Raw genomic sequence first — 144,179 nt, 5'->3', positions numbered from 1 at the left:
TACAACGAAAGCCTTCAAACTAGTATTCAAACTTGCCCAGGAATCCTTTCAGGTTTGGTTAGAAGTGCCGCTTTCACTTTCCGAGATGACTATTTCATAACCTCTCTCTTCAAACTTCTCATAATCCTTTCTTTACTCCCTTTAATGATAATCTTTCTTCAGTTTTTATCATAAGAATGCTTAAAACCAGACATAATCAATAAATCAACCCAGCCCCATCCATCCACATTCACAGGTTATGTGTCTTCTTCCTGCCTGCGAAGAAATAATTGTTTCTGCTCCCTGAAAGAGGGCAATGCTCTGGATCCTGTCTCATCTTCCTTTCTCTCCTTCTCTGGAAGCAACTTCTTCCTGTCTGCTGGAGCCTTCTTATTCTCTTCAGCACATGTATGCTACCTTAAGGTTATCTTTTCAGCTAGCCATCTCTGCCACACTTTCTACATCCTTCTTTGTCTTCCATCCTGTTTGTCTGCTCCCTTTCGCATGATCATTTTCATTTCCTCACTTCCCATTTGTTATTAAACCTACTCAAATTGGGCTTCTGCTCCCATCAAATTTACTGACATTATTTTGTCAAGGTCTTCAGGAGTTTTCAAAGTTATTAAATTCAATGGGCTATTCATTATTCCCATCTTGATTGGGCTCTCAGCAATATTGGACATCATTGAGCACTTTCTGCTTCTTGAAATAATTTATTCTCTGTTTCTAGGGCACAACTCTCCTTCTAATTTCTTTTCATTTTTTATTTCACAGGCAGTCTCAAGGTCCTTTACAGATTTCAACTTCTTTAACCTCTAATACTGGAGTTCTACAGCGGAACTTTGATTGTAGTTCTAATTTCTAAATACCCACTCTTTTTCAGGAAAGTCTAGTTGCATGCCTTTAAAAACATTTTATATTTTAAATTCAACATTTAGATCTCTCTGTCTGATCAGTCCTCTAAGGTCTAGGCTCATATCTAACTTCCTGGCTGGAATTTCCTCTTGTGCAATATATTTTTTTGGGTAACATTAGGTGCTTTAACAAGCTAACCTTCCAAATTTCAGTGGCTTAATATGATATTACAAGTTTATTTCTCATTTACAGCAACAATGGCTTTTTTGGGGGAGGCTTCAAAGGTGTCCTTCTTCATGGTGGTGAGGTATAGCCCACACATCTTTCTTATATTTTCTTCCCTATCTAGGGCCTGAGGATATTCTGCATTCAGTTGATGGACAATCAAGAATGCTTAAAGCATATGTATATCTCTGCCTTCCTCTGCTTGGAATGGAGAACAACATGTTCTCCATTGTTCCTTTGGTGAGAAATAGTCATACGGCGCCACAGGGTTGCAGTACAAGCTGGGAAATATTGTCTGGCTGAAAAGCTGCTCATCATCTGCAGCTGTACTTTACTAAGGGGAATATGAATCTTTGATAAACCACTAGCCACCTCTGCCACACTGCCTTTCTTGCCACATAATAGGCATCCAAACTCTTTCTTATTCTACACAAAATTCCATTTTCTGCTTTTTGAGAGAAACAACCATATAGTCTCATATAGCTGCTGCATCCAGTGAAGAGTCAGGATCTCTAGATGATGGAGATTCTCTCCAGCAGCGGTGAATACGGCTCCCTGTGCTCTGAAAATATATGAACTAAAAGAAAAGTTGTCTGTCTACTCCACCCCCCACCGCCAACATCCGGTACACATTGGTAGATGCGGGGACAAAAAAGTACACTAAAAGCTCACATTCTAAAAAGAAAAGCAAGGGACATATGGCAGTCACTGGTCCACAGTAACGATGAAAACTTGAAAGGTAGGCACTGTGAGATTCTTTAATTAGGTAAGGGGAGAATTTCTTAATTAGTCTCTGATTTTACCTTCTGGGAAGAACTCATTTGTTTCTTGTTCTATTTGACCACTGTCTCCGTGGATCAGAGCTATCTTCTGGATTGTTCTGTCTTGTCCTTTATATTGACGGCCATATTGAGAATATGTGCTCCTACTTGGGGTGTACTTTCACAGTCTTTTTCCTGTTTGTGCAAGTTTGAGAGCACAGTGACCATTTGAAGGCTCAAAGATAGGCTACTAGTTTCCTTAGCAATATAATTTCTCAAAACTTTGTAAGCTTCTTATCTATTTGTTTCCAGTTCTATGTACCATAACCACATCCAAATTTCTTTTCAAGACAGTAGTTCTCAGGTCAGCTTTTTAAATTTTTTTCCTACCCATTCCTCCTCTTTTTTAACTTGATAGTGGTCTGAAATGATCAGTTTTTTCAAATCAAAGTTTTTTCTTTCAAGATAATTTACATACTTAAGTTTTACCAATATATAGGAATGCAAAACAATTCCCGTTTTCTGTTTCTATGATAGCAACCATTTTTAAAGTAAGATGTGCTATGCAAGCAGCCTAGACTGTCAGGAAGGGCCACAGGATACAAGACAAGGAATTTTCAGGGGAGAATTATTTGGTCAATATTCAGATTTTATCCCACCCTGTTTAGTTTTGAACCCCAAATTTTGAGGCAATCTGAAACAATATGCTTGAATAGCAAATCCATATCATTGATGACCCTCCATTGCTCAAGATTTATCAATCATAAGACTCTTTAGTGTCTGGAGCAGTACTGTGGTGTTTTCTTTGTTTTCTCAATTCTGAAAAGTCCTAACTTTCTCCTGCTCACATTTAGTTTTGCTTGCAAGTTGGTCAATTTTCATCTAAGCATATCTCTTTCTTTTATTACCCTGCTAAACACCTCAATCAATAATCATCTAACATTGCTATCCAATTATTTTTCCCTAGAGCAGAGATTTTTTTTTTTTTTTTTTTTTGAGATGGAGTTTTTCTCTTGTTGTCCAGTTGCCCAGGCTGGAGTGAAATGGCACAATCTTGGCTCACCGCAACCCTTCCCCCACAGGCCCAAGTGATTCTCTGCCTCAGCCTCCCTAGTAGCTGGGATTACAGGCATGTGCTACCACACCTGGCTAATTTTATATTTTAAGTAGAGATGGAATTTCTCCATGTTGGTCAGGCTGGTCTTGAACTCCCAACCTCAGGTGATCCACCCGCCTCAGCTTTCCAAAGTGCTGGGATTACAGGCATGAGCCACCATGTCCAGCCAAGAAGAGGTTCTTAACTTTTTTTTTTTCCCCCATGGACCTTTTTGGTGTGTAAAGAATCCTATCAACTTGTTCTCAAAATTTAAAAAAAATACATAAAGTAAAACACAGAAGATAAAATAATGCATAATGTAATATATTTACTACTTTATTACTATATCTAATAAAGCAAACTACTTTTAAAAAAGACAAGTCAAAATACATTTCTTTTCAATATATTCATGTAAGTTTTTCTTACTTGGCTTAGATAAGAGCATTAAACAGCAGGTTGTCTTCTGATTCATCTCCTTCCACATATAGGAAACAATTTGTGGAAAACTGTATACTGCCTACATATAAAAAATTCTTCCAGGTTATCTGAGTCTAGCCTTTCATTGTTTTGAGTTATTTTATAATTCTTAAGTTGCAGTAACTGATAAACATGTAAAATCTGTCCTAGACACTTAATTGATTTTTTTCAGCCCCCCTCCTCTCCCACAGAAAGCATTTTTTTTTTTTTTTTTTTTTTTTGTCATTTTCAGTTTCCTTTTACTTCATATCCATTGTGCTTTTTGGACTTTTTATTTGAATTGATTATAACATCTGGACAGTTCACCCATTAAATAAGTAGAATAACTTATTTACCAAGAGTTCAACTTTATATCTGTATGAGAGTTATAATTTTATCTTTTTCTGGAAAATTATCTTTTGACACATATAATGATCCAACAAATAATTATAGAGAGCAAACATTAGAAAGAAACATGAATATCTGTGTCATAAATAAATACACACAGCTTACAAGGTTAAAACAAACAAACAAACAAACAAGCCCTATGGGGCTACATAGGGCTCCAGAGAAAGAAAGACACTTGGCCTGGAAGTGACACATACCACGGTGTTGTACATTCCATTGGTCAGAACTAATTACGTGACCTCACCTAGATGAAACAGACGTTAAGAAATGAGATCTCTGCGTGGGCAGCTACTTACCAGTAACATTTCATATAATAAAACAAGAGAAAGACTATTTAGTGAGCAGTTAATGCCTTGAGCAAGAATATGTAGCAGACACTTAGTGGTCTTTGCCACATGTCATTAGCAAACATTTCAAATATAATGCATGCCACCTGAGAATTCATGATGCATGCATTCAGTAAGACAAATGCTGTTTCAAGGTTCGCAAAAATTTTTCTTTTAAAAGGCCTCTTCATTTTCTCACTTTAAAAATTACTAATTTTGTCCAGCCTCTATCACTATCAAAGTATTAAAAGCTTTTTATTACATTTCAGTATAAAAGTTTACAGAGAGAAATGCATGTAGATATGAACAATTCTTAATAAATTTGTGTTATAATTACAGAACAACCCATGAAAACATAGCCAACTGTGAAATATGCATAATCTTTGCAGTTTTATTTATAGAGAAATCTTTCAAACTATGAAAATGAGTAGTAATGAGTCCCAGGTTGTATCATTCAGAACCATGACTAAAAATCACGTAAGAAAAATTTTATTATCTATATTGCTTTTTAAAACTCTACTAAATATCTTTTTATCTAATTGTATATGCCTGCTTTGGAATATACTATTTCCCCTAGTTTAAAGTTGGTCTGCTTTAAATGCTATTCCCTAGCCCGTAATATTGACTGTAAATAAAATTTTATGTAATTGTAGCAATTATTTTTTGAATTTGAAGTTTGGAATTTTACTTTGAAAGTATTTATCATAAACTGGAATTTAAAGGGGTACATTTGTGCATCTGGGTGAAACCGACCCAATTTTCCCATAGAACTGATGTTTACAGTTTCTGTTGAATAAACACAGAAATTGACCTTTCCAGGCTTGAAACTTGAGAAATTACATTTGTCTTATCTGAGTTCCCTTCTCATGAAACCAAACATCAGGTCTCTCAGATAGTATCAAGGAATTAAAACTTACTAGATCACTGCAAACTGGACAATGAGATGCCAGACCCCTCATCCATCATGATCGTCTCCTGCTTCCTGTTGACCAACTCCTCTTTCTTACTCCTCCCTAATTCTCATCTTCCTACATGTAGTTACTTTTCTGCTATATATTCCTAATTTTGGTAGGTCAAGGAGATGGATTTGAAACTTATTTCCCATCTCCTCAGCTACAGCACCCTATTATAGCCTTCTTCTCTGGCAATATGCATCATCTCAGTGATTAGCTTTCTGTGCTATGAGTAGCAGGATGTAGACCAAACCCAAGCTGTTTTGGTAACACATGTAGCTTGCAAAAAATGTATTATGACTTTATGATTATTTTCATAAATTATACTTAATTGACTATAATATGAATTTTTCTTTCAACTTGGACTAATAATTTGAGATTATTTAAAAGTTTAAACCAGAGTTTCCAAAATGTTTAATGGAACACTGGTTTCTCAAACTGTTTGTAGGTTCAATGTTTCAAAAACAAAGTTATTATAGTAGAATAAATTTGGAAGTCATTGACTTAAAGTAAAATATGTTTATTTGTAGAGAACATCTTAGAGCCTTTAATATACAAATGCTTATTCTGAATTGTCAAGAGGGTACTTTTTAAGTTATTTGACTATAGATATTTTATTTTTCTGGCACACTAGAATTGTTAGCAATCAGAGAATACTTTAAGGAACTGTCAGTTTGTGAAGCTTGTTCTTAGGTTCCTCGTGACTCCACCATTCAAATGTTATTTGAAGATATTATAAACGGCTGGGTGCAGTGGCTCACACCTGTAACTCCAGCACTTTGGGAGGCTGAGTCAGGTGGATCATGAGGTCAGGAATTTGAGACTAGCCTGGCCAGCGTGGTGAAACCCCGTCTCTACTGAAAATACAAAATTATCCAGGCATGGTTCCAAACACCTATAATTCCAGCTACTCGAGACGCTGAGGCAGGATAATCACTTGAACCTGGGAGGTGGAGGTTGCAGTGAGGCCAGATCGTGCCACTACACTCCAGCCTGGGAGACAGAGCAAAACTCAGTCTCAAAAAAAAAAAATCATAAAGAATTGAACCCAGTCCAAGACCATCCAGATTCCAGATAAAAAAGCTACAAGGTGACGTCTTGTGTCTATGGTTTGTGGACAAAAGTTCTCTGAAAAGGAATTTGGAGAAAAGAGACATTATTCCAGTAAACAGCTTACAAACTAAGAAGGTGAAGCCATCAGTGAAAAAGAATAGTGCAGTCCCTGGAAGTTCAAGCCAGAGCGATCAGACAAGAGAAAATACTGGGCATCGAAATCAGTAAAGAGGAAGTCAGACTGTCTGTCTGCCAATAATGTGGTCGTATACCTAGAAAACTCATACAAAAACTCCTAGAACTGGTAAGTGAATTCAGCGAAGTTTGAAAATACACTATCAATGTACACAAATCAGTAGCACTGCTGTACACCAATAGCAACCAAGCTGATAATCAAATCAAGAACTCAACATTTTTTACAATAACTGCAATCAATCAATCAATCAAATACAAAGGAATATACCTAAACAAAGAGATGAAAGAACTCTAAAAGGAAAACTGCAAAACACTGCTGGAAGAAGTCATAGATGACACAAACAAATGGAAATACATCCCATGCTCATGGATGGGTAGAATCGATATTGTGAAAATGACCATACTGCCAAAAGCAATCTACAAATTCAATGCAAATCCCATCAAAATACCACCATCATTCTTCACAGAACTAGAAAACAAAATCCTATGGAACCAAGAAAGAGCCTACATAACCAAACCAAGACTAAGCAAAAAGAGCAAATCCGGAGGCATCACATTATTCCGCTTCAAAATATACTACCAGGCTATGGTCACCTTGTATGCTCAGAACAACATGGTACTGGCATAAAAACAGGCACAGATTAACGGAACAGAATAGAGAACCCAGAAATAAGCCTAAATACTTACAGCCAACTGATCTCCCACAAAGCAAACGAAAACATAAAGTGGGTAAAGGGTGACCTGTTCAACAAATGGTACTGGGATAATTGACAAGCCACATGTAGAAGAATGAAACTCTATCCTCATCTCTCAGTTTATACAAAAATCAACTAGAGATAGATTAAAGACTTAAATCTAACATCTGAAACCATAAAAATTCTGGAAGATAACACTGGATAAACTCTTCTAGACATTGGCTTAGGCAAAGATTGACCAAGAACCCAAAAGCAAATGCAACAAAAACAAAGATAAATAGATGGGACTTAAACTAAAAAGCTTCTGCATAGTAAAAGAAATAAACAGCAGAGTAAACAGATGACTCACAGAGTGGGAGAAAAATCTTTGCAAACTATGCATCCAACAAAGAACTGATATCCAGAATCTACAATGAACTCAAACAAATCAGTAAGTAAAAAACAAACAATCCCACCAAAAAGTGGGCTGAGTACATGAATAGACATTTCTCAAAAGAAAATATACAAATGGCCAACACTAATGATCAGGGAAATGCAAATCAAAACAATGTTGTGACACCACTTTACTCCTGCAGGAATGGCCAAAATTTAAAAATAAAAAAATAATAGATGTTGGCATGGGGGTGGTAAAAAGGGAGCACTTTTACAGAGTTGGTGGGAATGTAAACTAGTACAACCACTATGGAAAGCAGTGTGGAGATTCCTTAAAGAACTAAAAGTAGATCTCCCATTTGATCCAGCAGTCTCACTACTGAGTACCCAGAGGAAAAGAAGTCATGTGAAAAAGACATGTACACATTCATGTCTATAGCAGCACAATTAGCAATTGCAAAAATGTGGAACCAGCCCAATGCCCATCAATCAATGAGTGGATAAAGAAAATGTGGTATATATACCATGGAATACAACTCATTCATAAAACATGAATGAAATAACGATATTCACAGCAACCTGAATGGAGTTGGAGACTATTATTGTTAGTGAAGTAACTCAGGAATGGAAAACCAAACATTGTATGTTCTCACTTATAGGTGGGAGCTAAGCTTTGAGGACTCAAAGGCATAAGAATAATACAATGGACTTTGAGGACTCAGGGAGAAGTGTGGGCAGGGTGAAGGATAAAAGACATACTGAATACAGTGTACACTGCTCTGGTGATAGTTGCACCAAAATATCAGAAATCACCACCAAAGAACTTATCATGTAACCAAACACCACCTATTCCCCCAAAACCTATTTAAATAAAAAAATAAAAGAATAGTGCAATCCAGAGAGCAAAAGGAAGTTTTGGCTTTTATAAAGTTCCCACCCAGCTTCTCAATCAGATTAAAAAGTGAAATATTCAAAAGTACCATTTGTAATTGGTCGACACGGCTGAGTTCTGATTACTCAATACAGTTGAGCCCTGACTCGTTGTTATAGCTGAGAACTGAGCATTGATTTGTTGATATAACCGGCCCCTGATTGGCCAGAGTAGCTAAGTGCTGATTGGTTGGTTCCTGTGAGCTCTGAAAGTCCCAAAGGTAAACTGAGGTGTGGGTTTTGGGGGAGTTGTACATATGCTCACTTGAAGTGTCTTTGCCTTACTGGTTGAGTGTTCCCAGAGGAAGGTTATATACCAGTTAAACTCCACCATTTTGCCTCTTAGTGTGCATGCTTGAGCCCACTCATTCAACTTCTGAGATCTTATCGGGAAACTGCTGATCACCAGTTTTGGGTGTTTTCTATTTATTAGGGGACTGCCTTTCCCTGACACTGGCTGTGGTCAATTATTACTTTTGAGAGAATTGAACAATTGCCATTTCTGGTGTGTGGGGGGAGTCCTCTTTCTGCCCTGCTCATGTCTGACTGCCTACTTATTGTACGATGCCGTGGTAGAGTCAGGTCATAAAGTAAGCCACAACATACTAAGTCAAAAAGACCTGTTAAGCAAAAATGGCCACTTGGCTCTATTTTACTATTTTATTTAATTTATTTTTTGAGACAAGCTCTTGTTGTGTCATCCATGCCACAGTGCAGTGGTGAGAATGTAGCTCACTGCAGCCTTAAATACCTGAGGTCAAGGTATCCTCCCACCTCAGCCTCCTGAGTAGCTAGGAGAAGAGGCACATGTCACCAACCCCAGCTAATTTTACATTTTTGTAGAGACAGAATCTTGTTATGTTTCCCATGTTGGTCTCAAACTGTTGGCCTCAAGCAATCCTCCTGCCTCAGCTTCTCAAAGCTCTAGGATTACAGGCGTGAGCCACCAAGCCCAGCCTCTATTTTAAATTTAGATCTAGTTAGCCACTTGACATTCCTCTTGAAGGATTGGCTCTTCCAGGTTCATATTTGCTTATAGGTTTATCAGTCATAATATATACATTAAAACAGAGAGTTTATTTTCCTTTTCCTCCTGTCATATGAAATAGTGTTGCTACTTAAATAACCAGTTATGAACGTGTGTTGCAATATTGTCAAATTTGTTTCCTCCAAAAAGAAGATTTGCATTGACCAGTCACTTAAGGCTGTCAAGGCCAATCTTAAGGATAATGAATATTTACTATCTTTTAGAAAACAGGAGCGTCCTTCTTTTTTTAATATTGTAGATTTCTGATTAAATCACACTACGAAACTACCTTAAAAATAATCTTAATAGTTAACATTACTCTGAGCTAAGCACAGTTTAAATATATTTACTACTTTAAATGTATTAATTTATTTAATCCTTGTAACTACCCTACAAGAAAGCACTTAAATTGTTCCCATTTAATAAGTTATAAAGAGAAGATACACAGATATTTTAAAACATTTTTTTCTAGAGTATATCACACGTGAACACACAGGGACCAAATTTAAACCCAGGTTCCAGGTCATTCTTGATTAGTGAGGCATAATACTCTGAGAATGTACCAGTTTTCCCGCTCAAATTCTTTTCTAAGGGGCCCAGGGAAGGTCATGCCTACAAGCCATGGCATTTTTTGCTAAACAGGTCTTTTTGACTCAGTATGTTGTGGCTTACTTTTTGACCTGACTCTACCATGGCATTGTATGATAAGTGGGTAGTCAGACATGAGCAGGGCAGAAAGAGGGCTCCTCTGCACCCACCAGAAATGGCAATTGTTAAACTCTCTCAAAAATAATAATTGGCCGCAGCCAGTGTAAGGATAAGGCAGTTTCCCAATAAATAGAAAACACCCAAAACTGGTGATCAGCAGTTTCCCGATAAGATGTCAGAAGTTGAACGAGTGGGCTCAAGCATGCACACTAAGAGGCAAAATGGTGGAGTTTAACTGGTGTATGACCTTCCTCTGGGAACACTCAACTGGTAAGGGAAAGACACTTCAAGTGAACACGTGTACAACTTCAGTAAACACACTGTCCATGCGGTCCCTCTTAAGTGCTGGCAGGCCACAGTAAACCCCAAGGGGAGAATCCAGACAGAAGACATGCAACCGCCCCAGAAGCATGCCAACATGTAAAACCTCAAGTCAAAGGTCAAACCACACACTTGAACCTTTCAAGTCATCTGTTTGGCCCTCTTCCAAGTATACTTTATTTCCTTTTGTTTCTGCTCTGAAACTTTTGAATAAAATTTCACTCCTGCTTGAAAACTTACCTTGGTCTCTCCTTCTGCCTTATGCCCCCTGGTCAAATTCTTTTTTAAAAATATTTTATCAGAGTGTGGTTTTCTTTTCATCAACTCACATGGAGAAATACCTTCTTAGATTCATTTGGACAGGATCTCAGAGAACTATGTCTAGAAAGATCTTATTTGCTTCAAACTTTATAAATTGTCATTATTATGACATAAAAATAACTGAATAGTGGTAATTTCATATGTTTGACCTCATAGCAAAGTAGTATGATGCCAATGTAGTTGAGTATTTATTGAGCACATATCACATGTCATTTTTAACCAGAAGTTGCAGATGCACAAGTGAGCACAAAGTCCTGGACCTTACCAAAAAAATCAATTAAATTAGCAAGAAATTGAATGCCTAATTACAAGCCAAATGAAATGGTGTGGCTGTGTCCCCACCTAAATCTCATGTTGAATTGTAATTCCCAGTGTTGGAGGAGTGGCCTCATGGGGGGTGGTTGGATCATGAGAACGGATTTACCCCTGGTTCTTCTCATCATAGTGAGCTCTTGTGAGATCTGGTTGTTGGAAAGTGTGTAGCACTTCCCCCTTCACTCTCTGTCTTTCTCCTGATCCGGTCATGTAAGATGTGCCAGTGTCCCCTTCACCTTCCACCGTGATGGTGTTTTCTGAGGTCTCCCCAGCAACGCTTCCTGATTAGCTGGTGGAACTGTGAGCCAATTACACCTCTTTTCTTTGTAAATTACCCAGTCTCAGGTATTTCTTTATAGCAGTATGAGAATAGACTAATACACTGAACTAAATGCTAAGAAATAGGAGAAGCTGAAGCAGAGTTTGCAAAGGGACCTGACTGATTCTGGGGAGGAGATTAAAAAAATTTGCCTGAGGGGGAGAAACTTGAGTTGAAACCTGAAGGGTGTATTAGAATGAATAAAGGAGAGGATAAGAGGATAGAAAGGAAAGAAAGGGAAGGGAAAGAAAGAGGAAGGAAGTTTAGGTTTAAAAAAAAGTAAGGGAGATAGAAATAAAAAGAAGAGTGAGTTTGTTTATTCGTTTATTAATTAATTAATTAAGTTTTTGAGCCAGTGTCTCACTCTGTTGCCCAGGCTGGAGTGCAGTGGTGTGATCACAGCTCACTGCAGCCTCAAATTCCCAGGCTCAGGTGATCCTTCTGTCTCAGCCTCCAGAGTAGCTGGAAGTACAGGGGAACACCACCCGCAAGAAGCCCTGGAGGGACTGAAGCTGCTCCTTTGAATTTACAATTCTACATGAAAATATCACCTCAGGGCTGGTAAAAAGTGGCTTCAACCTCTGTCTTTAAATTTACAGTTTAACCACACCTGGCTAATTTTTTTTTGCATTTTGTAGAGACAGGGTTTTGCCATGTTGCCCAGGCTAGTCTTGAACCCCCGAGTTCAAATGATCCACCTGCCTCAGCCTCCCAAGGTGCTAAGATTATATTATAGTTGTGAGCCACCATGCCTGGCCAAAATGGAGAGTTTTAGGTAGTAAAGAAAGGCTTTCCAGGCAGAACCTGAAAGATCTGAGTTCAGGAATATACATGTTGTGTTTGAGGGACTGAAAAAAGATCACCATTTCTGGAGTGTGGAAAACTTTCAGAAGAGGAAAAGTGAGGCTAAAACCTGGGGCTTTATCAAAAAGTAGTGGGAAATTACTAAAAAGAGTTAGGGAATCGAGTGATATAATTAAATGCTTATTTTTACTACATTGTATATGGAATATAAAACAGACGCTGATGTCCCTCAGAGTAGTATCATAAAGAGCAATTCCATTCCTGAGCAAGGACTCATAGAAATGAGAAAAACTGTATCTTAAACTAAAATTGGAATGCCCATAAATCTTTGAATTCGTTTTAGTAGCAAATTTGTTCCAGTTTCTATAAAAAAGCATGTATATGATACACAATTATCAAGTTATTACAAATTACATTAGAGAATAGATTTTTTAGGCCAGGCACGGTGGCTCATGCCTTTAATTCCAGCAGTTTGGGAGTCTGAGGTGGGTGGATCACCTAAGATCAGGAATTTGAGACCAGCCCGGCCAACATGGCAAAATCCCCTCTCTACTAAAAATACAAATAGCCTGGCGTGAAGGCACATGCCTGTAATCACAGCTACTTGGGAGGCTGAGGCAGGGGAATCACTTGAACATGAGAGGTGGTGGTTGCAGTGAGCTGAGATTGTGCCACTGCACTGTAGCCTGGGTGACAGAGAGAGACTCCACCAAAAGGAAAGCAACCAAGAAAGCAAGAAAGGGAGGGAGGGAGGGAGGAAGGGAAAGAGAGAAAGAAAGAGACAAAGAAAGAAAGGAAAGAGAAAGAAAAAGGAAGGAAGGAAGGAAGGGAAGGAAGGAAGGAAATTTTTTTTTAAAGATAAAATGATGACTCTCATACAAATGTAACATGTCATATTTTAACCCATTAACTAATGATTAAAGTAGTAAGATGCTACAACCAGTTTTAAACATATATAGGCTAAAAAGAAATGCTTAAATAAATTCACAAATAGATAAACAATGGGTCTATTCACAAGCGATAATCAATTCCATTTTACCTATCGAGGTTAATTTATGTTTTCATGGGGAAGAATCTTTGCATTGTTATTAGTTACCACATGTATAGGCTTACAAACAATGAAAGTATGAGAAAATCTGAAAAACTATGCCAGGGAGAAATATTTCGGTCAATTTCAAAGTCTTTCAGACCTTTTTTCCTCCAACTGTGTGTGTGTGTGTGTGTGTGTGTGTATGCAAAGAAGCATATATATAGTTGGAGAAAAATTATATATATAGTTATATAATTATAAATATATACATATAATTAATGTATATATTATACAAATTATATAGAATATACATATAAAATGTATACATAAAAATTCCATATATAATGATATGTATACATTTTATATTCTATAAAAGGGTTATTCTAATACTGTTCTAAAAAATACTGCTCTACCTTATAATAGATTTGACCTAAAATAAATGTCCTTATTTCTGGCAAAGCTCTATGGAGAAGGTCTTTAATCTTGATGTAGGTCATCATCAGAACCTATGATTCTAGACAGATTTTAGTCCTTTGAGACCCTAGGCAGGGAATCCAGTCATTCCACATAGGACTTCTGACCCATGGAAAATGTAAAATAAAAAATTTGTGTTGTTTTAAGCTACTAAGTTTGTGGTAAATTTCTACACAGAATAAGAAACCAATAATATGTACTGTATGATTTCATTTGTATAGAATTCAAATCTAGGCAAAATTGAACTATATTGTTAGATGTTAAGGTAGTGGCTACCTCTGGCAAGTAGGATGAGAGTAAAAATTGGATAGGGCCTTGAGGAGGCGTCTAAAATCTGATAATGCTTTATTTCTTAATCTAGGCAGGTGTGCTCACTTTGTGGAAATTCATTAAGCTCTTCATGTAGGATTTGAGTACTTACCTGCATGTATAGTTCAATAAAATATTGTTGAATAATTCAACATATAAATAATTTAGTAAATTATTTATATAAATATGAATAAATCAATAAATAATTCAATAAAATATTGTTGAAAAAAGATAGTTTTGCTCTCATTTGAGTTTATATTTTTGACTCCATTACCAAAAACACATCTAATAATATCAACAGATGCTGAGTTTTTATTATTTGTCAGGCATGGTTCTGAGGGCTTTATGTGAATTAACATGCTTTTGTATTTTAATTTTGATTTTAACACACTTTTAAACACAGAACATTGTTAATTTGATATAGTCAAATGTAAAAATATTTGCCCTTTGGGATATACTGTATCTCGACTAAGAAATCTTTCTCTACCCTGTAATGCTTTTACTATTTTTTCAGTGCTTCCTCCAATCTCTTTTTATTTTTATTTTTTATTTCCATAGGTTTTTAGGGAACAGGTGGTGTTTGGTTACATGAGTAAGTTCTTTAGTGGTGATTTGTGAGATTGTGGTGTACCCATCACCCAAGCAGTATACACTGTACCCAATTTGTAGTCTTTTATCTATCCCTCTCCCCTGCTGCCTTCCCCTAACAAAGTCTCCAAAGTCCATTGTATCATTTTTATGCCTTTGTGCCCTCATAGCTTAGCTTCCACTTATGAGTGAGAACACAGGATATTTGGTTTTCCGTTCCTGAGTTACTTCACTTATAATAATGACCTCCAGTTCCACCCAGGTTGCTGCAAATGTCATTATTTCATTCATTTTTATGGTTGAGTAGTATTCCACGGTAATTTTTTTATCTGCTTGTTGATTGATGGGCACTTGAGCTGGTTTCATATTTTTCCATTGCGAATTGTGCTGCTATAAACATGCGTATGCAAGTATCTTTTTCCTCAAATGACTTCTTTTCCTCTGGGTAGATACCCAGTTGTTAGCCTGTTATACTTTTAGAATTAAATCAACACCAAATTTATTAAACTGTTTCCAGGTACAAGTAAAGTGTTTCCTACATATAAAGATTAATTTAATATACTCAATTTTTATTAGATAAGTGCAATGTCTTTGATGCGTATGAAAAACAGTTTCCTCTTTCACAAAGAAACTCATAAAGAACATTTGATTAGTTATACTGAGCCTGTTTTCTCCATTCATTTTTGATAAGTGACACCACTTCTCAGTCCTAACATATAAGGACTCCATTTTAAGACTAATGTTGGCTATGAGAAAAATGGAACATTTTCTTGTAAGAATTTTAAAAATTTAGGTTAGATAGAGAAATTTTATTAGCAATTCTCTAACAAGCCTCAAGTATAAAGTCATGATTCCTTAAGCCAGCCATTCATGCTATGTGGCTCCAGCTTATACTAAAATAAAAACAAAAGCTGATTCATACTTTGAAAATTATTCAGTAATAGAGTCCTGAAATTATCTTTAAGCAATCACTTGTGGGTCAACGGTACATAATAGAGAAAATATAAAATGGTGATTTCTGAATGAACTCTGACATTGGGATCTACAATAATTTATTTCTTATTCATGAATACCTTAAAAATCATGTCATTCTTTTTTCTTTTTCTGGTTTTTTTTTTATTATTATTATTTTTTGAGTTGGAGTCTAGCCCAGGCGTGTGCCATCATGCCCAGCTAATTTTCTGTATTTTTAATACAGACGGGGTTTCATCATGTTAGCCAGGATGGTCTCGATTTCCTGACCCTGTGATCTGCCTGCCTTGGCCTCCCAAAGTGCTGGGATTACAAGTGTGAGCCACTGCACCTGGCCGATCATGTCATTCTTAATTACATGTTACAGAAAGAATGGAGATGTTTAAGAAAAAATTCTTATGCGTGGACAGTGTGTGTTAACTTCCATTAGTAAAATGTTAATGTCATCTAAATATAACAATAAACTATTTAAGAATTTACAGTAATAATGAAGTATATGACTATTCCCAAAGATTTTATTACATAAAAATATGAAGACTATTCCTACTGTAGAACAAGGAGGAGAATATAAATCTATCAATGTAAAGGAAAGAAATGCTTTTATTTATTATACTTTCCATGTAAATATGTTAGAAGTTTTTATTTTCCTATGAGATTATTTTACAATCTCTAAGTCTTTCTTTAGATGAATGACAAATATTTTTTCTTAGTAATTGTTATTGTTTAACTAAAAGGAAGAAGTTGAGGCAAAATTAATAGTATAGAGTTTATTTGGGCCAAGGTTGAGGATTGCAACGTGGAAGCACAGATTTAAGTTGCCTTGAATATACACTCTGATTAGTAGCAGTTACAAGTAGATTTTTAAAGGCAAACAAAAGAAGGGAATGAGTAGTGGGCTGACACAAAATTCTTTGTCAAAAATTCTCATTGGTTTACAGAAATAACATTGATTAGTGATTGGCTATACATTATTAAGTTGCGGGATATGGGTTATAGTGTCCCAGTATGGCATTATTAGGTAACTTTATAGGCACTTGTAGCAATAGCAAGCCCTTTGGAGAGATGAATGCATAGCTCAAAGTGGGGAGTATGGTGTGATAACTGTCTCATTGTAATGAGTCTTTGGGCTCATTTTAATAATTTGAAAGGGCTCACATTTCTCAGATGAAAGTTACTTTCTTTCTTCATTATTTTCTTGTTATGGTCTTAGTTTAAATGCTCTCTCTTGTTTGTTATTACAAATAATTTAATTATATTTATTTATGTTTTGAGTCAGTCATATATTTTTTCAAAATTCAGAAGTAAAAAAGTGAATACAAAAAATATATAGCTATAAGAAGTAGAATACTTCTTCTGTGTCTAAGACCTCAATTCTCTTCCCTGAAAGCAATCCAGTATCATTTTCTTGTCTATCTTACGGAAATATTTTAAGCATATGCCAGTAAATATGTACAAATTATATTTATAGATATGTATGTGTATATGCATATGTGTATGGATATAGAGTGTGCATGTGTATTTATACTTTTACTTAGAAACGATCAGTCCATTTTTAACACTTGCAGACTACAAACTCCTTAAGATGAGCGTGCCTGTCTGATTCATTTGTGTGATCTCTCAACAAGTATATATATGTATACATACACGCGCGTGCACACACACACACACATACACACATATATATACTATACTATATTTTGTTATAGGGTTTTGGTTTTACTTTTTAATAACAGCATTTCTTGTAGTGAATTCCATATCAGTACCTTAAACACTTTTCTATCTTCTTTTATGGTGCTTTAAAATTTCTTTTTATGAATGTATACATATATGTTCATGCACATATATGGCATGGTTTTTCAACCAGTTTTCTCTAGATGCATATTTAAGTTGTTTCCAATTGCTTGCTATTATAATGTACATGTGACCATTAAAAATACTTCATAGTCTTTCCTTCATTTATGAATAACTAACTTCAAATGAGAACTTAGTATAATTTCAGCCCCAAGTTAAGAGCTTTATATACATTATCTCATCCAATTTTCAAACTAACTCTATGAGAGCAGTACTTTTTTTTATTACTTTTTTACAGATGAAGAAAATCTATTTGCCTAAATTGAAAAAATAAACATGGAGAAGATTTAGAATCTGATTTCTGGTCTGTATGTCTCTAAAACTTTTATAACAGAAACTAATTATGTAAATATTTATTGACAATCTACATATATGGGTAATGTGCTGGTGAGGTCATACAGATGAATCAGACACAGATACTGACCTTAAGAAGCTTAATGTTTGTAAGTGTTAAAAGCTTACTCATTTCTGAGTAAGTCAATTAATTATAGCAGATTTCAATAAAGTGACTGATACGTCAGTAACAAAGACAAAGATATTCTTTGTATACAAAAATTATAGTTTAAAACCATATTCTCAAGTTCAAGTTTTATAATTTAACTAAGAGTACCAGATTTACAAAGAAGTATTTACCACACTTAATAAAACTCCAAATCTGCTTCTGGATGTGACCATAGTAGGGTATAATTTGGAGAGCTAAATTTCAAAGATGACCACTTTTTAGAAGTGAACTAGGAAACATTTCTATATTATTAATTAGAGGTAGAAATAAATCTTTCAACAGAGGAGGATTTGAAACAAATGTTAGTAAATAAAATCAATGGCTTAGGAAGAATTCTGAAAATTGCTAACTGACTTCTAAGACAGTAGTTATATTTGATTACTGGATTTTGAAAATTTCCACTTTTTTTCACTGCCAATTTCCTTCAGGGACAAAAATGAAAAGTGTCAAAAATAACATGAAACAGACATTTCTTCCAAATGTTGGGGTTTCAGTAGGGATGGCAAATGTTATGAAGAAAACTGCTTTCAAATTTCTAGTATAGCTTGGAATATTTTAAAAAAATACAGTTGTAGTAAGAAAAGAAAATGCAGTGTGTAGAAAGCCACTTACATCTGAAATGTAGCCTTGGAAGTTAAATTACTCCTCTAGTCACTCTAGTTCTGCAGTTGCCCTTGAATTTACTCAAGACTTCACAGTTTGGCTATCATATTCCTCATCTACTCCTGTAATTTGCCTACATTAAATAAAAAATTAAGGTAGAATTAGCACACAGAAGTATTTTTAATTTTTGGCTTTGAACTGGCAACTGAATCAACAGATACGGCTATTAAAATGCAGAATTCTTAGCCTCTGACATTTTGAAACAAAGAATCCCCAAATCTACATTGCAGTGATTCTTATATATTCAAGTTTAGAACAACTGCAATGAGAAGAAAGAAGGTATATGGATTACGTTATGACTTCTCTCTTTCTTCACCAACTCAGAGACAAAGACAAATGTGATAGAAGGAAGGTACACTACTTTAAGATTCTGAAAAAGTGTGTTCTATACCAGGGCTTGCAAATTCCTAGCAGACTGACTGTATTAGTCCATTTTCATGCTGCTGATAAAGACATACCCAAGACTGGGAAGGAAAAGAGGTTTAATTGAACTTTCAGTTCCACCTCGCTGCAGAGGCCTCAGAATCATGGCAGGAGGTGAAAGACATTTCTTACATGGAGGCGGCAAAAGAAAATGAGGAAGAAGCAAAAGTGGAAACCCCTAATAAACCCATCAGATTTCATGAGACTTATTCACTATCATGAAAATAGTATGGGAAAGAGCGGTTCCCATGATTCAATTATCTCCCTCTGTGTGCCTCCCACAACATGTGGAAATTCTGGGAAATAAAATTCAATTTGAGATTTGGTGGGGACACAACCAGACCATATCATTCCTTCCCTGGCCCTCAAAGTCTCATGTTCTCGCATTTCAAAACCAACCATGCCTTTCCAATAGTCCTCCCCAAATCTTAACTCATTTCAGCATTAACCCAAAAGTCCATAGCCTAGAGTCTCATCTGAGAGAAGGCAAATCCCTTCTGCCTATGCAAAAATCAAAAGCAAGCTAGTTACTTTCTAGATTCAGTGGGGATACAGGTATTGGGCATTTGTTAAAACAGATGATCCAAATGGGAGAAATTGGTCAAAACAAAGAGGTTACAGGGCCCATGCAAATCCAAAATCCAGTGGCACAGGCAAACTTTAAAGCTCCAAAATGATCTCCTTTGACTCCAGGCCTCACACAGAGGTCATGCTAATGCAAGAGGTGTGTTCTCATGGTCTTGGGCAGCTCTGTGTCTGTGGCTTTGCAGGGTACAGCCTCCCTCTAGGTCGCTTTCACAGACTGTAGTTGAGTGTCTACAGCTTTCCCAGGGCCTAGTTCAACCTGTTGGCGGATCTACCATTCTGGGGTCGGAAGGCTGGAGGTCTGCTTCTCACAGCTCCACTAGTCAGTGCCTCAGTAGGGATTCTGTGTGGGGGCTCTGACCCCACATTTCCCTTCTGCACTGCCCTATAAGAGGTTCTCCATGTGCGCCCCACCCCCGCAGCAAACTTTTGCCTGGGCATCCAGGTGTTTCCATACATCTTCTGGAAGCTAAACAGAAGTTCCCAAACCTCAATTCTTGACTTCTGTGCACCTGAAGGTTCAATACCATGGGGAAGCTGCCAAGGCTTGGGGCTTCCACTGTCTGAAGCCACAGCCTAAACTCTATGTTGTCCCCTTTCACCCACGGCTAGATCAGTTGGGACACAGGGCACCAAGTCGCTAGGCTGCACAAAGCACAGGGACCCTGGGTCTGGCTAACGAAACGACTTTTTCCTCCTGGGCTTCTGGGCCTGTGATAAGAGGGGCTGCTGTGAAGGTCTCTGACATGGCCTGGAAATATTTTCCCCACCATCTTGGGAATTAACATTAGACTCCTTGCTACTTATGCAAATTTCTGCAGTCAGCTTGAATTTCTCCTCAGAAAATTGGTTTTTCTTTTCTATTGCATAGTCAGGCTCTGGATTTTCTGAACTTCTATACTGTTTCTCTTTTAAAACTGAATGCCTTTAATAGCACCCAAGTCACCTCTTGAATGTTTTGCTGCTTAGAAATTCTTCTGCCAAATACCCTAAATCATCTCTCTCAAGTTCAAAATTCTACAAATCTCTAGGGCAGGGGCAAAATGCCACTAGTCTCTTTGCTAAAGCATAACAAGAGTCACCTTTGCTCCAGTTCCCAACAACTTCCTCATTTCCATCCGAGACCACCTTAGCCTGGATTTTATTGTCTATATCGCTGTCAGCCTTTTGGGTAAAACCGCTCAACAAGTTTCTAGGAAGTTCCAAACTTTCTCATATTTTCCTGTATTCTTGTGAGTCCTTCAAACTGTTCCAGTCTCTGCCTGTTGCTTCCACATTTTCAGGTATCTTTTCAGCAATACCCCACTCCTGGTATCAATTTACTATATTAGTTCTTTTTCATGCTGCTGATAAAGACATACCTGAGACTGGGGGGAAAAAAGAGATTTAATTGGACTTACAGTTCCACGTGGTTGGGGAGGCCTCAGAATCATGGCAGGAGGCAAAAGGCACTTCTTACATAGTGGCAGCAAGAGAAAATGAGGAAGAAGCGAAAGCATTAACCCAAAAGTCCATCAGATCTCATGAGGCTTATTCACTATCATGAGAAGAGCATGGGAAAGACCAGCCCCCATGACTCAATTATCTCATCTCCCCCTGGGCCTCTCCCACAACACATGGGAATTCTGGGAAATACAATTCAAGTTGAGATTTGGTGGGGAAACAGCAAAACCCTATCACCTTATACAGGTTACTGACAATCCTTGAACCCTGGGTTCCATCTGTGACATCAGGTTATTGTGGGGTTAAGATAACATATGCAGATTATTTATCTCCTGCCATAAAAATGCATGACATTAATAGTGTTGATCCCATACTCTCAGAGTAGGTTAAAGAGTATCGTATTTTAAAAAACATATCAATTTCTATTTCCAACAGAAAGAGGAGTGAATAAAACCAAGGAAGGGAACAGATAATTACTATTTATAAATTTATGGCAGTATTAAATACTAATTTTATGTAATTGTTGTGATTCTTAATTTAATAGTTATTACTTGTGTTACTTTTTAAAGTGGGAGCAAAAAGTTCAAAAGACCTTATTCAGCTTTGCTTTCATTGATTAAAAAATGGTAAGTTTCATGGTACAAAACATTGACTACTTTTTTATGTAATTGAATTGCCACCAAGTTTCTGAAATTTTTTTTTTTTTGTTATTGAAGCATGAATGCCTTGGAGATTATAGTAACTCTTGCTTTTCATTCTAGAAAAAAAAAGCATGACTTAATTTGATATGTGTGACTAATATGATTACAAAATTAATATAATTCCCAACCCTTGGGAAATTAAGTGGTTTTCTAGAGACATCACCAAAGAATACTCACTGAAACAATGCCTGTCTGACATACAAATTGCTCTATAAACCAAGGCTACAAACTGCCAGAGTGAACGAATAATAATATGAGTATCTTTAGCTAGTTGCTTAAACTGGTCAAATCACTGAATCTGACAAGTCTGTGAATCGCATAAGCCTCTTACCATTTTGGGAACTCAAGGATCCTCATGAAAAACTAAGAAACAGGATCAGATGATAAAGGCACCTTCTAGAATCAGCGCTCTGTGACGTGCCTGATATCAACATGACCCAAAAATAGGGACGCCTCAACCAACAATCAAGGGTTGAGAGGAAAAATAGAAAAGTCTAAAACAATAAAGAAATGAAAGAAAATTGTGTAGCCAAAGTACTGTATTATATTGCTAAAACTGAAGAGAGAGAGAGAAAGAGGAAAATGCGGCATGTAGTGGGTATAGTTTAAGGGCAGAAGAGTCTAGTGGTGATGAAACATGAAGGCTTCAGAATCGGGTTGCCTCGATTTGAATCCAACTTTAATTTATGACTTTCTGGCCTTTGGCAAGTGACTTAACCACTCTGTGTTTCAGTTTTATTATCTGTAAAATGGTAATAGCTCCAGACACAGCTTGCCACATAAAAGCACTCGAATGTTAATTATTATTAATATTATTAAACTGATCATACAGTTGATGTTCAAAGTGACCCCTGAACAGTATCTGACATAACGGGTGCTTGACGAATAATCATTGAATTTAATTAGTGAGTGATTGAATGAATCAGTGTCTCTACTACAAACATTGAAAATAAATTTATATTTGAATTTTTAACACATCTATAATACGACAAAAGACATAATATATTTTGTATTTCTTTTACTGATCTACTTTATTCTTAGAACTAAATTATACATGTATTTCAATATAATTGTTCTTAATCTTATCCTAGGATGGTGTAAATAAAAATTAAAAGATATCAAATAAGTATTTAAAAATTTCGATGGATTGGTTGGACCTATTATTCCATTTTATTTGGCTTTTTAAGATTAAGCTCATAACCCAAAGGCCTTTTGGTGGATCTATGACATTTAAAAAGTAGCTAATCAATCATTGTAGGGTGGTTATCACAGACTGAGGAGATGAGAGGGGGAGATGGTGAAGGAGCCAGTGAGTATGAAGTTACAATCAGATAGGAGAAATACATTCTGGTGTTCAATTGCCCGGTAGGGTGCCTACGGGTACCAGTAAGGTATTACACATTACAAAATACCCAGAAAGAGGCTTTTGAATGTTCTCACTATAAAAAAATGATGAGACCATGAGCTGATGGATTAGCGAACTCTCCTGATTTGATCATGGTATAACATATACCCATGTCAAAATATCACATGGTACCCCACAAATATATACAATTATGATGTCAATTAAAACATGTTAAAAAGAAAATGAAGAAATTAGTCAATGGGGGGTATGTAGACTTGTGATTAACCAGGCAGGTTTAAATAATAAATAAATGACACTATATTTCATTTTATTTTTGAGACAGGGTCTCAGTCACCCAGGTTGAAAGACAGCACAAATACCGCTCAAGCTTCTGGGTTCAAACACTTCACCTGCCTCAGCCTCCAGAGCAGCTGGGGCTGCCAGTGTGCACCACCACACCTAGTTAATTAAAAAAATTTTTGTGGAGGCAGGGTCTCACTTCATTGCCTTGGGTGGTCTTGAGCTCCTGTAGTCAAGCCATCCTCCTGCCTTGGCCTCTCAAAGTGTTGGGATTACAGGTGTGAGCCACTGTGCTTAGTTTGAGACTTTAAGTCTTAAATTTCAGTCTATATAATTTTGCAGCTGAAATACATTGGTATTGCAGTATATAGTCAATCTGATTCATTTTGGGACATTTTAATGGAACCCCAGGAGAGGGTTGGCTATAACCACGTTGCTGCTTGTGGTTTTATTATATAGATGTTTGTGCAATTCAAAAGAGAAACAAGGAAAAATAGAACTTGCTGCCATCACATTTTTAGTTTCCTGGCCACAGTTGTGTGAACACTGTGATAATTCTACCATTATATGTCACAGTATTATTTAATGACTATGGGCTGAATTTATTTAGTATTAAGGGATAAGACTGACAAGGATTCAAAACATGATCTATTTGGCATTAAGAGAATACCAAAAGAACATTGGCATGGAACTTACTACTCCTTTCCAAGGACATAATCAAGAGAGAGTTGGAGAACCCACACCACCCACAGTTCCCAGGTGGCTGAAAAAAATAAATGGATCATTATAGCCTAGCAGAGTTTTATGATGTTTGAAACAAACTGTCCATGACTAGTTTTTCAAGTATAGAAACATCTAGGAACTCATTCTTTGACATTTAAAAAAGAGACTTTGGTAAATTATTTATTTATTTATTTATTTATTTATTTATTTTTGCTGCTGCTGCTTCTACTGTTTTTTTTTTTTTTTTTTTTGAGACAGAGTTTCACTCTTGTTACCCAGGCTGGAGTGCAATGGTGCGATCTCGGCTCACCGCAACCTCCGCCTCCTGGGTTCAGGCAATTCTCCTGCCTCAGCCTCCTGAGTAGCTGGGATTACAGGCACGCGCCACCATGCCCAGCTAATTTTTTGTATTAGTAGAGACGGGGTTTCACCATGTTGACCAGGATGGTCTTGATCTCTTGACCTCGTGATCCACCCCGCCTCGGCCTCCCAAAGTGCTGGGATTACAGGTGTGAGCCACCGTGCCCGGCCTCTACTGTTATTTTTTTTGCTGCTGCTTCTACTGTTATTTTTTTCTTTGACTAGACAAAGCAAATGCTTTTACTTTGAAATTTTAAGTTATGGTTACCAAATTGCATAACTTCTTACATGAAGTAAGGGTACTGCTATCTAGGTTTAGCAAAATAGTGGTTCCAGTAATTAATAGAAACTTGTTGCACTCTTTGTTAAAGTTAATTTATTTCAGTCTGTTTGCACATATATTTCATCATGGTTTGACAATTTTGACAGGCATAACTGATTTTGGTACAACCAAGTTAAGAGAATGGATATATTTACTTATTTTGAAATCACTTGGCCATAATTACTTGGGCAAACATGATTAAAATAATCTGCAATGGATAAATGCATGGCAGTTTAAAAGTGAAAAAGCACACAGTTTTCAGCAAAAAAACCATTTTTTGCATAGATATAAAAGTTTCCTTTTCTCTTTAAATCTATTCTATATTCTACAGTTTAATTGTTTTTCAAATAACAGCTTTATTGAAATGTTATTCACAATCCAAAACATTTATCCATTCAACAGTTTATACTGTATTAAAAGTTGCATGATCAGTTACTACTACATAATTTCAGAACAGTTTCATCACACTACTGAAAACCCTTACTCATTAGAAGTTACTCGTTTTCCCTCCCACACCCCCTACAAACCACTAATCCACTTTTTGTTTCTATGTGTTTGTTTATTCCGATATTTTACATAGATGAAACCATACAACATGTGGCTTTTTGTAACTGGCTGCTTTCACTTAACATGTTTTTAAGGCCTATGCATGTGCAGCATATGCCAATAATTCATTACTTTTTAATCACCAAACGATTCCTTAGATTAACAAATAATAATCTAACATATGAATGTACCACATTTTGTTTATTCATTAGCCAATTGAAGGACATTTGGGTTGTTTCCGCCTTTTGGCTCTTATAAATTGTGCCATTATGAGCATTGTGAATAAGTTTCCATTCTCTTGGCATATATCTAGGAGTGGGTCTTGCTGGGTCTTATCAAATGTTAAACACTATGTTTATAAGATTTGAAGTTATTGATGAATTGAGATATAAAGTGATTGAGTGATTGATTGATATTTAAGAATTTGTGGATTGTTGCTAATTCTTTCAATGTTTGGTAGAATTCACTTGTGAAATCATCTAGTCCTGGGCTTTTCTTGGTGGAAAATTTTTTATTATTAATTCCATTTCTCCCTATAAGGCTATTAAGATTTACATTTCTCTTTGAGTTAGTTGTGTTAGTTTTTGTCTTTTTAGAAAGTTGTTCATTTCATGAAGGTATCTAATTTTTCCCATAGTATTGTTCATACCATTCTGCTTTTTATTTCTATAAGATTGGTAGTGATGTTTTGCCTTTTATTCCTAATTTTAGCAATTTGAGAGCTCTGTTTTTTTGGCAGTCTAGAAAGAGTTTTGTCCAATTTGTTTATTCTTTTCAAGGAAGCAAATTTTAGTTCTGTTAATTTTCTCTATTGTTTTTCTTGTCTCTGTTTTATTCTCTTTATCTTGAATCTTTATCATTTTCTCCTGGCTTTCTTCTGGTTTAGATTGCTCTACTTTCTTTAGTTATTTAAAGTAAAAGGTTAAGTTATTGATTGAAAATTTTTCTTCTTTTTTTTTTTTTTTTTAACAGATCCACTTACAGCTATACGTTTATTTCTAAGCACTGTTTTAGCTGCATCCTGCAAGTGGTGTGTTTTGTTTACATTTATTTTAGAGTGTTTTCTAATTTCTTACGTGAGTTCTTTTTTGCATATTGATTAAGACTATTGTTTAATTTTTCCATATTTATTAATTTTGGAAATTTCCTCTGTTACTGACTTGTTTGTTTGTTTGAGACACAGTCTTGCTCTGTCATTCAGGAGGGAGTGCAGTGGTGTGATCTGATCGTAGCTCACTGCAACCTCAAACTCCCGGGCTCAAGAGATTCTTCCACTTCAGCCTCCTGAGTAGCTAGGACTGCACATGCACACCACCATGCCCTGCTAATAAATAAAAAAATTTGTTTGTAGAGACAAGTTCTTGCTCTGTTTCCCAGGCTGGTCTTGAACTCCTGTCCTCATGTGGTCCTCCTGCCTTAGCCTCCCAATACATTGGGATTACAGGTGGCAGCCACTGCTCCTGGTTCCTGATTTTTAGTTTCATTATATTATGTTAATAGGACATACTTTCTCTGATTTCGATCCTTTTAAATGTATTTAACCTTTTTTTTTCTGTCCTAACATAGATTATTTCATGGAGAATAACTCATAGCTTTTTGGAAGAGTGCATTTTCCTGTTGTGCGCAGTAGTGTATGCACATCTGTTAGGTCTGGTTAGTTTATATTGTTTTTCAAGTCTCATATTTTCTTCTAAGTTAGATATCATGTGTTAAATGTAAAAAAAAAAAGAATTGCTCTATAGATATAGTGACTATTATTAAAGATAATTAAAAATAAGATTCTTCTAAGATTAAACAACTATATTCAGCAGCAGCTTGAGCAATCTCTATAAATAACTTTGCTGTGAATTTGTTCACATTATTAAGCTAAAGAGTTTGGGTGGCAATTCAGAGGATCGGTAAGAAAGAAAAAAAAAGAGGTAAAGTCTACTGTAAGCTTGGACTTAGTTACCATTTGATCCTGGTCTCTGTTTAAATTCACTGACTTAAGTTTCCTACACCCAGTGGTAATTGATTTGACATGTTCTTCCCCCAAATAACCTGTTTCACCTATCTTTTCTCCTAGAGATAAGCAAGCATCTTTCACTTCACTCTTTTCTATTACTTTTCCTACTTTCCCCCCCTTTATCCTGTTGTGCATTTTGATTGTGCACTTGATTCTGCAATGCTTTTTTTACTTTGGAAAGAATACTATTCAAAAAACATGTATTTGCTTACGCTTTTGGCAATACAGGTATATTTATTAACCTGTCTATGCTGTACCAGGTAATCATGAGGAGTGACAAAGAGATGACCTCCTCTTCCCTCTATTTTGATGACTCTTTTCACAGAAAAATAGATTATTTCTTACCAACAGGTGCCTTCTTGAACTTATTAGAGATGATACTGGAAAGATTCATTTCTTGTTTGACCCTAATTGTTTTTATAGGAAGTCTCTATCAGAATCAGTAACACTTTTCAGATCACCATGTAAGTTCTCTCAGGTTTTAGGTAGTAAACACCTGACTTTAATTTAGAATCTTCCTTTGGCTTCTAAATTATTTAAGAAATATATAGTAACACTTTCTGCCTCTATATTACCAAAACCCAAGTCTCCTTTTTAAAAAAATCTTTTAATAAAACACATTATGTCAAACACCATTATATAGTTGGCATTTTTCCATCCTATTTCAAAATATTTATAAAGCTGTAATAATTAAATATGCAATCAAAATAAATAGGGGTGGAGAAAGTGACAAAGATAGTACAAAAATAATGTTCACTTGATTCTGCAATGCTGTCTTTACTTTGGAAAAATTACTTTTTAGAAAATATGTATTTGCTTAGGCTTTTGCTGCTCCATGTAACCATGAGGAGTGACAAAGAGATGACCTCCTATTGCTTAGGTTGGTGGTGAACAGTTTACAGTGGTTATTGCTAGAAATGGATATTTACTTGGCGTCAGTTTCTGGCAGGCACAGAAAGCTTTGAATTGTGTGATAGAAAAATAGTCATTTGTGTTATACTCATTTTACTTCTATGTTAACAAGCAGGTTGAGAACTATTTTTAACAACTTTATTGAGATATAGTTGTAATAATATAAAATTTGCCTATTTTTAACAACTTTATTGAGATACAGTTACAATAATATAAAATTTGCCTATTTTTAACAACTTCATTGAGACATAGTTATAATAATATAAAATTTGCCTTTTAAAATGTACAACTCAGTGGGTTTTAGCACATTCAATGTTGTGTTGCAATTCTGGCTAACCTTCACTTCTTGTCTACACAGAGCTTCAAGATCAGCGAAACATGAGAGATTAGGGCCTACTTACAAAATTTCTGAACATGCAAACAACTCTGTATATGCGCATGATCTTCTAGATGTCCAGGAAATGTTAGAGCTTTTCAAACTCCTCTATAGACATCACATTGTCCAGTTTTTTTGTTTTTTGTTTTTGTTTTTGGTCCCTTTCTGGTTAGTTCTAATTGATAATGTTACCTCAGGCAGCTGTGATGTTAAACAGTTGCTGCTGACTGTTTTAGTAAGCACTGCAGCCAGGGGGCAAAAGGCTGAATACTTTCTGAGTCCAGATAAATACTGACTTGCTGTGCCAGAGGAGTTTCCAGGGAGCTGCCAGACAGATCAAATGATCAAAATCATCTCATAGCGAGAGTTTTTTGGGGCACCCCAAGCCAAAGTTGCCCCCTCCAGTGGCTATCAGGTTGCTAGTTTTACCAGCTGAAAATAGGGAAATTGAAGCCAGGCATGTTAAATCACTAGTCTTCTTACTGAAATTCAGCCATTATTTTTTGGATTAACACATTACAGATTGTTGCAAGCCTTTGTTTAATATCCAGAGCTTAAGTAATTTTGTTAATGTTTTCCTCATTTTATTTTTATTGTTTTTATAGAGTGATGAAATTTTAGAGTTCTTTAACCCACTATTCTGAAATGTTTCATCACTAATTTACTTTTAAAATAAGAGTTTAATGACTAGAGAGAAATTCATTATTACATCAATTTTCATGGTAAAGCTATATACTCACAGGCCCCACTATTTGATTGACAATTAATGTCCTACTGTGTTAAAATAAAAAATATATTTTCTGCTCTCTGGGAATAATTTAGGAAAAAGTTAGGAATCTATTTTCAATATAACATTAATACACTAATTGTTTTTACTCTTATAAAAATAACAAAAGTAATTACCTACCTTAAATGATTTGCTTATAATTTTAACCTTTAAATTTCAAGGGTAGTATCACACTGGAAATAGAGAATCTTGTGATAATATATAGAAATGCTAGATTTAAAATTAACAAAATAGATATTTGTCATTTTTGGTTTCCTAGCATCCAAATGTCTTTTCTATTCATGAGAAATTCATTAGCTGGGATGCAGGATCTCACACCCCAGCATTGAAGTGTAAGAAGACCACGTGATCCAAGCTTTGTCTATCAAATGTTATTGCCTGAGGTTCTGAATGTGAAGGTACTGAGGCAAGGACAAAGAGGCTGAGCTGTGACTGCACTGGGAAGAGTAGTTGATGTGGAACTAATGATGAGAGAGGATATGCAATGTTTCTCAACACTTGGAGGACTGGGGAATGTTGGGTGAGTGTTCAGAAACATGACTGGGAGTGACTATCTATTTCACAGTTTTCCAAATAAACTTGTCTGATTTATTTATTGTATTAAATTTTGGTCCAAATTTTACTCCTATTATAAGCTATTCTTGAAACTTGACAGGTTTTTTTTATGAGAGAAATGAAATCTCAAACCTTTCAATTTGAAAAAGGGTTTTAGTTATTCAGTATCTCACAGGAACTTTGCAAGAGAAGAGAATTTAGCAAGTAAGTATTATAATTTGGAATAAAGTGTCAATCACATAAGACTAATTTTTGTAACTCTTACCTTCTCCTGTGACAATTATCAGAATGGTTCCTTATATCTTATTCAAATGTTACCAGTTAAATAATTCTTCCTAACACTTTCTTTGATTTATCTGCTCAATACCAGAATTTTTGACTGAAGTCTAATTTTTAGTTCAATAGCATTTTTACTGAACTGGTAGTTACTGTACAGTTAAAAACAAAATTACTAACATTAAACAATGTATGGTCTTGTAGGTAGAGATATGCACAAGTATAGGTGGAACATTAGACAGAAAATTACCATTCTAACAAATGAAGTATAGAAGCATAGTGAAGAAATAGATTTCTAGTTATGGGGAAACTTAGGACTAAATCTGCAAACATATTATTTGAGCAGACTTCGATGGGTAAGATTTTTCTAAATTAGATTTGAGGAAAGCAGCAAACATTAGGAAAGTAACTGCATAATCAAAGAAAGAGTCTGAATATGACCAGAGTTAGGTTGACTTAAGTTCATGACACAAGTAAGAATAGAAATAATTTTTGAGGATATATTACATACCAAACACAGTTTTATTATTTAAACATATATTAGTGGATTAGCTGATTTTATTTTCACAAATCTGAGGTAGATACTACTATTACTATTGTTAGTCTTTCTGGAAAAAATGATTTACAAATAAATTAAGTAACCTTATTTTGGTAAACAGACTCTTAGAAAGTCTCTCATTATCCCCACTGCTTGTTATGTATGTGATGGGACCTGTTATTTGTTTCTTGCTATACCAGAGTGTAACAAAAATGATGATTACATTACATAAGATGATAACTTTCAACTTGCTAGCAGACTCTCCATTGATTCTTTCTTGTACTGGCTGTGATGAAATATGCTACCATATGGAGAGGTCTACATAATAAGGAACTGAAAGAGGACTCCATCTAACAGCTACCAAGAAGCTGATTCCCTCAGCCTAATAACCTGTAAGGAACTAACTCCTGCCAACAACCGTGTGTCTTGAAAATGGATCTTTCCACAGTCTAGCTTCAGATGAGACTCTACCCCTGAACAATAGCTTAGTTGCAACCTTGTGAATGACACTGAAGCAGAGAACCCGGTTAAGTCATACACAGATTTCTCACCGAGAGAAATTGTGAGATAATGAACATGCTTTGTTTTAAGCTGCTAATTTTGTGTCAATTAGTTACACAGCAATAGAGAATAATAAACTTGCCCAAGGTCATATAAGTAATAAGCTGATGAGTAAGAAATTGAAACTTGATAGTCTGACTCTGATTTAGGAAGTTTATACTAACAGCTACAATTTTATATTTTTACATTAGGATATTTTTATTTCTTATATTTCAGTAGTAATTATTCTAGTACCAGTTTTAATTATAAAAAAATCATGATAAAAGCCAAAATTAATGGGTACCTGAGAGTAAGATGTTTCTATCTAATAGAGTTCTTAGGTATCTACTTGCATCCATTGAGAAATAGAGATTTTGGAAAGTATTGTGGGTGAGGGAAAGACTTAAACTTTGTCCATAACTGGCATTCAGACAAAGACAAGTTTGATAAAGACCTTAGCAGTAGTCATACGCATGGGGGATGACGGCGTTTCTGATATCGAATTTCTGTGAGAGGGGATGGCATCTAGCACAGTCATTTCAACTTTAAACGAGGCTCTAGAGTTGAAGTAAAATGATAGCTCAGAGCACAGCTTGGTGGCGGTTACCAGTTCTAATGGCATCTCAGTGCTCTGAGCAGAAGAGAACTGTGTGGGAGTTGAAAGAGATGTTTCCTTTGACTCTGAAACTCTGACACTGAAGCAAAGTCACTCTGGGGCCCAATTAATTGAGTGTAAGACAGAGGATAACATTTCTCTCACTTGGCAAGTGTGGTGAAAGAGCCCCAGAGCAACCATTCCAAAGCTCAAACGATTTTGTCACCAGTGACATCTTTATTGGGCAGTGGGAGCAGAGGTCCATTTTTCTGTGCACCTGTCTGTTCCTGAGGCATGGAGCCCAGCCCAGTAAGTTGTGGGAAGGACAGCAAGCAGGACTCATACATATTTGAGTGGAGATAAGGATAGGGAACTTTGCAGTCAAGCAGAGGAGGGTTTAGAGATAGAGTGTTAATGTAGGTGTGACGATATTTCATGTGTAGGCTGATGATGCCAGAACATTAAGTTATATCAAGATTAAAGAAAATAAATAAGCTATGAAATGCCACAGCCCAATCACTCACATGTCTGTGCAAAATAGCTCTTGTGTAAAATTGGTGATTACATTCTGAAGAAACTTGTTTCTGAATATTTTATGCTGCCATAATTATTTGAAACTTGGCAGTCTGAATATTTATGCTGCCATAGAGTTATTTGAAAATACCAAGTAAAATTATTTAAATTATTCTTGAAAATGAATGTGTTCATTAAGTCAATGTACAGCCACTACTAATTAAGTGCCTCTTTGTAGGGGAGAGAGAGAGATGCTACTGAAGGCTGAATAGATATAAAAATATCTCCATTAAGAAGTTTCAAACCCACTGCACCAGATTAAAACTGATGACTTGATCGTGATTTTGTCAAGTTAATGTCTGAAGACATTGGTCTGTGAAAGATAGTGAAACAGCTATGCAAATTTATGCATAAAAATAAAAATCCCATATGTGCCTAGAGGGAGAGGTTTCCAGCCAAAATGCTAATGGTACAACACAATAATACTTAAGTTTTCTATAGATTTCAATTCAAAGAGCTCAAAATGTACTACAAATATCTGCTAAATGAGAATAAGCCATATTGTCTTTCTGTGTTATACATTTCAAGAGTGACTACATTTTAATTGAACAAAAATATATGCATAATAAAATCTTCAAAGTGAAAACACCAGGAAATGCCTAAATAAACTGTTTAAGGTTTCAAAACATCTCACTGATCCCATTGAATTAAATGTATGATCAAAACTGCATGTAGACTTAGATAACTGAAACATTTTAAAGATGATTCTATTCCACAAGCATTTATGTTTTTACTATATAAGCTATAATAAAATGTTTTGAACTGGTATGAATTCTAGGTTATATGCACAAAATATGACTGCCGCCTTAAGGAGTTTACAAACTAATGGGAGAAATAAAACAAATGAGTGGCTCTAATAGTCACTATTAGATGCTATGTGCTAAAGAGCTTTAAAGAAGGCACTATGAGGAACTAGAAGGTGTAAGTGTCTGTGATTGGCTCTGGAGAGGGCAATTGAGACAGATTTTGAAGTAATACAGGACTTCCCACACTTGTATTGGAGGAAGTAAATTTGAGCCATAATAAAATAATATTCACGGAAGCCAAAACCGATGAAGGGGATCAGGATATGCCACTCCAAAATATGCTACTTTGAAACAAGCATTATTTGAAGCTGAAGGCATTGAATTCCTGAAGTCCCTTATCTGCCTAAAACAGAGGCTCTCAAAAGAAATCAGAAGAACTCAATTGTCACAAATCCTCTCCCTGGGAGCAACTCTAATCTCTTCTCAGAGACAAAATGTTTAGAAATTGGCACCACAACCAAATAGACATTGTCACAATGTCGTATCTCATAGACATTGTCACATTCTCGTATGTCCCATTTGTTCTCCTAAGGCCCACTGACCTTTCCAAAAAGTCATTTGCTTTTCTGTAAGTGCCCTTCTCCCCACTCCATTGTGCTAAATTAGGTATATAGGCCCCAAATTCTAACCACCCTTTTGAGTTACTTATCACTGAGCACTTTCCTGTGTATGCACTGTGCCCACATTCATAAACATCTGTTTGTGTGCAATCTGTCTTTTGTCAATCTCATTTACAGCCTCCCCAGCCAATGAATCCAAGATGTGTAGAGGAAATAGAAAAATGCTCTCTCCTCTACTGACAACCTGAAAGAGTGTGATGTGCAGTTAAATGGAATGATGGGGAGTAGTCTGAAAGGCAAGTGACGCCAGACTAAGGAAGAATTATTTTCTTCAGGTAATGAGAAATAACTGAAGTGCTTTGAACATGACAGTGACAAAATTGTGTTTGATTTTTGAATCTGTTCTCATAGATCTAATGTTATAAATCCGAGATAGAAAACACAGAAATAGAAGTAGTTTGGAGAGGGAGAATGATAATTTTAGTTGTAGACATGGAATCATAAGCTGTTAGTACAAAGTCTTGGAAGTTCTTTTCTTAACCCACAGCCCTAACTCCACAACTCTTTTTTTTTAAACACAAGAAACAGAGAACCCCAGATATAACTTATTTAACATGCTTAAACCCATGCAGTGAATCAGTGGTGTTTTAAGGTGCTGATGATACGTTTCGATAGAGACGTACAGTAGGAGACTGGAAACGTAAATATAGATTTCATAAAAGAGTTGCGAGTTAGACCTATAGATTTGGGATTCTTTCTCATGAAATTTAAAAGAGTATTCAGTAGAGGGTGGGTGGACAGGCAAGAATAAGGAATAAGAATGAAAGGTAAATTCTTCAATGGAAGATAGCCATAAGAAAGCATGCTTCTAGTCATTTGGAAGCTACTTTGGCGTAAAGGCCCTGAGGCCACAGTGGAGAGCCCAGTTTTGAATTTGAATGCTTGATTTTTCTTATAGTTTATTGCTTGGCAGTGTTAAGACAAGTAAAGTTCAATTTAGAGTTTTTCTAAGCGCATTACACGTATTTTCTCCGTTAATTTTTACAAAGTCCATGAGGCAGGTACTTTTATTATTCCCTTTTTAGAGATGAGTAAACAGAGGGAGAGAAAGTTTACAGAGCTTACCCAAAACATTAAAGTTAGTGAATGGGATAGCTGGGATTGCAGTTCCTTCATTCTCATTCCTAGGACCTATCCTTTTAAATGCAAGTACGCCTTCCCATCACGGCCTTGATTCTTCCATTTTCCTTCTGTTATTCACCATATTTATGCTTATACCAAGACACAGGAACCCTTTATATGTGAAAGATATAAGAAAAAAATCAATGCCACTGCATAAAACATATTTTGTTATCTTTTTCTTATGGAGTAAAAGAAAATATTCAGTTCATCTGTTTTTTTAATGTAAAGAACAAAACCCGCAAAACATTAATTATATTGTAAAAATTAATAATATGTTTTATTTTTGTATTATGAATAGAAAACTGAATAGGAATAAAATGAAGAAAAGGGGCACGAAGAAACAACATGAATTAGAAACGTAGAAACAGAAAAACCAATCGAGAGAGAAAAAATACAGTAATCAGAAGAAATCTGGAAACTAAAATTGACTGAGTTCCCATGGTGGCAGTGCTGATTGGTTTCTCACTTAGACAAACCCCTATGTTCCCTGCTCTCACAGCTCATCCCCTAGCATAGAGACAAAATTCCCAGATACTAACATTTGCAGATACCCTGACAGGGCGTGGGCATATGCCCCAATCTTGGTTGGAAAGCCAAGACATACAGAGATATTTGAGGTAAAACCAACCTTCCTGCTTGACAGCAGTGATGTGGAAGATTGAATCTAGCATTTTGGCATCCATCTTGCATGACCGTCAAGTCTAAGAATGAAACAATCTGAAAAGAAATATGGGCAGGGAGTGGTGGCTCATGCCTGTAGTCTCAGCACTTTGGGAGGCCAAGGTGGGTGGATCACGAGTCCAAGAGATTGAGACCATCCTGGCCAACATGGTGAAACCCCGTCTCTACCAAAAAAAAAAATTAGCCAGGCGTGGTGGCACGAGCCTGTGGTCCCAGCTACTGGGGAGGCTGAGGTGGAAGAATCGTTTAAACCCAGGAGGTGGAGGTTGCAGTGAACCAAGATTGCGCCACTGCACTCCAGCCTGGCGACAAAGCAAGACTCCATCTCAAAAAAAAAAAAAAAAGAAAAAAGAAATATGAAAAAGTCTCACTTCCTCATGATACTCTGTAGTCACTAAATTAACCAACCTTACAGTTATCCAATCCTTGGTTTCTGCTCTAAACATATATATATACATATATATGTGTATATATATATATACACACACACACACACACACACACACACACCCCTTGGTTTCTTGTCTAAATACACACACACACACACACACATTCACTGCTTTAGCCTCTTTCAATTAAGTTCCAATAAAATAATTCATTTCTTTTCCTTTTTTTTTCGAGATGCAGTATTCCTCTGTCGCCCAGGATGGAGTTCAGTGGAGCCATCTGGATTCACGGCAGCCTCCACCTCCCAGGCCCAAGCGATCCTCCCACCTCAGGCTCTTGAGTAGCTAGAACTACAGGTGTGCACCACCATGCCCAACTAATTTCTTTATATTTCTCATAGAGACAGGGTTTCACCATATTGCTCAGGCTGGTCTTGAACTCCTGGGCTTAAACGATTCACCCACCTCAGCCTCCCAAAGTGCTGGGATTATAGGCATGAGCCACCACACCTGACCGGAAAGAAATTTTTATGAAAACACATATTCATAGCAAATCTGCAAGGTAGATTCATCATCACGTTTTATATTAAAAAAAATTCAGGTTCAGCAAGGTTAAGTTTCCAAAGGCATACAATTAGTAAATGGCCAAACATTATGCCCCTAACTCAATATCTGTAGAATTTATGTTCATCTTATAGCAGGCTGCCATATTAAAAGTGACAAAGACATTGAGAGACAGAGAAATGAAAGAGGCTCAGTGGGTTTGGAATAAGATGATATGCTTAGCTTGTATGTTTCAGAACTTTAACAGTTATTATTAAATATTGTTTAGCCATTATTCAAAGTTCTGTACCTTAATAATTTTCTAATGCTTACTTAAAATAATGCAGTAAGAGCAGTTTAGCAGCAGACATTATTCTCTGAGCTTCCTGTTAGTTAGAGGAGTATTACCCAGTCTGTATGAAGTCAGATGAAATGAAGACCTGGGCTCCGCAAACAAGTTCTCCATCACTGCTATTAAATTAGCTTCAATAATATCTTTGTCTTGAGTAGCACTTATAATGTCTAAAATGCTTTCACCTAAATTACCTGTTTTAATCATCACTGAATAATCAGAGCAAAACAAAATAAGGCACCAACAGGTTAAACCCCAGGCCTGTATGGCAAAATCAGTGCATACAGGGACTCCCAGTATGTGACAAGTATTTTAGAGTTGTAGCACAATCGTCATGTCCAAAATGGAAAATGTTTTGAGTTATAATAATAAATTGAATAAAGGATGGCAAAAAAAGAGGAGGAGGAAAAGAAAGAAGTCTAAGACTGATGAAACATACAAGACAATAAAGAGGAAATAGGCATCAAGTAGTCATTGGCACAGAAATATGGTCGACGGTGGTAGGGAAAGACATTCTGGAAAGATAGTTAAGGTCAGGAGGAGTTGATGAGAGACAAATCTGGATAGACTTGGAAGCATATTTCCTTTCCTCTTTTGGTAGGTTAGCCAAGACCTGGCTCAGCTGCCATCTGCAAAGAGACGAGGCTTAGGATGATGTCATCATCCCTGGCAGGCAAGGTTGTTCCCAGAGCTTTTGGTGGGCAGACCTTGGCCATTGGTATGCATATTGCTTTGTGCTATTTCTAAACATTCCTTGATATCTTTCTTGTTGCTTTGAGAAACCAGATGTTCCCAAGTCCCACCTAGGTAATCTATAAATAGGCAGCACAGTGTCTGAGGTGGACTCATTCTCACTGGTGAAAGTGCTCCCATGGTGTGTTCAGCTTTCTGTCAAGCCTGCTGGTAAGGGCAAGCTCCTCTCTGCTTGCACCTTGTCCATGTTGGATACAACATATCTAATCCCAGTCTATGCTATGGAACAAAAAATGTTTAGGGGATTGCATGCACTCTGCTCCTTCCCTGCTTGTAAGTTTTGGCCCAATAAACCCTATGGTATACCTGCAACATGTGATCCTAGTGTGCATATCTGTAATCCCTTTGCATGATAGAAATAGTGGCAAATAATAGATGTCACCCTGAAGATAACATGATAGAAAACAGAAAAATCTGAAAGCTAGCAAAATGGACCATATGAGGCTATTGCCTACACTGACAAGTGAAGATTGATAATTGAGAGAAAGATGACAAAGAATATTATATTAGAACATTTTCATGCTGCTGATAAAGATATACCTGACACCAGGCAATTTACAAAAGAAAGAGGTTTAATGGACTTACAGTTCCACAGGGCTGGGGAGGCCTCGCAATTGTAGCAGAAGGCAAGGAGGAGCAAGTCACATCTTACGTGGATGGGAGCAGGCAGAGAGAGAGAGAGAGAGAGAGAGAGAGAGCCTCGCAGGGAAACTCTGCCTTATAAAGCCATCAGATCTCATGAGGCTTATTCACTATCACCAGAACAGCATGGGAAAGACCTGCCCCCGATTCAATTACGTCTTGCCAGGTCTCTCCCACAACATGTGGAAATTCAAGATGACATTTGGGTGAGGACACAGCCAAACAGTATCAGATATAGATAGAAAGATAGATAGATAAATAGATAGATAGATAGATAGGGAGAGAGAGAGATTGATAGATATAAATAGGCAGCACAGCGTTTGAGGTGAACTCATTCTCACTGGTGAAAGTGCTCCTCATAGATAGATAAAGATAGATAGATATACATATATATCTCTATCTATCTCTGTCTATCTATCTCTTTGTCTCTATACATCTATGTATTTATCTGATATAACTTTAAAAAATCAGTCCATCCCATGTAACTTCAACTGTATAGTTTAAAGTAAAATTAATGCCTCTCTATTTTTGTCATAAATTTGAGGAGCTTTACCCTAGTCATGATAACCCCCATGAAAGAAGAAAAAACAATGTTACTTTATTAGGTATCTCACTATTTCTCTGATCTACAAAACTTCACATGTTAAATTTTTTGTCATATTTTTGAATGACATGTTTGGTGACCGTCTCTAAAGCCCTAATCAGGCTTGTCCTAGAGAGGGAGTGAGCTTCTGCTTAAATAAATTAAGATCAGAGGTAACTCCTTTCTTTCATCAAAGTGACACAATCACTGTCCTCAGGGGGCACACACCCTGGTAGAAAAGACAAACATTAAAAATCTGTAAAGGCCAGAGAATAAACCATTACCATAAAATTATGCCAATAGAACATTTCCTTCATTTGGAACTCAGAGAATGGTGCAGAGTTGTATTTTATTTTCCTAATAGTTTATTAGACGTCACAAAATCCACTTCAGGTGTGTATTGAGGAGTCTTTCCTTGATAATTTACTTAATCTTCTTCCTGGTTCTTTAAGCTCTCTGCTCTCCCTCAGGATCTTGGACTGTAGTCAATGATTTCCATACTTTTCCCCTCTAGTTGATCTTTGGGAAGAGTAGGTGGATGCTCACAGGTCCTTCATCTCTCAGGAGGAAACATGTAAAAGAAAAAAACATTCTTTCTAATGTGAACTGTCTCTTGTTGGATAACTCTCTTATCTCTGTTAACACAATCTTTGTCATTTTGCTTTCATACCAGAGGAAGGAATTTATGGTAGTAGAGGAGAGGTATCACTTACCAAATATATGCAAATATTTCATTACAAATGAAATAAATGTCATGAGAGCAAATACTACAGAGACCTGAGCTAGTGTAGTGGATATTGTAGTGTGCTATCCAGTTACTCTTTCAGGGTGGAAGCCCTGGTTCTCCCAGTGCTGAGAATGCTGCTTCATTTGGAGTTGCTATGAACACTTTGCTACTTCTCCACAGGGGAAGCAAGAGAGGAATATGATTGGCATTGAGGCAACTCATTTCAGATCCTCTTGCTACTCCTTCACCCAATTCTGGTAGGCAGTGCAACAGTCACAGCCTGAGAAGGACACAGATCCCACAAGGATGATGAGTATATATGTCACAACAGACTCCTCGCCATAAGATCGCTTGGAAAGAGGGAATCTCAAATAAATTGTAGAGGAGGGAGACAATGAATATCAGATGCAATCCTGAGACTTGCTATAGCAGTAGGGACTATAGTTTATCACTCTTATGAATTTACTCCAGGAAAAGAGGCCCACCAGAACTTATATTAATAAGTGGATAAGAGTGGCCCAAGAGGTGGTCTGTGGTGAATGTTTCAGTGAGCTGTATTCTTACAGTTCAGTGTTTTTTTCTGCCCAATTTTGCTTCCTTACTTTCTCTTATTCTTGGTGAATAAGAATAAAATAAGAATAAACCAAAAGAAGGACCTAGAACAGTTCAATCTAGACCATGGTTCTGAATAGAAGTAATCTTCTCATTCCCCTATGGGGGCATTTGGTAATGTCTGGGGGCATTTTTGGTTGTTAAAACTGGGGTTGCGGGCCGGGCGTGGTGGCTCATGCCTGTAATCCCAGCACTTTGGGAGGCCGAGGCGGGTGGATCACGAGGTCAAGAGATCGAGACCATCCTGGTCAACATGGTGAAACCCCGTCTCTACTAAAAATACAAAAAATTAGCTGGGCACGGTGGCACATGCCTGTAATCCCAGCTACTCAGGAGGCTGAGGCAGGAGAATTGCTTGATCCCAGGAGGCGGAGGTTGTGGTGAGCCGAGATCAAGCCATTGCACTCCAGCCTGGGTAACAAGAGCGAAACTCCGTCTCAAAAAAAAAAAAAAACAAAACAAAACTGGGGTTGCTACTGGCATTTAGTTGAGTGGAGGCCGCGGTTGCTGGTAAATGTCTTACCGTGCACAGAGTAGCCATCCACACAAAGGAACTACCCAGGCTAAAGTATCAATAATGCTGAGGTCAAGAAACCTTGGCCTAATGGAATGATACATGGAGAGGGCTCTGAAGTGGAAAGGAGCCTGGACATTTGAGGAATTCGAAGCAGTCAAGTGTATCTGGAATAGAGTAACTGGGAGTGGAGGGCTGGAAAAGGAGGTGCAAAGTAGGCAGTGTAAAGGAAGTTGATTTTTATATTAATGGAAAGCTATTGAGAGTTTCTACTCTAGTGAACAATATAAACAGATTTGTGTTTTTAAGAAATAACTGGTAATGAGTGATAGACTAGAGAGAGGAGGAGAGGGTGTGAAAATATCATGTGAAACATGTTCATGGCTTGGATTAGCCTGATGGTAGGGGAGATGGAGAAAAGCAGAAGGATTCAAGTGCTTTATGAAGAACAAGTAACAAACTTATCATAGATTGGAGAGGTAGCATGTTATCACTTTTGAACACACAGGCTCCGGAGCCAGAGAACAGGGGTTCAAATTCAGCTTTGCCATTTACTAGTTCTGCAGCCTTGAACAGTTATATTTATTTACTGTCCTCATGTCCTGGATTTTGACCTACTATGACTATGACATGAGTTAATTTTTGTAAAGTGCTTAGAAATCCTTAGTGTGGTTTGTGCTCTATAAGTCTCTCAAATTAATTAAATAAGTCAGGATGAGAGATGAGACTCTTTGTCATTTTTTTTCCTGGGGTTCAGGGGTGTGAGCAGGGTCATAAGAGAAGCCTCTGTTACAGAGACATTAGGGAAATTGAGTTGTTAACATGGTCGAAGCTGCTGATATGTCAAGAAAGATGAGAGGAGAGTTAGAAAACAGTTTTTATAAGTAAATCTTGAATATATTCTTAAAAATTGAGGTTTATACTAACAAATTGAGTCACTTTACTGTAAACCAGGAAGAACAGTAAATACCACTCCCTAACCTTACATTGCAATGAGTAAGATGTTCTACGCTTGATTCATCTTCTTCTCAAGAGGTAATTAAGCGGTGAGCTAATATTAATTCAATTATCTTTTGCCACTTAGTGACATTATTACTTGTCTGGATTATCAAACAATCTAAAAAATTCTACCAACAACATTTTGAGAATTCTATGAATCTGAAGACAGTTTCAAGTCTCTGTGTTAATTATCTTTATCTTACTTAAAAACAATTGTTTTAATTTTCTCTTTCCTTCAGATGTATATCCACCTTATGTCACAGGATCCTTGGGGTGTTGCTTTTCCAGCCAGAAGCCTCTGTGATCAGTGGTATCGTTGTCCAGGTTTTGCTCAGGCCTGCTGGGCTGGTTCTGCTCACTTGGCCTGGTAGGCTGTGTTTGGCTTTGGCTACTGATCTGGATCCCATGCCTGCCAGGGGTGAGCCAGGCAGACAGCAATGAGGGATGTGTGAGTGAGCAAGAGCAGGGTCCAGCTGCTGCACGCAGCCAGATCTGCCAGCTGCTATGGCTGGACAGGCAACCCCAGGCACTGGCTTTGTGCAAGCCAGCAGCTGGATCTGATGCACTGCAAGCAGCTTCCACTGTGGGTACTCATGTATGGACAAGGGGAACATGATGGCACCCAGAAGCTTGGAGACACCAGAAACTGCAAAGCCCCAAAACCCTGGCTTGGGGAGCCCCTAGGTCTTGGCTCCTGGAAGGGCCATAGCTCTTTTCTCCTTCTAGTTACCTGTAATGTGGTGACAAGGGGGTTGTGTTTCAACCCTGTTTGTAGTACAGCTATTTTAGTTGCCCCATTCAGCAGGTCCTAAGTTCTTGTCCCACTTTCAAGAAGAATGAGCTATGTGGACAACTGGAGGGTGAGCAAGGTGAAGAGGTGCTTTATTGAGCAACAATACAGCTCTCAGGAGACCCGAAGAGGGTAGTTCCTTTCTGCAGTCAGGTTGTCTCAACAAGTGCAGCCCTCAGTGGAGAGAAGACCTGGAATGGGTAGCAGGGAGGTTGTCCCAACATCTCTGTGAGTCTGACTGAGGCTGGGGTTTTTATGGGCTTCAAAAGGGAGGAAGTACATGCTGATTGGTCCATGGGAAGCCATGGGCGGGCCTGTAAAAAGCACCATAACTTCTCACTCTGGGCATTGGACTCCACCAGAACTGACAGCTCAGACCCCATGCTTCAGGCTGTCCCTGGATGAAAGGAAGGGTTTCACCAAGGACCCACTACTTTATGCCCAGAAACGTGTCTGCCTCCTGCTACTATCAACATGTAGTCTCAGGAGCTTCAGCTGTCCATGCTGAGGGGCACCTGAAGGCCCACACCCAGCCACCCTCAGAGCCCCCTTGGCCTTCCTCCCATGCTCATTGGTGCCCAAAGTCTAGAGGGTGTTGAGGCAGTAGGGAGCTGGCATGCCAGTGCCACCCTCAGCATGTGAACACTTGGTCGGGTTGACAGCACCTGGGCTCAGCTACAACTTTGCTCAGACATCAGAGTGGGTGCCAGAAGCAGGGAAAGGCCAGGCAGCAGGAGCAGGCACTTCTGAACCTGAGGGGGAAAGAGGATTTTCTGAGCCCTCAAGAGCACAGGGATGCCAGGGTCCACAGCCTGGGTGGGTGAGACTCCTGCCCCTCTAACTCAAAAAAAGGCAGGACTCCTGCCTGTTCCCGGCTCCCACATGTTCCCAGCTCCAGCCAGCTCCATGGAGTATGCAGCCCTACCACCTCCCCAACCACAGCCAGGAGCTTCACAGTGGCCACTCCACAGGGGCCACAGCTGCCATCACTTATACTTTGCAAAACCAGAGTACAATAATTGTTATACTTATATATAAGATATACTTACATATTATAGTTCTCTATTTGTCCATTTTCACACTGCTATAAAGAACTGCCTGAGACGGGGTAATTTATAAAATAAAAGAATTGACTCACAGTTCTGCATGGCTGAGGAGTCCTCAGGAAACTCACAATCATGGCGAAAGGGGAAACAGGCATGTCTTACGTGGTGGCAGGCAAGAGAGAGTGTGTGAAAGAGGAACTGTCAAACACTTATAAAACCATCAGATCTCATGATAACTCACTCTATCACAAGAAGAGCATGGAGAAAACCACCCTCATTATCCAATCACCTGGCACCAGGCCCCTTCCTTGACTCCTCGGGATTATGGAGATTACAATTCTAGATGAGATTTGGGTGGCAACATGGAGCCAATCCATATCAACTTCTAATATATTATTAGAAGTATAATTATGTTATATTAAGTTATACACATATAATGTATAAGTCATATATAACATACATGTTACAAAAATATTTACTGTATTATTTTAACATAGTACATTTTTAAAAAATTGAGAATCTTTCACCTGGGTGCTTAGAAACAAATCTAAATGTGCAAAGGTGTCTATCTATGGAGACATAAAACAAAGATAAATTTGAGGAACAATTATCCAAAATTATAATGCTAATAACGACTTAAGTAGCCTAATTTCACTTGAAATTTCTTAGCACAAAGAGCTAATAATCCTTATGATTTCCAACTGTTTATTCTGAGCATGGTTTTTCAAAGCGAGGTAAAAGATTTACAGAAGGATTGTCTCTAGCAATTTCTTTACTTCAACAAACACATTTGGTTGATTGCATGAACCACTGACATGGAAGTCTTGTTGTTTGCTTGTTTGTTTTAAAGAAAGCCAAAGAGGGCTTGGAAAGCTTGTTTTATGTACCACAGTCCTATAATAGAAAGAAAGAAAGCCCAGTGATAAATTTGAAGTGTTAATTGGGTAGAGAAGAATAGAAATTGTTTTGCTTGTATAAGGAGGGTAATTCTGGAATTTTGTGAATTTGCACTAGCGAGAAAAAGAAAATACCTTTTAATATCCCCTGAGCATAAAGAGGTTCATCATAGCACAGGCCACTCATGTGCTGATTTTGCCTAGATTTTATAGTTTAACAAATGTTTTTATGAATATTATCTTAGTTTTCAAAAGAAACAAATGTTATGTGCACAGGTCATTATAGCTATTTTACAGAAGTAGTAACCAAGAATCACATGTGAAAGTTACATAGTTTAGTACATATTTGAATTCATTTGAATTTAAGTCTCTTGACTCCAGGGCTAGAGCTATTGAACTCCATTCTGATTCTCATTGTGTGTGTTTTCTTCATTTGATTCAAAAACCTTGGACCTTCTAAATGAAACCACAGTGACCCGATTAGGTCACCACAACCAATTGTCCTTATGTTTTTGGAAATGTCTTAGAACTAAATGTACTAGTTCAAGGCCAGTTTGAATTCATGTCCTCCTGATTCTATTTTCAGATAATTTTTGTTTTCCCAAGTGGCAAAGATATTGTTTACATTTTAATTCATCTTCCAGAAAGAGATAGCTACATTGTATATGGGTAACATTTAGCATGTCATGCCATATGTGAGGCATGGTGTCAAAATATTTCCTTACCAGTTGCACGGATTGAAAGACCTATGCCTCAGACCTGGGCAAGTGACAGACATGCCACCTACACACAAAAGTCCCAGGAGTGAGATTATGATTATGAAAGACTAAAGTGACTCTTATTTTTAGGGTCATTTGAAAACCTGTCTACAGAGGACAGGGCCATATCTCCTTCAACATTGCATATCTAAGCTAATGCAGTGCCTTGGACAAAATGCACGCTTAGTAAATTCTTGTTGAACAAATGAATAAATAGGTTTAATCAGTCTCAGCAGGCTTCCAACGCTCATAAAAGACCACATAGCTTTTAACATCCAGTTCGGCAATCATCCTTTCAGCTAGTCAACAAATATGTAATGAGTACCTTTATGTGCCATACTGGTACAGAACTGCTGGGCTCCTGGCTAAATCCCACCCTTAAGCCTGGAACTGCAGCCCTAAGTGAAAACAGCTGATCCTGCTCTTCTGCCCAAATGTTGCTTTTTTGGCCTACCATGCCCTGATCCTGTGCCCATAAAGACTTCAGCTTGCATCCCTGACTGCATGCATCAGCCACTTGTGTTGTTCTGACAGCTGAAGTTTTTTTTTATGGGCACAGGATAGATGAAACAGGATTGTTCCCTTGACCCCCTTCATGGGCAGGAACTGGAGTAGCTCATTTCACTCAGCCTGCCACTGGCCACACTTCACGAGAGGGAATGTGCAAGCAAGAGAGTGCAGGAACCAGAAGAAACGAATGCTGAAAGTGGCCAGTCACTCTTTTTGGTGAAAGCAAGGTCTACGTTGGCCCCTAGCAGCATCCAAGCCTCTACCCGCTAGACACCTGGGTTCTTGTCTGGCATCCAAAATAATCAGGTCATACAAATGGATTGAAGGATGGTGTATGTGAAGGATTTTACTAGGCAATGGATGTGGCTTTCAGCAGAATGGGGAGTTGGAAAGGGGCTTCTGTGGGGAGAAAGGTAATCTTTCCCTAAAGCTGCACCATCTGAAGTTAGCCATGTCTATGCGTAGTGGTCACCGATGCTCGGCTGCTTGTAACCCCAATGTTCACCGGTTTGTATCTCTGACACTAAGCAGCTTGCATCCCCAATCACTTCCATCAGCCACTTGTGTTGTTCTGCCAGCAGAAGTCTTTTTATGAGCACAGGATAGGGGTGTGGCAGGCCAAAAAAGCAGCATTTGAGTAGAAAAACAATGTCAGCTGTTTTCACTTAAGGGCCACGTTTCCAGGCTAAAGAGTGGGGTTTAGCCAGGAGCCCAGCCACTCTGTATTAACACTACTTTAGGTGGCGGGATAAATACATGAAAAATAACTCATCGAATTTATATTGTAGTGGCAAAAGGGAGAAATAAACAAGACAAAAAAATAAAATATTTAAATATTAGATGATGAAACGAGATAAGGACAAAATAAGTCAAAAGATGGAGATAAAAGGGTTGGTTTACAAGTGATGGCCAGAGTAGCCAAGAACATCTTTAATTTGCGAAAACTATTTTTATCTTCATGATGTTTTCAACTGCTAAACAGGATATCTTAAAATTCATATCCATTTCTATTCTATTTTATAGGCTTATAATTGAATGCTGATTTTTAGTAGCACCATATACATACATAAATGTCATAGGATTTGTCATCTAAGAACTTCCAGTTTAAGAGCTACCCTCTGATAACAGTGAAGGATTTGTAGTACACACATGAAACACATTAGACAGAGTCCTGATGTTGGGATGCTGTCTAGATTAATGCTTTAGAAGCTCATAGACCCAAACAGACAAACCACTACAAATTACATTGTATGCAAATAAACTGCCCATAATATTTATTTTTCACAATATTCTTTTAAAAAAATCTATAATGTTCATGATATACCAGTATGGGGTAGGCCCATATAATAATTTCATTTATTTGAAAATGAATAAAAGTAGTTTAAAACCTTCACAGAAAGTGTGTCCAACATAGAAAATCAATTATATAAATGTATCAGACAACATTTATCTTTGAATTGACAATCTTGAACTTCCAAACAACTGCAAAAATAAAATAGAATGAGGTTTTACCTATTAGTTCTTCAGAGCATAGTAATGATTTGCCTGAGTATTTCCACATCAGCAATCAACCTATGAATCTCCTTGTTGAGTCATTGTAATCAGTAGAAATTGGTTTCATAAGGCAAGTTTAGAAAATAGGACTTAAAAGAGAAACTCATGGAACACAGAAAGAACTATATGAAAATATTAATTAGAATAATGCATAAAACAATAGTCCTTAGAAGTAGATTTTAAGATACAGTACAGTCATGATCAAAGGGAAGAAAGACAGATGCCTTTTTTCTTTAAGCATTTCTTACTTTATTTTTTTGGTAGGAAAGCAGAGTTGGAGATATTTACTTTAAACATTGACACGACAAAGGTTCTCCAAAGTTTTAAACACTTTATTTTATTGGTTGAAAAGATTTAAGTCCTGATCTCTCTGTACAAACATTTACTGAATCTTTTCATTATACATTAGGTTGAATCATATGAAATAGCTGATATGCAAAAATGGCTATTTTATATTGGCCTACTCGATACTGGCATATCATGAACATTCTAGATTTTTTTTTTTAATGCTGTGAAAAATAAATATTATGGGCAGTTTTTGTGCATTTTAGTGAATAGTCTTCCAAATTGCATAGGTTCCTTTAGAGTTCAGTGTAGTGGTCTACGAAGCTTTAAATACAGTATAGGAATAGCAACAACAAATAGTCCAGGTAAGTGAAGTCAAGTAAACTTCCTTCCTGGGTTTTTAGTCATCCTTTTATATATCTACACATCCTTCGCTGTTCACTTCACATATATTGCCTACTGAAAAGTCTCTTTGCTAATTCAAGAATCCCTCCTAAGTTAGACACATCTGCGCTTTCTACCCTCACCTTTTTGTTTTGAGTAAGGGAGGAAAGGTGGTGTTCAGTTTGTTACAGCTTTCACCTTTATATCGCACTTTTGAAAAGAACATAGTTTTTAATTTTGAACAATTTGTTTAATCATTTTGAAGAATTAAAAGGCTGGTAAAAAAAAAAAAAAAATCCAGAACTTGACCCGGCGCGGTGGCTTCATACCTGTAATCCCAGCACTTTGGGAAGCTGAGGCGGGTGGATTGCTTGAGCCCAGGAATTTGAGACGAGCCTGGGCAACGTGACAAAACTCCACCATTACAGAAAATACAACACCAACAAAAAGTTGGGGATGGTGGCATGTGCCTGTGGTCCCAGCTGCTTGGGAGGCTGAAGTGGGAGGATTGCTTGAGTCCAGGAGGTAGAAGCTGCAGTGAGCTGTAATCACACCACTGCCCTCCAGCCTGGACGACAAAGTGAGACACTGCCTCAATTAAAAAAAAAAAAAAAAAGGGCCGGGCACTGTGGCTCACGCCTGTAACCCCAGCACTTTGGGAGGCCGAGGCGGGCGGATCACGAGATCAAGAGATCGAGGCCATCCAGGCCAACATGGTGAAACCCCATCTCAACTAAAAAATACAAAAAATTAGCTGGGCATTGTGGCGCGTGCCTGTAGTTCCAGCTACTCGGGAGGCTGAGGCAGGAGAATTGCTTGAAGCCGGGAGGCAGAGGTTGCGGTGAGCGGAGATCGCGCCACTGCACTCCAGCCTGGCGCCTGGTGACAGAGTGAGACTCTGTCTCAAAAAAAAAAAAAATTCAGAATTTAAAATTTTAAACTTTCTTCTTCACTATTCTATTTGTGGTTATTACTTACTTTATTGCTTCCCTTCTAATTCAAGCTACTTAATAAACTCACATTGATTAGCATTCATGGTCACAGTACATAAAATATACAAAAAAATTTCAACTGTGTAGGGAAAAAATTGACCATATTATTTTTACAAAGGATGCATATGATTTATTTACCCAGTATTTACTGAGCATCTCTTAGGCGCCAAATATTATTCGAAGCACTCTATATATGTAAACAAAGCAGAAATTTCTGATGGGATTTCCATGCTCTTATGGATTGTTCATTTCAGCAGGTAATATTTTCTAATAGATTTTAATAATCTGAATATTGATGCCAGATGATATTTTTTATATATGGTACTGAAGACTTGCTTGATAACGATTTTTTTTTTTTTTTTTTTTTGAGACGGAGTTTCGCTCTTGTTACCCAGGCTGGAGTGCAAAGGCGCGATCTCGGCTCACCGCAACCTCCTCCTCCTCCTGGGTTCAGGCAATTCTCCTGCCTCAGCCTCCTGAGTAGCTGGGATTACAGGCACGCGCCACCATGCCCAGCTAATTTTTTGTATTAGTAGAGACGGGGTTTCACCTTGTTGACCAGGATGGTCTCGATCTCTTGACATCCACCCGCCTCGGCCTCCCAAAGTGCTGGGATTACAGGCTTGAGCCACAGCGCCCGGCCGATAACGATTTTTAAGATAGAGCAAAAGAGAAAAATCACTTTGCAAAAAGTCAGTCTTTATTTAAAATACCATGCAAGATATGAAGGCAAGATAGAGGGAAATCACCAAATATCAAAACTCATGTCAATAAGGTTTCAATACAATAAACTAGGTTTATGGAACCACAAGTATAAAAAAGAGAAAGGGTTCGTTAGTGTAGAACTGAACAGTATTTTAGAAGCTTTTCCCAAAAGGCACAAAGAGTGTTACAGAGATTTGGCGGAGAAAGGAAATAAACAGTGATGAAATATTACATTTGAAAATCACTAGACTATTCTAACAATGAATTAGCAAGGAAACCCTTAAAATATAATTTTTTAGGGATTAAAAACGTTCAAAATGCTTATTTTATTATGTCACAATGATTACAACTAGGCATTCAATCTGAGAGGAGCAAAATTAGAAAGAATAATTTTTTTAAGAAAAGAAAACTTTCCTTAAACTCATGCTGTATCACTAATAATTACATAGGAGTTAACAAATGATAATTGGTAAAACATATATTAAATGCCATAATGTGCCAACTTCATTTTGAAATGTGGCTGATTAAATAAGAGGGAAACGACCACTTCTGTCAAATGCGTTCTTTGATAGTAATGTGACTTAAATTGGGGAGTTTAACTGAGAAACAGCCATATCTCTCTACTGGAAGATCCCTTTTCTGGAAGATCTCTTCCTAAATGTCTGAAAATCTAACTGATCTGAAGACCCATAGCATTGGGTAAAACCCACTGGTTGAAAACAAAAAAGAAAGAGAGAGAGAAAGAATGGACATACAGCATCCTTTAGGTAACTTTTTCGAGACTTGCCTTGCACCCCCAAAACTCCCTCTGCTTCAATACCATCAATGCTATCCAAATATATCTAAAACAGATGCTCCTTTGATAAACCAGTAAGTTGGAAATATCGTAAGTTGAAAATACATTTATTTTATTTTTATTTTTATATATTTTTTGAGGTAGGATCTCACTCTTGTGAGTCAGGCTGGAGTGCAATGGTGTGATCTCGCCTCACTGCAACCTCTACCTTCCTTGCTTAATTGATCCTCCTGCCTTAGCCTCCCAAGTAGCTGTGAGTACAGGTGTGCGCCATCACAGCTGGCTAATTGTTATAGAGGCTGGGTTTCACCATGCTGCACAGGCTGGTCTCAAACCCCTCGGTGGCTCAAGAGATCCTCCTGCCTTGGCCTCCCAAAGTGCTGGGATTATAGGCATGAGCCACCATATCCTGATGAAAATGCGTTTAATAAATCTAACATACCAAACATCATAGCTTCACCTAGCCTGCTTCACAGGTGCTCACAACATTTACATTAGCTTGTAGTTGAAATCATCCAGTACAAAGGCTATTGTATGATAAAGTGTTGAATATCTCATGTAATTTATTGAATACTGTACTGAAAATGAAATACAGAATGAATGTGTAAGTATCTATAGTATAGTTTCCACTAAATGTGCATCCCTTTTGCACCATTATAAAGTTGAAAAATCGTAAGTTGAACAATTGTTAAGTCAGGACAATCTGTACTTGACCAACAGGATTACAAACTGTGAAGCACATGTTTTCATGTTACTACTGTTTTCACATTAAAGAGAACTGTAGGGATGGTAGTATTTATCTCCTCCAGTTCCAGCTTGTACCAAATGATGGTCTTATTTTATTTGCAGGTTATTAGTTTGCCCTTTTTTTTCAACTCACAACATTTTGTTTTTAGAGTAAATATTAAAGGGTCTATAGCTTTTCATCCTTGAGGGATTTTTTTTTTAAGTGTCAGTTCATTGCCTCTTCAGTATCTTTTAAGTCTTCAACCAACACTCACAGTACATGCAGTTCATACTCTGAATAGTTTTTTTTTTTTTAAAGTAAACCTTAGAGCCTGCCATGTTTATTTGGTATTTTTTCAATTATATATTTTTAAATAAAATTTAAATTTCATATGTGGAATGATTGTAACTTATTGTCAAATGGAATTTTATTTACCTCTGAAATCATTTCTTTCTAAGAAAAGTTTTTATGTATTTATTAAATTTAGAGATGGAGCCTTACTTTGTTGCCCAGATGGGAGTGCAGTGGCACCATCATAGCTCACTACAGCCTTGAACTCCTAGATTCAAGGGATCCTTTACCTTAGCCTCCTGAGTAGCTGGGATTATAGGCACATGACACTATACTTAGCTATTTATTTATGTATTTATTTATAGAGATGAGGTATCTCTATATTGCCAAGGCTGGTCTTGAACTCCTGGCTTCAAGTGATCCTCTTGCCTCAGCCTCATGAGTCACTGATATTATAGGCATGAGACACTGTGCATACCCCATTTCTTTAGTACCAGTTTATTTTATAATAAGAATTCAAATATAAAAATTCTGTTGCACAAAAGTTTATTCAACTCTATCTTTTAAAAAGTTCCCTTAAAAATTAATGAAAAGGAAAGTCATAGCTTCTAATTTATCTGTTAGTCAGTTGCAGGATATTTTCTAGGGCACAATTATTTCAATCTCAGATCATGATGAACAGGCAGAGAATTATGAATGAATCAATGAAAAGGATGCTTTCAAGAAAAAGTTGTAGTTATTGAATTTTGAATTTTATGCAAAATCTTTAGCCAGGATGGTACCCAGATTGCTGTTAACATATTAGAGGACATTTGGCTTTGCTAGAAGTGATGTACCCTCTGGTGGTGTTAGAACTATGTCCAATAATGACTTATTATAGTTCAAAAAAATAGTAGAGTGCTTTTGAATGTGCTTTCATAAATTTATTTTGGGTTTACTGTTAGCAGCACTACCTTAAATTTTATTTAGATCATCACAGATTTTATATATCTTAAATTAAATTATTTTACTTATAAATATCACCCATGCCTTTTTACTCTGTGTTATTAAAACTGCAAACTAGTCACTTAAGTAGGATGACTTCAGTTAATTCTATTGAGATAAACGCTTTCTAAATTCCTTTTACATTTTTTTCTTAAAGTTTGTTGGTTTATGGTTACAAATAATTCCTCTAGATTCTCATTTCTAAAACTAATAACACTAATCCACAAATACTAGAAATACTTGAGCGACTGATGGAGTTTAATTATACCAAGGGAGCACAAAATAAAAAACAACCGGAAGCAACAGTAGCTGATGGCTGGTGAGGAACAGTGTTAGCTAGAGCAGGCAGAGTCTGGGACATGCTGATTTAACTGTGTGGGAAGCAGCAGGCATGCTAAGCAGGGAGAAGGAGCACAGCTGCAAAGGGCAATGGTGCTGAGAATGGATGGTTTCAGAGTCTGTGCTGTGTGGAGGAAAAGCTGCTGGCTGTCCAGGAAACCCTTGTTCCCAATGGCAGCAATTCTAATCTTCAGGATTATTTCTTGATTAAAAAATAAAGCAGTGAAAAGATAAAAGACATGCACATTTATTTTTATTAACTGTCTAGTCAATAATATCTTTTTCCCTGGGAGAAGATAAATGCTGATTTTTTTCTTTGTTTTTAAAGAAACTGGAGAAATAGCATCTTCTACACTGATCACTTTTAGATCCATAGTTTGTGATATTCATCAATGTACCCTCATCATGGAATCTGCTACTTTGTGGAAAGTTATAAATAGAATAGTCAATTTCCAGTGCAAATATTGCAAGTCATTCTAAGGTGATGTTATCCTACAAACTAACCTCTAGCATTTAACAAAATAAAACTATGGTGTATTAGTTCATTCTCATGCCACCGTAAAGGACTGCCTGAGACTGGATAATTTATAAAGAAAAAAGATTTAATTGACTCACAGTTCAGGAGAGCTGGGGAGGCCTCAGAAAACTTACGATCACGGTGGAAGCAGAAGCAAACGTCCTTCACATGGCAGCAGGAAGGAGAGGAATGAGAACCGAGTGAAGGGGGAAGCCCCTTATAAAACCATCAGATCTCATGAGAACGTGCTCATTATCACAAGAATAGTATGGGGAAACTGCCACCATGGTTCAGTTACCTCCCATGAGGTCCCTCTCCCAACACATGGGGATTACAATTCAGGTTACAATTCAAGAAGAGATTTGCGTGGGGGCACAGAGCCAGACCATGTCAACTGTCAAAATGTGGCCTCCAAAATAAAATTCCTAAACTTTAACAATGTGCCATTTTTTTCCATATTTTTATATTTTCATATCCTTATTTAAACACTCAACTCAAATGTTTCTTCCTTCTTGTGGTCCTCTCTAAATTCCCAAGTCAGGATTATTGCTCTCTGCTCAGTGTTCCTGAAGCTTAGTTTGCATTTCTATCATAATATTTATTTAATTCTGTCTTAACTCTATCATATTATGAAAAATCGACTCTTACAAAAGTACCAAAGTACCTGTCGTTGTTAATACCTAAGGTCATTTTCATGCTCATCTAACTCAAGGATGTTTTCTGAGGATCTGATTTTATTTAGCACCACTGCTCTATATTTTTCATTGTCATTTTCTTCGGATCTAATGTACCTGCTTATAGTAGTCAACATACATGTCTTTGTAATAAATCGTTTTAGCAACCATTATGTGGTAATAAAATAAAGGATTGATTTCTTTAAAGCTATAATTATTTATTTATGAGCAGTTTAAGGGTTAAACTTTTCTCAAACAAACAAAAAGCAAGGTGACATCCTGGGGTGTGATGGGCTGAGTTTCTCGTAGGTGCTGGGCAGCACCAGGTACTGGCTGCACAAGGCCAGAGAGGTCACGTGGCAGTTCTCTATAAACCTGACAGCATAGAGCACTACATTGCCTGTAGAGCATTCACTTCTTCCAAGTCCGGTTTGATGTGTGGAATCTCATCACCTGGCTCTTTTTTCAAGGTCCCCCTGGGAAGGCAGCCATGATAGGCAGAGGCCCACATTCCTCCTGGAATTCCACAATGTGGAGACCCTTCTTACCTGCCAGCTGCTGATGGGTTTCCTGACTGAGAGCCCATGGGAGAGGCCCCAGGTGAAGGGGAACATATTGATGGACCCGGAGACCTTGGGATACATGTCTTTGATGCCAGCGAGATGGCATATGATGATGATGGCCCTGTGGCCGTGGAGAGCATAATCTCTGGGTTGTTTCTTCATCTTGATATGCCTGCTTTTAAATCTGAATGAAATGTCATGGAATATTGTCTGGTCTTCATATTGTTCTAAAAATGCAAGTAGTGAGTTGCTCTGTTCTTTGCTTTTCTGAAAGCATCTATCTGTTAATGGCTTTCCCAACAACAAAACTTAAAGCTCTATTCCCCACAGCCTCCTGAACACCTATCAATCTCTTTCCTCTTTTGCTGTCCTATTGAAAACATTTCCTACCTCTAGTATCCTGGTATCAAAATTACCATATGTTTCTCTGCTGAAACCAAGGTGGCGGAGGGCTAAGACTGATGCCTCCTTACAAGTTTCCACTCCATCCTCGCTCCCATTCAGTCTTCATCTACCTCGTCCAGTTCCATTCTTCTCTCTGCTGGGTCATGTTGGCCTCCTCCTCCTGCTCTTCCTTGTTTTTTGGGGGGCAATGATCTGTACTGCTCCATTTTTAATAAGAGGGACACTCAAACCAGGCCACAGAAACCATAATGCCCGTCAGTGATGATCTGACCCCTGTTCAAATCCTTTCTTCTCTTCTTTTTAGTTCTGTTGCCTCTTCCTTTTCTTGCTCCAGCACCAGTCTCTGCTAAAGCACTTTCCTACAGCTCATCTACAGTGGAATTTCCTAGACAGTCACCTAAAAGTGCAGCAACTATAAAATCAATATGAAATTCCCGAGGAACTGAATTGAAAACTCAAATAAAACTGATCAGCAAACAATTATCTGGTCTGTTAAGAGCAGAAGAAAAAAAAGAAATATGAAGACTGTAATAAAAGGTAGAACTTTCAAATCTTCTCATCAGTTTAAATGTTAGTAAAACCACAAAAACTGCTTATTCATGTTGGAAGTAAGTTTCCAATCCTTGGAGGCAGCACTGACCCAGAAAGATATTTTTAAAAAGAGAGAGAGACAAGAAGAAAGAAAATCTTTTGATATTGTGCCAATTGGAGCAGATATTGACTAAAAGGAAGGTTCTTATTTGTTCTGAAAATACATTTCTTAGGCTGGGCGTGGCGGCTCACACCTATAATCCCAGCACTTTGGGAGGCCGAGGCAGGCGGATCACCTGAGGTCAGGAGTTTGAGACTAGCCTGGCCAACATGGCAAAATCTCATCTCTACTACAAATACAAAAATTAGCCGGGTGTGGTGGCGCATGCCTGCAATCCCAGCTACTTGGGAGGCTGAGGCAGGAGAATCGCCTGATCCAGGAGATGGAGGTAGCAGTGAGCTGAGATCACACCATTGCACTCCAGCCTGGGAGACAAGAGTGAAACTCTGTTTCAGAAAAAGAAAATATATTTCTAATGCTGCATATTACCATGAATATAATAGATAATGTTTGTATTTTGGCAACAATGGCATCATCTGGAAATGATGGCACTCCGTAGTCAATAGTCTGTATGTGATTGCAACTAAGTGATTTGCAAAAGCACCATCGTGACGGCTATCATATCTTTCAGCACCTTATTATTCTTTCTCCAAATATTTATTGATTCCCTTGTATCTAAAAACTGAGGGCATAAGGTGCAAACAGATAAATACACACGCTCCAAGAAGAAGTTGCAGATGTAATCAATTTTGCTTCTAGGGATAGTGGAAAGGCTGGGAAAAGTAGGAGCAGCCTAAGCTAGTTTCAGGAATAATTGCAGTTTGATGAGTAGGTGGAGAGGGGTGGGAATGAGAGATTTTCCAGACAGAGGAATGAGTGCAAAGTCCTGAGGAACGTAAACATAGGTAAGGTCAGACCTACTGACCTACTGAATTTGCTGAAGTTCAATGGTGAGAATTGCAGCTCAGATAAGTATGAAGGTGTAGGCAGAAGCCAAATGGGGAGGGGCTTGTATCTGAAACTAAGCAATGGGACTTTATCCTGCTGGCTGGTGCTTCTCTTTAGTGTGTATAAGAATGAACTGAAGCTTGTTAAAATGCCCAACTCTGAAAATTCTCATTCAGTAGGTCTAGGATGAGGTTCAGAAAATCATCTTAAGCAAAAATGCTGGGTAACATTTTTAAGATAGTCTTTGTTCATGCCTTAAGGAAACTGAAATTTTGGAATGTTGAAGTATTCTAGCCAAAAGCATAACACTCTTCAAGATCGTTTGGGGTGAGGAAAAGAAGGAAATTGGAAGCACTTGTTTTGATTTGGAAGTGCAGTTTTTGGTAAAACCCGCAGTCTGGAATAAAGGAGACCTGGATTCCTGCTTTTCCTCCTTCACCGAGGAGTTCTGTTTCTTCAGAGTAGTTGTCAAAGTTACTTGACTCTTATTTGCACCTTCTTTTAAGTATTAAGGGTAAGATGCTTTAAAAATATTTATGCTACTCAAATGAAAGCTTTGTAATTACAAACAGCGGAAATGTTACAGGCTGACCAGGTCAAGGATGTGACCTAAATTAGAAAGTATGAAGTATTAGTGGGTGCCATAATTTGTGAGACAGCCACTGGAGTATCCTTCATAGTAGAGCTTGATGTTTGGAATTTGAATATGTGCTCTCAGACCAAAAGAAGAAAGATATGGTTAGAACTTACCCTTGGTGTTCTCTCAATGGCTTACTTAACATTACAAATGAAAAGAGTTAACGTGTACACAGCTTTTTGCTAGGAACTGTTAAAGCATTTTACATAAATTATCTCATTTAATTATCCCATAGACCCATACATGTAAATATATCTTAATTTTTTAGTTGAAAGTACTGGCACCAGAGATGTCAGACGACTACCCCAAGGAAGCGTTAATGGTTAGAAACTAGAGCTGGGATTCAAACTGATGTTGTTCGACTCCAAAAGCCTCACTTTTAGCACTGCCTCGCTAACCTAGATCAGCCTCCTTTAATTTGGACATAAACAAAAAATAGGTTTCGTCATTGATCACAAGCAATCGCTTAGATTTCGGTCTAATGTGTAATTTTCAGTTTCCACAATCTCTGCAAAGGTAATATGAGTAGGTTGTGAGTTACGTAAATTGAAAATATAATCTATTTCTTGCACACAAATAAAAGTTTTGTCAAATCTATATTCACACATGTTGAAACAGTGCATTCAGAGAACAATGCATTCATTTTACGTGGGAATTTAAATGGGTCCATGTGGAATAAAGAATAGATCAGTGTTCTCATACAAAAATTACTAGAGTAACTGGACTAAAGTCAAGAAACCTGATTTCTCACACCAGCTCTGCTACTTAAACATCTGTTGTTCTGAGATAGCAAATTATACTTCCTTTTTCTTTTTTTTTACCCCATTATAATATCACAAAACTGGACTAGGTTTCTAATATCCCTTTCAGTTCTAAAATTTTATGCTTCAATAATTATGAATAAACATGTGGCCCATCCCATGAGTTAAACATGAATGATGAATCATCTCAAGTCTGAAAAATACGCCTTTAATCTCATGTGACACCTCAGGCTCACGGTATCTCAGGAAAGCCCTACCAATCACTTTTGGCGGCTTTGCTTATGTAGTTTATGACCAGAATTGGTTTGCTTTAGATAACACACTCTTGTGCTGTGCCACTGTTGCTAAGATACAGTTTTGTAAATAAATGTTATTTTAAATATACATCCTGGTGTGGGGAGAAAGAAATGTGGAAAGCAGTTGGCCAGAGATGTAATCTATCTTTTGAGAGAACTGAGACAATGCTTTAGATAAATCTTCACAGGATCCACTTTTCACCTCATCCAGAATTATTTTGCTTTACCCTGAAGCTGGGTGAAGGGAGGTTAAAGGTTTGTGGGCAGGAGTGATCAAGTCTAAGGTTACTAACAAGGATGAGTTGTTTCGTAACCCGAGTGATTTATCCAGTTTGAAACGATACTGATACTGCTGCTGCAGGGTTCTGTGAAGATATTTTTTTTTCCTCAACATCTCTGTCTCAGCCTTTCCATTAAAAACAAATAAATGAAAGAGGGAGAGAATATGATTGTTATGATTCACAATAGATTTAAAAAGTCCCCATTTTAGGAACCAGTATTGAAGGCTGAAGAGATTCCAACAGGGAGCCCCTATCCCAGAGAGCAGTTAGCATGCAGGCTGCCTAATAAAGACAACAAAATAAGTTGTTTCTCCTGTGCTGAGTCTAAGGGGGGCAGAAAAACCTGTCACTCCCTGATAACTCTTCCATTACTCCCTGAAAACCCACCATTAGACACTCACGTTTTAAGCCCCAATGATGCCTTCCTCAGGATCCCCTGCTGAGATGAGAGCGCCTCTGGAGGAAAAAGGAAGGCATAACCACGCTCAAGTTTATGCTTCAAAGGGATTTTCTGAGCAACTAGGTGTCAAGAAGAGAGAAGAGAGGTCTGGAGGGTACCTTGTGTGCCAGGCCAGGGAGAAAAGGAGCTGAAAGTGTACCATGGGGTTTCAAAGTCATACTTTGTCTGCTTCAACCATTTTGTCTAGGCCAGCCTAGCTGGCCTAATTCATATTTGGTTTTGTGAATGAAGCCTGATCCATTAGCCTGTTTCTTGTTGCTTTTATGACTCTAGACAAGATTCTTGTTAGCAATGAATGTACCTCTTTTCTTCATTCCCCAAGAGAAGGGGAATGAAGTGATCAAGATAGGACAAGCCGACTTGTCATATCTGTTAGCCAATGTATACTGAGGAAATATAACTTAATTGTATGCTTATTAATTATAAGTCCTTAAGCATCTGATAAGCTCCGTGAGGACATCTGAAGTGCTGCCCTTGCCACAAAGGTCTTGATATGTCTTTGTAACTCTGACTAATTCAGAAGGGCCACATTGAGAAAATGCTCATCGTCCGTGCACTCACTGACAGCAGCTCATCCGTCAGGAACTCTTCCACAGACAGCTCTCTTCCTTGTGCCTCTGGGGTCACTGCCTTCTATTCCATGGCCAACTTCTTCACCAGACCTCAGGTGTCTGAGTCACATGCTGGACTTCAACGTGTTAGTGTCACCTCCCTACCATCCCCATTCCAGACATCCCCTGGTTTAGTCCCAGTCTGTCCCTTTTCTTCTTTCCCCTTCCACTGACTCAGGATTACTTTGTTTTTCTGTTTCTCTCCCTCCCCCAGGTTAGGAAAAGGGAACAGTAAAGAAATTACCCAGCCAGCAGATAAAAATTTAACTTGGAAATTACTGACATCTGGACTGCCTGGTTACTATAAGGACACGCAAACCACGTCCTTCGCCTGTATGTGCCCTGGGGAAAATGCTGAACCAGGTTATTTGGTATAGGATTCAGATTGTTTTAGAGAAATGGAACTAAAGAAAAACAAATGACCAGACGATGAGGAATACAAAGCTTGCCCAAAAGGGCCACTAAAAAACAAGTGAACGTAACAATGACAACAAACTCAAGAGTTCACGCTGAACTGTCTTCAAATAGTGCTGTAATTCTAAAGATTAGAGTATATGCTATATCTAGCCATTTCTTACAATTTTCAACAATTCATATCTTATGGCTATGCAAATTTTAAAGACAATGGTCTGGTGCCAGCTAAATCTATGGTGAGGATGTTGCTCCGCAATTGACTAGTTTTGTGATTTTGGGGCTTTTGAGCTCTCTGAACCTTATTTTCCTTATCAAGAAAATAAGATCAACTTCAAATAGTTGTTATGAAGAATAAAATAAATGAGAATGAAAAGATTAGCACATGCCTGGCACCTAATGAGTAGGAAATAAAAGAGCTGTTTTACGTGCAGTGTAATTAAATGCATATTGAGCCCGATAAGTGCCAGGCACCATCCTAGTCATCACATACATATTGTCCCATTTAATATTCACATTACCTTATGAGGTAGAGTCAATCACTTGCACATTTCTTTTTCAGATGAGATCGTTGAGAAATATAAAGTTAAGTCATTCACCCAAGGTTATACAGATGGTAAGTGGGAGAACTGGGATTTCAGCCCAGGCAATGGGCTCAAGAACCCACACTCTTAACTACTATTCTTTAAATAACTATGATTGCAAAATCTTAGAAATGAAAGACACTTGAAATAGTTTGGTACTACCCATCGTTTACAGACGAGGGACATGGGCTTTGGAGAATGAGTCAGAGTCAGCAGTGAGTGTCGGACCCAGGAGGAGTCACTCTCCCGTCTCTTGTTTGCCTGTGGCCTCACCATGCACTGAGAGAGCTTTCCCCACACATGATAGGCCCTCATTTGGTTGTCCAAGCATTTTCACGACTGCAAACAAAAGAGTATTTTAGAGAAAAGGTTTCTATGTGGTTTAGATAGTTTGTATAAACTGATGAAATAAGCCTGGCCTGTGGGAATTTCATTTCATCTGTAGCATTGGAAATAAAATGAATCAACAAAGCAGAAGGAAATAGAGAAGAGAGGAAGTTAACAGAAGTCAAGCTAATTTTGATTTTTCATCCTGTCTCCAAATATGGGAAGGTATGGCCATTGGATTTTCATCTTCAGTCTATCACTTACTAGGACTTCATCTATACAAAGAAACAAAAGAGAGGGTACAGAAATGGTTAAATTTTTGGACTCATTTTGCCTATGTATAATTTAGGGGATGTGTGTTCAGTTTCCTTGTTATACTGGTCTCCAGTTGGCTGTGTAATAAGACTACAAGGGTCTTTTATACAAGTAGCTCTGAACTGTTCACATTGTGTAATTTGTTCTTGGCAACCATGCTGGGAGAGATGCAATGGAGATTCAATTGTCTCCTTTTGTTGGAGAGGAAAATGAGGCTCAGGTAAGTGGTACACGTGCCAGGTCCCTACACTGACATTTTCATGGTCGTACTTTTGGAGGATAGTTTCACTGATTGCAACCTCTTTCTCTCAAGCATAGTGGCTTATGGCCCAGGAATGCAGCGTAATTTATATTTACATCTATCTCTGTAAAGGTAGGTGGAGGTTAAAGTGTAATATAATTGCCACAGCATTTGTCTCCATTTTAATGATATTAAAGATGGAAAACTAATAGAGATGAGAGATTTATCTTCTAAAAAGGGATTTTTAAAGTTATGGAGTTAGAACATATACTTACTGTAGACCCAATCACAACAAGTGCTGGCAATTGTCCATGTATATACAGAGACTTAAAGGGAAACTAAGAGACAAGCAGTTAATTACTTCAATACTATAGAGCTGTGTAGCAGCCCAGAGATTAAGGTTAACAGGAAAGTTTTCAATCACAACTTTATGTAGGTATACACCATAAGCTAACCTTAACTCAAACATATAATCCATCCTCAGACCTCTGAGCAGCAAGTTATATGGGGAAGGAAGGAAGACACAAGTTTGAATGACATCAGCCCAGCAAGCTAGACAAATTCTCTTGATAAAGTATCATAGATTCAAATTTCAGATCAGCCTCTCTTTTCTTCCACTTCCAAACAGTTTTTGACAAAATTGCCCTATTTTCTGGTTTCTTAGTTATAGGTAAATAGTTGCTATCTAAGACAACGAGTAACATTCAAGCTTGTTTGGGACCCTCAATATAATCTGTTTAATTATGACAAATAAATTATTTAAATAATTTTTATGGCATTTGCATTAGTTTCAGTACAGGCTAAGTTGTTTTACAATGGATACCTCAAAATACTTAAAACATTTTCTTATGCTCACAGATACTATGGGTTAGGGATTCAGACAGGAGACAGAGGGGATGGCTTACCTTGTTTCAAGATATCTGGGGCCTCAGTTGAGAAAGCTTGTATGTCTGAGGGTGATTCAAATGTTGGGGGGCAGCCTGGACATTTCTTTACTGACATAGCTGTGCTTGGTGTGGGAGGTCATGAAGATTTGGTTCAGTTGGAACTGTCAATCAAGCACTTATATGTGGCCTTGGACATAACACAACAGGGCAGCTGAGCTCCAATAGGGAGCATCTTGGGGATGAGCATTCTGAGAAAACCAAGTAGAAGCCACAAAACCTCTTCTGGCCAAGCTAAGAAAGTCATATAGCATCACTCTGCTATCCTCCTTTGTATAGGAAGTCATAAGGCTTTCAAAAAAGATGTAGACTTCACCTCTTGATGCCGTGCTTTTAAACTTTCACAAGGTTGTTAAACAAATAAACACTTCAATGATGAGCATTCCAGGGTTGGGAGTGGTCTTCTATCTTCAACCTATGGTTTCTTAGACTGTCAGTATTTTTCAGCCATCAGAAAGTGGAAAGTGCAGAGTAAGCATCTGTAAAGAGATGACCAAGAAACTGCATACTTCAGATTCTTTTTTTTTTGAGACGGAGTTTCGCTCTTGTTACCCAGGCTGGAGTGCAATGGCACGATCTCGGCTCACCGCAACCTCTGCCTCCTGGGTTCAGGCAATTCTCCTGCCTCAGCCTCCTGAGTAGCTGGGATTATAGGCATGCACCACTATGCCCAGCTAATTTTTTGTATTTTTAGTAGAGACAGGGTTTCACCATGTTGACCAGGATGGTCTCGATCTCTTGACCTCGTGATCCACCCACCTCAGCCTCCCAAAGTGCTGGGATTACAGGTGTGAGCCACCGCACCCAGCCTTCTTTTATACTTCATCAGCTTGAATTTAGTCTACATGGTCTCACGTCACTAGTATGTAGCTTGCAGAGTGTGAAGGTGTATATGTTCCCAGGTAAAAGCTGAGGGGTTCTGTTACTAAAAGTAAGAAGGAGATGTTGGAAACGAGTTTATAACATCGAGAAGAATCCACATGGAGCCAAGGGATTGCTCAGCAAGGCTAGTTTACTTTCTGCAGAAAGGGTGCAACTCACAGGCAGTCTTGCCACAAGAGCACACGTGAATGAAGGAGACAGCCACATTTATAACTTTCATGACCTGATGCAATTGCCCTGCTGCTAGTTTCCTTTGGCCAGAATGGGACCTCACATTCTATGCTTGACCTGATTGGCTAAAAACTTGAAAATTTCTGGCCATAGAACAAGATATTGTAACTTCTTATACTGTAGTCTAAGATATAAACTTTGAAGAACTTTCCCGTCTCTCACAGAGAGAAGGAATACTGGAAGTCAGGAAGCATCCATCTGCAGCTCTGACTTCTCTCTTCTCCCGAATTCTAGACATACACACCATTTTTTCTATGTATACAACACACTCTCTCTTTTCTGCCAATTAAGACAACTCAAAATCTCATCCTCTTTCTCCATGCAGGACAAAGTCAGAAATTCTGGGTGATATTTCATAGTCTTCATCAGATCTGGCTCTGGCTTCTTTTATCTGGCAGACTACAAACAAAAACCAACCAAAATCTGCCAATGGCAGAGCCTCTTAGTTGACTCTGGACAACTCATTTGTGGCTATTAGACACCCTTACACTACCCCAGGTAGGTTTGGGGAAAGGGTCACTGGAATTAGATTTTATACGGGAACTCTTAATTCATTAATACATTTCTAAATATTTTTCAGTGTGGTTTCAGTTTTTGAAATGGCATCCACTTCTGGCTATTACACAATAGAGAAATAAACCACATTTAAAAAATCCAATACTGTTGTATGGGTTTCTTTTTCTTTTTCTTTTGGTTTCTGCTCCAGCAGCTTAGCTTTTACCCAAATCAATAGAGTATACGTCAAAAAATTACTCAAATTTTCTATATTTACTTTAGTTTTAAATTTAAAGATGACTTCTTCAACAACAAGACTATATATTTGAGCAATTTAGGATTCAGTGAAGTAGAGTCTATTTTGCTTATTCTCATTTATCTTGTTCAATGATCTCAACAGACGCTACAAATACAAGCACAAAGAGAAGAGCAGATGGCCTGGAAAAAGAATCAAAGCAAATTTGGCACTCATTGTTACTGTAATTGCCACTTCTTTTTCTTTAAAATGAGAAAAATTATTATAGTTAGGTTTTGGAAATTTTCCTACAGACCCAGTGAAATCCAGGGGTGTTCTGAGACAGAGATTAGAAGAAAATCCTCTCATCCATGCCCACTCTTTGTCCCACTAACTAACGAAGCCACCTGAAAATTGCCTGTAGAATCATTAGGTGAGGACTTTGTATTCATGAACTTGCTTCTGCAGCTTTTACTCCACCCCTGACTCTCTAAGAACAATTCAGACATTGGCAACACGTGGCAGGCTTGGGTTTATTTTTGAAACTATTTAAGGATTTTTTTTGATTATTTCTTTCTAAGGGTTTCTTAGGTTTGTTTTAAATTCTAGGATCAAATGATACGGTAATACGTCAGTTAGTCAGATTACCTGGGTAAAGGATAGTCCTGTTAACTGGAAATGTTTTTTGTTTGTTTTGTTTTGTTTTGTTTTGTTTTGTTTGAGACAGAGTCTTGCTCTCTCGCCCAGGCTGGAGTGCAGTGGTGTAACCTCAGCTCACTGCAACTTCTGCCTCCCAGGTTCAAGCAATTCTCCTGCCTCAGCCTTCTGAGTAACTGGGATTACAGGCATGAGCCACATTGCCCAGCTAATTTTTAGATTTTTAGTAGAGATGAGTTTTCACCATGTTGGCCAGGCTGGTCTCAAACTCCTGACCTCAAGTGATATGCCTGTCTCAGCCTCCCGAAGTGCTGGGATTACAGGTGTGAGCCACCACACCCATCCTAGAGTTTAATAAAATGAAACAGGTTATTTTTGTTTCAAAAATTATCACTGAAAAATGTTTAGAAATTTATTAGTGAATCGAGGGTTCCTTTATAAAACCTAACTTCAGTGACCCTTACCCTAAACCTACCCGGAGTAGTGTATGGCTGTGTTCCTAGTGTGGTTACATAAAGTGCCAAGGTTCCTCATCACAAGTAATTTATTCCAAGAAGAAAAGTAATTTATAGTGAAGAATTTATTCACTATAACAAGAAGCATAGTGTGAGTTCTGAAAAGAAGAGTGTTTCTAAACACAGTTCTCAGATTGTCCTTTAGTTTGATCTCCATGAACATACACTAGAGTCCGCAACAATGCAGTTGCAATAAAAATAGGAAAAGAAAGAAAGAAAAAAGATCTGGGCAGTGTGAAGCATGTGTTTATATTTCAAACATGAGACGATGCCAATAGCACAGACATCAGCACCATTCACACTGGCCACCTGCAGTTGCTGCCTGGACATCAGTGGACATTAGTGTCAGGAAGGCCTTAATCTTTAGAGGATTTGTGACTATAAATATTAGGAGCATTTTCTCACATGGAAATTCAAAACTAATGATTCCAAACTGCTAAACAAATGTAAGTAAATTTAAATAGAAATTCTGATTTTGCCATAAAAACTATAATCATGATTTTTTAAATAATTAATATCAATTATTTACAGAAAATTTTCTGATGCTATTTTTTTTAGTTTTCTAAACATGTGTTTATCCTTTTGCTAATCTAGGTTGGCTTTAATGGCAGTACTGTAGAAGTGGAGAGAGTTGAGCATTAGTACTCTCAGCATTAATAGTGTCTTGCTCAGAACAAAGATGCCTATGCCACCGGAAGGCATCAGTGGAGACAGAAAGCACAGAGAGGGCAAGCTATAGCAGGAGAAAAGAAACCTAGCAGTACCACAGGTCATCAGGAGTACTAGCTTATCTAGCATACTTGGGAACCTGTTTGCAGTCTACAAGAACTACTCAGGAGGAATTTGTGAAGGCTCTAGAGTTTCTGTAGTGTATTTGAGAAAAGAGAGAAAAATGGGTTTATAATAAGAATTGTGAGTCCATTTTTACTTTCAGGTTGATGTGATGAGGGGCATCTATATAAATCTGCAGTATATATTGCAAATAATTGAGTCTTGGTGATTGAAAATCTTGAGGCACCATAATCAGAAATCTTGGAACATTGCTTGTATTATAAATTAGGCTCAATGTAAAAAAAGAATGTAGAGGTGATTGTATTTAATGTGCAAAGTGCCGTAATGTTCTGAAAGCTATTTTCTTTTATATTCAATTTTCCATCATTGTGTTTTTGTCCTTGTTGTTTAAGGCCACCAACAATCTTTCTGATAAACATTTCAATTCAATTCAACAAGCATGTGTTAAGCACACACAATGTGTCAGTCAAAATTCAAGGTTTTGAGATGTAGAGGTGATTAACACATAGTCTCTATCTTCTGAAACCTCACAATGGAGAGATACACATAAAAAAACAACTAGAGACGGTTGACTAAGTTTAATCATATGTAAATCGAATAAGTTGAAGTAGCCACAATAAAGTAGCAACATATAAAAAAAATCCTTACTTTACTTGAGAGATGAGGGACTTCAATGAGAAATTATTTCTAAATGTAAGTATTGATTTATCTGTCCTGGGTGAAAAATAGAAGTTGCCCAGGCAATTAAGTAGGGGGTGGGATCCATGATATTGTGAACAAAGTGATGGGGTGTAAGAACATTTGGTCAATTGAGAAACTGAATGTACCTAGGTGTGGTTGATGTGAAGGATACCTGTGGACATTTTGGGAGGTAAGCCTGAAAGAGTAGCAGGGAGTTGAAATTAATCCTGAACATATGAGAACCTGCTAAAGCCATGAAGCAAATTAGTAGCATATTAGGATTTGCATGTGAGGAAATCCATCTTGTAGCTGTTTGAAAGGTAGGTTTTAAATGATGATGAAGACACCATTACAGAAGTCTAATCAAGAAATGAAAAACCATTTCAAGTATGGCCTTGGCACTAAGGTAGAAAGAGAAGAAAGAATTAAAGTATTTCAGAGGTAGTGTCTGGGGAAAAGGAGAAAGAAAATTAGTTCTCATTTTTTTCTGGCAATAGTGGTTCTACTAATGGAAACTAGAAAAGCTAAGTGGGAAAGCAAATTTGGGTTTGTATGCAGGGAAAGGCTGGTGGCAGCAGACATGGAAGTAGAGTTTCAAAGCTTGTGAGAGGTCTATGTGGAGTGTCAGAGTCATCAAGGAATTGACATTGAAAGGAAGGATAGTGATGTATTACAATTGATATTGTTGCATTTCATGTAGATCATCTTACACACTATGATCTTCTGTTATCAAAATGTAAAATTCCCTTACTTTGTAGTCTATTGAATATGAAACACCATATCATGCTTTTACCATATGAGTAAGAGCTAAGTAAATGGTATCATAATGAAAAAGCCTGTTTTATAAGTCAAAAATGAAAGGACAATAGCTGATAATGAATCCTCCAAAAGCCATATTAAAATATTAACATATTCAAGCGATATTTTCGTTGTTCTATGCATTCTTCCCATTGCTTCCAATGGCTGATAATGAATCCTCCAATAGCCATGTTTAAACGTAGCCATATTTAAGCGATATTTCCAATTGTTCTATGCATTCTTCCCATTGCTGAAAAGAAGTGTAGGATTGCGATTAAGGATATACTTTCTAGAATGAACTGTGTGTTTTACTCGTAGTTCAGTATCTTTCTAGTTGCGTGATCTTGAGCAATTCATTTGCACTCTCTGTATGTCAGTGACCTCGTATGCAAAATCATGTTAATTTGTGGATAACCAACCACACAGGATTTTTGTAAGAATTAAATGAGATAATTTAGGTTAAACATTTAAAAGAGGTGTTGACTTGTTCAAAGTGTTCAATAAGCACTATCTTAAATGACCAGTGGTTTTTGTTGTTATTCTGACATGAGCTCCCCACAATGATCTCAGGTTTTTTTTTTATATCTATAGTAAGTGAACCAAAAGTTGGTACATGACCTAAGTAGAAACTGTGTTCATTTCAAGAGAAGCTTATATAAGGTGAATATGTACATTTTATGTCTTCTGGATAAATACAGATCTTTTCCAGTGTTAAGAAAAGTAAAAAAGCATATTCAATATTTTTTAAAGTATATTAAGTTAGGGGGAAATTTAACTGTTTGGCGTTACTTACAAGAAATAATCCGCTAGTGGTCTGAGATTTTCCTGCAATTTTGATGCAGTTCTAGTCTCACTAAACTACTTATGTGAAGGATAAAAGGGAGAGATCAGAAAATCTGGAAACTGAAACATTCCTAACTTCAATGTAACTAATAAGCCTAAATTGCAAGACACTGAAGAAGGCAATTTTTCTTTGGGTTTTCTTGTGATGCATTCCCAAGCAGAGCAAATTAGCTTGGAGAATCAGCTCACCACATGCAGGAGAGGACATGGGCAGTGTAGAGGAAGTGAAATCTGCAGTGTAGAGGAAGATAAGGGAAAATTCAGAAAATAAGAGGATTAAATAGGCAAAAGACATCAAATCAAAAGTTTCAAGTCAAAAACAGAGAAATAAGGCCAGGCACAATGGTGCACGCTGTAATTCCAGCCCTTTGGGAGGCTGAGGCGGGAGGATCACTTGAGCCAGGAGTTTGAGACCAGCCTTAGTAACATGGTGAAACCCCGTCTCTATAAAAAACTTTGAAAAAATCTAACAGGGCATGGTGGTGCTTGCCTGTAGTCCCAGCTGCTTGGGCGGCTGAGTTGGGAGGATCACTTGAGCCCAGAAGTGCAAGGCTGCAGTGAGCCGTGATCATGCCACTGCATTCCACCCTTGCTGACAGAGCAAGATCCTGTCTCAAATGATAAAACAAACACACAAACAAAAACAGAAGAACAGTATCCCGACCCTTTCCCTTTCCCCACCTTCCAAAAATCCCTATTAATGTATCTTGTGTTAAAAGAAAGAAATAAGAACTGTGAGAACATAGTTTAAAAGTATAATCCCTGCTGTGTGATGCTCAGTACAGCTTCTGGACAATTAAAAAAAAAACACCTAATTCTTTCCCTTAATATTTTTAGATATTTACATGCCTTCTGAATAGTCAGCAATTCTTAAAGCTTTGTTTATGTCTTATAATTGTCTTGAAATCAGCACCATGTTTGATATTATATATATATGTGCATATATATAAATGCAACAAAGCAGCCACTCACATCATTTTCTTTCCTACATACACATATAGCGTGGGTTCAATAGATTTACACTTGATTGAAGCTTTACTAAAAAATATGAAATATAAAAGTGACAAGGTACAATGTGGAAGGACAAAAATATAAGAGGATTCTAAAGGACCATTTCAATCTACTTAATATAACTTTCTACATAATGCAGAACAATTAGAAACATATTTTAGAAAAAACAGCATACAAACAAAGGGAAAAAAGCCCACCATGTTGCACATTTTGCTCCCGGGAAACCCACCCACACTCTTAGAATTAAAAATATGCCCTTAGGACATTTTTGCCAAGAATGATTTATCTTTCTCTATGTTTACATGTTCAAAGAAATCTTTCTACTATTTCCCTCTGATTTTGAGGACTATTTATACTTACAAGACCTATCACTGGTCTAGCCTCTGTTCTAATGCATTTTTTTTTTTTTTTTTTTTGCTTGGCAAAATGCAAACTTAGTATTTATCATTTTTGGTCTCACAAAAAATTGGTGTAAGAGGAGTCAGAGTGTGTTGGCTAAAGATAACGTCCACACAGTGACAGCTTTGGCTGCCAGGTAGTTACGTCCTCAGGTTGACTAACATGTCCTTATTCTGATTCCAAATTCCTCTGCGAAATGGGAAGACCTAAGGTCACGCATTGATTATGGATCCATCCACTTACAGCCAGGATTGGAGTTGGAGTGGGAGGCACAAGGGGGCACACTCTGGACTTGGCAGCCTTCAGAAAATGTGGCTAAGGGCTGAGCCACACCTCCAAATTACTACAAGCTCTAGCCAGGGCTTATTTATCAACAGGATAAAAAAGGATTCAGGGAAGGAAACTGTTTACAGAGATAGTCTTGGGACGTTATTTTTAAAATTAGTTGTAGCATTGCTTTACAGGTTCAAGGACATGGTTTGTGACAGTGACAAAACAGAAAATCCGAAGATATCTTCTTGCAGCTACAGGCTAGATTATTCTTTATCTCAGGTCAAGGAAAGCCAGGCTAGCCTGGATGACACCAGTACTCTCACAAGACTTCTGCAATATAAAACAGAAAACAATAGTTTTGAATATTTAGGTTCTTCTGTCAAATTTCACTGTGCTTTCCTGAGCATGATGTAGGCACATGTGGTCAAAACAAGATACTATGATTATTCTTTCCTGAATCCAATCTTTCTCAAATAAGTAGCACTGGATGTAAGATGCTACCAAAATTCTACATGCCCCCAAATCCCTCATTCTTAATGGCAGATCGATAGTAATAGTAGTACAAATTTAGCTTATTAAAAGTATTGTATTCTGTTTAACTATAGAAGAGAAGAAATGGTGTATTTTATGCTTAACTCTTACTTTTAAATAAACATTCCCAGCATATATAAATCTACAATAATATGACAAGCTTACTCTAATGTTTATGTGGAAAATTATAGGCCTAGAATAGATAATTCAGTCTTAAAAAGAAGAAAAAAGTGGAGGAATCACTCTACCTTATATTAAACTTTAGTATATCACTACAGCAACCAAGACATTTTCTTGGTGAAAGGAAAGACATCTAGATCAATGGAATAGAATAAAAAGCTCATTGATGGACTCACACAAATATGCCCAACTTGTTTTCTAAATAGATTCATAAGCAATTCAGTAGAGGAAGGATAGTCTTTGAAAAAATGAGTGCTGGAACTATTGAATCTCCATAAATAAAACAAAAACAAACATTGACCAAACCTCTCGCTTTAAACAAAACTAACTCAAAATAGATCACATAAATAAATGTAATACATGAAGCTATAATTTTTTAACAATTAGGAGAAATTCTTCAAGTTTTTTAAAATCACTTACCAATTTTATTTTCTAACGGTGAAAATATATGGACATACAATTGGTTTAGTATAATGACTTTGGCATATTGACGTAGCAATATTTTCCAATTTACTTATTAATTCTCACTGTAGATTCTTTGAGAATGTCTGTATGTAGTAATCATGTAGTCTGTGAATAATGACAGTTTACTTATTTGTTTCAAATTTTCATGCCTTTTATTTCTTTTGCTTTATCATCCTGGCTAAGATATTCAGTACACTGTTGAATGGAAGGAATGTTAGCCGACATCCTTATCTTATTTAAGGTCTCAAAGTGCAAGCTTTTAATATTTATTACTATTTTTTATTTATTTCAACAGGTTTTTGGGGAACAGGGAATGTTTTGTTACATGAATAAGTTCTTTGGCGGTATTTCTGACATTTTGGTGTACTCATCACCTGAGTAGTGTATACTGTAGCCAATGTTAGTCATTTATCCCCTATCCCCTTCCACCCTTTCCCCTGAGTCTTCAAAGTCCATTGTATCATTCTTATGCCTTTGCATTCTCATAACTTAGCTCCCACTAATGAACATACGATGTTTGGTTTTCTGTACTTGAGTTACTTCACTTAGAATAATGATCTCCAATTCCATCTGGGTTGCTGAAAATGCCATTATTTTGTTCCTTTATATGACTGAGTAGTATTCCATAGTGTACACATACACATATATATATACCCTACTGAATACTACTATATAGTATTCCATACACTATGGAACACTACTATAAAAAAACTATATATATAATTTTAAATATATATAAATTATATATAAATATATATTTATATATAATAATATAGAACAATAAACAAAAATCCAAAACAGCAAAACTCATAAAAATATATATATAATATAGAATTATATAGTATATATAATAGTATATATTTAGTATATTTAGTATATATAAATAGTATATATTTATATATACTATATAATTATATATTATATATTTATATATAATATATATTTATATAAATGTGTATATATATTATGTTATTTATATAAATATATATGTTAAATATATTATATATAAATATATAACATATATAATTTATATATTTTAAATTATAAATATTTTATAATTATAAAATTTATAAAATATATAAATTATAAAATTTATAAAATAAATTATATATATTTTAAATTATATAAAATTATATATATTATTAAATATTTTTTATTGTATTTTAGGTTCTGGGGTACAAGTGAAGAACATGCAGGATTGTTGCATAGGTACATACACGGCAATGTGGTTTGCTGCCTTCCTCCCCATCACCTATATCTGGCATTTCTCCCCATGTTATCCCTACCCAACTGCCTACCCCAAACTGTCCCTTCCCTAGTCCCCCCCGACAGACCTCAGTTTGTGATGCTCCCCTCCCTGTGTCCATATGTTCTCATTGTTCAGCACCCGCCTATGAGTGAGAACATGTGGTGTTTGATTTTCTGTTCTTGTGCCAGTTTGCTGAGAATGATGGTTTCCAGGTTCATCTACGTCCCTACAAAGGACACGAACTCATCTTTTTTTATAGCTGCATAGTATTCCATGGTGTATATGTGCCACATTTTCCCTGTCCAGTCTATCATTGATGGGCATTTGCATTGGTTCCAAGTCTTTGCTGTTGTAAACAGTGCTGCAATGAATATTCGTGTGCATGTGTCCTTATAATAGAATGATTTATAATCCTTTGGATATATACCCAGTAATGGGATTGCTGGGTCAAATGGAATTTCTATTTCTAGGTCCTTGAGGAATCACCACACTGTCTTCCACAATGGTTGAACTAGTTTACACTCCCACCAGCAGTGTAAAAGTGTTCCTATTTCTCCACATCCTCTCTAGCATCTGTTGTCTCCAGATTTTTTAATGATCACCTTTCTAACTGGCATGAGATGGTATCTCAATGTGGTTTTGATCTGCATTTCTCTAATGACCAGTGATAGGAATACCAATAAATAAATACATACATATATATTTATATATATGTATGTATTTATATATATATAAATTTATATATATAATTTTCTTTATCCACTCATTGATTGATGGGCATTTGGGTTGGTTCCATATTTCTTCAATTGTGAATTGTGCTGCTATAAACATGCATGTTCAAGTATCTTTTTCATATAATGACTTCTTTTCCTCTGGAAAAGAAGGAGTAGGATCTAAAAATCTACTTTTAGTTCTTCAAGGAATCGCCACACTGTTTTCCATAGTGGTTGTATTAGTTTAAACTCCCACCAACAGTGCAAAAGTATTCCTTTTCACCAAATCTACACCAATATCTATTAATTTTTTTATTTTTTTTTATGGCCATTTTTTCAGGTGTGAGGTGGTATAATACCGTGGTTTTGATTTGCATTTCCCTGATCGTTAGTGATGTTGGGCATTTTTTGATATGTTTACTGGCCATTTGTAAATCTTCTTTAATAATTGTCTATTCAGGTCCTTAGCCTACTTTTTGATAAGATTGTTTGTTTTATTTTTGCTGATTTGTTTGAATTCCTTATGGATTCTGGATATTAATCCTTTGTCAGATGTATAGATTGAGAAGATTTTCTCCCACTCAATGTGTCTGTTGACACTGTTGATTATTTCTTTTGCTGTGTAGAAGCTTTTTAGTTGAATTAAGTTCCATCTATTTATCTTTGTTTTTGTTACATTTGCTTTTGGGCTCTTAGTCATGAAGTCTTTGCCTAAGTCCATATCTAGAAGGGTTTTTCCAATGTTATCTTCTAGAATTTTTATGGTTTCGGGTCTAAATTTAAGTTTTTGACCTATAAGGTGAGAGATGAGGATCCAGTTTCATTTTTCTACACGTGGCTTGCCAATTATCCAATTATTTATTGAATAAGTTGTCCTTTCCCCACATTATGTTTTTGTTTGCTTTGTCCGAGATCAGTTGGCTGTTAAGTGTTTGGCTTTATCTCTGGGTTCTCTATTCTGTTCCATTGGCCTATATGCCTGCTTTTATATCAGTACCATGATGTTTTGGTGATCATGGCCTTATAGTTTGGTTTGAAGTCAGTTAATGTGATGCGTCCAGATATATTCTTTTTGCTTAATCTTACTTTGGCTATGAGGGCCCTTTTTGGGTTCCATATGAATTTTAGGATTTTTTTTTATTGTTCTGTGAAGAATGATGGTGGTATTTTGATAGGAATTGCATTCAATTTGTAGACTGCATTTGGCAATTATTGATTCTACCCATCCATGAGCATGGGACATGTTTCCATTTATTTATGTCATCTGTGATTTCTTTCAGCAGTGTTTTGTAGTTTTCCTTGTAGAGGTCTTTCACCTCCTTGGTTAAGTATAGTCCTTTTTTTTTTTTTTTTTTTTTTTTTGCAGATATTGTAAAAGGCGTTGAGTTCATGATTTGATTCTCAGCTTTGTTGCTATTCATGTATAGCTGGGCTACTGATTTGTGTATATTAATTTTGTATCCTGAAACTTTGCTGAATTTATTTACCAGTTCTAGGAACTTCTGGTTGAATCTTTATGGTTTTCTAGGTATATGATCATATCATCAGCAAACAGTAGCAGTTTGACTTCTACTTTACTGATCTGGATGCCCTTTATTTCTTTCTCTTGTGTGAATTCTCTGGCTAGGACTTCCAATACTATGTTGAAGAGGAGTGATGAGAGTAGGCATCTTTGTCTTGTTCCAGTTCTCAGGGAGAATGTTTTTAACTTTTCCCCATTCAATACAATGTTGTTGGCTGTGGGTTTGTCACAGATGCTTTTATTACCTTAAGGTATGTTGCATCTATCTGGATTTTGCTGAGGATTTAAATCATAAAGCGATTCTGGATTTTGTCAAATAATTTTTCTGTGCCTATTGAGATGGTCATCTGATTTTTGTTTTTAATTCTGATTATGTTTGTATCATATTTATTGACTTGTGTATGTTAAACCATCCCTGCATCCCTGGTATGAAATCCACTTGATGATGATGGATTATCTCTTTTATATGTGGTTGGATTCAGTTAGCTAGTATTTTGTTGAGGATTTTTGCATCTAGATTCATCAGTGATATTGGTCTCTAGTTTTCTTTTTTTGTTATGTCCTTTCCTGATTTTAAAATCACAATGATGCTGGCTTCATTGAATGATTTAGGGAGGATTTTATCTTTCTCTATCTTTTGAAATAGTATAAATAGGATTGTATGAATTCTTCTTTGAATGTCTGATAGAATTCAGCTGTGAATCAGTCTGGCCCTGGACTTATTTTTGTTGGTAACTTTTTAATTACTATTTCAACCTCACTGCTTGTTATTGGTCTGTTCAGAGTTTCTATTTCTTCCTGGTTTAATCTAGGAGAGCTGTATCTTTCCAGAAATTTACCCATCTCCTCTAGGTTTTCTAGTTTTTGTGTAAAGGTGTTCATAGTAGCCTTGAGTGATCTTTCGTACTTCTGTGATATCAGTTGTAATATCTCCCATTTCATATCTAATTGAGCTTATTTGGATCATATCTTTTTTTTTCTTGGTTAATCTTGCTAATGGTCTATCAATTTTGTTAATCTTTTCAAATAACCAGCTTTTTGTTGTATTTATCTTTTGTATTTTTGTTTGTTTGTTTGTTTGTTTCAGTTTCATTTAGTTCTGCTCTGATCTTGGTTATTTCTTTTTTTTTCCCCTGGGTTTGGGTTTGGTTGTTCTTGTTTCTTTAGCTTCTTGAGATGTGACCTTAGATTGTCTATTTGTGCTCTTTCAGACTTTTCGATGTAGGTATTTAATGCCATGAAGATTCCTCTTAACACTGCCTTTTCTGTATTCCAGAGGTTTTGATAGATTGTGTCACTATTATTGTTCAGTTGAAATAATTTTTAAATTTCTATTTTGATTTCATTGTTCACCCAATGATTCTTCAGGAGTAGGTGATTTAATTTCCATATATTTGCATGTTTTTGAAGGTTTCTTTTGGGGTTGATTTCCAATCTTCTTCCACTGCAGTCTGAGAGAGCACTTGATAAATTTTGATTTTCTTAAATTTTTTGAGATTTGTTCTGTGGCCTATCATATGGTCTATGTTGGACAATGTTCCATGTGCTGATAAATAGAATGTATGTTTTGCAGTTCTTGGGTTGAATGTTCTACAAATATCTGTAAATCCATTTGTTGTAGGGTGTAGTTTAAGTCCATTGTTTCTCTGTTGACTTTCTATCCTGAGGATCTGTCTAGTGCTGTCAGTGGAGTACTGAAGTCCCCCAATATTACTGTGTTGCCATCTATCTCATTTCTTGGATGTTGTAGTAATTGTTTTATCAATTTGGGAACTCCAGGATTAGGTGCATATATATTTAGGATTGTGATATTTTCCTGTTGGACTAGTCCTTTGATCATTATGTAGTGTCCCTCTTTGTCTTTTTTAACCACTGTTGCTTTAAAGCTTTTTTTTGTCTATTACAAGAATAGTTACTCCTGCTTGCTATTGGTGTCCATTTGTATGGAATACCTTTTTCTACGCCCTTTACCTTAAGTTTATGTGAATTCTTATATATTAGATGAATCTCTTGAAGACAGTAGATACTTGGTTGGTGAACTCTTATCCATTCTGCCATTCTGCATCTTTTAAGTGGAGCTTTTAGACCATTTACACTTAGTGTTAGTATTGAAATGTGAGGTACTATTATATTCATCATGATATTTGTTGCCTGAATACCTTGGTTTTTAAAATGATTGTCTCGTTGTTTTATAGATCCTGTAAAATTTATGCTTTAAGGAGTTTCTATTCTGGTGTGTTTCGAGCATTTGTTTCAAGATTTAGAGCTCCTTTTAATGGTTCTCGTAGTGCTGGCTTGATAGTGGCGAATTCTCTCAGTGTTCACCTGAAAAAGACTGTATCATTTCTTCATTTATGAAGCTTGGTTTCACTGGATACAAAATTCTTGGCTGATATTTGTTGGTTTAAAGGCTACAGATAGTACCACAATCCCTTCTAGCTTGTGAAATTTCTGCTGAGAAATCTGATAGGTTTTCCTGTATTGGCTACTTGATGCTTTTGCCTCACAATTCTTAAGATTCTTTTCTTCATCTTGACTTTAGATAACCTGATGGCTATGTGTCTACATAATGATATTTTTGTGATGTATTTCCCAGGTGTTCTTTGAGCTTCTTGCATTTGGATGTCTAGATTTCTGGCAAAGCTGGGGAAATTTTCCTCATTAGTTCCTCAGATATGTTTTCCAAACTTTTAGGTTTCTCTTCTTCCTTGGGAACACCAGTTATTCTTAGATTTGGTTGTTTAACACAATCCCAAACTGTGTTGGCTTTCGTTAATTTTTTAAAATTCTTTTTTCTTTGTCTTTGTCAAATTGGGTTAATTCAAAAGGCTTGTCTTTGAAATCTGAAGTTCTTTCTTCCACTTGCTTGATTCTATTGCTGAGACTTTCCAGTGTATTTTGCAATTCTCTGAGTGTGTCCTTCATTTCCAGAAATTGTGATTATTTTTATATATACTATCCATTTCAATAGTGATATTTCCATTCATATCCTGCATCACTTTTTTTTATTTCTTTAAGTTGGACTTCACCTTTCTCTGGTTTCCCCTTGATTGGCTTAATAGTCAACCTTCTGAATTCCCTTTCTGGAAATTCAGATATTTAATCTTGGTTTGAATCCATTGCTGGTGAGCTAATGTAATCTTTTGGAGAATTTTGTTTTGTCATATTACCAGAATTGTTTTTCTGGTTCCTTCTCATTTGGATAGACAGGCAAAATTCTTCAAGTTTTAGACAAAGGTTTCTTAGACTTCACACAAGAAAGCACAATACATAAAAGAAAATATGATCTCATCAAAATGGAAAATTTGTATTCTGTGTGCAAAGGCATTCTTAAGAAGATGAGAAAACAGGCTACAAATTGGGAAAAAATATTGGCAGAACTGACAAAGTACTAAGGACTAGATTTCAGAATATATAAGGAACATTCAAAACTCAACAGTAAAAGCCAAGTCATCTAATTAGAAGGTGAGCAAAAGAGATGAGCAGACATATAACTTATAACTTAAGAAGATATGCACATGGCAAATAAGCTATCTTATGTGAAAAGATTTTTAATTTCATTAGCCGTTAAGGAAATGTAAGCTAAATGTAAGCATTAAGGAAATGTAAACTAAAACCACAATAGGATATCTCTGCAAGTGTATAAGAATGACTAAAATAGAAAATTATTCCAACACCAAATGCTACTAAGGTGAAAATGGATCTTTTACAGAGAAATAATTTATGTTTGATCATATGAACAATCAATACAAAGAAAATAGATTATTCATACAATGCTGGTGTGACTATAACATGGTACAACCAAAATGAAAATGTTCGCCAGTTTCTTATAAAACTAAGTATGCAATTACGGTGCTACTCACTAATTGCACTCTTGAGCATTTACTCCAGAAAAAATATAATTTATGTTCACATGAAAAACTTACATAGCAGCTTTGTTTATAATAACACAAAACAGGGTACAACCTTCATATCTTAAAAGAGGTGAATGGTTAAAAAAAAACTGTGGTACTTCCATATCTGAGAATATTGCTTGGTAATATAAAAGAATGAAGTATCAATACACACAACTTCCTGAATGAATCTCCAGGAAATTATGTTGAGTGAAAAAAAAAAATCCAAATGGTTATATATTATATGCTTTCATTTCTATAATATTCTAGGAAATAAAAACATAGAAATGAAGACTAGGTTAGTGGTTGTCAGGGGCTAGAGATAGGGTAGGGGAGAGTGGGAAGAACATGGCTGAAGTTATAAAAAAAACTACATAAGATATGATTGTGTGATGGAACCGTCCTGCATCTTGACAGTAGAAATGGTCACGAGAATCGACCCTTGTGTTAAAATTGTATATACCTAAATACACACACACACACACACACACACACACACACACACAGAGGAATGCATATAAAACTGGTGAAATGTGAACATGATTGATGGGATTTTTAATGTCAATTTCCTGATTGTGGCATTATATTATAGCCAAGGTAGATGTTATAATAGGGGAAAACTAGACAAAGGTTATGTGGGATATCTTTGTATCATTTCTTATAACTGCATGTGAATCTCAATTATTTCAAAAATCTTTTAAAAAAGAATAAAACACATTTCCTCAGGAGAAAATCTATAGCAATGTCCTAGCAAAAGAACACAGAAAATGTTTAAATTGCAGTTATACAATCTAAGGTACATTTATATAACCAATATACTTTGATAAACTGGGTGTCTTGTACCTAAAGTAAAAGAAAACTCCATCTTTGAAGATATATAAGTTTTATTTTAATTAGTAATCTTCCTGGCAGAAGAGTGAGTTCTGTCTCCATCAGTCATTACCACTTGTTCTTTTCACAATAAGTGGACAGAAAGTTTGGATACTAGTAGTCACTCACAGAGATTCAGAACCTCATACCAAATAAGAAAGTTGGCAATGAAATTATTTAGATTCAGAACCTCACACCAAATAAGAGAGTTGGCAATGGAATTATTTGTTCAATGATGGGCCTGCCTCTTCGCATGTCCAGGTTCTAACTGGTGATGGGCCAGATGGTTTGTAATTTTTACTTGTTCTTTCAGGTCCTGGAGCATTTTATTAAAAGTCTCCTATGTTGGTGCATCTCAAAAAGCTCTTTCCTAATTATTAAGAAATTATTTTCATCTAGGATGGCGTAGGAGGGAGGAAACTGTCTTAAAACTTCCAACTTTTTGTTTTAAAAGTGAACCAAGTAAAATAAATGAAGATTTCAAAGCTCAAGGCAGATATTAATTGATTTAAATATTCTGGAATAGAAACTGAGGAAACTATGGGAATGAACACCCAAGGAACTGAAGTGTTCCAGTGTGTGCTTGTGTAGTGAGAGCAGAGGAGAAGTGAAAGGAGTGACCAGATTATGTTGAGCATGAATTTATTCCAGAGCAATGCAATCATATTGCAGGGCTTTGATCAGGGATTTGACATTATTAAATTTGTATTTTAGTTGTATGTATTTTTGAAAGATCACTTGGTCTAAAGTTTGGATAATGAATGGAAGAAAGCCAAGAGTGGATGTGGAGGTTTTTGCTGTAATCCTAGGAAGAAAATGATGATACAGAAACAAAGTGAGCTAGACTTCTGTATAGCATTTAAGAACTTAGAGACATTTAAAAATAATATAACTGAACTTTAGGTTAATACTCAAATAACAACAAACGTCTTACTTCTTTTAAGATTTTTGCAGACTGATGTGGTGATCCCCTTTTTTTTGTCCCTGCTTTTTACAGAATTGTGCTTACATGGTGCATCTGGTCTTATTTTAAAGGCCCTTAAAACAAGCAGTGTTTTACTAGAGATAGGGTCTCATGTTGCCCAGGCAGGTCTGGAGTTCCTGGCCTCGAGTAATCCTCCCACCTTGGCTTCTCACAATACTGGGATTGCAGGCATGAGATACTACACCCAGCCTGGACAGTATTTTAGAACATCATGCTAAAAAATAGCGTTTGTGGAATAGTTGTGAAGCATCCACGTTTCCTTTGTTACTGTAGGTAATCTTTATTTGATCCCTGACTCCTGACCAACAAAGAAATGTATGCCTGAACCACAAAATTAAAAGCATTTGTAAACCTGTCGTCATTTACTTATGCTTTTGCTAATGTTCTATATTGAGGAACATGGTAAGAAACGATTTTATGAAGCTCATTGATAAACTTATTTTAAAGATGTTGTTGGAATTGCTATTTCTTAAAATGCCATTTTTAAGATAATGTATTAGTCTGTTCTCACATTGCTATAAAGATACTACACATGACTGGGTAATTTATAAAGAAAGGAAGTTGAATTGACTCACAGTTCCACATGGCTGGGGAGGCTTCAGGAAACTTTCAATATGGCAGAAGGGGAAGAAGTGCGTTTTACATAGTAGCAGGCTAGAGAGAGTGAGTGCGTGAGAGCTCAGGAAAAACTACCATTTACAAAGCCATCAGATCTCAGGAGAATTCACTCGCTATCACAAGAACAGCATGAAGAAAACCACTCCCATAACCCAATCACTTCCTTCCCTCCACAGGCAAGGATTATAATTCAAGATGAGATGTGGGTGGGGACACAGAGCCAAACCTATCAGAGGACCTTAAGAGAAATTGCTCACTTTTCTCCGTGCAGTAAATGAGTTTCTCCTGAAAAGCGATTGCTCCATTGTGGAAGACGGTGCGGCCATTCCTCAAGGACCTAGACATAGAAATTCCATTTGACCCAGCAATCCCATTACTGGGTATATATCCAAAGGATTATAAATCGTTCTACTATAAGGACACATGCACACGAATGTTCATTGCAGCACAGTTTACAATAGCAAAGACCTGGCACCAACCCAAATGCCCATCAATGATAGACTGGACAGGGAAAATGTGGCACATATACACCATGGAATACTATGCAGCTATAAAAAAATGATGAGTTCATGTCCTTTGTAGGGACATGGATGAACCTGGAAGCCATCATTCTCAGCAAACTGACACAAGAACAGAAAATCAAACACCATATGTTCTCATTCATAAGCAGGTGTTGAACAATGAGAACACATGGACACAGGGAGGGGAGCATCACAAACTGCGGTCTGTGGGGGGGACTAGGCGAGGGTCAGCAGGGGGTGGGAGTTGGGGAGGGACAACATGGGGAGAAATGCCAGATACAGGTGATGGGAAGGAAGGCAGCAAACCACATTGCTGTGTATGTACCTACGCAACAATCCTGCATGTTCTGCCCATGTACTCCAAAGCCTAAAACTCAATAATATATCTCTATATACATATATATAGATATATATTAAATAAAAGTGGTTGCTTTTATTTTATAAACCCTAAATTCTAACCTATTTTTACTGCTGGAGACTTTCATGTCTCTTCTATCAAATACACAGAAACTTATGGAATAGTTATAATTATTATACTATTTTCTACTAAGGAAGTGAGCTTGAGTCTGTTTGGGCAGAGATTCCTAAGTCCTGTGTGCCTAGAAAGTAGTATAACAAGAGGGGCATAGGCAGGGTGTGGTGGCTCATGCCTGTAACCCAGCACTTTGGGAGGCCAATGTGAAGGGATTGATTGAGCCCAGGAGTTCCAGATAAACCTGGGTAACATAGAGGCACCCCTTATATCCAAAAAAGTAGTAAAAAAAAAACAGTTGGATGTGACAGTGAATGCCTGTAGTCCCAACTATGTGGGAAGCTGAGGCAGGAGGATCGCTGGGGCTTGGGAATTCAAGTCTGCAGTGACATATGATTGTGCCCCTGCACTCCAGCCTGGGTGACAGAGGGAGACCTTATTTGTTAAAATAACGAAAGGAATGAAAAAAAGAAAAGAAAAGAAGGGAAGGAAAGGGGAAGGGGAGCAGAAGTGGAAGGATAGGGAAGAGGACAGGAAAGAAAAGAAAGACAGGCAGCAACTCCGTGTGGGCATGTCATTTCAGCCTGTGGAATCTTTGCACTATGGGAGGAGCATGGCTAAAAGAGTTTCATTTATCCAGGGAAAGGCCTGTTAGTAGCCATGTCCCAGCAGCTAAATGATATGAGTGCTCGAGTCTTGTAGGAGAGACCATCTGATTGGCATACCAGAGTACGCACTACAGAAACAGATCAATACCAAAACTTCCAAAACATGTCTTCAGTGACTAAGAAAATAGACTTTCTGGACTAATAGCCACACCTAGGAAAACCGTTGCATGGTAATATTTCTGGTTCAAATCCCCTTAGTGAAAAATAAACAATGCCTGAAAATCTACAGGAGTTTGACAGACTTCCAAGTAGAAATCTGAAGCACTTCACTTCTTTGTTTATAAACCTATTACTTGGATCCACTGGTCTAGGTATTAGGAAAGTAATCTGGGTGTAAGGCTAAAAGACATGCCTTTTAAGAGGTCATTTGTGTTAGAATTTGGAACACAATTTATAAATCTCATAATAAGATCAAGTGGACGCTGGTTTAAAAGGATGAGTGGGTATATTTAATCCACTGAATATGAATGCTTAGCTTTAGGTGCTCAAAGTGAGTTCAGTGAGAAGGAGAAAAGTACTCTCTCCTGAGTGAAAAGGAATGCATATAAATGACTTGCAGTAGGTCTGTGCTCAGGAGGTGTTCTTTAGAAATGTAAACTAATTTGGGTAATGTCTTACTCCACCAAATAATTCAGACAAAGCAGGAAAAGCTCAGGCCATGGATAAGGGTTTCTACGTGGCCCCAGAAAACTAAAATCACGTAAACCAGCCACCTTAAAATTTTGAAATTGGAGGCTCTCTTGAGATTTCTTATGAAAACCCAGGATTCTCTCTTGAAAAATACACAGGATATTTATGTACATCTTCAGGGATTTCTACCTCCCTGGAGATATTTCCACAAACTCTAACATTCCTTGGAGCCCAGGTTAGAGCCTCTGATCATCCATCATCCTCCATTTGCAGTATTACCATCATAATTCAAGCCAAACTTAAAGCTCTCCTCATCCATATTATCCTCTCCTAATCTCTTCTGTTGTCTTTATACTTCCTGATGAATATGCCAGTATCCAGCTTAAAGTTTTAAATACTATTACCCTTCCTACTTACTGAACAACGTGCAAACTCCTCAGCACAATGTCTTATCTCCTTATAAGGACTACTTTCCTATCTGTTTTATATCTTGGATATACGTAATAGAACTTCTCCATCCCCATGCTTGTACTTAAGTTGTTTTTGCTTTTAATCCCTTCCTTTCCATCTCTGCCTATTGAGCTGGAGGCTCAATTCAGACACCCATCACTCTTTAAAGTTGCCTTCATATCTTTTCCCTCTCTCTCTGTTTTCATGGATTGAGTGTATGTCTTTCATATAGCATATGGTATGTTTATTTATATTGTAGTCATTAATACACATGCTTTATATCCTTTTAAGACAGTCAGTGTGTTGTGTTTGAAATGTACACTTGTCTACCTTTTTTACCCACATTTTATTTAATTCACAAAATTTGATTGGTACCAATCATGTTCATGGTATGAAGTTATTAGCAAATCATACACGGTCCTTGTTATCACAGAACATACAGTTAAACGGACAATAAATTAGCAAAGAAATAAATAAATACAAAATGTGAAATGTCATGAAATAAAGAAACAGAGAGGTTAGTTTAAAAAAATAACAGGAGAAGAACCCGCTTAGAATGATCAGGAAAGATATCCCTAAGTAAGAGACATTGAACCGGGACCTTCAGGATGAGAGGACAGCTGCTATACCGGGAGCTTAGGGAAGAACATTCCAGGTGGGAGGAATGGCATCAGCAGAAACCCTAAAATAAGTAAAGAAAACTCTCAAAATGTTCCAGAAATGGAATTAGGGCCCAAGTAGCTGAAGCATAGTGAGTGAGAGGAGAAATTGCACCAGATACTGCAGAGATAAGCAATGGGCAGGTTACTTAAGGATTTATGGTCCGTGATAGGAATTTTTAATTGCATGCTACATGTGGGGAGCCCAGGAGAGACATAATTCAATTTGTCGGTAAAAGCTCAAGGATGCTCCCATATGGAGAATGAACTGAAGACACCATGTACAACAGAGAACCAGGAGAACTAGTTATAAGGCTAATGCTCCATTGAAGTAGTAGAGACACAGCGGCAGCAATGGAAAAAGTACATAGTTTTGAGTGAAGGTAAAATTAACAGGCCATGGGAATGGATTTGAAGTGGAGAAGGAGAGAAAGAGAAGAATCCATTATGATTTCTAGAAGCTGGATGATTAGTGATTAATTCCAGTTTTCTGGAAGATAAATGGGTTTGAGGAATAAATAATTCTGTTCCTGACTTTTAAAAAAGTCACCAGTAGTTTCTAAGAAGATTATGGCTTTAAGATGACTGCTGGTGTACTCCACCTACCCCGGTCCAGCTGCTAAGTGACAACCTCACAGGGGCAGCATCTGGAGTCTTGGGACAGGAAGACTGGAGAATGAGAGCCTTTCCAGGTCCTGCTGAGATCCCAATTGACAGTGTTGGTACAGACTTGCTCCCCTTTAGGTGGAACAAAAACCTTGACCTGGATATTCTTGGAGAAGATCAAGATGCTGGAATAAAGCTATGAATCAAAGCAAGGGGAAGATTGTTTCTGGGAGGACCTATGAGTCTACCTGGCATCTGGGAAGAGAAGAAGAATGCTGGGCCGAGTCCCGTCTACCTGGGAGTGTGGAAGAAGAGGAGTGGATGGGAGATACACAAACTGTAGTGACTACTATGGCAATGAGTCCGGCAATATACATATTCAATTTTGAATTAAGAATGTTATGTGATAAACAATGGTTCTTAAAATAGAAAAGTCATGTAAGGGGAAAGACTGATAAAATCAAGACTATGCAGAATTACAAATAAAAAATCACCTCAATTAAAATCTAGGCTGTCTAGAATTAAAAGTATTCAACAACTGGCTGGGCATGGTGGCTCATGCCTGTAATCCCAGAACTTCGGGATGCCGAGGTGGGTGGATCACCTGAGGTCAGGAGTTCGAAACCACCCTGACCAACAAGGTGAAACCCCGCCTGTAAAAAAAAAAAAAAAGTATCCAACAACCTTAGCAAGACCTCAGCAGCTGCACTACTTGTATCTCCATGTTACATATATAGAAGCTGAAGCATAGAGAGAATAAATAATTTGCCTAAAGTCACATAGCTACTGCATGGTGAAGCTAGTTCTTAAATTCAAGCAAACAAAACTTGGGTACAAATAGTTTGCAGTGATAAAGATGCCCCAGGTTTTTCAGTTACAACTGGTGGCCTGAGAAGGGAAGTCATTTGATCTTGCTAAGCCTCAAGTACATCATCTAAAAAGTGTGGCATAGGCCAGGTGCGGTGGCTCACGCCTGTAATCCTAGCACTTTGAGAGGCTGAAGTGGGTGGATCACAAGGTCAGGTGTTCGAGACCAGCCTGATCAACATAGTGAAACCCCGTCTCTACTAAAAATACAAAAATTTAGCCAGGCTTGGTGGCGGGCACCTGTAATCCCAGTGACTTGAGAGACTAAGGCAGGAAAATCGCTTGAACCTGGGAGGTGGAAGCTACAGTGAGCCAAGATTGCGCCATTGCACTCCAGCCCCAGCAATAGTGTGAGACTCCATCGCAAAAAAAAAAAAAAAAAAAAAAAAAGTGTGGCAGGGAAATTGGATGATCCTCTGGTCTCTTCCTACTTCAACATTTCATGGGAAGCACTTATTTATGTCCTTATGTAAATCAACACTATGTTAAGAATCATGATCCATTTAGGGTAGATTCAATAAAATTAAATGTTTCCTAAATTGCGCTTTTTGCCTTCTCAATTAAAAAAAAACTTTAGTCACAATCTATAGCACTGAAAAGGATTTGATCAACATTGACAGCCTTTAAATGAACCATAACATACAGAGGCTTTTCTTTTGTGGCTTGAGACTAATGTACTTTTAAAAAAATAAACACCAGGCAAAGTAAAATGTGAACCATGATAAAGGTCTAGGTACCTAAATTCATTAAGCTGGTACCTAAGTGGTACAAATAATGGCCTAAATCAATGGAAAAATACACTTAGTGAATTTTTCGTGGTGCTGACAATGGAAATGAATCTACCTTGACTTTCTGATAGTGCTTAACATAGGCTAAAAAATAAGCACATGAAAACAGAAGAAAAACACCAGCTGCACACTAATAGGAACAATTGATCATCATAGTAGGTCATAAAATAGCCTGCCGTGTGTGTGCATTATTTTTACTTAGTAACTTCTTCAAGAGTTAGCTTTGAAAAACTATTTGGAAGTAATTATAGTTTCACATGATGTTGCCTTTTAACAAGTCTTCTCCAGAGTTTACATTATGTATATTTATTACATTCTATCAAAATTAAGAATTTGACATTGATAAATGTGTGTGTATTATTCCGTGCCTTAAGAGTTTGTCTTAAACCTTACAAAAATATGCCTTCAATTATTTATAATTAAGATGCCTTTCCACCTATCCTTTTGGCTGAAATTTTCACTTTGGGCTAAAATTTGATAAGGATAAAGCCTGTGCTTGAATAATGAGCTTACTTCATGCTCTTGTTGCCATATTTAGGACTTGCTTGAGATATTTTCAGCATTAGCTAAATTATATTCTCATTTGTTCAACAGCCAGAAATTTATTCTATTTTTATAGATAAAGTTGCTACAAAGAAAAGAAGTATTTGACAAGTCCATTAAAACATTAGAAAAAATAGTACTTGGAATTGCACCTACTAAAATCAGAACAGATGTTTCAGGCCAGGCATGGTGGCTTGCGGCTATAATCACAGTATTTTGGAAGGCCAAGGTGGGTGGATCACCTGAGGTCAGAAGTTCAAGATTAGCCTGGCCAACATGGTGAAACCCCATCTGTACTGAACATACAAAAATTAGCCAGGAAGGTACAGTGGCACGTGAGTGTAGTCCCAGCTACTTGGGAGGCAAGAGAATCGCTTGAGCTGAGATCGTGCTACTGCACTCCAGCCTGGGCAATAGACCAAGACCTTGTCTCAAAAAAAAAAAAAAAAAGGTGTTTCAAATTTTAAATATTCTAAATTTAATTTCCCCCTCTCTAGCTGCCCTTTGATCTTGTCTGCTTTGCCATTGTTTAAACACTTTCTCTGGACACCCTGGTTTTATGACAGGTCTATGAGCTTCTTTTATCATGTTTGGTCCCCGGCTCTGGTCGAAAAGACAAAGCCTGAGTTCTCTTCAACACACAGACAGGGTTGCTGACCTCAAGCTCCCTCCATGGCGTAGTTTGGAAGGACCACAGGCATACTTCCGATCTATTGCAGGTTCATTTCCAGACCATCACGATAAAGTAAACATGACAATGAAGTGAGTCACACAAATTTTTTGGTTTCCAAGTGCACATAAAAATTGTAATACACTATATTAAGTGTGCAGTAGCTAAAAAACAACGTATATACCTCAATTTAAAAATACTGTCTTGCTAAAAAATGCTGACAAGCAGCTTAGCCTTTGCTTTTCCACTGGTGGAGGGTCTTGCCTTGATGTTGATGGCTGCTGACTGATTAGGGTGGTGGTTGCTGAAAGTAGGAATGGCAGTGGCAATTTCTTAAAATAACACAACAGTGAAATTTGACACATTGATCGACTCTCTTTTTCATGCAAGATTTCTCTGTGGCATGTGACACTGTTGGTAGCATTTTACCCTCAGTAGAACTTTCAAAATTGCAGCTAATCCTCTCAAATCCTGCCACTTCTTTATTAAGCTTATGTAATATTCTAAATTTTTTGACATCAGTTAAACAATGTTCATATCTTCACTAGGAGTAGATTATATCTCAAATAACTGTTTTCTTTGCTCATCCATTAGAAGCAACTCCTCATCCATTCAAGTTTTGTTTGTTTTTTGAGACGGCGTCTTGCTCTGTCACCCAGTGCAATGGCGTGATCTTGGCTCACTGCAACCTCTGCCTCCTGGGCTCAAGTGATTCTCCTGCCTCAGCTTCCCGAGTAGCTGGGATTACATATGTTCATCACTATGCTCAGCTAATTTTTGTATGTTTAGTAGAGACAGGGTTTCACCATGTAGGCCAGGCTAGTCTCGAACTCCTGACCTCAGGTGATCTGCCCACCTCTGCTTCCCAAAGTACTGGGATTACAGGCATGAACCACCATGTTCAGCCCCCATTCAAATGTTCTCGTGAACTCGTAGCAATTCAGTCACATCATCAGGCTCCACTTCTAATTCTAGTTCTCTTTTTATTTCCAACACATCTGCAGTTACGTCCTTCACTAAAGTCTCGAACCCTTTAAAATATTCTGTTTACGTGCTATAAACAGATGTGCTGTCATCTAAGCTTTGTTGTTTTATTTATAGAGCACAGGCAGAGTAGATTTAGCATGATTCTGAAAAGCCCTAGGATTCTTGGAATTGTAAATGAACAGTGGCTTTAACTTAAAGTCGCCAGCGCATTAGCCTCTAATGAGAAAGTCAGTCTGACCTTTAAACTTTGAAGCCAGGTATTGACTTCTCTTCTGAAGCTATGGAAGTCCTAGATGGCATGTTTTTTCAATAGAAGTCTGTTTGTCTCCATTGAAAATGATTTTTAGCGTTGCCATGTTTATCAATTATCTTTGCTAGATCTTCTGGCTCACTTGCTGCAGCTTCTACGTCTGCACTTGCTGCTACACCTTGCACTTTTATGTAGAGGAGATGGCTCCCTTCCTTAAACCTCATGAACCAACCTGTGCTAGCTTTCAACTTTTCTTCAGCAGCTTCCTCGCCTCTCTGTCATAGGGTCTTGCTCTGGATTAGCCTTTGACTTAAGGGAATGTTGCAGCTGGTTTGATCTTTTATCCAGGCCATTCAAACTTACTTCATATTGACAATAAGGCTGTTTCACTGGAGTAGCAGTTTTAATTTCCTTCAAGAACTTTTCTTTTCCATTCCCAACTTGGCTGTTTGGCACAGGAGGACTAGGCTTCAGCCTATCTCAGCTTTTGACATATCTTCCTTACTAAGCTTAATTATTTCTAGCTTTTGATTTAAAGTGCAACTCTTCCTTTCACTTGAATGCTTAGAGGCCATTGGAGGGTTATTAATTCACTTAATTTCAATATTGCTGCATGTCAGAGAACAGGGAGGCCCAATCAAAGGGAGAGAGACAGGGGAACAGCCAGTCGGTGGAGCAGTCAGAACAGGTACAACATTTAGTGATTTAGTTTGCCATCTTATATGAGAGTGATTTCTGGTGTCTCAAAACAATTACAATGGTTACATCAAAGATCACTGATCACATATCATCATAACGGATATTATAGTGATAAAGTTTAAAATATTATAAGAATAACATGACACAGAGACACCAAGTGTGCACATGCTGTTGAAAAAAATGGTGCTGATAGATTAGTTTGAGGCAAGATTGCCACAAACTTTCAATTTGTACAACATGCATGAAGTTCATTGGACTTCTAGTGCAAAGCATGATGAAATAATCTATCCCTTTATGTTGTAGAAAGGGCTCAGACTGAAGCTCTAATTCCAATATTGGTTAATATTGTGCTACTTAGGCTTTGCTGAGTCTCCATTTCCCACCTTTAAAAAATGTAACTTAGACATTCAAGGGCTTCTAAGGTATATTCTACTTTCAATTCAATAATTCTGTGATTCTCCAGTTTAGCTGGGACATGCAAATTTAATCCTGTAGCCAACAATCCCTAGTGTAGGATGTTATCAGCAGAAGCACAGTTGGATTTATTTGAAAAGATCCGACTGCTATGCTCAAGGCATCAATGCTAGCCTGGATGATGGACAAGAGAATCTTTTCAGCTATGACCATCTGGCTTAGCCATGTCCCCGACCTTTGCACACTCCAGGCTAAGCAGTCCTTGCTAGGCTATGAGCTATGTCAGGACATGAGCAACAACAAATTATAATTCCACTCCTCAGTTGTGAAAAATCTAGGATAATGGATCATGTGATATGCAATGGGAACATGAGATTTGGAGTCAGACCTTGGTTTAAATCCCGACGCACCTCTTACTAGCTTATGTTTGTAAACAGATAAGTGGATCTAGAGTGAAGGGGAACCAGAGTAGATGAACTCTGAACAGATTTCTAAGAACAAGCACAGAGATGGTTTTACCCTCCGCTCCATTTTAAACTGCCTGGACAGAGGTGTTCCTGGACCTAGAGGTGTGATTTCCAGCCAGCCAGAAGCCATAGGTCAGAGACTGAATCCTACCCTTAAAAAGTGAAGTCAAGAGAGCATAGGATGACCTCACAGCAGCTGAGTACTAGTAATTAGCACAAATGAGTGTCAGAATCATAGACCTTCAGATCTGGGGAAAAAACTAACTGATGTGATTCTCAATACCCTACAATGCCCTGAGCAGTGATTGACTACTCTTTGCTTCAGTATGCCTGTGCCCAGGGGTGGATAATTCATCATCTCCCAGAAAAAGAAACAAAAAAACCTTTTTTTTTGCCTTCTGAAATGCGTTATTTTCTGAGGACTGTTTTTAACTTTCTTATATTTTTCTTGTGCACAGGTTTGAGTAGAGAGTATAAGACAGAATGGAAGAAAAAACAATGGCCTCTCTTGCCGACACTTGGTCTGATGGCTTGATAGTATCTCAGTTTCATTTGTTTTATTTTCAGGAATAATTTAACCTCAGATTCCATGAATTGCTATGGAGAAGCAATTCTTGGTGAGCATTTCCTTTGGACTTATTTTGAATTCCATCACTTTAGAGAGAACTATTTTATATTGCTTAAAAATTCACATTATTATGACTAAGTTTTGGAAAAATGCCAGAACAAATGGTTTCTTTTTTATATCTATTTCAAATACAGAGTTTGGTGTTTTCTCTAAGCTCTTGCTTAAAGTGTGAAATTGTTCCCGCAGCTCTGGAAATGCTTCTTACAATTCTTATTAAAAACAAAGGGCAGAAATATACTGTAGGGGGAAAAAAACCTACCTTTAATAAAAATAGCTAAACTTAGATAGAATCAGACCTACAGTGTCTGTATAATATTTACAACCTTCCAGAATAGTTAATGGGAATTATTTTTATTTTTCCTCGAACTGGAGTGCTCTTTAGCATTCTTTTCTCTTTCTTAAACACATAGGGCTTATATTTGAGGACAATTAGAAGTACTAGAAATGCAGTAACTGTATTTCACAGGAATAATTCATGCTGTCTACAACCCAGTTGCCACTATATTTTAATATCTAATACACAGTCAGTAGAAACGTGCTTTCACTATTCAATTATTTAGTTTTTATACCCCCAAAAGAGCAAGCACTATTAATTTCTCCATGTATGCAGTTATTATTAATTTCCCCATGTATGCAGTTATGAAGCAGGGCTGTAATGAGGTTGAAGTGTCTGACTTTTTTTTTTGGCAGACTCTCACTCCGTCGCCCAGGCTGGAGTGCAGTGGTGCAATCTTGGCTCACTGCAACCTCTGCCTCTCAGGTTCAAGCGATTCCTCTGCCTCGTCCTCCTGAGTAGCTGAGACTGCAGGCGTATGCTACCATGCTGGGCTAATTTTTGTAGTTTTAGTAGAGACGGAGTTTCACCATATTGGCCAGGCTGGTTTCAAACGCCTGACCTCATGATCAACCCGCCTCGGCCTCTCAAAGTACTGGGATTACAGGCATGAGCCACCGCGCCTGGCCGGGTCTGACTCTTAAGGAATCACCCATCTAGGAAATTAAATATATTTCACAAGGAATATTTATGCATACCAGTCTAAACAGTGTTGTTTATCATCAAGTCATACTAAAACCTACCATTAAGGCCAGGCACGGTGGCTCAAGCCTGTAATCCCAGCACTTTGGGAGGCCGAGGCGGGCGGATCAAGAGGTCAAGAGATCGAGACCATCCTGGCCAACACGGTGAAACCCTGTCTCTACTAAAAATACAAATACTAGCTGGGCATGGTGGCGCGAGCCTGTAATCCCAGCTATTCGGGAGGCTGAGGCAGGAGAATTGCTTGAACCCGGGAGGCGGAGGTTGCAGTGAGCCGAGATCGCGTCACTGCACTTCAGCCTGGTGCCTGGAGACAGATTGAGACTCTATCTCAATAAAAAAAAACAACAAAAAAAAACCCACTAGAATCCGACTAATTTTTAACAAAAGTGATGAATTTTAAGACAGGAAAACAGAGCAGTGCAGTCAGTGCTCAAGGGGACAGACTCTGGAGCCAGATGGCCCCAAATTTGGATTTTATCTTCATTGTAACTACCTGCATGACCATGAGCAAGCTATTTGTATTTAAACCTAAGCATTTAATTATACACTTAAAGATAAGCCTAATAAGAATTTTTAACCTCATTAAATTCTTGTGAAGAACAGATAACACACACAAAATGTCTTCTATGGCACCTAGCATAGAGTAGATGCAATAAATATTAAGTGCTATATTAGGCTATTCCTATGCTGCTAACAAAGACATACCCAAGACTGGGTAATTTATAAAGGAAAGAGGTTTAACCGATTCAGTTCCACAGGGCTGGGAGGCCTTAGGAAACTTACAATCATGAGTGAAAGGGAAGCAAACACATTATTTTTCATGGGGCAGCAGGACAAAGAAGTGCCAAGAAAAAGGAGAAAGCCCCTTATAAAACCATCAGATCTCATGAGAACTCAGTCACTATCATGAGAACAGCATGCAGGTAACAGCCCCCGGGATTAAATTACCTCTCATCAGGTTCCTCCCATGACACGTGGGGATTATGGGAACTATTATACAATTCGAGATGAGATCTGGGTGGGAACATAGCCAAACTCTATCAGTGCTATTATGTGACTGCTTAATCCTGCATTCCAGAACTGCATATTGTGATTCTATATTCCAGTCCTTGTGAAAGTACTGGGGATACAAACATTTGAAATTTCTGGTTTTATTGGTTCTCCAAATCTAGTAGAGAGGAAAGAAACATACATAAACAGCAGTATAATGGGAAAAGTGCAGTGGCAAAGGGACACGGGTACACTGCCTCGGGGAATCGAGAGAGACATTACACATAAGACAATGTTAAGATACAGAATTTTAGAAACATTTCTGATCCTTTTCTAGCTACTGCAGAGGCTCTACGGATAAGATTTCTGGGAATAAATCATATGCTTCTAAAATCCACTATAATTTATTCAAGCTTTTAAGGATGCTGTCCAGGCATTATTCTAGTGATTATCATCAAAGCAGAGCATTTACAGCATTTTCGGAAGTGTCGGGAAATTCTGTAGAATCTCTGGGGTCCCTTAGCTGATGGAAGGCCATATGTCATTTCATGTGTTGTAGTGGGTTGTGTGGCCTCTGGAATCAGGCTCCTGGGGTTGAATTCTGACTCTTCCACAAGCACCAGTTTGCTGTATGAAAAACACTCAGCTTCTCTACACTTCAGTTTCTTCCCCTATAAAATGGGGAAGGAGAATAACAATTTCGTAAAATTTTGTGGGGATTGAAGAATAATACAGGTAAGTCACTTTCAGATGTTAAGTGTTAAATGAATGTTAGCTTTTATTGCATATGATTAAAAAACTAAAACCACTCTCATTTCAGGAAAGTTGTCATTTTTTGTTTGGTTTAATTGGACCATAATCCACTAATCAGAATAAAAAGATGAAACTCCTGGTGAAAAGGAAAAATCTAGAGGTGCTAGAAGGAACACCTCCATTTGTTATTCTGTTCTTTCCTATTTCCCTAGATGGTGAAAGGTGAAGGATTCTCTAAGTGTCAAATAAGATAAGGGGCTAGTTTCCATTTACATTGTTGTGATAGCTCTATTTTCTGTGTGTTCATTCATAATGTTCTTATTTAATGTGTAAATATGTTTTAGTCCTGACATAGGGTGCTCTTGGTTTTATGACCAAATCCGTAGCCATGCCACCCATAATTTTATTTTTCACATTTTAATAAGAATCCATTGGTTTATCCTTTAATTATGTTCTTCCTGTAAAAAGATTCATGTAAGAATCAGCCAGAGCTAAGTAAATAACCCCTTAGATAGCCAAGACAATAAAGAAAGGAGCAAGGTCGTGGAAAGGAAGCTATGTCATCCATAGAAATATTAATAATAAACTCTGAACACAGGAAGTGGTGGGAGTGCAGTTCATACTAAAATAAACATGCTGATTAATTAAAATCTCAGTCGCCATGCCCTGCCTGCAGGCACTTCATTGTTAGTTTTGCTAGGAGCAAAGCTTTATTGTTATTCTCTGATTTCTAGAGATTATTGTTGGGATGTCTTACTATAACTGAAAAAGCAGTTCCAGAATCACCAACTGCTCCGCACCACATGACAATGAGAAAACACACCAACACATTTGATGCATACTTACAATTTTATCTATATATATACCATTTCAGCAGTAGACCAAACTTATTTCATTTATCCTTTTTATTTCTTAACCCCAAATACTTATTATACTCAAATTTGAGAATAATAAACATTTAACAGGTGGTTTTCTGCTTAAGCAGGCTTTTGAAAACCTATGCAATATTGTGAGACGTAATACAAATACAAAAAAAGGTATGAAGCATAGTTGAAGAATATAATGAAAATTATAAAGAGAACACCAAACGTGAGAAATAAAATATTGCTACATTCACAGAAGTTTTCTATATCACCGTGTATCTCTTCCAGATTCGATTCCTCCTTCCTTTCCCTCGTGAGACAACAATCGCCTTGACTTTACAGCAACCACTTTCTCTATAGTTTCCCAACTATATGTATATCCCTAATAATATAGTTTAATTTTACATTTAAAAAATTAATTTGAGTGGATACATACAAAATGTATTATTATATGTTCTGGTTTCATTTATTCAATATCATCTTGGAAGATTTTAGAATACAGCCAGTGTTTATTTTATTTGATTGCTGCAAAAGTTCTAATCTCTGAATATATCAAAATTACTTCTCCATTCTACTGTCTTTGGACATTTGGATTGTTTCCAGTTTGGAATAATTAGAAAAAATGATGCTACAGACATTCTTTTACATGTTACATATTCTAGTCCACGTAGGAAGAGATGGTATGAGTTTTATTTCAATGTTTGAAATTGTAGGATAAGACATGCATGTCTTCAGTTTTACTAGCTAATTCCAAACTGTTTTCCAAAATGGCTCTACCAATTTATGCTCCTAGTAGCAGTGTACGCAACTCATAGTGTTCTCACTTTTCTCAATCTTCTGGCTCTGTAAGGGTATCATATTACAGTTTTAATGTGCCTTTTCCTGATTACCAATAATGTTAAACACATTTTATAAGTTTCGCAACAATCTGAATTTCCCATTTTGTGAAGCTCCTGTTCAAATATTTTGCCAATTTTTCTACTGGATTTTCTTCCTTTTTTGTATCATTGTTCTAAAGTCTCTCTACTATTCCTTTGTTACTTATTTAACTAACATTTTTTTAATTCTATGACTTGTAGTTTTACTCTGTTGATGATGTCTTTTGATAAATGAGTTCTTATTTTGATGTAGTCAAATTTACCCATTTATTTCTTAAATGTGCTTTTTTTGGTGTCTCATTTAAGAAAGAAATATTTTCCTAACCCCAAGGTTACAATGATGATAGTCTTCTACCGTATCTCCTAAAAGCATTTGAATTTTATCCTTTACATTTAAGTTTACAGCTTGCTTGGAGCTGTTGTTTTTGTCTGGTCTGAGGTAACAGTATAACTTTTTTGTCTTTTAAATCTAGAACCATTTTGTTCATGGTAAGTATATTGAGAAGACCATCCCTTACTCATTCTTCTGTAGAATAACCTCTGCCATAATAATAATGACAATAATAATAATAGCAATGACAATAATGATAGCAAATATGGTGCCCATTGTATATAGTCAAATATACTAATTTGATAAAAATGTGGCTATTTTTGGGCCCTCTCTTTTGTTCCATTGGTGTATTTGTCCATGTGTTTATTTCAGCACCCATGCTGTTTTAATTATTATAACTTTATCTGTGCTTAAGATGTTTTAAGTGATTAAAATTAATTATACATTGAGATATTGAGGGTATTACAGTAAAAACTAGATATCTGTTAAGTTTCATAATTGTTAATGATCAACTTGATGATCAGAATCCATGTTAAATGCAGTTAAATCAATAATTCTTTTTTTTTTTTTTTTTTGAGATGAAGTCTTGTTCTTGCCGGGCTGGAGAGTAGTGTGGCGTGGTCTCAACTCACCGCAACCTAAGCCTCCTGGGTTCAAGCTATTCTCCTGCCTCAGCCTCCCAAGTAACTGAGATTACAGGCATGCACCACCACGTCTAGCTAATTTTTGTATTTTTAGTAGTGACGGGGTTTCACCATGTTGGCCAGGATGGTCTTGATTTCTTGACCTCGTGATCCACCCACCTCGGCCTCTCAAAATGCTGTGATTACAGGCTTGAGCCACTGCCCCTGGCCAATAATTCATTTTTAAAAGATGACAAGTGATTCTTGATGCTCTAACTCTAGTATGAATAGATAATAGAAAGAAGCAAATGAGGAAGCAGTGGATCTTAACCAGGGGTGCACATTAGAATACATCGTGGAAGCTTTTAAAATTCACATGATTTACTAGACCCAAGGAAGTCTAAAATATAGGCTAGAAGTGAATTTTGAGGAAGCTCCATATGTGATTCCAATCATTATTCTTGTTGCTAATTACTCGAAAGAGTGACTTTTTTACAATGTTAATTTTAAGTGCCAAATCTATCACTCATTATGACTTTGAAGATTTACAGAAAGTTTTAGTTTTCTCAACTGTAAAATAGGGATGAATGACACATACCTGAAAGGGTTTATGAAGACTGGCAGGCATCATCCTTTTTTAATCTTGGTTTTCTGGTCTGTAAAATTGAGCTAATGATTATTTAGTGTAAAGAGCAGCTGAAAGTATCTAAATACAGCAAACTTTATGGAAGCAGTTAATGAATTGCAAAATATTACTTAAATAGAAGTTATTTTTCTCTAAAGAGCTATCAGGTCAAGGAAGGTCTGGGAACAAGAGACAGTGAATTACTTAGTAGAGGAAATGAATACAACTTTCAGGGACTTAGTGTCAGTTTCTATGAGAAAAAATGGCGTCCTGTGCTCTTTCTGAGGCACCATCTTCTTGTCAGTGTGGCCATTTGTCAGGTAATATAAGTGGCAGCTGGAGATATGGGCATGTTATTTCCTTTCTTTTCCTTCCTTTTTTTTTTTTTTTTTTTTTGAGACAGGATCTCACTCTGTCATCCAGGCTGGAGTGCAGTGGCATGATCTTGCCTCACTGCAATCTTCACCTCCCAGGCTCAAGCTATCCTCTTACCTCAGCCTCTTGAGTAACTAGGACTACAGGTGCATGCTACCATGCTCAGCCAGATTATTTTTACTTTTGGTAGAGATGTGTTTCACCATGTTGCCCAGGCTGGTATCGAACTCCTGGGCTCAAGTGATGTGCCTGTCTTGGCCTCCCAAAGTGCTGAGGTTATAGGTGTGAGCCACTGAGCCAGGCCATGATATTCCTTTAGCCCTAATATCCAGTCAACCATTCTATCGTCTCCCCAGTGCAACTAAGAGTGTCTGCCCGCTTGATCTTCGTCTAGTTTATTTGGTAATTGTTTAGCAAACAATGTGGCTTGGACAGCACTGGAATGGAAAAAACCTTGTTGAGCAAAGCTGGGTGCAAGTCAAGATTGTTAGAAAAAATTACCAGCTTCGTACTCACACAGATCCCCAAGAGAGCCTTAAACTGGTGTTGTTTTCAAGGCTGATTGTTTAAATAAAAAAGAATTTCTGCTTGAAGAAAATGAAAGGGTACTTGGGTGTCACACCTCGCTTTCAAATATCTTACACAATAGACACCCATAATTATGCATCCTCCTCAATCAGCCTAAATATTTAACTGGGGTTTCCAGTACTGTCCTCGGTGTTATTAATGTGCCAATGGCTGTATTCAAGAAAGAAACAGTCCTTAAATAATTGAAGTTAGAACCAAAAAGCTAAAAAAAATAAAAAGCATGATTCTTAGATGTGGTAATATTTTTCTAGCACTATGAACATTAGTCAGCATTTTATTTTACACATCTTTGATTAATGTTAGTTTCTTCCTTTGCTAAAATATTTCTAGTTTTATTGTCTTTAAAAATAACTTTTGATGTGAATGCATAAACTATGCATAATAAAGGCTAAGATACAACAAGCAAACAACTCTAATAATTTTGTTGCATTTTGTATGAACTGGACAGATTAAGATTCTCTGTTATTCTTTCTGTCAGGTAATTGTAATTCTACCTTGTTTTTGAGGTTTGGTTTGGGTGTTTTCAAGAAGCTTCCTTCAGTCCTGTCTGAGCTAAGCACCTCTGAGAACACCATGAATATACATTTAGGGTTATGTTCACCATATGCTACATGTGAAATGATATATATCTATATATTTCCCCCACTGAATTTAATGTCTGTCCAAAGTAAGGACAGTCTCATTTTACTGCCAACATCTTCCGCAGAACCAGCTGGTTTACACCTTAAATGTCAGTCGAGTGAACCTGAACTAATACTACCTTTTACTGTAATCCATTCTTCTGCCTCAGATAAACTGAGAACGAGATGAACATATTCTGCTAAATAAAGATGGTATGAGAATTCTTAACTTCATACTCTGCTATTTCTCCCTTACCGACCCTCCAGCCAAGAATACTGTGTTAAACTGTTCAGAAACCCAACAAAGCTGGCTAGAAAGAGAACATTATGTCCAAACCACAGGAAGCATGAAAAGGAAATAAAAGAATTTCTCTAGAAGCGTAAAGTTAGAAGTGTTAAGATGCCTCAGAAGCCAGAAACAATTGAAATATTTTCAAAGCATAAAGTTTCTTATTTCCTCAAAGGAAAATATTTGAGTAAGACTTAACTGTATACTATCTTCTAATATATTAGCTTACTTGATTTTCACCCTGTATTTGGCTGACTTAGTTGAAGATATTCTAGTAATAATGAGATAGTTAGAGTATTATCATGGCTATTTAATATAATTTGTATTTTTTCTCAAGATGTGACTTTTTAAAGTTTTATACAGTGCTTAATCATATTCAGGTACATTTTTTTTCCCCTAAAGAAACACATAAAAATATTTTCACAAAAACTTTCACTTTTTTCAAAAATTGTTTTGTGTTTTTTATTTAGCATTAAATATTGCTAACCACAGTACCTTGAGATTGGTTATTTTAAAAAATAGACTGGTTGTATGAATGTGCTTAAGCTAAAAGCTACGTATGCAATTTAAAAAATTTCATTTGACTGTCATTGGAAAGTGTGATATTCTAGTTTTTAAGTAGACATGCTTTGGAGTCATCCAGATGTGGGATTAAATTCAACTTCTGCAGATTAATAACCGAGGCTTTGGGGATTCTATGTAGTCTCTTTGAGCAGCACTTTTCTTGCCTGTGAAATAATACCACCATATACATATGGCTTGTTTTGAGATTTAAGTTATTTATATATCCCATATTAAATATGTATATATTTTTTACTATTCACTTGATGTCAGAAGATTTCTTGGTTCATAGAATTTCTTTGTCTACTTTCCAATTGGATATTTTTAAGTTTCCAATCTATTATAGGAAAGACAGATCACTGTCTTCATTTTAACACTTACTAACTACCATGTTTTTTATTTCCTTCCACCTCACCGTAAACTCCTGGCCTCTATGAGTCTGTGCATAGTATAGTCATTGACTGTGAATTTCACCTTGTATATAGAGTCTGTTTTGCTAATTTGCTTTTCTCTTCTCTACTTCATTTATATCCATATGCATTTATGAACATCGTGTTCTCTTCCAGTTGCAAAATGTCCTTTATATGGCCTTTAAATGCATTATCTATTTGGAAAATTCGGTGCACTTGCCCAGGCAGCTTCTCCACACCCTCTGCTCCTTCCATCCTGCCTCAGCCTTACATATGTTCAGCCAGACTTGGTTTTTTTTGGACCCATTTCACCTTCTGCATGTTCCCCGGTCTGTTCTTGTGTATGGCACAGAGTTCTTCTTACTTGTTATATCATGTCTCTATATGTTTATTATTTATTTACTTACTTACTTATTTGTTTTTGAGACAGAGTCTTGCTCTGTGACCCAGGCTGGAATGCAGTAGTGCAATCTATGTTCACTGCAACCTCTGCCTCTGGGTTCTAGCAATTCTTGTGCCTCAGCCTGCCGAGTAGCTGGGATTACAGGCATGTGCTACCACGCCCAGCTAATTTCTGCATTTTTAGTAGAGACCAGGTTTCACCATGTTGGCCAGGCTGGTCTCAAACTCCAGACCTCAAGTGATCTGCCTGCCTCGGCCTTCCAAAGTGCTGGGATTACAGGTGCGAGGCACCCCACCCAGTCTTTGTCTTTATTTTTCAGGACACTTCCTCTTACAGGATTTGTTGTAGGTAGAACATTTTATCTACATAGAGTCTCTGAGCAGGTCTCCCCTTTCTGATAACGCGTTAAGTCTTACAAATTACAAAATTTTGGAGCTGATATCTATCTTTTATTTAGTTTAATTTCCTCATTTTGCAAATGAGGGTGCTGAAGTCTAGAGATGCACATAACAAACATTATCTTTCCTTTCTTTCCAATTACAATCAGCCCTTGAAACCAAGACTACATTTTATGCACATTCCCATGTGTCTGTGAAATCTAAATATGCTTTGGTGTTGAGAAAATAATAACTACTATGAAAGATTTTCATATAATTTTAGAGTCATAATATCAAAACACTGTGCCTGTAATGGGTGCTCTTGTTGACAGTACTTAAAACCAACAGCAGAGAGGATGTAGAAGTTTTGCCTCTGCCATATTTCCGTTTGTCCCCTGCCATCTGTTAGGACTTTGGATAAACTCGATCCCCGTGAAGGGCAGTGTGTGTTGTATATAGCAAAGAGATCATGGACTTTGAGGCTGGACAGATCTGGATGGAATTCTACCACGTTACCAGCTTGTAGCCTTGGTTAACTAACTTAACCTCTCTGGGCTTCAGCAAGGACCATAATTCAAACTTGAGGTGAGAATCAGATGCAAATTAGAAAGGCATCTACCACTTATGTGCTGCATAATTCTCAGCTATTATTGTTAAACTTTATTGGCTATAACTAGGGGAAATGCATGCATAGGTTAGATACAATTATCTCCAAATTTGTCTTCCTCAGGGAAATAAGTAGTACAATGAAACAAATGGAACTAGAGAAACTTACTAATTTCATTATTCTTTTAAAGAGTCATAAAATATTAGAGCTCAAGACAAAAATAAAGGAAGTGGGGTTGGGGGAACAAAGGTGATATTATGCCAAACGACAGAAAAATGTAGTAATAAAAAACACTTTTCTTCTTTTTTATTTTGTCACTTGACAAAGCAAAATATTTTGCGTGATTGCCTTTCCTCATTTTTGTTCACTGGTAGTTTTGTTTATGTGGAACATAGACAAAAATACATCAACTGTATGATGTCATTCAATTGCTCACTGATGTACAAGTTTAGAAGAAAAACCCGCAGAATTTGCAGTCACGTGGACCTAGGTGTCAATCTTATCATTTCTCATTTGGAATATTATGAGATAATTTAGAAATAAAAGCATCTGGAAAAAGACCTTAAGTCAGATACATGTTTTGCTGCCATTTTCCCAAGACATGATTTAAATCAACAAATGCTTCTCTTCTGTTTCCTTTAGGAGTGTAAGACGCAAATGTAAAATCTAACATGGATACAAGTCTGTAGATCTGTGACATTATCTCCAGGGGATATTTAGTGCATGCCCAGTAAGTGTTTATGAGGCATTAATACAGCAGTTTTCATTGGAAGCATTTGAAGCATTGCACAGAATTTCTCATTAAAAGCAAAAGCAATCATCCAAATAATTTACTTTTGATCAAGTTTAGGGATGTTTAGAAAATAAGAGAGGAAATCTGGTACACTAGAACACATGCGATTCAATTCCCGCTTTGCTTTATATGAACTCAGTGAATTTGACATGCTGCTTAATGTGTCTAAGACTCTTTCCTTATCTGTGAAGTTAGGATAAGAGAAGTGACTTTACAGATGTTTCATTAGGATCAAATGAGATGACATACATGCAATTTGTGATACATAGCAGGTGCTCAAATGTTAGTAGTTTTCTGGCCTTCTGTACCTTTTTCTCCCCTGTAGAAATCATCGTGAAAATAAAATTCATTTTTATGATAATTAAGATGCCTCTTATGTAAGTTTTTCTTCTAGGAACTTATATTTTAAAATTAAATTATAAAAGGCAACCCAAAGAACAAGAGAGAATATGTGCAAAGCATATATCTAATAAAAGACTAGTATCCAAAATGTATAAAGAAGCCTTACAACTCAAAAATAGCAAGAAAAATAACCCAATTAAAAAATGGGCAAAGGACTTTAGTAAATGTTTCTCCAAAGAAGATATACTAACGTTCATTAAGCATGTGAAACTATGCTCAATGACATTAGTCACTAAGGAAATGAAAATTAACAACATGCTGTGGTGATAACCACTTCACACCCACGAGGATGAGCATAATCAAAATGACAGACAATAGTGAAGAAATTGGAACCCTCATGCATTGCTGGTAGGAATGTAAAATGTGCAGCTGCTTTGTAAAATGGTTTGGCAGTTCTTCAAAAATCTAAACATAGAGTTAGCAGACGACCTGGCAATTTCAGTTTTAGGTATGTATCCAAGAGAAAGGAAAACATATGTCCACAAAAAAAACCTTATGAAAAAAGGTTCATGGCACCATTATTCATAATAGCTGAAAAAGTGGTAACAATTCAAATGTCCATCAACATATGAATGGGTAAACAAAATATGGTATATTCATACACAGAAATATTAATTGCAATAAAAAAGGAATGAAATATTGATATGTGGGATTACCACATGGATAAACCTTGTGAACATTATGCTAAGCAAAGTGAGGTAAGTCACAAAAGGTGACATATATTTTTCCATTTATAGGAAGTGTCTTGAATAGGCAAATTCATAGAGACAGAAATAGGACTAGTGGTTGCCAGAGGTTGGAGGGAAAAAAGAATCAGAAGTCATTGCTAGTGGATATATTATTATTTGTTGGTTTTTGTAAATATATATATATATATATTACTTATTTTACTGCTTTTAATGTTTTTATTATTTGTAGAGACAGCATCTCCCTGAATTGCCCTGTCTGTTCTGAACTCCTGGCTTCAAGCAATCCTCCTGTCCAAGTCTCCTGAAATGTTGGGATTACAAGCATGAGCCACGACACCTGGCCTAGACTATTTTTTTAGTGCAAGTTTAGTTTCACAGCAAAATGGAGTGCAAAGTACAGAAATTTCCCATTTACCACTTGCCACTCCCATGGACAAAAACCTCCACCAGAGTGGAACATTTGTTAACAATTGATGAACCTACATTAACACATCATTATCACCCAAAGTCTATAGTGTACATCACAGTTCACTCTTGGTGTTGCACATTCTATGAGTCTTGACAAATGTATAATGACATGTATCCACCATCATAGTATCTTACAGAGCAGTTTCACTGACCTAATAATACTCTGCATTCTGCCTATTTGTCCCTCATTCCCTTTACCTCTGGAAAACACTGAATTTTTTCCAGTCTCCATTATTTTGTTTTCTTCATAGTGTTATATAGTTGGAATTACACAGTATATAGCTTTTTCAGATTGGTTTCTTTCATTTAGTAAAATGCATTTAAAGTTTCTTCACATCTTTTCATGGTTTGATAGCTCATTTCTTTTTAGCACTAAATAATATTCTATTGTCTAGATATATCACTGTTCATTCATTCACCTCCTGAAGGTGAATCATAGTTGCTTCCAAGTTTTGAGGAGTATGAGTAAAACTGCTATAAACACCCATGTGCAAGTTTTGTGTAGACATAAGTTTTTAGCTCATTTGGATAAATACCAAGGAGTGTGATTGTTGGATGATATGGTAAAAGTATGTTCAGTATTATAAGAACTTCCAAACTATCTTCCATGTGACTGTACCCTTGTGAATTCCCACTAGAAATGAATGAGAGCTCCTGTTGCTCCCCATCCTTGCCAGCATTTGGTGGTGTTAGTCTTTTGGACATTCTAATGGTATGAGGTGGCATCTCTTTGTTATTTTAATTTTCAATTCTCTAATGCCATGTGATCTTGAGCAACTTTTCATATGCTTATTTAACTTAAGTGTAACTTGTATGATGAAATGCCTGTTCAAGTATTTTATACATTTTTACATTGAGTTGTTACTTTTCTTGTTGCTGAGTTTTCAAAGTTCTTTATTTTTTTATTGCAGCCTATTATCAGTTATGTCTTCTTTTAAAATTTTATTTTTAGTTCCAGTATCCATATGGAGGATGTGCAGGTTTGTTACACAGATAAACATGTGCCCATGGTGGTTTGCTGCACCTATCTACCCATCACCCAGGTATTAAGCCCACATGCATTAGCTATTTAACTTGATTCTCTCCCTCCCGTGACTCCATGCCAACAAGCCCCAGTGTGTGTTGCTCCCCTCCCTGTGTCCATGTGTTCTCATTGTTCAGCTCCTATGTATGAGTGAGAACATATGGTGTTTGGTTTTTTGTTCCTGTGTTAGTTTGCTGAGGATAATGGCTTCCAGCTCCATCCATGTCCCTGCAAAGGACATGATCTCATTACTTTTTATGGCTACATAGTATTCCATGGTGTATATGTATCACATTTTCTTTATCCAGGTTGTCATTGATGGGCATTTGTGCTGATTCCATGTCTATGCTATTGTGAATAGGGCTGCAATAAACATGTGTGCATGTATCTTTATACTAGAATATTTTATATTTCTTTGGGTATACACCCAGTAATGAGATTGCTGGATCAAATGGTATTTCATAGTGGGCAAAGGACATGAACAGACACTTCTCAGAAAAAGGCATATGAAGAAAAGCTAAACATCACTGATCATTAGAGAAATGCAAATCAAAACCACTATGAGATACCATCTCATGCCAGTCAGAATGGCGATTATTAAATAGTCAAGAATCAACAGATCCTGGCAAGGCTATGGAGAAATAGGAATGCTTTTACACTGTTGGTGGGAATGTAAATTAGTTCAACCATTATGAAAGACAGTATGGTGATTCCTCAAGGATCTAGAACCAGATATGTCTTTTGAAAATATTTTCTCCTAGGTCTGTGGCTTCTCATTCTCTCTTTGCTTTTTCTACTTTTATTTTAGGTTCAGGCAGTACATGCGCAGGTTTGTTACATGGGTAAATTGCACGTCACTGAGACTTGGTGTACGAATGATCCCGTCACCTAGGTGGCGAGTGTAGCACAGGTAGCCTTCCGACCCATGCCTCCTTCCCACCCTCCTCCGTCGAGCAGTCCCCAGTGTCTGTTGTTCCCGTCTTTGTGTCTATGGGTATTAAATGTTTAGCTTCCACTTGTAAGTGAGAACATGTGGTATTTGGTTTTCTGTTTCTCTATTAGTTGACTTTGCTGAGAGTTTTTATTAGAAATGGGTGCTAGATTTTTTCAGATGTTTTCTCTGCATCGATTAACATGATCAAGTGATTTTTGTTTTTAGCCTGTTGATGTTATAAATTACATGAATTGATATTCAAATATACCCAGTTGATTGATGGTGTTGTTGAGTTCAACTATACCCTTACTGATTTTCTGCCTGCTGTAGCTGTATCTGTCCCTTTCTAATAGAGGGATATTGAAATCTTCAACTATAATAGTGGATTCATTTATTTCTCCTTATAGTTAAATCAGTTTTTACTGCACATATTATGCTACTCCTTTGTTAGTCATATACATATTTATGTTTATTATGTCTTCTTGGAGAACTGACATTTATCATTATATAATGGCCCATTTTATCTCTGGTAACTTTCCTTCCTTTGAATTCTGTTCTGTCTGAAATTAACATAGCTTCTCCTGCTTTACTTTGATAAGTATTAGCATTGTACATCATTCTTTATCTATGTACTTTTCATCTATGTATCTTTATATGTAAAATGGGTTTCTTGTAGACATCAAATAGTTGGATCTTGTTTTTTGTCCACTCTAACAATCTCCATATTTTAACTGGTGCATTTAGATCATGGATGTTCAAAGCAATTGTTGATATTGTTGGATTAATATTTTTCACAGTTGTTACCATTTTCAGCTTATTGACCTTATTCTTTGTCCCAATTTTTGCCACTTTTTTGCCTTTGTGGTTTTAATTATTCATTTTATATAATACTGTTTTATCTTTTCTCAGTAAATCAGTTATGATATCTTAATTTTTTTAGTGGATTTTTAAAACTTTTTTTAGTATTGTAGTTTTTTTTTTACTATTTTAATATTTCTTCTAGAGTTTGTAATACACATTTACAACTAATCTAAGTCCACTTTTAGAAACGCTATACCACTTGTATTAGTCCATTCTTGCACTGCTATAAAGAAGTACCTAAGACTAGGTAATTTATAAGGAAAAGTGGTTTAATTGGCTCACAGTTTTGCACACTGTACAGGAAGCATAGTGGCTTCTGCTTCTGAGGAAGCCTCAGGAAACTTTCACACATGGCAGGAGGCAAAGGGGAGTAAGGCACTTCTTACATGGCAAGAGCAGGACTTGGCGAACACTGCTACACACTTTTAAACAACCAGATCTTGCTATAACTCACTCACTCACTATCACAAGAATAGGACCAAGAGGATGGTGCTAAACCATTAATGAGAACTCCACCCACATAATCCAATCACCACCCCCAAGCCCCACCTCCAACACTGGGGATTACAATTAAACATGAGATTTGAGTGGAGAGACAGATTGAAACCATGTGATTCATCCCCTGGCACCTCCCAAATCTCATGTCCTTCTCACATTGTAAAATATAGTCATGCCTTCCCACACAGTTCCCCAAAGTCTTAACTCATTCTAGCATTAACCCAAAAGTCCAAAGTCCAAGGTCTCTTCTGAGACAAGGTTAGTTCCTTCCACTTATAAGCCTGTAAAGTCAAAAACAAGTTAGCTACTTCCAACATACAATGGGAGTAGAGGTATTGGATATACATTGCCATTCCAAAAGGGAGAAATCAGACAAAAGAAAGGGGCTGTAGGCCCCATGCAAGTCTGAAACCCAGAACACTCATTATATCTTGCTCTTTTTTTTTTTTTTTTTTTTTTTTTGAGATGGAGTCTCACTCTCGTTGCCCAGGCTGGAGTGCAGTGGCACAATCTCAGCTCACTGCAACCTCCGACTCCCAGGGTCAAGCAATTCTCCTGCCTCAGCCTCCTGAGTAGCTGGGACTACAGGAGCTTGCCACCATGCTTGGCTAATTTTTTTGTATTTTTACTAGAGACAGGGTTTCGTTGTATTAGCCAGGATAGTCATTAAATCTTAAAGCTCCAAAATAATCCCTTTTGACTCTGTCTCACATCTAGGGCACACTGATGCAAATAGGGTGCTCCCAAGGCCTTGGGCAGCTCTGCCCCTGTGGCTTTGCAGGATCCAGTCCTAGTGGCTACCCTCAAAGGCTGACGTTGAGTGTCTGCAGCTTTTCCAGGCACAGGGTGCAAGCTGCTGGTGGATCTACCATTCTGGGATTTGGAGAACAGTGGCCTCTTTCTCACAGCTCCACTAGGCAGTGCCCCAGTGGGAACTCTGCATAGGGGCTCCAACCCCTCATTTCCCTTCTGTACTGCCCTAGTAGAGGTTCTCCATGAGGGCTCTGCCCCTTTGGCAGGCTTCTACCTGGACATCTAGGCATTTCTATACATCCTCTGAAATCTAGGCACAGGCTTCCAGACCTCAACTCTTCTTACACTCTGTGCACCTGCAGGCTTAATGCCACATGGAAGCATCTAAGGCTTATGGTTTACATCTTCTGAAAAAGTGGCCCAAGCTGTGCAAAGGCCCCTTTGAGCCATAGCTGGAACTGGAGCAGCTGGAATGCGGGGAGCAGTGTCTAGAGGTGGCACAGGGAAGTGGGGTGCTAACCCTGGCCAACAAAACCATTCTGTCTTCGTAAGCCTCTGGGTCTGTGATGGGAGGGGCTGTTGTGAAGATCTCTGAAATGTCTTAGAGGCCTTTACCCTATTGTCTTGCATAGTAGCACCTGCCTTCCTTTTAGTTATGCAAATTTATGCAACTTGCCTCTTCTGAAAATGAGCTTTTCTTTTCTACCACATGACTAAGCTGCAAATTTTCCAAACTTTTAGGCTCTACTTTCCCTTTCAATAAAAGTTTTAGTTTCAGATCATTTATTTGCTCATGCATATGAGCTTAGGCTGTTAGAAGCAGCCAGGTTACATTGTGATTACTTTGCTGCTTAGAAATTTCTTGTGTCAGATACCCTAAATCATCATTCTTAAATTCAAAGATTCATAGATCCTAGAACAGGAGCACAAATTCTTTGCTAAAGCAAAACAAAAGTGACCTTTGTTCCAGTCCCAATAAGTTCATTCATTTCCATCAGAGACTTCCTCAGCCTGAACTTCATTATCTATGTCACTATCAGCATTTTGATCACAATTTAACAAGTCTCTATGAAGTTTCAAATTTTCCTTCATCTTCCTTTCTTCTTCTGAACCCTCCATAGTCTTCCAACCTGTTACCCAATTCCAAAGCCGCTCCCACATTTTGAGTTATCTTTATAGCAATGCCCCATTTTTCAGTACCAATTTTCTGTATTACTTTATTATTGCACTACTGTAAAGAAATATCTGATACTACAAAACTTATAAAGAAAATAGTTTAATTGGCTCACAGTTTTGCACAATGTACCAGAAGCATAGTGGCTTCGGCTTCTGGGAAGGCTTCAGGAAGCTCCTACTCATAGAAGAAGGCAAAGGGGGAGTGAGGCACTTCTTACATGGCAGGAGTGTAAGTGTGGTGAGGGGATAATGCTACATGGTTTAAAACAACCAGATCTTGCAATAACTCACTCACTCACTATCACAAAGCAGCACCAAGAGGATGGTGCTAAACCATTAATGGAACTCCACCCACACAATCCAATCACCTCTCCCCAGGCTCCCCACCTCCAACACTGGGGATTACAATTCTACATGAGATTTGGGTGAGGACAGAGATCTAACCATATCACCACCTTACAAGTCGTGTGAGTATCTTGTAATAACAAAATAATTATTTCCTCCCATCCCTTACATCATGGCTGTCATTCATTTTACTTGTATGTAAGCATACATAAGCATATATATAAAATATGTATACAGAAATATATATATATATAATCAAATAAATTTTTGCTATTATTACTTTGAGCAAACTGTTACCTGTTAGGTCAATTGGGAACACAAAAAACAAAGTTTTATTTTATTCTAACTTATTCTTTCTTTTATGTTCTTCCTTTCTTTGTGTAGATTTTAGTTTCTGACCTATTATATTTTCCTTCTCACTAAAGAACTCCTTTTAACATGTTTTTCTTAAAACAGGTCTATTTTGATTTCTGATGATGTCTCTGCCTGTGAAAGTCCTAATTTCTCATTCACTTTTAAAGGATAATTTTAAAGGGTACAAAATTCTAGCTTTTAAGATTTTAAATATTTTGCTCCACTCTGTTCCTGCTTACATGGTTTCTAAAAAGTCAGATATAATTCTTATCTTGGCTCTTTTATAGGTAAGATTTTTTTTCCTCTGGTTTCTTTCAGAATGTTTTGTTTATCTTTGATTTTCTAAAATATAAAATGAAATGCCTATATGTAGCCTTTTAAATATTTATCCTGTGTTCTCTGAGCTTCCTGGGTCTGTAGTTTGGTATCTGTTATCAATTTGAGAAATTCTTTATTGTTATTGCTTCAAATATTTCTTCTATTCTTTTCTCTCTTTCTTTTTCTTCTCGTATTCCCATTTTGCTTATGTTATATTTTTTATAGATTACCCACAGTTATTCGATATTTGTTGATTTTGAAAATCTTTTTTCTCTTTGCTTTTCTGTTAGATGTTTCCATGCCATATGTCTAAGCTCAGATACTCTTTCCTCAGCCATGTCCATTCTACCAATAAGCACGAAAAGCATTCTTCATGCCTGTTAGTGTTTTTGCTCTCTAGCATTTCTTTTTTATTCTTAGAATTTTCATCTGTCTGCTTGCATTGTCCATCTGTTCTTGCATACTAGCTACTTTATCCATCAGATCTCTTAGTGTATTAATTATAGTTGTTTCAAATGGCTGGTCTGATAGTTCCAATATCCCTACCATAGTTTAGTCTAGTTCTGATGCTTGCTGTCTCCTCAAACTGTGTTTTTTGCCTTTTAGTATGCCTTATGATTTTTTTCCTTGGTGGCTGGATAGGATATGCTGGGGAACAGACTTGTTACAAATAGGTTTTTAGTAATGTGGTGGTAAGGTACTGGGAACGGGAAAGCATTCTATACAACTAAGACTTGCCTTCAGTCTTTTAGTTAGCCTTTGACTGGGAATTTCAGAAAACTCATAGTAAGGGTTTTCTCTCTCACTAAGCAAAACAGGATGACTACAGAAGGCAGGAATTGAGTATTTCTCTTCTCCAAGGTCACTTAAGTGCTGATAAATACTAACAGCTTACATTATAGTAAAATAGTCTCTTGAGGGCAGAACTGTTAGGAAGACCAGAATGTTTTGGCCTATTTCAGAGCACTGGTTTCGTTTCTTCTCTCCCTGCCAGAAGCACATGGAATTTTCCTCCAATGTTCACTTGCATTGTCCATTGCATTGACAATTTAGTTGAACACCTAGGGGTAAAACTCACAAAAGTGTGGGGGTCTCCTTTGACTGGTTCCCCTGAGAGTTTTTAATGCTCAGACTTGTCCTATTGTAGGAACCAACCAGGTGTCCTACTCAGGCACTGGTTGGTTCCAATGGCGGTTTCTTTTTAGGGGTTCCTGCGCTGGTGAACTGTGATTTTTTATATTGGTCCGTCTCTCTAATTTGGAGGCAACAGATTTTCCTTCTGACCTCACTTTTATGAAAGATCTAAGAAGAGCTGTTGATTTTTCAGTTTGTTGAGATTTTTGCTTGTTAGGACAAAGTGACAACTTCCAAGCCCCTTGCATATGAGACCAGAAACCAAAACTTGGAATTTATTTTTGGAGTAGAGAAAATGCTCTGGGATTCGATAAGGATAATGATTAAACAACTCTGTGAATATTCTAAAAACCACTGAATTGTGTACTTGTAAAAAGTGAATGTGTGTCACTTTTTAGTATGTCAATTGTATCTCGATAATAAAATCATAGAACAGATTAGCCAGAAATACAAATAACCTTCACAATTTTCATTCCTGATGACAAACAGATGCTTGAGAAATGATATTTATGACAAAAATAGTCCTATAATAAAATATATTTGTTTTGGTTTTTAAACGCTATGTCAGAAAACACAATATAGTACTGTTAGGTGACAGGGCCATAGTGTCATTCCATCAATTATTTTGCTTCAGTATGTTTTACTGACGTCAATACAATAGTGTTGACCATTAGTCAACAATTTTAACTGATAGCCTTTTTTGTTATCTCCCACACAATATTGAAGATTTAGAAGTTAGACAGCAATGTTTGTTCTAAAACTCAATTCGTAAATGTCCGTTTTTCTAGCCTGTGGGCTGGAATACGGGACCACGTAGAGTAATACTCTAGACTCCAAAGGAAAGAAAGTCGATTGAAACTAATCAGGTTTCAAAGCTCCAGCTGTTTACTGCGAAAATGCTCCCAGAAGATGACTCAGGCATTGGCTAGAAAAATAAGGATTGTGTAAACCAAAAGGATAGAGCTTTGCAGTGATAATTTTTGGATGGAACAGATTCGTGTCTCAATTCTGCAACTGTGCCTAAACCACCATGATTAGAAATTTGTCTTAGATCTCAGTGAGTGACATTGAAAAATATCTTTATCTTTCTGAAATTATTAAGGATTAGAACAGACCAGAACCACAGGTGGGGTCATATGTGGATCCAGTATTGGAAAGATAAGAGATGCAGAGGTTGAGGCATTCAGGTAGAGGCTGGCGTGTGGGGAAGATTTTTAGTGTGTGCTGGTTAAAAACTTATTGTCGTATGAAGACTCAGGAACCAAACTGCCTGGATTTGAATCTTAGTTCTATCATTCACTAGCTGAGTGACACTGGGCAAATTATATAATCTCTCATACCTGAATTTTCTTATCTGTGAAATGAGAAAAACAAAAGTACTACTTCATAGGGTAGTTTGTGATAAGTACCACATATGTAATAGCTTTGATAAGAAATCAGAAAACGAATAGCAATAAGAATAAAATCACTGTAAAATTATATGACATATATCTGTATGTAAATATATATATATTCATAGCTACATAATATGTGGTATGTGCACACACATTTACACAAAAATATATTAATAAACAAATCATTAAAAAAACACAATTTGAGAAATCTTATTAATTGACCCTGGTAAGTCATGTTCTCATTTTCACCAGCTGTTCTCACCTGCTCACACTTAAGTCCAACATGTTGTTTGATGGACCATGGGAATAAGTAGACACAGTAAATATGGAGACTATCAAAGACTTCAAGACTCATTGAGAAACTACCTTAATTCCTGCACAATCCTTGATTACTGAAGAAAGCAGCCCTGACTGTGATGAAACACCTAGCAGTGCCCATAAACTCTGAATCGCAGTAACGACACAGCCCAGACATTTTTGGAGCTCCAATTGAAACTGCCTCTTTCCACTACTATTATTGTGTGTAGATATTTAAATTGTCAAAGTCTCTATTTGACTGTTAAAATTTGAAATTACAGTATGTACGTATATTTCCTTGAGAATTTGTGGAACAAATTTCATTATAATATATACTTATATTTTCTTAGAATTTGTAAACTAAGAGAATAAAGTTAACAATACAGAAATAAAATTAGTATGAATAATGAAATACTATTTTTAAGCAGAATCGTTTAATTCAGAAAGGGAGATAATGGGTACGTATAATCAAAATGACCATTTTCTCTCAACTCTTCTACTTCAGTTCATTCTTTCTGCAACTAAAATTGGAAAGAAGGTGGATGGCAGTGTTATGCCCTAAGATTGTAACTTGTAAAGGGAAAAGAAAGTTATTTTCCAAACTGTTATGAGTATAGTTCAGTCATTACTTTAGTAGCACTGGACAGACCTGGGTTTGATTCCTGCTCTACCTATTATTCAATGTGTGTCTCCTCCCGATATTTCAACTTGAGTTTCAGTCTCTTCTTACGTGAAGTGGCAATAACATTAGTCCTCACAGGTACTTAAGTACTTGACACAGTACTTGGCACAGGCTAGTTTAAAAATTTTAGCTATTATCAGTTTACTTAAAATTCATACAAGCCACAATATAATTATACTCTTCTACTAACTTAATAATTAACTTTCGTTCTTGGGTTTAAGAAAACCCAATGGTTCATTCCATAGTTCATGTTTTACATGGCCATTTTTTTCTTTTTGAATTCCAATGCATCTGTTGCTGACCCTAGACTCTACTAGTAGCTCATCAACATCTTTGGACAAAAGAAGAATTTGATATTTGGTTCATTGTTTATGTGAAGTTAAGGAGTTGGCAGCATACACAGCTGAATGAGAATTCTAGAAATGGCCTTTTTAGCGAATGTACTGACAAAGAAGCACTTATATATTAAGACTGTTCCCAAGTAACAATTCATTTCCATTTTACCTAGACAGAGAAAGAAAGAAATTCCCATTTGTTCCCAAAAGCAGAAAAAAAATCAAGCAATTCAAAAATTCAGGCTTGGGTAAAGAAAAATTATAATATTTTCCAATAAATATTAAAAGATAATTTTAGAATTTTTTTTTTTTTTTTGAGATGGGATCTCACTCTGTTGCCCAGGCTGGAATGCAGTGGCACTGTCACAGTTCACCACAACCTCTGCCTCCCAGGTTCAAGCAATTCTCCTGCCTCAGCCTCCTGAGGCTGAGCACCACCCCACCTGGTTAATTTTTGTATTTTTAATGGAGACAGGGTTTCGCCACATTGGCCAGCCTGGTCTCAAACTCCTGAGCTCAAGTGATCTGCCCGTCTCGGCCTCCCAAAGTGCTAAAAGCTGAGATTACAGGCATGAGCCACCGTGCCCAGCCAAATTAGTTTTTTTTGTTGTTTGTTTGTTTTTTTGGTTAACTAAAGAACATTCTTAGGCTATAATCTGATTTCATATTACCATTCAATGTAAAAAGTGTGATATTTGTTTGAGTTATAGGACTGATAATGCAAGTTTCTAAAATGTCCTTTTGTTTAGTTTAGAAAAGAAAATAATGTAATAAGAGAGAAAACATCTTCTTGGTAATGATTAACCTCGGGAGGAAGGATCCGAGAGCACTGTAGGACATACGTTCCATAGGATTATGAATGAGAAAGAAGGAAACTTGGTCATTAATTATTAATTTGTTTTAGAAATATCTTTTGAAAAAGTTTCTAAGTATTTGCACTGTGCTGTATGCACTGGGGACAGTCATGTTAAACAATTCTTGCCTTAAAGAAGTTTACAATCTAGCAAGAGAGGGAGACTGAGCCATTAATGGTTATCCTACATCAAGTTACAACCATCAATGACTACACCACAGCCATCGATGGTTGTATCACATCGGTGGTTATGTTTCAGCAGCAAGCAGATACAGGATGCTTTGGGAATATCATGGGAGGGAAATCGTGGGATGAGAAAAAATGAAACTGAAAGAGACTCCTCAGAAAAAGCAAAAACAATATTGATTTTAATAAAGCCCTTCTAAAATCAAACACATTTAATACTTTATCTGTATAATACATTGAAGTATGTCTTGTTCTTTAAAATATAGTTTCTCCAAGTGATTCTCAGGCTCAATCATGATTACAAGATACATGAAATTAGGCATATTAACATGAAACAACCATTCAGTAATCTTTACGGTGCATTATTTATAAGACACCACAAGTTACACAGTTTATACAAGTTAAAATGGGCTATATGAAGTATTCTCAGTGTTTGTGTATTTTCCCTGCTAGGTGAAGTGAATATTCTTTTAACATTGTACCTTGGTGTTACCTGCTTTGAAAGATGGATATTGAAAGTTAAAAATCAGTCACTATACAGGCACTGTTGTATGGAAAACACATTTTGTTTCTATATATTGCAAGCAGAAATGCCTTTTGAGTTACATATTTATGCCACGAAGCTTGACAAATACTGAACAGTCTGTAAAGAATGGAAAATCTCTTGACTATCGATTCAAATGAATATAATCTAACCATTTGCAGCAATACGAATTTACATTATTAAATTAATTACTCTGAAATGTTCTTGTTGTCAAGAACCAAAATAGTTTTGAAGTTAGGGAGTTGCTTTGTCTCTTCATACTTGTGGGTGCCAGAATTCCCCATAATATTTGCAGCTGAGAAATATGTACTTTTATTCATGTTTAAATTTTCATTTAAGTGACAATCAATTAGGAGCAAATTAAATCCTCCCTTAAGATGAAAAAACAAACACACACACACACACACACCAAAAACCAAAAAGAAACCTCAAACCACTTCTGAATGGCTTCAGACTCTCTTTTGGCTCCTGAATGCTGCTTTTACATACTGTTACTACTGTAGCACACTAAAATGATGCCTATCATAAAATAAGGATGGCCCAATCTATTGACCATCTAATCTAATCAAGGTGACCCAATCTAATGACAGTGTTGGATGACAAGTACTTCTGAAGTCAGTTAATAGAGATACTTTAAAGAAATTTCATTCCAATAAATACAGTATAAAAGTCTTGACATTATATTCATAAATTCACAAAATGCAATTCATAGATATCTGGTCAAATCTACTGCCAGAAGATTCCAAAGCCCACACCTTTTGTTCCAAATATAATTAGGACAACTATAACAAAAGCAGTAAAAAGCAAGACACAAAACCTTGGTCATTTTCAAATGATTTCAACCCCATTTCTTGGGAGAACAAGTAATCAAAGTATGTTGCAGGTTGTGCTTGTTTTCAAACAGATGTTATCTGGGACCACAGGCTATAAGCAGTTTCAGATTTTTTCATTATCATCATTGTTGATTTTTTTAAATGCCACTGGGCTGGCTTGCTTCAAAGAAGTCTTAGAAACATCTGTGTGCATGGTGGACATGGCTATTGTCTCATAATCATCATCCCGAGACCGGAAATCACAAAAGTTAAAGAAGAACTGCAAGTCTCTCTGGAAGTTTTTGTTCAGGAACCCATAAAATACGGGGTTGACACAAGTGGATATCATTGCTGTGAGGTGGCAGAGCAGGAATAACAGATTGTGGTTGCAGGTAGCAATGATCTGATGATTCCAATCAAACACAGTGTTAAAGATGGTAAGAGGTAGCCAGCAGACTGCAAATGCTACCACAATGGAGAGCAGCATGATATTGATTCTTTTGGTTTCACTGGACCTGTACTTATTGTCTCTCATCTTGTCCATCATGTTGTTTCTCCTTTTTAAGCGTATATATATCTATGGAGGAAAAAAAATAAGTTTAAATAGAACCACTCATTTAATGAGGAATTCTGTGTAATGAAGGTAAAAATGGAAATGATAGGGAAAAAAAGTTTTCTTACCTTGAAGTAGCAAATAAATATAAAACAAAGTGGACCAAAATACTGCAGCACCAAGAGGAGAGTGGTATAAGACAACCTATGAGAGTCTGATGGAAATTGATCAAAGCACACGTATTTGTCTTTGTACGCATCAAGTGTTACATTTTGAAAAGGCTCATCGGTCAATACTTGGTAGATCAGGAAAGGCAGAGAAGAAGCCACAGCAAGGACCCAAATCACAGCAATACCTACATAAGCATGTCTGTTATTTGGTCGCCACCCTCGAGGGTTGATTATCAGCTGATGTCGTTCCACAGCAATGAGAACCAGAGAGAAAATGGACACAGTGATTGAAACACATTGCACAAAAGGATTCAACTTACACATTGCTTCACCAAAGACCCAGTGGTCCATTAATGTGTAGACAAATGTAAAGGGGAGACACATGATGGCAACAAGCAAGTCTGAGAAGGAAAGGTTCACAATCAGGATGTTGGTAACATTTCTCATCTCTTTTTGTTTCAAGACGATTATGATCAAGGCCAGGTTTCCAGAGACACCAAGAATGATCACAGCTCCATAAGCAAGAGCTAAGGTAAATATCATGGCTAAGGGCAGATGGCAGTCACCATTTTCAAAAGCCAAAAGGTGGGCATTCTTCTCTGAGAAATTAGAGTGGACTGAATGATTTTCAACCTGGAAAAATAATGTTGAATTCATTTTGATTGGTTTGGTTGTTATAGATTATCTTAGACAAATGGACAGTATGTTTCTTCAAAGCAGGTCAACTCTTCAGCTTATTCTTATTCCCCATATTGGAATCCATTTACCAAAATTATTCTGAATTCTTCATTCCCTTGAACTGAATAATCTGTAAAGACAAAATTACCAATTGCATTACTAATTTTATTGAGGGCACTCAGAATGAATTCTGACTCATAGAACTCTTTAAAGTGAACACACTGAAATAAATAAACAAAATGTAATCTTGTAAACATCTTTCTAAAATAGCAGAAATGGTGCAAACATACTGAATAAAGAAAAATCCTGTAAAAATTTTTAATTGGACTTGCATACAGAATAAGTCTTAGTAAAACATAGTGGTCTATAAGTCAGTAAGGAATATATACGTCTTATACCCCAAGTCTTGCATAAACAGTAGTAACAGCACATTCCTAAACAATGCAAGAATTTGAATATATAAAACCCACTTAATGCACAGATTAGAACATAAGAAAAATAAACAAAGCAAAACAAAATAAATTACCTAATTCTTCCTTATGCTATACAAACGGAAGAATTCATGTCAAGGTCAAGTTGCAGCAAGAGCTCCACCGTACATACACTGGACTGCTTTTTAAGCCAGAATCAGTAGAAGTATATTCAACAAAAGATGATCAATAGAGTGCAACATCAAAAAACTTTGCCATGAATGACCATCAAGAGATTAGACAATGTTTAATCCAGAAAACACTCAGTAAGGATGGTCCAGATGTCTTCTTGCATTTTAGTGGGTAGCATGTAGAACACAGAGAATTGAGCTTAGGATGTTACATCTTATTATATGTACGAGTTAAAAGTAGGACCAAGAGGTGCACATTATTTTTTAAATCACATCATTATGTGGAACAAAAGTTTAATAAAATGGAATTAAATGCCGCAAATCTAGCAAGTGGTCCATACACAAAAGCTTATGACCACTATATGAAAGACCAATTCAGAGAGTTTTTCCATTGTGTAGGAGATTCAAACTTTAAGAGTCTATTATTTTATTACTATGTTAGAAGTCAAGGATTTCTAAGGTATTATTCATGTAAATATCTTCCCTCTCCACCAGATTATATGTGGGTCCAATACAAGGATCTAGAGTTTTGTTGTAATTTTGACTTTTCACAGCATTTTGTGATGTATTTTTCTCTTATTAACAACACAAATCACAGACTTGTAGAGAGTTTAAAGGAGTTTTAAATTATTTTAAAAACTCCTTTTTAAAAATAAGTCTGATTTTCCCTAGATTACTACATAAATATGTGAGATGTTAATTAACAGGCCATCGTGCCTGTGTTAAGAAACTGAATTGCATTCTTTTCTTTCTTAAATAAGACCAATAAAGAAAATCATGCAGACTTACTTCCACTGAAAGAAAGATAAGAAATTTAATGAACAAAAAATGCATTTGCCTTTTACATAATACCTCTAATGAACCTTTCCTTTAATATTTTTGCTTTCTAGAACATAAGGGTTTTTTAAATTATTGAACCATAATTTGGCCTTATAAAACTTAAGAAGAATAAAGTAAGGGTTGCTATAATGAATTCAGAATGAAAGTATTAAAGGATGGTAATAGAATGATTTCAGATACGAATGTTATTAGAAACCTGGCTCTCTCTTCCTCTGTGCATCCACCTGTAACAACTCCCTAATATTTATGTGATAACCACACTGTTTCTCTCAAGAATTCCAAAGGCAGAGAGAACTATCAGTGAATGTCAGAGTTTAAGAACAATCTTAAAGAAGCAATAATAACTTCAAATTATTTGTAAATCTCTTATTTTAAAATTCAAGAAAATTTAGCGTCATATTTCCTATTTAAGTTACTATAGAGATACTTAACATTACTTATTGATTATAAGTTTCCCTTCATTATTTAAAGTAAAACTAGCAAAAGAGAAGAAAGCACATTCCCTTTTATCCGTGTCACGAAGTGCCAACAGGTGAATGAGGACCCTGGTATGAGACATGAGGGATGGAACATGAAATACATTCCCCAGCCTGACACATTCAGACCTCTGCATTATACCTCTCTTCTACACTTTAATAATTCCAATGTGAATTCCCTGCTCTAGGCAGGCGAGTCTGTTCACAGTCTACCAAATATAGCTCTGCCTTTCCACCTCTGCCATTCTTCTTGCTGAGTGTTCTCTCTCTCCCACCACCAATCCAAACTCTACCCATCTTTCAAAGCACCATTTAGTACCTAGAATCTTTAATTGGTTCCTCTTATTTTTAATATAACATCTTTGAGGTAGGCATTGTGCATACTTCATAGTAACTTGCAAGTATTAGATTTAGAATAAAACTGTGTTGACTGATATAACATTCATGGTTGGAGTAGTAGGTTCTTGGGTACTAACATCAATAGCTCATTACATCAGTAGTAGGTTCATTAATCCTAACATCAATAGCTCAATTGCATCATAGTCCTTGGACATGCAAAATGCATGTTAATTACAACAGCCATTCTAGGTCATGTATATAGGGGATATGTTACAATTTGTGTAAAAAAATTATTTCTGAAAGAACATTTATTTATTCAACAAATGTTAATTAAACATTTATTTTGTGTTAGGCATGATTTTACTGGAGAGAATGTGACCTTTTCACTGAGTTTCTAGTTTTATGGGCAGAGAAAGACAGGAAAAAAATTAGTAAAAGATAAAGATATAGCATGCTAGATAATAATAGTGTTATAAAGAAAAACAAAGAAGGAAGAGGGGCTCGGGGACCAGGCAAGGTGGCTCACGTCTGTAATCCCAGCATTTAGGGAGGTTGAGGCGGATGACCTGAAGTCAAAAGTTTGAGACCAGCCTGGCCAACATGGTAAAACTTTGTCTCGACTAAAAATACAAAAATTAACCAGGTGGGGTGGAGTAGTCCCAGCTACTTGGGAGGCTGTGGCAGGAGAATAGCTTGAATCTGGGAGGCAGAGGTTTCAGTGAGCCAACATGAGGCCACAGCCCTCCAGCCTGGGTGACCCAGTGAGACCAAAAAAAAAAAAAAAAAAAAAAAAAAAGAAAGAAAGAAAAAGAGAGAGAGAAAAAAAGAGGAGCTGGGATTCTGGGATTTTCGGGAGCTGCAATTTATTACTTTACTAAAATATTGCCTCTGACTATCTAAGAAGAAGAAATATAAGTTAAGACCTGAGAGGAGTGGTGAGTAGGGAAGCCACACACGTATCTCAGGGTTTGCATCCCATATGGAAAGAACAAGAATCTTTAAGGCTTCAGTGTAACTGGTGTACTAAGTAATAATGAGAAGTAGATAAATAAGGGAGAGACCCTTAGGAAATTAATTGGGAAGTCTAAAGAGAGAGGGTACAGACCGTGTAGCCCTTTTTTTTTTTTTTCTTTAAACAATCTTTGCTTTTAATCCTGAGAGAGCTGGGGAACCTCTGGAGAGTCTCTGGGAAAGGTGTGAAGTTATATGACTGTTGTTTTAAAATTACTATTCTAGCTGCTGTTTTCAACACATTTAAGGAAAGAGAAGAAGTGGTGAGATTCATTAGGAAGGTAGTGCCCTAATTTTAGTGAGAAATAATGGGGGCAGAGACCAAGATGAATGCCACGGAGAGAAAGAAACATAGAAATATTCTATCCACTGACTGATTTTGGCAAATATGAATACATATAGGAATTCATGCAGACATTAAATTATTGCAAGTACAGGCTACAATATAGCTTTCTTACAGATGAGTTCAGGTAACATACTGAAGCTCTAGTCTGATGCCTTTGAAATTGTATTTAATAGGCATGCCCAGTGAGGAATGCTTTTTCTTACTAGGTAGAAGTTAACTTAGCTATAGAGAAAATGAAAACTTTATTTTTTTTAAGGTGTTTTCAAGCCTGTTTTACTAAGTGCACATTTGGTAGTTATTTCAGTGTGTAAACCAATTCTGCATTAAATAAAATGTGTATTTTCAGTTTACCCTAGAATAATTTCAAGAAAGAATAACTGTCACAAAATAACGATACTAAGAATTTTATCTTTGCAAAAGAAAATAATTTTATATTTACTATTCTAATATAATGTGTAAAATAAGCTATGCAGCTACAGAAACTACAAAAATTAACGACTGTTAAATCCCACTATAGCTGCCATGTGAATCTAGAGACAAAACAGAGACATTACATACATCACCAGCTGGCAAATTAGCCCCCTTGCAGAGGGAAATTTCCTCTTCTTTCTTTCCAATTAGAATGCTGGTCTTTCACTGCTTTCTCTTCGCAGTGCTGTTACTACTTGAAAATACAGTTCCCTGATCGTAACCTGCCGCAGATAATTTTTTTTTCCAAATACTCAGGATTGGCTGTTCATCTCACTTGTGTTGGAAAAGAAATGTCAGCCTTGTTACATACAGCCTCCCAAAGTTACTGCTACCTTATCTAAATGAGTTACATAATTCTCTGCTCCTTCCTAGCAGGGGAGGGCTTGTTCAACAGACTGCTGCCTTAAGACAATAAAGACCAATAAAGCATTAGTCACTGAAGAGCACAGTCTTTAGTCCTGGGTGAGGAACTCGGTCCGGTTAGCTTTCTGCTCCTTCGCTTGCTTCGCCAGAGAGCCGGTCCAGGGTCTTAGGACTCACAGCTACTGCTGTTTTGTTCCAAGACCTGGCGGACAAGCTCCACATGTCCCCGCCTGTGTGTGCCATCCCGCCAGTCATGCTTTCTCATAGGATGAGGGGTGTGGGAAGCAATGCGTGCTCTAGTGTGTGTGTGTGTGTGTATGTGTGTGTGTGGGTGTGTACATGGAAACACACTCTCTTTTGCTCCTCTCCCCTAGGTTTTTCCTGTGCTCCAGGAACACACACACACTTATCAGAAAACCTTCCTACCAGTGATAAGAGACTGGCAAAACAGAAAAAGATAGAAACAACCAAAAACGAGCAGATCCCAAACACAAAGTCAATTCTCTCTCTTTGGCCCAACCTCAGACCTTAAAACATTCGCATCTCTCCAGTCTACCCGGGAACCAACGGGACACCCTGTCAAGCCATCTCCACCTCCTGTCCATTCCCAATCTCCTAATCCAGCCATGCTCCAACTTTTCTAAAAGAAAGAGCTAAGGAGTTCCAAGATTAGAACTCCGATGATTAAAAGCTTCGGGTGTCTACAGGGCTCAGCGTCACACTCGAAGCGCCCAGCAGTGAGGAGCGCGGCTGCACCGCAGCCGAGACGCGCGGAACCCGCAAGTGGGGATGGGCGTGCGCGCTGGGGTCCGCGCCGGGGGCCACTCGCACCTCCACCGGCTCCCAGCCCGACACCTGCCCCGGGACCCGGGCGGCGGCGGGCGACGCGTCTAGCCCACCCTTCTCCGACTCATCCCAGCCGGTTACTCCGCGAAAACTCCGGTGCGGCCAGAGCCGGCGCCTCCCGCCAGCTCCACACAGGCGGAAGATGAGCGGGTGCGGGATAGACGAACTCGCGCACCTTCCCAGCCCCTCGGCCTTTTAAAGAGAACCTGGGTAGAGGAAAACTTGGGTCCCCATCCAGAAATTCCCAGGGAGCAGGCGGTGGGAAAGCCGGACTCCGCGTAGCGCACCGTCTCCGTTCCCCCGCATCGGCCCCGCGCCCTCCTTCGGCAGGAGCCCGCGAGCGGTCCGCTGATGGGGAGCGACCTGCGACCTGCCAGCGCGGGAGACCCCACCTCGGTCCCCCAGAGCCAGTGTCGGACACTCGCATCGTTTTTCTTCCCCTCTCATCCTTCAATGAGAGATTTCGCAAAAGTCTCTGGAAAGGAATAAAGTCTCAACTTACCTTCTTTGGAATTCGTCTTTTTCGCTCCTGCTTATTAAAGAGGGAAGGGTGGGAATGGAACGGAGCAGAGAGGGGAAAGATCCGCTGGTATTTCTCCTGCTCAGATCCTAAAGATTGATGAAGCTAGGAAGAGACGCCCCCTTAAAGCCGAACTCCACCTCAACCCGGGATCACGTGACGGCGCCCCGCGAGTAGCGCCTGAAGCTCCCCCCGCCCCACAAACACCTCACAAAGGTGACACCTCGGAGAAGCGTTGCCTGGGAATTCTGGAAAGAACAGCAATCCGACAGCAGCCACGCATTGTTCGACACAGAAGCCCCGCGCTGTGGAAAGGAAGCCCGAGTCCCCACGGTCCCTGACTCCGGGGAAGGCAGGGCAGTTTCCCAAGCCTTGAAAAAGTCGGTCTCACTGGGCTTTTCTTTGTTGGCAGGTCAGTGCCATCTTGTGGCCGAAGTCAGACCCGGCTGGAGAGCTCCGGCGCCAGCCCAAACCAGGAATCCAAGGGCTCGCTATTTACTAAGGAAACAGAAAACAAGAAATTCGCCACAATAATGGCACTAATACGTTTTTTTGTTTTCGTTTGTGACGCTCAAATAACTCTCATGCCAGTGCCGAGAATTTGCTTTCCTCAATTTATAAGTGAACAAAGAAAAGACTTTTAAAAAGTCAAAGCAGTCAATCTCAGATGAGGCAGTCTGGCCTTTTGGCCCTCCTTTCTTTGGCCCACTGAGAAAAAACATCGAGTCAGATTTGTTCCCAGCGCCTAGCTGCTTTTTAGTTTTTTTAGAGGAGAGCCATGAACCGAATATTTCACTGGTGGTCGAAAAGAGTCAATGCAGTTTCCTTGGTGATTAACCTACTACAGTACCGAACATTATGAAGAAAAAATAGAATGTACACAGAGTACGTTGAAGGCGGCCAACCCCATCATGGTGCCCGATGATTCAGGCCAATGACTGACACATGGATCTTAGAGGTTTTACCTGATTCTATTCTAGTTTCAAAAGTCAAAGTTGTACACACACATACACACACACACACACACAAATGATGTAGACGATGGACTGATGCAGATAAGTAGAACTTCTTCCAAATAAAAGTGTTGAAAATAAGAAGTCTTTCTAATAAAGATACAGGGCACTGCCCAGATAATTCATAAAGTTTTCATTACAAAACAATTCTAATGGCAATCTTTCTTCTAATTAAAACAAAAACAAAATTCCAAGATATATGGACTCACCTGAAACTTTATACTGTTAAAAAACGTTTTCTTTTTCTGATTGTTATGCTGAATAATCATAAAGTTCAATATAAGCTCACTTATTTATATAGATGGTGATAAACACAACCTCTGGATGTTTTTCCAAGAAAGCTTTCAAAAACATGTGTCACGAGACATACTTTTATATAGCTGGAAAGGGATTATAACCAAGAATTAAAATGTCATGATTATGTGATGATTGTACTATTACTGTATAAGATATAAGCATACATATAAAAATCTCTAATGATTAAGAAGAGCAAAATTACAGCAACATAACAGATTCATTTATACACACATGCACACACATGCACATATATATATATAGACACTTTTTTTTTAGCAAGGATGAAAATATAAGGCACAATTTAGGAATTTCAGTTCCTTTAAGGAACAATAACTAATATTCATTCAGGTTTCTATGCATCCTGTATCTACTCCATTCCCTTAAGTCACATTCTATTCTTAGGAAGTTTTCTGTATGGTTTTGATCATCAAATTGGCTATCTTTAGCCTGCTGTAAGAATTACAAATGAAGTAATTTAATTCTCTACTAAGAATATATTTTTATGTAGAAACTGTGTTATGTCAGCAAATATTTTGGACTTGAGAATATAATTTGGACTCAGGTACTATGCTTTCTCTATTTCCCAAGAATGCTAATGAAGGCATGTTTGCAAGAGGTCTAAACAATCCGGCCATTGTATTTTATCATTTTATTAACTCAATTTTTATGAAGTGTTCTCCCTAAAGCAAATCTGTGAAACTGCATTCCTGAGTTATTAATGTCAAATACCAATATTTGAAAGATCATTGCTCTCAAAGACTCTTTTCTATGACAAATTTATGGTACAAAGAGAAGTTCTGAAATGCTCAACAGTGGCTGGGGGCAGTGGCTCATGCCTATAATCCCAGGATTTTGAGAGGCCAAGGCAGGTGGATCATGAGGTCAGGAGTTCAAGACCAGCCTGGCCAACATGGTGAAACCCCATCTCTGCTAAAAATGCAAAAATTAGCCGGGTGTGGTGGTGTGCACCTGTAATCCTAGCTACTCAGGAGACTGAGGCAGGAAAGTCTCTTGAACCTGGGAGGTGGAAGTTGCAGTGAGCCGAGATCAAGTCATTGCACTGCAGCCTGGGTGACAGAGCAAGACTCTGTCAAAAAGAAAGAAAGGAGGGAGGGAGGGAGAAAGGAAGGAAGGAAGGAAGAAAGGAGGGAAAGAAAAGGCTCAATACCAAAATTATATAATTCTTTAGGAATATTATTTACTAGGATTCTTTCCAATGTAAAAAATTGAGAAATTAGGCATAGTCCGATAACCAAACACAACATAACATCCTCCAATAATGTGATCTTATGGAAGATTTGAAATATGCAAAGTAGTTTGAATTTCTTCAAAAATATGTGTTAAAGAGTTTCCTCATTCCAATTTTAGGATCATTTATTTTTCTACTCTTAAGTGAATAATCAGCTGCATACTTTCCTATTTGGGATTCAAATTAGATAAAACTTCATCTTTGCTAGGGATTTTTTTTTCTTTAATTCTGTATATTTCCTTCTGTAGTTTCATAAAAGCCTGACCTATATACCAGGGAGAATTATATTAATGACCTATTCTCACATTCTCTTGGACAAGAGTCTTGCTCTGTTGTTTAAACTGAGGAATAGGATCTACTCACTAAATCTCTGTAAATCTAAGTTTTATATTCTAAACAATGGAACAACTTTACGGCCTGGCTTAGCCTTTAAATTCCATGATTCAATAGCTATTTAAATAAAAGTGTGACAATATGCTTGCTATTGAAAGTGAAACATACTAATTACTTTACTGGTCTTCTGAGGAATTTCTGCCACAAGTGTTAAAGTTCCTGAAATGCTACCAGGCCTTGATACAGGTAAATTATCTTGAATTGTCATTCAGAAGACTCTTAATAGGCATTAACACTACACGTGAAAACTAAAATGTAGATGACATTGATAAGAGGGTAATTTCATGCAGATAGAACTATGATGAAACATGTTAGTGAATCAGTTCATATTCTACGAATTGATTATGTCAAGATTTTCCTTCTTACTGTAACTTACTTGCTGAATTTCTTTGGATCTTTGATGCCCAAGAACTTAAGGTACAACGTTATTTTATGCACCACCAAAAAAAAAAAAAAAAAATTTCAGTAAAGCAATGGCCTACCATCAATTGCAAGTGAATATTAAAGTATAAAAATGCTTTTTAAGCCTACCTCTTAAAGCCAATGAAGTATAGTAGGTAAAGAGTTTTGACTTGATCTGCACAAATAGTCAGTATAATCATTTTATTCATCTGAATTTTGAAGGGCATTAACTAGCAGAAAAAAGTAACGATAAATTTAGTTAAAAATGTTAGCATACAAGTTCACAGACAATTCGATGATCTCCCTTGTGTAGAAAACATGCAATACTATTTGTGGATTTTCTCTTGATCTCAATTTGAAATGCACATGCCTTTCAGTAAAGTTCTCATTTTGTCACATGGGCTACATATTTCTGGGCATTTTTAAAAACTCTGTCACACTAAGGCTCTAGACAAGTAGGATCTTAAAATTAGTAAACAGCCAAATATTTTTCTGCATACCTCATACTGTCAGATACCCTTTAGGCATTCAAAAAAAGTGTAATGTTATATTATAAAACCGTAACATTATGTTTTTACTACATGATATAATGAAAGGAGCTTTGCCACTGTTACTATTGTTTTTAATACTTATTATTACTATACCCTTCGTATCTTCTTTTGAAGAGACAAGGTAGGAATAGCTGGTAAAAAGAACAAGTAGGAATACCATCACCACAGCTCTCATTATCTGTGACAAACATCGCTAACTGTTCATCTCCCACTCCCCAAAATCTCAAGCTTGGTATTAGACTCTTTCACAGCACAATGCTTCAGATGGCCAATATAAATAGATCAGACTTGGCCTATGAAGTAAAGTTATGAAGGTGTGATTTTTTTCCAAAGAAAGGAGGAAGGCAGCGTGTGGTGGCTTATGCTTGCAATCCCAGCACTTTGGGAGGCCGAAGAGGACAGATCACCTGAGGTCAGGTGTTTGAGACCAACCTGGCCAATGTGGTGAAACCCCATCTCTACTAAAAATATAAAAATTAGCTGGACATGGTGGCAGGCGCCTGTAATTCCAGCTACTTGGGAGGCTGAGGCAGGAGATCACTGGAACCCAGGAGGCAGAGGCTGCAGTGAGCTGAGATTGCACCACTGAATTCCAGCTTGGGTGACAGACTGATACTCCGTCTCTAAATAAATAAACAAAAAGGAGAATTTTTTTTTTTGTACACCTAAATAATATCACAAGCAGGTGCATGCAAAAGTGATATGAAATGTTCTGGGGCATCATTTTGCTGAAGTAAGTATCCTCCTTTCATTCCTTTGTTTAAGGTCTAGCTATTGCTTCCTTTCCCCAGATACAAATACATCTAGAAAGAGTACAAATATCTAAGGATGGTCAATGGTATAATAGGACCCATCTGATCTTACAAGATTGTTTAGCTGCCGCTCTCCACTAGCATAGCATGTAGGTAAAAATTCAACTGTGCAGAGTATTGCAAGCACAAATTCAAAACCTTCATTGAGCCTTAAATATCGCCCAGAAATACCTTGGCTTAGGTGATTACCAATCTCTCTCCTCTTAGAAGTTATTTTGAAAATCCACCCCTCTCCAAGCTTCCCACCTCATACCCTCAGTCTCAATGGACTCCTTATTTTTGAGATAGTTAAAGGCCATACCGTATTAACCCCCTAACTTTCAAGTTCCTCCTTTTGGCAGTAGATCCTCCAACCCAGCTGTTTCAACTCCAGGCTTTGACTCAACCCATCCCACTGAGGTTTCCCAGCTGAGGCCCCACGCAGCACGTGACAGACAAACCATCCCAATGCGCTCTTCTGAGGTGCTGACCCATTCAGTCCATGAGCATAAAATCTATGAGTTGCATTCCACTAAGTTTGAGGAACGTTTGTGAAACAACAATAAAATAACTACAATACCTGTTTATTCAACAATTTACTTTTCTTAGGACTAAAATAAAGACCAAAACAAAATTACTCATCTCTTTCTCATAGTAACATCTTCCCTAGATGCTTCTCTTTCCTGGCCAGCTTCTTTGAGAAGAATAAGGTACATTTACTGTCACCTCATTTTTTCCTCAAATATGACCCACCTGAAATTGCTTCTGCCCAGGACGCTAATGACCAAAGCCAATGAACAAGATTCAGACTTTCTTGTATTCATTCTTGATGTAGCAATGGACTCAACTAAGCACCCACTGTTTCTGGAATCTTTTTTTTCCTTTGACGTCACTAACTCCACACTTCAGGCTTTTCTTCATTAGCTGCTGCTCAGTCATCTCTCCCAAGATCTACTATTTCCATCTACTTCTTAGGTGTTTTTCTCCCTAGGATTCTGTTATGTAAATAGGCCAGAGACGGTCCATGTGTGATAGCCTAAAATGGTCCCCATACTGTTTGCTTCTCCACAGCAGGCTAAGGCCCTTAGCCCAAAGCCTGCCAGCACCACCTCAAAATCTCACACATTTAATTGCTCTAAATATAGTCAAAAATAAATTAATTTTAGCCCATTTAGAGCCCACCTTCTTTCATGCCCCATGGAACTCCACCCAACGTCTGCTAACCATAAATAAGACAGATCTTGTAGCTGTGAAAGACACCAAACCACAGCTCCCTTCAGCACACTCTCACACAGAGGCTCCCCAGCTTATTGCTGAGTAACATCTCCCAGACATGTAAGTCTCCTCTCTGCTTTTCCCTTCTGCCCCTTCTGGGTGGTACACCACGGAAGTTCTCTGGCAATCTTCTGCAAGTGCTACCCAGATAAACTTGTGTTTTTAGTGGTCCTGTTTCTTCCTTGATCAACCTCCAAATTACCAGAATTTACCAGAGATCCCAATCTTAATCTTCTCCTTTTTTCATTCTTAACATAACATACAAACATACCTCTGCCATCAGTGACATCCTTGCATATACATAACCGTCATTCTTTACCAAAAGTACAGATCCCTCTCAGGTTTCCTCGACAGTATGCTTCTTTTGTGCTTCTCTGCTCACGGATCTGACCAGCAGTGTCACTCTTCTCCCTCATCCCAGAACCTAAGAATCGTCCCAAGTATTCCCCTCTCTCTCACTCTCACTCACAAATCCAACTAGTCTCAGACTACCAGTGATTTTATCTCCTACATATCTCTCACGTGTGTTCTTTCACCTCCATCAAGGTCTGCTTATTTCTCTGCTAAATGGTGTAAATCCAACAGCTTCTTTCACAGCCATCCAGTCATATCAACTCTCCCCCTTAAATCTTTTAGCTGCTTTCCATCCAGATGTCTCAATCGAAGGACCAAAGACATCCTTTTTAATCAACACTTTCAGTGCGATCCCTTACCCCATACACCGCAGTCATATGGAACCATTTGTATGATTCTGAATGCCACACACTCTCTCACCTTCATGCTATTACAACACTTCTCGCCTCTCCATCCCCTCTCCATCCGCCTGTTTAACTCTTACCAACCCTTCACATTTCAGTTCAAGTGTCTTCTCAGCTATAAAACCCTCTGTTATATCCCCAGTTTATTTTTAGGAATGAATTACCTAGGAATATGAATACATAAACCGAGAGTTTATTTCAACTGCAGACTTATCACACTGTATTGCCGTTAATTGTGTAGTTGCACGTATCTACAACTATACTCTGATCTATTACTGGTAGTGACTATTTTTTTTTCATCTCTTCAACTGAGGAGCTTGGAAGGGTATTTGACACATCATAAGATACTAAACAAGTTTTGTTGAAAGATTGAAAAACTAGGAATAGGCTAGGACTACAAAAATTTTGAATATCACGAATCGAGCCCATTTGTTCATCTCAAGCATTAAAAAAGTGTCTTCAGCATTTGCGGCTGTGATGGATGATTGCTACTTTGTGCATACACATTTTATGCATAGTTTGCTTACTAATACTCTCCTTCTGATGATCCACCTCATATTTTTGGATATCCTTATGTGTTAGCTCTACATCCTCTATTAGGTATAAACTTGAATATGGACCCTATTTCCTTTGAAAATGCTTGTAATGTCTACTTGAGGAAAGGTCTCATATTTTTTTCTACCTGTTCAATAACATATTTTAATAGCTGAGTTACCTGTGAGAATGACAAAACTAAGAATATGGTAACATACATTTTTGAGGAGCAGATCATTCAACTTTTGATCCTGGGCTTATGCTTTGAACAGTTCTGTAGACATTCTTTTTAAAGACTAAAACAAACCAACATACCAAAAATAAATAAATAAACTGTTTCCCTTTCATTTGCACATAAATATAGTAAAGCTATATTTAGACTTATAACTAGATTTAAAATATTAACTACAAAAAAATACATAGGAAATGAACACTTTTTAAAATATTAGAGGATACTTTTCTCAGAGGAGTTTTGAACTACGAAGGAAATAATTATATGGCCTATATATGGATTTACATAATAAAATGTTATATTGTCAAAGGAATCCATGCTGTCTTCTTGTACATATATTTATGTTACGAAACTTAAAAATAATATAATTAAAGAATGAAGTATTAATATGTAAGCAGACATAACTTTTTGAAATGAATAAATGACATGTAATTATAACTAGCTGTGGGGAAAAGAATGTGCCAGTAATAATGGAAAACTTTAGCAACAGTATTTTCTTTGTAAATTTTAGTATAGAGGGAAAATAAACAATGTCTATGGTTATCAAATTTTTCTGGAGATGTAAAAAGATGATTTTTCTACACATATGTCTGTAATGCATGCTCATTAATGGCATAAAGCCATAAGTAGTTGGGTCTCAAAGGGACTCCAGATCTTTGATTCAAAATACTTCATTTTACAGACAAAGAAAGTGAAGACTGAAAAATCAAGTGCCTTGTCTAAAGCCACACCATTAATCTGAGATTAAGCCTGGCTACAACTCAGGTGTTCTGATAAGTGTCCATTATAAAAATATGTATGTAATGTATAAACGTATAAAATACATCTGTATCACATCTACGTGTGTGTGTATTTTTAACATGGATGTTTACTATTAAAAGGAATTGTGTATTCTTTCTGCAAATCAGACACTGCTTTATGGTCAAATCGTTAGAGCATCAAAAGGACAAATAAAGTGTTGCTTAAGGAGCACAGTGTTTATCAGAAGTCAATAAAATGTTAATGGTGCCTCCATAGGACCTCACAAGTATCATTGAGTTGCCTGGGAAATTGACTCTATGGACACAGTATTTTGGGCTAACCTTTTTTACAATAGCTTTTGTTCTCTGAAAAAAAAAAATCATATATTTCACAATAAGTTAGCTCCTCATTTTAAATCCTAAATATTTATTTGCATGACAAATTATTACTATTCCAAAGAAATCAATACAGCATAGAGCATCAAAAATATTTTTGATAACACATCTTTTATGTATTAAGGACTTAAATATACCATGATAGAAAAGGTGAATGAAGAAACATTTACTCTTAAGGAATACAACAAAGTTCTCAGAGAAATAAACCCATAAAAATCAAATATCAAATATCAAAATCAAATATCATTTGAGATTATACCAAAGTGCTTTAGAACTTGCTCACCACAAATGGTAGCTGTTTATTAAAATGTTAACAGTAGCTTTGATGAAACCACAGTCATGTTCCTCAGCAAAATCTTACCCCAGGAATTGTTGGGTGACTGTTTTATTGTTCAGTAATTAGTCTTAGGAGTCCCAAGTGGCCTTTAACTTTTACCTTTCATAACTGATAATGAACCATAATAACAGGGAGATAACCAGTTCAATTTTGTAACATGTATAAAATCCAACTTAATTTCCCAAATGAGCATTTTATAAATAGTGAGTAGGAAAAATACATAAAACAGAGGTGGACATTACTATTTCTGTTCTGGCATTCCCCTCCGCTTAAACGTTACTCCATACAATAAAAATAAAATTATTATGTTCTACGAAGAGTAATGATGATCGGTCTCGAATTCTTCCCGGGAACTTTCAAGGTAGGAGCACATTTATCTTCATATCTTCCTCTTTATGTAGCATATTGCTTAAATTTGTACGTCGATAATTTTCTTCAAACAAAAAAATTCTTAATAACTTGTCCATTACACGTGTCCTTAATACTGTGTATTGTCATGTGTATTTAAAGAAGAAATGCTGACTCCCATTTTTGAGACTTGCTTGTTTGTGGGTGCAGTGGGAAGACCTGGTCAGGTTAATTAGAATCTTTGTATCAATGGCACATGGCCTTTTATTTTTAATACTCTAATAACAGTGACTTCAACCTAAAGGTTCATATAATCAAAATAGAAAACAAGGTTGTGGAAAAGAAAAAATAAGATTTGTTTTGTACTTTTAATATGCAAAAGCCTGTGGCATAGACTAGTGTTTTGAAAGACAGTTACAATGGGGTTCACTTGGAAGTTATTTTAAAGACAATGTGTATTTTTACTTTTTTTAAATATGTAGTCTCACTCTGTGGCCCAGGCTGGAGTACAATGGGCGATCTTGGTTCACTGCAACCTCCACCTTTCGAGTTCAAGTGATTCTCCTGCCTCAGCCTCCCAAGTAGCTGGGATTACAGGCGCCCGCCACTACGCCCGGCTAATTTTTGTATTTTTAGTACAGATGGGGTTTCACCATGTTGGTCAGGCTAGTCTCGAACTTCCTACCTCAGGTGATCTGCCTGCCTCGGCCTCCCAAAGTGCTGGGATTATAGGCGTGAGCCACCGTGCCAGGCCGACAATGTGTATTTGAAGTGTACATGACTGCAAGAGATGGAAGGATAGAAATTTATGTGCAATGTGTATTCCATTAACTGTAGAGACGGTAGATTTAAGAAAGTCTAAAAAACAAGTCTTGTTTTCTCAAGGTCATCCCTTCTTGACACTTTCATCCTCTGCTCCCTACTGCAGAATCCCAGTCGCCTGCACAGACTGCCTATTCTGTCAAGCTTTTGGGGAGAATATACTAGTATTTCAGAAATAACACATACAAGAATATAACAGCAACGGTGTTTACTTGAGTTCTTTAAAAGCTCTTGGATGACTCTTCGACTGATGAAATGGCAGTCTATACAGATCCCCTGAGTATTGAATGGTAAAACTCAGCAGAAAGGTCGCACAAGAAATTTTCTTTGACTTCTGGTGTAACAGTAATGGCTGCCCCAGATGTTAGAATTACAAGTCACATTGCTCCCAAGGGGTAGAGTTCTGTTCGGTTTATAGAGAGCTAGTCCCACAGGACTCTACTCAGCAGGAGATGCTGTCTGTTACATAATAGTTCTCAGTATTAAAGTGTACAATAACTACACCCTTTCTCATGGTACAGCTGTGTCCAGAGACACACGGACCTCTCCCCAATCTCTCTCTCCTTCCCTTTCTGTCTCTCTCTCTCTCACACACACACACGCGCGCACACACACACACACAGGCACATACACACGCAAGCCTAAAGTACCTGCCAACTAATGATTAGCTAAAAATAAAGCAAACCTGCGCAATACAGATTTGGAAACATTAGGGCTGGAAATCATGTTGAGAAGGAACAGGAGGACAGGTTTTTTCTTCTTCTTTTTTCGTGTGGGCTTTTTTTCCCGTCTTTTTTTTTTTTTTAACCTATGACAACTCGTTTTTAGCCCTTCGTCTTCTCTTTGCTATTGAATATAGTCTTGAGAAGCGTTGATTTCATTTTAGCCTCACTCCCCTGCTCCCGCCGCTTGCCCACACCCACAGCTGCCACTCCTGGGAGTGGGGACACTTCCTTTCTATTCTGCATCCCTGCAGACTCCCTTGCCACTCCTGAACATTATGTCAACCTCCCCACCTCCACGCTTCCTTACTTTAAAAAAGGTGCAAAGAAAGAGCTGTATACTGTTTTTCTTTTTTTCCTAAACAAAGATAAAACCTGAGACTCGAAGCTTGCTCTCAGGAATCCTAAACACTTAGAGACACGGCCAGTCTCACACCAGTGCAAGACTTCTCGGAGTTCACTACACAGGGCTGGGGGCTGGACCGGCAAAATCGATTTGCCCACCAAGTTAACTTGGTCGGGCTGGGACCCGAGGCCGGGGCGAAGGGTCGACATCCCGGGCCCTGTCGCTTTTCCCTAGAGCCCCCAAACAGCGGCGTAGGGCTGAGATGCCCCCGCCCCCGGCCCCAGGCTTTGGAAGAGCCTGGCGCGGAGCAGGCGCCCTGGAGCGGGGTCTCGGGGGTCCCCGGAACAGTCACGTGTTCTCGAGACGCCGTTAAACCCCCGCCCTCTCTTCCCACCGCCGCCTCCAGGTCCTGCTCCTGCTGCCGCCGCCGCCGCGGGGTGCAGGAGCAGTCGCGCAGGGCAGCGCTCCCGGGAGCCCAGGGCCTGCATCTGTCGGGGCGCCCCGAGGTACCGGCTTCCGCCCCTCACTGTCACCCCCTGCCGCGCCGGGTAGGCCTGCACCGAGGGGCCGTGGCGGCTCCCAGCGCGCGCTGCGAGTCCGCACAGGTCCCTGGGAGCCCGCACCCCTGTCTCTGGTGCCGGGGCGTTGTTGGGGTCCCAAGAGGGCGGGGTAAGGAAGGTGAAGGGAGCGCGGCTGGAAAAATGGGGATTAGCGTGGCGGATCAGGCAATTGTCAGGAGTGAAGAGACAGCGGAGAGGGTACTGGGCTGAATTCTTCATGCCGAGCAGGTCCCTCTGGTTCCCAACTCACCCGGGTGGAGCAGGCGCGGGCCGAACCCGGGTGGAGAGTGTAGGGGATCCGCGGAGGAGCCTCCTGGGGAGGGGGCGGGGAATGGACGGAGCACTGTCCCCGGCTGGACGCGCTCTGGATGCAGCCAGGAAGGCGTCCGGAGCTGGGAACGGCAGCCCGAGGGGTGACTGGGTCAGGGCTCAGCCCTAGCGGGTCTCTGGCGAGGCCAGGGGCGCAGCCCGCGGGGCGCCACTCAGGCCGTCCAGCTGCCGCGAGCGGTCCAGCACTGACCCGAGCCCGGCAGGCAACTGCGCTCCTAGGTTTGCGCTCCTATTTGCAAGGTGGCTTCATATGACAAATGCAAGAAATAACAAACATCCATAGAACTCGAATCCCAGAAACAGGAATTCTTCTTCCAAGTTCACAGACCTTTAATTAATCTTTTAAGGGAACTGAGGCGTTGTGTTGGACCAAAGCCAAAGCGATTTTATCATCAGCCGTGGAAAATAGCCTAAGGCTCTTTCAGCAGAATTTTGCAGTCCGAATGCAATTTTAGATTTCAGATTTCTCAAGGGAAGAGAAACTCTGCCGTTAGAATTTGGAAGAGAGGGTGGTGCATGCCTGTGTTTGTCAGCTGAGCAGAGCTGTATTTATCTTTCCAGTTCAAGTTGTGGCATATTCTGGCTTTAAGAACAAACCATGGGAATATTTGAGAACATGGAATCATGCTTCTGTTCCACGATCACAGCAAAATAGACAATAGCTGATATTTTATCATTGCAGGAGAAAAATAATTACATATATTTTATTCTTTTGTGTGATTGACATCCTTTGTGAGAAGAATGATGTGTATTTTCATAAGGCAAGACATTACTCAAACAAAGAAACCTTATTTAAATGTACAAGTCAGACTTTTAATATCCTTTGAATTCCCTGCAGTTCCTCCAATTATTCTTAAGAACTATCTACTACTCTCTTAAAATACTTGCAATCTATTCAGAAGGTTTCATTTGTCGAGGTGTCAGATATAGAACAACTTATAAGAAAATTCCAATAAACCTTTAAGAAGACATTGTATATAAGTTGTCATAGTTTAATAACAAACTTTCATTTTTCACACTTTTTACTCAAGAGATTAAAGTTCTGTGTTTCAGCATGAAAATTTCCATGGTGGGAGATACAACTAATATAAAAGAGAATAAGTAAAAATAGTAATTAGACATAACAAAAGTTTCATGCCGTCAATTTCAGATTTCTTATCAAATAATATTCCATGTTAAAATATTCTTTCTCTGGTTATATTTTATAATTTCTATAGCAATCTGAGAAGGTTCACATATATCATTACTTTTGTTATGGATAAAATATGTTGCATAAAAATGTACAGCACTTATAATAACACTTGTTGAAAAGTAGAGGGTTATTAAACGTATTTGCATTTCCATTGTAGGTCTGCTCATTGTATTTTTCAGGAAAAAGGAAGGGAAAGGGTAAGTTTAAGGCAAGAAATCGTGCTTTTTTGTTTGTTTGTGTTTTTATTTAAAGAGCATTCTTGTATCTTACATTTTCTACTTAAATCTGATTGGACAAATTTTTCCTAATGTTTAAACTATCCCCTGGCTACCAGGAGGCACTTTAAAAAAAAAAAGAAACCTGCATGTCCACACCCCCGACCCAACCGCCAGCATTTGCAGTATTCATTATTTAGTTGTAAGAAGAAATTCTTCCTTCATTGGAGCAAAGAATCACCGAATGTTCATTTTGTGCACACTATATATTAGGTGTTATGTGTTTGTATGTTTATGGGGTAGATGGTGTGGTGTGGGACTAGAGGGAGAGCAGGAGAAAGTTGACTACAGTCACACCAAAATGAAATGAATAAATGAATGTTGAATGAATGTATGAATGCTGAGACAATTTTTTAAATTTGCTAATCAATCTATCAGTAGCTACATCAAGTATTCATCATATTCAGGAACAGTACAAGTGTCCATGCTATAGTGAAAGAATATATTGCTGGCAGTCAAGAGAAAGCCATTCATTTATTAATTAATTCATCATCAGGTTTGGGGCCTTTTATATCTCAGCAATCTACAGTTACTCAGAGTGCGAACTTGAATTAATCCAGCAAAGAATATTCTTTGCATAGTACCTTGCATTAATTATCTTTGTGCTTACAGCAGAGCAGACCACCTACCAGAATATATGTTCAATAAATACTTCTTGAATGAATAAAAAAAGGAACAACTAATCATTCTTGGCTATTCATTAATAAAAGGGGCCTACCCTTTAAAATTATATATAAATTATTCACTTTCTTAAAATTCTCAAATATTTTAAGGAATGAAAGAAACATCCTCAGTTTTTTCTCCAGCATCCAATGAATACTCAGGATGGCATTTCTTTCATCTTCTTACTAAGGAGATGTGGTTTTATAACTTAATGCATTCAATATTTTATGTGCATATATTTAAAATAAAAGTTTTAATAACAGACTGCACAGTTGTGGAATCTGATGTACTTCTTTTTCATTGACTTTTTTAAATGTTGTAAATATATCTTGAAATTTTAGTTTCATGTTCTTGTGTGATAGCCTTTATCAATGAAGATATACAAATGAAAAATTTAAAGCACTAAACTCTCTTTATTGTCTATCTAGGTATCTCTTCCTCATTGCATTTTGGGGCCATTTAAAACATCCATAATTTCAATGGTTCCCTATAAATATATATGTAAACATATGTGTACACACATATATATGCACACACAAATATATAGTCATACTGTATCCTGAACTTTCCCACATTGCCAGGATGATTCATTTCTGTTATTTTAAAGCCAGGGAAACTAAACTGCTCTTCTAAAATGATTGGTAACGAATATTTACTTAGCATCCTCTGTGTGTAATATGCTCTGTTAAACATCATTGCTAGAATAAAAATAATTAAGACTTTTATCTCCATTAGAATCTAATAGAGAGTTCTAACCACATGGATTGGAGAAAATCTGAATTTTAGACTCAAAACCACATTGTTTCTATTACCACAAATTGTACTGCATCTTCTCTTTCTTCAAAAAATTTTGGACAGCAATTTTACACTAAATAAGTATCATCCACAGTTACATGTTTCAAAAAAGCACAAAGCATTGTAGAAGGGGCTGTCCAATTTCTCTCTTATTCTTGCTTAGGTAATAAAAGGAAAGGTCATCAGTAGCAACTGACCTGCCACGAAGTTAGAAGAAAAGGATTGACTCAAGAAATTAAGTAAAGAGAAGAACAACTAAGTAGGATTGCTGTTACAAACAGCCTGTACACATTATGAGTATAAATAGGATCATGAATAAGCTGAATTGAGCCAGGGGGTCATCAGAACACAGGAAATTAGGCAAAAGCACCAGTCAAAGCTGTTTTGATTAGAAGCCTGCTGACCTATCCACAGTAGTTGGTGAGAGGCTATTGACTGGGAATATGATGAATAATATGATTCAGTAGGTCATGTGAGTCACTTTTGTACCAGGTATTCTTTTTCATTGAGGCAATATCAACGTATATTGTTGGCTAGGGTCTAAGAATGAATGAATACAATCCTGAGTCTTTGAATTAACTTATCCTTCAAAAGGATGTAGTTAGATTCCAGAAAGTAATTTGGTCAACATAAAATAACTTGTAGAAGTTGTGAAAATCTTGTAACTTTTCTCATAGCACAACAATGATTCTGTCATCCTGTTTGAAACTTACTATGTAAAGAACTGAAGTTAAACTTATTTGTAATGAAAGTATGTACACAATAGTATTTGCTGTTTAGAAATTTATTGAACCAGAACCTGTAGGTCACTCATAAATTAAAGATAACAGTCTTTACTATTAATTTAAATAGAGTTAATTTTTTGTAGTTTTAGTATAATTATTCAATTATGGATCTAGAATAAGTAGATATACATTGATAGGTAACAAAAATGCTTTTCTAAATACATATATATCACAATCTTTATGAAAATATATTTATTGGAATTAATTTGCTTGCTGGTTTGTGTTTTCTGTAGGAAATTCTTGTTAAAAAAAAAAAAAAGTGAAAATGGCAGAGCACAGTGGCTCATGTCTATAATCCCAACACTTTTGGAGACCAAGGTGGGAGGATTACTTGAGTCCAGGAGTTGAGACCAGCTTGGGCAACATAGCAAGACCCCGTCTCTACAAAAAATAGAAAGATTAGCCATTTGTAGTGGCAAGTGCCTGTAGTCCCAGCTGCTTGGGAGGCAGAGATGAGAGGATTGCTTGAGTCCAGGTGTTAAGGTTACAATGAGCTGTGATTGCACTACTGCACTCCAGCCTTGGCAACAGAATGAGACCCTGTTTCTAAGAAAAATAAAAAAGTTTTTAAAAAATGAAAGTGCTTATTTTTTTTAAAGGAGAGGCGGGGGTCTTTTTGCCTTTTATTGGTATGTTTTAGGCAATTTAGTGCTTCATCAGGCAGTTCCATAAAAAATATAATATGTAGAGGTAAATACATAATGCCATTGAAGTATGACATTAATTTTATTTGAAATAAAAAAACTTATTATGGGGAGTTATATTAGTATCACTTCTACATTTACATTGAAGGTATAATATTTTCCTTAAACAACAAATTCATTAATTCATTTGTAAGCCAAAATCTATACACAATTTTAAAATTCATAAACAGGTGAAATGTGTTTGTGTGTTTGTTTGTTTGTTTTAAAAAAAACACTGACAGCACTACTAGTCCGTCAGTGGTTGTCCTAATCAGAGATAACCTGGCATATCTCAAAGGATTGAGGATTGGTCACAGAAAGATTTAATTATCCAGCATTGTGTTCACACAGTCAACAGTACAGCTTGAAAAACACATTTAATGAGTGCCTACTATATGCATCTAGGTCATGAGCTAGTGATACTATTCTCAAGCAGTTTACATTTGAACACTGTGTGAACTAGGTGATATTTATTTCTAGAGTTTTGTTTGAATATTTTATTCTCTCATAAACATTTGTTTAATACCTGCAGTGGTAAAGTTACTATGCCATGTATTGGGATGGAAACCAAAGTGGGTAAGAGATAGTTTCTGCTTTTCCATTGTTTGTAAATCAACAAGGTAGACTGGTAGGCATTATGATGCCATGAAAGCAGATTACGATATGCAGCATTAGACAACTGTACACAGAAGGTAACAGGAGTTCTGAAGAGGAGATCATGAGCAGTTGAGTTGACCGCGACAGGTGACTTTTAAGTTTGGCCTAGTTTGAGATAGAAATGAAAGGAATTTTTAAGGTAAGATTATGTGACTAAACTATGCACCAGGTATCTTGACTTGGAGAATAATATTAATGAGCAAGTGTGAATTATGTATCTTGAAGTTCTTGTCTACATTTGCCCTTTTCTTTCCTTACGTTATTTACTACAAAAATTTTAAAAATACAGTCTGCTACCTTAACACAGGTTAATATATCTTAGAAGTATTGATAAAATTAAACTTACTGTAAACATTATTGACTGACACTTGCACTGCACTTGGAACCAGTTAAAGATTTCATAAACTTTCTTAGGAGATTGATAAGGTCATGGGAGCTTAATGTAAAATTTAGTTTCCCTCTGCATAGATTAATTTAAAGGAGTCATGTAATTTTTTTTTAGATTTCTAACAAATGTCTTTTTTTTCCAGGGAGGACTATAATATGGATTTAGAGCTCAATGAGTATTATAACAAGACACTTGCCACAGAGAATAATACTGCTGCCACTCGGAATTCCGATTTCCCAGTCTGGGATGACTATAAAAGCAGTGTAGATGACTTACAGTATTTTCTGATTGGGCTCTATACATTTGTAAGTCTTCTTGGTTTTATGGGGAATCTACTTATTTTAATGGCTCTCATGAAAAAGCGTAATCAGAAGACTACGGTAAACTTCCTCATAGGAAATCTGGCCTTTTCTGATATCTTGGTTGTGCTGTTTTGCTCACCTTTCACGCTGACCTCTGTCTTGCTAGATCAGTGGATGTTTGGCAAAGTCATGTGCCATATTATGCCTTTTCTTCAATGTGTGTCAGTTTTGGTTTCAACTTTAATTTTAATATCAATTGCCATTGTCAGGTATCATATGATAAAACATCCTATATCTAATAATTTAACAGCAAACCATGGCTACTTTCTGATCGCTACCGTCTGGACACTAGGTTTTGCAATTTGTTCTCCCCTTCCAGTGTTTCACAGTCTTGTGGAACTTCAGGAAACATTTGGTTCAGCGTTGCTGAGCAGCAGGTATTTATGTGTTGAGTCCTGGCCATCCGATTCATACAGAATTGCCTTTACTATCTCTTTATTGCTAGTTCAGTATATTCTGCCCTTAGTTTGTCTTACTGTAAGTCATACCAGTGTCTGCAGAAGTATAAGCTGTGGATTGTCCAACAAAGAAAACAGACTTGAAGAAAATGAGATGATCAACTTAACTCTTCATCCATCCAAAAAGGGTGGGCCTCAGGTGAAACTCTCTGGCAGCCACAAATGGAGTTATTCATTCATCAAAAAACACAGAAGAAGATATAGCAAGAAGACAGCATGTGTGTTACCTGCTCCAGAAAGACCTTCTCAAGAGACCCACTCCAGAATACTTCCAGAAAACTTCGGCTCTGTAAGAAGTCAGCTCTCTTCATCCAGTAAGTTCATACCAAGGGTCCCCACTTGCTTTGAGATAAAACCTGAAGATAATTCAGATGTTCATGAACTGAGAGTAAAACGTTCTGTTACAAGAATAAAAAAGAGATCTCGAAGTGTTTTCTACAGACTGACCATACTGATATTAGTATTTGCTGTTAGTTGGATGCCACTACACCTTTTCCATGTGGTAACTGATTTCAATGACAATCTTATATCAAATAGGCATTTCAAGTTGGTGTATTGCATTTGTCATTTGTTGGGCATGATGTCCTGTTGTCTTAATCCAATTCTATATGGATTTCTTAATAATGGGATTAAAGCTGATTTAATGTCCCTTATACACTGTCTTCATTTGTAATAATTCTCACTGTTTATCAAGGAAAGAACAAATGTTGATGTCATATAAAATATATTTATAACTATTTATGTATAATAAATATAAATTCTGTTAACATGGAATTTAATTTATGTGAAAGAGTTCTGGATTTGAATATCAGTTCATAATATATGGAAGATAATTTTGTGTGTTGTAATAGGATTAATTTATTTAGTTGTGCAGCCAGTGTTAATCCAATGTACCATTTCATTTTAGAAAGTAGTTGTATTACCTTTCACTTCCATCTTGTCTTATAAACAAATGAATTTTATTTTTTGTTGAAACTAAAAGTTATATCTAACCAGTATTTTTGTCCAAAAATATAATAAGAAAAAAATTTCTTGAGGAATTTTTCATTTCAAACTTGAAGAATATCTACCAGCTATCTATATTCATTTCTACTCCACAGCTTCTTAATGTTTAGTTTGTGAGTACAGAAAAAAGTTAGTATGCTTGGAAAATCATAAGTAAATGACAGATGTATGCCCAAAATATGAATATAAACATTAACTACAGTTTTGGAAGTCCTATAGGAAAATGCTATTGCCTGTTGAGAATTGGTCAAATTGTGAATTTCACTTCACTGTCCTAGTAATACACAAGTAATTTACCAAATAAAGAATTTTAATTCCTTTCCAGACTCATTATACAACATTGAACACTACCAATAGAAGTTGTTTTCATATATATATTTTCTATTCTAAAATGTGAAGTCTAAATGGTATCTGTATTTCCAGCTATTAAATAATTTTAAAGAATATTTTAAATGTGTACAGATAATTATGTTTTTGACCAACATATAGAATGATTAGTATACTTTATACTATTTCACTACTGTAGTCTCATATGCTGTCTTATTAAATTGAGGTCAGTCTTTTCAATTGTTGAAACTTTATTTTAGCCAGTCTTTTAAAGAACTAAGTCTCTGAAAAAACATGGAGTGTTTGCATATATGATTCAGATGTGCATGATAACATTGACGTCCTCAGTTCCTATAACTGATTTAAGGGTTCCCTGTTCTTAATAAAGGAAACAATGAAACAAAACAAACAAAAAACCTTTAAGTTTGCAGGTAATAAGCCATGCTGGTAAGTATTTAATCAACTAAAAATCCAAAATCCCTATGGGGGCATTGTTTGCGCCCTCCTTCCCTAGATGATGTCCACACACACAGGAAGCTAATGTGATTTCTTGCCATGGGG

General features: G+C 37.3%; 2 protein-coding genes and 1 pseudogene across 3 annotated transcripts; 1 reads left to right on the top strand and 2 right to left on the bottom strand.

Moving 5' to 3' along the window:
* Positions 1 to 54,392: 54,392 nt before the first annotated feature.
* On the bottom strand, positions 54,393 to 109,087 carry LOC105707900 (small ribosomal subunit protein uS5m-like; annotated as a pseudogene).
* A 6,430-nt stretch (positions 109,088 to 115,517) lies between these two features.
* NPY1R (neuropeptide Y receptor Y1) lies at positions 115,518 to 124,290 on the bottom strand. Of its 2 annotated transcripts, none has more exons than XM_012438977.3 (3): positions 123,915 to 124,290; positions 117,400 to 118,249; positions 115,518 to 117,295 (listed from the first exon to the last, which is right to left on the bottom strand). In XM_012438977.3, the coding sequence occupies exons 2-3, from the start codon at positions 118,096 to 118,098 to the stop codon at positions 116,843 to 116,845; spliced, it is 1,152 nt and encodes a 383-aa protein (XP_012294400.2). In that variant the 5' UTR covers positions 118,099 to 118,249; positions 123,915 to 124,290; the 3' UTR covers positions 115,518 to 116,842. The 2 variants fall into 2 exon arrangements, with proteins under 2 accessions (XP_012294400.2, XP_012294401.2); XM_012438978.3 differs by lacking the exon at positions 123,915 to 124,290 and adding an exon at positions 122,291 to 123,239.
* Positions 124,291 to 136,250: 11,960 nt separating this feature from the next.
* Positions 136,251 to 143,737, top strand: NPY5R (neuropeptide Y receptor Y5). Its single transcript, XM_012438976.3, has 2 exons — positions 136,251 to 137,417; positions 141,609 to 143,737. Exon 2 carries the CDS (start codon positions 141,622 to 141,624, stop codon positions 142,957 to 142,959), a length of 1,338 nt encoding a protein of 445 aa, XP_012294399.1. The 5' UTR covers positions 136,251 to 137,417; positions 141,609 to 141,621; the 3' UTR covers positions 142,960 to 143,737.
* Positions 143,738 to 144,179: the final 442 nt, after the last annotated feature.

Source organism: Aotus nancymaae, unplaced genomic scaffold (genome assembly GCF_030222135.1).
Source record: "Aotus nancymaae isolate 86718 unplaced genomic scaffold, 86718_ANA_hifiasm-v0.15.2.pri h1tg000033l, whole genome shotgun sequence".
NCBI lineage: Eukaryota > Metazoa > Chordata > Mammalia > Primates > Aotidae > Aotus > Aotus nancymaae.
Note: the sequence above shows the minus strand (reverse complement) of the source record. Positions and strands in the feature narration are given on the sequence as shown.

What these genes read in the sequence shown, in the direction of transcription:
- NPY1R (XM_012438977.3), bottom strand. Translation starts at nt 118,098, where the DNA reads ATGAATTCAACATTATTTTTCCAGGTTGAAAATCATTCAGTCCACTCT. An exon ending in TATTTATTTGCTACTTCAAG is followed by an intron (nt 117,296 to 117,399) that starts GTAAGAAAACTT and finishes TTTCCTCCATAG; the next exon opens with ATATATATACGCTTAAAAAG.
- NPY5R (XM_012438976.3), top strand. Translation starts at nt 141,622, where the DNA reads ATGGATTTAGAGCTCAATGAGTATTATAACAAGACACTTGCCACAGAG.